The sequence below is a fragment of the Uloborus diversus genome, chromosome 2, assembly GCF_026930045.1.
Source record: "Uloborus diversus isolate 005 chromosome 2, Udiv.v.3.1, whole genome shotgun sequence".
Taxonomy (NCBI): Eukaryota; Metazoa; Arthropoda; class Arachnida; order Araneae; family Uloboridae; genus Uloborus; species Uloborus diversus.
The window spans coordinates 95267235-95411413 of record NC_072732.1 but is presented as its reverse complement, the minus strand read 5'-3'; the positions used below and the strand labels follow the sequence as shown (position 1 = coordinate 95411413).

Below are 144179 nucleotides of genomic sequence, written 5' to 3'. Positions count from 1 at the left end.
TTAGCGAGTATGGAGAAGAGCCCCCTAGTATAATAAAAAAAGGCTCCTTTGTTGTGAATGAACTAGAGTAACACGAATTTTGTTGGCAGGTTCGTGTTTTCCAAGTTTTTCTGGGAGGGGGAGGTGTCAAAGGGTATGAATTCAATGCATTTTATAGGAAATAAGAATCAAAACTCAAGCACAAATGCATATTTAAATTATGTTTTGAAAATTAAGAGAACCAATCGCCCCCCCCCCCCCGATTGCCCAAGTGACGGGCCTGTATGGGGATAAATTGAAATTGGGAAATGGGGAATGTCATAGAAGGTAATCTTACAGCTTTCAACAAGAACATTAGTTAATAATGAATAAACGAAAATGAAGTTTGTAGCAACTTAATTCAACTTTGAAACCATGTTATTTTAAAATAAATTCAGCATCTTTTAAACAAGAAGTAAATTCTGATTTCGTTGTGAATAATACCCAATGAATTAAATATTTGGTTAGAAGCAGTAATAAAAAGTATTACCTACTTTTGGGATAATCAGTCTAAATAGAATACAGATTTCTTAAATCTTTGGTGCAGCAAATAGTTCATAGGATCCGATATGCAAAATTGTAAGGGGGGCCTCAGATATTTTAACCATGGTTTAGAAGGATATTTTCCCCATGGAAGCAGATTTCAGGATAGATTAGCCATTAAAATTTGACATTTTTAATTACTTATTCATTAATGGCTGGAGAACAAATGTTTTTACATTTTTGCAAAGAAAAAAGTACTAAAAGCAAGAAAGGTCTAATTTCTGAGGGGTGTTCGAGCTCCCCCCCCCCATGCCCCCCTATATGGGCGCCTTGAAATAGTTTAGCAAAATGAGCAATAGAAAGAATAATCACAGGTTTAAGGCTCATTGAAATAGTTTGAGCTAACGTAACTACTGAAGTATTACATCTTAATTCCCTACAATGGGAATGTTTATTTATTGCCGATTAAGTACTAATTGCAATCAGATCATTTGTTTTATCGATTTCATGAACGTATCATGATTTGATTTTGAAAAATCCCGATAAATTACCATTTGCTAATGACAAGTTGAATATTAGAAACTATATTCTAAACGCACCAACGGACTGAATTTACGACGTATTTTCAGCCCTGTTTTTGAGAAATCTTAACTAAAATCAACATTTGAAGTAGTAATAGGATGAAACAACTCTTTTTGTCAAAAAAAAGTTAAGGCACAAAATTTAAAAAATTCGTTTACAGAAATAACGTTAAAAAGGGAATGTTTACTCAAAACTGTTAAATTGCCGCTGTGTCAATACTTTATTTTAATTACTATTTGGTGAGCATTAGAAAATGCATATTAAAAAAGCAGTCAACTACTGGGTAGATCAGCCAAACAGTATAGAACCAGTTTGCCATGGCCGACTATTGGAAATGCATAAGAATTCAATACCCAGTAGTCGCCCCCCTCCCCACCCCTCTAAAAATAATTGAGTCAAAGAAGGAGTTTATTTTTTAATTGAAACGTAATGTTATACCATCCATTAAAACATAAGCAAAACCAAATTTACATTAGAACGAAAAAAATAAGGGTGCTCAACGTTTAAAGATGATCTGTCTTCTTAAGAAAAAAATAAGCAGAATCGCAAACTAGGATGATGGGCACACCATTTAAAATAAAATGACTCATTACTACTTAAGCTACATTCGGAAACAGGAGGCACCGGTCGCACCGATGCCACGCAAGCGGTCGAAACGGTTGAATCCCTAATTGAAAACGTATTGGGACTCGATCGTTTCCGAACGCTTGCCGTGCCACCGGTGTGACCGGTGCCTGTCTTCGAGTGTAGCCTTAATGAAACGTACTTACAAACTTCACTGTTATTGAATGATAATTGGGGACAGGTAAAGGAATGTGGGAATGTATCATATCCGATCTTGAGTTATACATATTCTATTTATAAGCAGTTTTATGTTCTTCTGGCCGACTACTGAAGCACTTACCCTATATGCATCTGACATCATTCGCGACTAATTTTCACCTGCAGAAACACAAATTTTTACATAAGATTAACAGTTAAAAGATGGCAACGACAAATTGTTTATACTTGTATTTGACTTCATTTGCTCTGTGTCCTCCGCTGATGGGGTCTCGGTGGCGCTGTGGTAGAAGCTGTGTTTTCTAAGCCAGAGGTGTGGGTTCGATTCCCACCTCCTCTTGAGTGTTCTTTCATTCTCGTGTATTGTAAATATTTCATTTGTATTATCCTGAGAATAAAATTTGGAAAAACCTTGTGGATTATTGAAGGTATAAAACTTCTCCGCTGAGAATAGCTAAAGACCTCAATGTGTATTATTAAACCAAATCCTCCGCTGATGGGTAATGTTCGTTTGCCAAAATTCATTGTTATAAAAGGTAAGAGTTCTCTTAGTTGTATAATAAAGCTTTCGTTCGACAAATATAACTGTATTCGTATGCATACATTAGTAATTTCTATATTGCGCAAGCTATGTTCCTGATCGATTTTTCGCTAAGCCTCGTTCGAATTTGCCCTCACTAACACTTTATATGCGTTCGAACCACTTGCACACGCAGAACTTCTACTGCGACTAGGTTGATCACTTGAAGTCAGAAATGTCTCTGGGTCAGGATCATACAGTCCTCACTCATATGTATATTAACAATTGTATGTATTAACCTATTATGTATAATAACAAACTAGAATTGGTAATTTGGCTTTACTTAAATTTTGTTACATTGGAGTACCATTTCTACCCCTCCTTACGGTTTCTGACACGAACCTGTTACCTCTTTTGAATCAATGATTGCATCAACCACTTTTTGCGGTTATTTAAATTCGTTTAACTTTTAGAATTTATATTCATGACCATAAATACCGGAAGTACCTCAAAGAAACATACTGTGCAGAAAAATATAGCAAAAACGTAATCATAGTCCGAGAATAAAATGACTTGCTTGAATAAAATAGAATCAGGATCAAGTTAATCAGGATTGTGATAATTTTTAAAACATAAACGTTTTTTAAAACCTCAAATAACCTACGAGAATTTGACCTTATTGTATTTGCACAGGCGACGATTGGAACTGAAAAGGGGGGGGGGGGGGGCAAAAAAGAGGGGGAAGTACAAAGTTTTGCTGAGGCTGGTTTTGAGAATTTTGAAGCAGATAAGTAGAAATTGATGTAAATTTAACAACTTAACTCACGTTTTCCTTTTTAAGATGTTGATGAATTTTATGCGCAATAACTTCTCCCGAAGGAACACTTAGAGGTGAATTAGACTTACATTAATTACCCCGAAGTATTTTGAGCCGTCACAAACACTTGGTAATAATTTCTTTGAACAAGTATGGCTTGTTTTAAGCAAAACAATTGATTTACTAATATCTAAACAATGAATATATAAACTAAAAGTTACTGCTTGTGCTAAATAATGTTTCATAAACAGATATACAAAGTTTAAAAAATATTCATGTTCTGAAAATTTTGACATTTCTGTTTTTTTTAAAGATATATATATATATATATATATATATATATATATATATATATATATATATATATTAGTTCCTAAATTAGAAAAAAATTGAACCATAAAAAGTGAGTCCCCCCCCCCCACCGCGAATCGCCACCACTTCTGCATTTGTATTATGCAATGACTCAAGCGTTTACTTTTAAAAAATTCATAAAACTAGCTTTGAAAGTAAAATACTTAAATTAACATGACAGGCACATTACACTAAAGCCCCGGGCACATGCGCCGCTACCATTCTCATCCCGATGAGTTGAATCAACTTTTTAGTTTCATCTCATCGGGACGTTTCCAAGCGGCTAATCAACTAGTTGAGTCAACTCAGTTCAGTTTTTACAAGAGTTCTCAAATTTCAAGTTACAACGCAGAGGCTGTGCCTCTTAGCTAAGTGTTGAAGTTTTTAAATTTTACTACTTACAAGCTTTGATAAAATGAATTTTAAACTGAAAATTATCCGCAAAAAAATTGAGCTGTTTTTCCTTCAGAAAGAAATACTAGTTTTGACCTAATTTTACACTTGACTGGAAAAAAGTAAAACTTAGCATTTAGAAACATGAATAATGATAACTTATTGAGTTATATTGTTTCAAGTTGGATCAAAAAAAAAATATGTTCAAAACTAAGTCATAAACTCTCTGAAATAAAAATACCTTTAAATTATATAACTATTATAAATACCGTTGTTAACAAACAGTAAAACTCAAGTATGAATAAGATGAAAATAACGATTCCTTTTGGAACGTTTGTTTTTGAGAATCTTAGGTGTGTTCTATCTTATAAACCTCGACTGAACTTTGAAAAATCTATTCAAATACCATTGCGGAGTGCTTTAGGTAAAAGATTAATCTCCTTAATAGTTTTTTATAGGAATATTTGACTTTTCGTTTCCTAAAATCTCCCGAGATCTGGATCTGAAATTTTCTATAACAATAAAAAATATATTTGCACTCCGATTTTCCACTCCTAATTCTTCTTTCTTATTTTTCTTTAATATTTACTTAATACAAAAAGAGGGAGGGAAAGAAAGGCGTAGAAAATGTCTTGAAGTACTAGATTTAAATCTATAAAAATCGCCCTGAGAGTAAAACCCCCGAACGACTCTATTAGAGATTCGAATTTACAAGTATTATTCAGATACGAGAACGTTTTCCCCCAAGTGAAAAATATTCGTAGAGGATAATAATCTTTAAAAATCTATTTCTTTTACAGATGCATCATATCCTCTGGTGGTTTGAGAATTGAGGTAAGCTCAACCTGATCTACTTTTAGTTTATAGATCATTCCCAAGATTTAAAAAAAAAAACGGACAACATTTTTGCAAGTGAATTTTTGAAACTGTTAATGATGTGAGTTTTTGTCTTCCGCTAAGGGAATTAACCTTTGACGAATATTTGAACTTTTTTCTATTATAAGTCAGGAGCGGATACAACCTACTATTTTAGGTGGGGGGAGGGAATCTTGCTTAAGTATATACGGTTTTGGATACGAAAAAGCTCTGAAAATGCTTGTGTGTCAATAATAAGCACCAAATCGGAATGGGAAAAGACACCTAATAGAGCATAAACGTTACTAATTAATTCCATACAAAATGAAAAGAAATTGTATTTTAAATATTTACTTTTAACATAATTAATGAAGTGTAAAGATTACAGTGAAACCTCTGTAAGTTGACCACTTGCGGTGCAGTACTTTGGTGGTCAACTTAGACAGGTGGTCAACTTATAAAGGGGGTAATGATTTTTTTTTTTTTTTGTAATTCTTGCACCATGTATTCATTTTTTGACTAATTGACACCTAATCTTTCTATTCAACTCACTTTCATTGTCTAGCATTATTTTGAAACAATAATTTAAATTGTTATTCAAATATTTTTAGAGATTATTTTCCCAGAATAACGTATAATGTGTCATGCAAATTAAAAATTTCAGTAAATTGATCAAAAAAAAGTCTTATTGTTTATGAAAAGTTACTCATTTTATATTAATAGTTCTTAAAAATTTATAACTAATCAAAAATTACAAATTTTTTGCTTAACAACAAAAGAAAAACAAGTTTGGAGAATAAAAGGGTTCTTAGTAGTTTTCCCATGTGGTTTAACTCAAAAGGAGATTTAGTTATGCTGCTGTTTCATTTAGTAGGTAAAATGCTGGTCTGGCATCAAAAATATTCTTGAAAAGCTATAAAAAAATAATAAAAAAATTTGCTGAATAAATTTTAAAATAATAAACCAAGTGGTCAACTTGCAAAAGGTTTTTTACAGTACTCCAAACCAAATTTGGTGTTCATTAGTGGTCAAGATAGACAGGTGGTCAAGATAGAGAGGTGGTCAAGTTACAGAGGTTTTCCTTCGTTATATAAGATAGGACTAATTCCGTTCCGGACAAAAGCGGTCAACATAGACAGGTGGTCAACTTACAAAGGTGGTCAACTTACAAAGGTGGTCAACTTTACAGGTTTTACTTATTTTAATCATTCAGATTTTTTTCATGAACTATTTGAACAAAATGTGGATGGATAAAATTGTCAGTGGTTTACACAGTGATTGGAGAGAGGGTCATGATCCACTCTTTGTATCCGCTTCTGCTATAAGTTATAACTACCATAAGTTATGCTTGAATGATACAGGAAACTGCCCTACAAATGGATGAAACGATGAATTTGTCAATCTATGATGCTCATGTCAATATATTCAATGGCTGTATGTTTGAAACTTTTTGTATTAAATCCTATGTGGATTTTTTTTACTGAATTTTACTAGTCCTTTGTACTGCCCGTTAAGAAAAAACCCGCACCCTTGATACAATCATATGTATCGTATTAATGCGCAACTCCAATAAACTATAGGGAGCGCTGCAGCCACTGCTTATGGCGGATGAAAAAGGTAAACAAATGCCTTAACTTATAACTGGCTTTGACAATTAGTGAATGAAGTAATTTTTCATCGTGTTTGTCGGAAGCTTTCTTTTCTATTCTTCTGAAATTACATTGCATCATAAACTGCCTGAATCATGTAATTTACTCCAATGAAAACACGTGGAATGAAATGTTTTACCTTTTTCTTTAGTATTGTTAATCACCGCAAGGTAGCGTATTCGAGCTCTGGAATTGCGAATTGCAACGAGTTGAAAATAGTGACTGAAAAACAATCCATAGTCAGAAAAGATTGGCGGTTTAATCAAACTCTATTCCAAGCTGCAAGAATGCGAAAACCAATCACATGCAGGTTTACTCATGCGACGAGTTTTAGCATCTACAGTCATTTTTCGGCCCTCAGTACCAATGAACCAAAACAATCTACAGTCGGAGCAAGCTTAATCGGCAGCATTGTGAAGGTTACGCAAACACAATCATCAGCATTACGACGCTGCTAGATCAGGTTCTCTTCAACTATAGGTAGGGGAGCATGGGGCAAACGGAAATAGTCAAATATTTTCTCTGCTTTTAGCTCCACCTACCTGGCATCATGTATCAACTATGTAATACCATATGAAGTCTATTCCTGTCAGGAAAAAAATACCGCCAAAGGATAAAGCATTTGGGAATATGAGCATTTTTTTTAATGATACTCACTTTGTAATATTTTGTTACAAGTTAAAAACTATTTTTGTTACTATAAAATGATAAAGTTATTCTTACTAACATTTTAAATATTAATTGAGACCTCCAAATATTCAATGCTATATTAATTTAGCTAATGTTAAGCTTATTTGTATTTTAAATAAATTGTACAATTAGTCAAGTTCATAGAGGGCAAAGTGGATGGGGCAAAGTGAAATATTTTTTTTTCCTTTACTCACTCAATCATTTAATATAAATCACTTACGTTTTCATTTATTAATTAATTCATTTACATTCCTCCATTTAGTAATTAATTAATTTATTCATACGTTCACTTATTTTCTTCATTCATTCTTTTACTCCCTCATTTATTTTTCTTCATATATTAATTGATTTATTAATTTACCTATTCGTTCATTGTTTCACATTCTTTTCATTTATCCATTCAACCCTTTATTTACTGATTCTTTTGATCAAAAATATGTTTTATAATTGAATAGAAAATATTTCAATAGAAAAATATTTTATTTTTCACTTTGCCTCATGAAAAAAAAAAGTGAAATTTTTCTTGTTTTTTGAAGACTCAAGTTTACTGCTCAAAATAAAAAATACTGTTTCAACGCATGTTTTATTATAAAATACGATGTTTACTTATGTACAGCAATTTTCAAAACAAATTTCCAAATTGTTCATTTTAAAAAACTCAGTCATCTTAACCATTTTACTTTGCTCTACTTAGTTCTTTTTTTTTTTTTTTTCAACCTTGCCGATCTTTCCGGAATGATTTTTTTTTTCAAACTTTAGGCGTTTGTTCTAATGTCTAAAATATCAAAACATTCCCCATCATTAGAGTGAAGACTTTTTTTTATGAATAAGTGCAAAAATAGATCAAACAATTCGTGCACGATACAAAATGCTACAAAAATGCTACTACAGCATTATTTTAATTTGTTGTAAACCATAGCATATTATTCAATCCTTTGCTCTAAATTTCAAACGGCTAAACTTTTAAGTCCGACTTTTTACGTTATAGAGTTTTATCTATTTCATTAGCTGCTGCGACACCAACCATAGGTTTTCATAATAAGTAAAAATATAAGATAGCTATTTTTAAAGGGTGATTGAAAAAAAAAATCGCGAAAGTAGTAATTGTGTAAAAGTTACTGAAACGTGTAATTTTATTGGTTTTCACTAAGCTTGACCAAAGAGGTACAAAATGTCAAATGCAGATAATCTGCAATGACTTTAAATTTATATTATCTCTTACGAGGGGAAACATGCTGATGCTTTTTATTCTTAGCTATTTAGCACGTATCATAGGATATAACGTAGAGTTACATTAATATATCAGCGATTCTGGTAACTAACTCTAGCTAATTAACTTAATGAAGCTCTTGGACATAACTGTTGCGCTCAAATATAATTTATTAAGGTATTCGGAGGGAAGCGAGGCGAAGAAATTTAGTGGATTAAATGTAGAATTAACCTGATCAAGGTTTCACTGCGTGTCAACATGCTTTCAGTCAGTCCTAGAATGGAATTCATTCATCTCTATGTGGGTGATTAACTTTTAATTAACTAAAAGAAGTGTTAAGTATTACTCAGCATTGTGGATCGTTATTAAATAAAAATTAATTTAGTAGGAATAGGTTTTCAAAAATATAGTCCACAAAAAAAAAGCAATAAATAAATAATTTTTTTCAAGCACTTTTTTTCGAGAAAACCGCCAATAGGAATTCGATTTTTTTAAAATATTAAGATTTTGCTCAAATTTTAGCACTTTGATTCAGCGAATAATGATCACTTGCAGAAACCCCAGTCAGAATTACTGGGACTTATGCGTCTGTCCAAACAGGTTTACTTTCATTTTGTCCACCTGCTATTTTTGTCAATTTGTTTCTCAAGAAAATGATTTTGAAAGATTATAAAATCTATAAAAGTTCAAGCTATTCAGGATTCAAACGTATACTTACATAAAAAAAAGGTACAAGATTTCAAAACAATCAAGTGTGATGAAGCTGAAATTTATTCTGAGGGAATTTCAATCTTCTTTATCTATTACTCAAAAATAAAATAAATAAAAGAGGCATTACATTACACTTTATTCCTGCCTAAAATCAAACCTAATTGCACTTCAGATGCATCATTAAGATTAAATCTAAATGGACTGCAATGTTTCTTCTGCGCACTGTTTCTCCCGGAAACGTGTTTCTTTTCCTATTTAAAAGAAATTACTTAAAGGGAGAAAAAATAATGAGAAAGCATCAAAAACAAACATCTGAAAACAAATTCGTCTGAAGTTCTACAAAAAGAGAAGAATAGAAGCGGTTTCATTTGTTCGTTAATGGATAGAAAAAAAATCTGCATTTTATTTTCATTACGTTCGAAACAAATGAATATTGTTGTTTCTAAATTCCTTTCTTGGAGTTGTAAATGGAGTTCGAAAGCTTTACGAATAAATATTCTTCTTTTCCTTGCTCTCAGTACAGCTGAACATTAAAGTGAAGTACTGAAAATAATAACTTAAAAAGGTTTAAATCTAATGAAAAATGCAAATTAAGAAATAAATGGAAATAAAACAATGTTTTAAATTATATTTTGGTGTTTTTCTCGTAGTAGTAATAGTTGAGTAATACGGTGTAGATTATTGTTATGGTTATAGTAGGGGAGCACAATCAGGGCCGTCAAGAGCTGAAGTAGGCCCGGTGTCAGTTTGGTCACCGCCCCCCCCCTCTCCCCCTCAAAACTAATAAAATTTACCTTACTCAGATTCTGAACTGGGGCCCTCCAAGGGCCGGGCCCTTAGCTTCCGTTAGGCTGACATGACCTCTCGTCAGCTCTGAGCCCAGTATATATTCTGGGATTTACTCGAGCATGTCAGATGAATTTGGGGGGTGGGGGTGATTCGCATCCTGTCGAGTACCTTCACCAAATAGAATCCCTTTATGTAGGGCCGTGTGTTTGGCACAGCACATCAGATTAGTTAAAAAATCAATTTTCAGAAATATTAAAGCGTGTCAGATTAAAGTAAGTTGAGTTAATTACTTGCTAAAAAGTACATTTAGAAAATCTGACGATTTTAGAATAAGTAGGGGGGTGGGAGGGGTTAGTTCTCCTTCAGACGACGCAAATTAGTTGAATCAACTTTCGAACGGGTGGTTATTCGGAAATGTAATTCGAAAAAGAGAAGGAATCACATGTGATCACTCACACGACAGTCAACTGCCCTATATTTGGAGAGTGTATATAGGGAGATGTATAAATTAATATATATGCATAGGAAGAATGTCTACTAACAGTTGGAATTGAAAAATTAGGTGCACATATATTTGGAGAGTTTATATAGGGAGACGTATAAATTAATATATATGCATAGGAAGAATGTGAACTAACAGTTGGAATTGAAAAATTAGTTCTAGGAAAACGGTTCCTACACCGTAATTTGCAAATCAGTCTGGTATAAAGTATGACAATTACACTGTTCATCAAAACCTCAATGAAATGATAATTCTTAGATTAATGGAAGAAAACTTAGGAGCATATTCAACTCTAAGAGAATTCGTTCGAATCAAATACGATCAAATGTCTCTGCCAATAGGACAGCTAAAAATTTCCTTTTTTGCCTTTACCGAAACGAAATTTCTCACTACTTTACTGATAGAATTCAATGGAATCAAACACAATCGATTTGAATATAGCACTTAATGGAAGAACATGGTATGGTTCAAATTAGTTGACTGAGGCAATATGAGTAACGTGCTCTCTCAGTACAATTGTTTTTAGTACAATGGAATAGTGCATAAAGACGTTGTACGCGTAAATTTGGAGAATTTGGTTATATTCGCAACGATACGTTGATGCACAATTGAAAATAGCTTAAATTAAGATCTGGTGAGAATCAAAGGTTTGTAATTTTCGATCAGTAGACTATCATAATTACCTAGTACAGTAGTTAATTAAAAAATGTCGATTAGAATATTCCCTACTAAGCTCTTCGTTTTTTAATTTTTCCCTCTCTTTTTTTTCTTTCTCGGTTCTAATCAAATTTATCTTGTTAAAGTTCCTTGTTTATGTTAATACACCTTATCCAAACGTATTACGTACTAAGATAACCCGTACGTAAATATAGTTAAGCTATTAAACAATCATTTGCAAATAAACAGTTTAATACTCTTGATCGTTTAATCCCAGCGAAAAAAACTTTAAATGCGCAAAATACATCAGAAACAAAAACAAAAAAAGAGCAAGAATTTAATCGGCAAATATTTGTTAGTACGATATCACGTCAATTGCTTCACCACTTATCAAACAATTTAAGAAATAAAACTAGTCTCGTAATAAATTAAAATGTACAACAAACTGTATATTCTTTTCAGTTTAATATTTTTCTTTAAATAAAATAGGAGCTCGTTTCATAAAATTACTTTATTTTAGGTGCTTACTTGTTTTTTCATGTGAGAAAAAAAAAGCAAAACAACAGACTAAGTTTAGTAAGAAACTTCTGTTGTGTTCATTAAGCTTGCTACGAACTACAACAAATCGTATAAGTTTATGTGAACTAGTCTACGTTTCGCTCGTAAAACTAAGAATCATTTGCTTCTAATACATTTCATACCTGAAGCATTAGTAAGTTTTAAACTAAAAAATCCTTATAATTTGATTTTTATTCTTTCTCTCTAATAGTAAATTTGTCTGTCACTAGAGGCAAATAATGTACTCATTAAAAAGTTACAACTTCCAATGAGACTATTTTATTTCAAAAGTCAGTTGGCATTTGAAAGAAAAATCTTTCTCTGATTCTGAAACTTACAACACAGCAAAACTCCAAGCGTCCTTAGAAGATAATATTCAGACGGAACAGGTTACCGTCCTACGAAGAAAAAAAATACTGAAATCTATCACGTAAAGAATGAAAAAGGAGCCAAATTATGTTTTAAGATTAAATATAAAATTTATTCTATTAGGATATCATTTTTTGCCACCGCATTGAATTTGAAAAACACATTTTTAAAAAATCTTTTTTTAATTTAAAAATTAAAAAGCAAGTTAATAAATATACTACATAAAGCAAAGAGAAGTTTCATGAGCATCATTTATGTTTATAATAATGACACTCTTATTGATAAAAATAATAATCTTGAACTAGCATTGATCTTCAACAAGTAACTCCTATCAAAGTTTGCTGAAGTAGATGCAAATCGAACGTGGGGAGGTCCTTTTTTTCAGTTAAGGCAGTGAGAAGCAAAGGGATGTAAGTGACAAGCCTAAAAGTTTGGAGATAAACAGTACAAATGGTAGGTGGACCTCTCCTCTGTCTTGGGGAAAGAGATAGTACTAGTGGTCCTAGTACTTATTGATGTACAGCATGATTTAGAAAAAGAAAAAAATTCAATGAAAGCCTACCTAAAACGTTATCTTTAAACGCGTTTCACTCAAAACTTGAAAATGTCCACTTACATCCCTTTGCTTCTAACTGCCTCAATTGCAGATTGTTCCTGAAAATATCTTGGGTCCCATTGTGTTGCCATTATTGACGGACTGGGTCTCCCATGAAGACGCCAACCTTGACTCCCAAAGGGTGCACAGGTTCGAGGGTGTGCGCAAAAAAAAAAAATAAGTCGCACAAGTTTTGAAGGCGCAAAAAGAAAAAAAAAGAAGAAAAAGCGCGCAAGTTCGAGAGTGCAAAAAAAAAAAAAAAGTCGCACCGGTTCGGGGGCGTAAAAATGAAAAGAAATGAAAGTGCATTGGGCACAGGAAAAAAAAAAACGAATGCCTACAGATTCGAGGGAGCAAAGCTGTACAAGCGGGAAGATGCACCGGCCCACGGACCAATCCACCTCTAGTTACTAGATATGCAGAAAAAAGTTTCTACAAAAGGCGTAATTTGTCATATACAGTAGTGATATGAGTCATTCTAATAGTTTGATTAAACTTTTTCCAAACAGAGGTATGGTACCTCCATATTCCCCAACGTTCATACATATTAGTTTCATTATACTTTGCTGCCCTCAAAGATTTCAAAGATAATATCGATTCTAGGTAGAATCGCGATTCATTCGAGTGGGCAATTAGTTGTACCTGAAGTAGGTTTACTTACTGTACGATAAATTTCCGATTTAATATTGATATTCATCTGGTGACTTTACAAATTTGGTGGTTTTGAAATCCGGAGAAAGAAAATCTTCCAGAGATGTATTTTTTGCGAGCTTTCGAATGAGACTGAAACTAGGACAATCAGATAAATATTTCGGGTAAATAGAACCAATTAATGCCATTTCGGAGTCTTACAATTAAAATTCGAACGGTTCAGCACTTTTTTGGCGTTCGAAAAACCCCTAACCTTTTTTCTCGGGTGCCCAAGTATCATCTTGCCAAATTTAGCAAAGATCCGACATTAACTGTGGATTTGTATAGGGAACATACGGTACATACGTACGCTCGGATATGTTCTTTGTTAAATGAATATAAATTTGTAACTATATCGTATGCTAAAATTGAAGTAAATTTTCTTTGAATAACTAGGTACATTAAGGAATTTTTATGAAAAAAATGCATAAAATATGAGCCAAAATTCTTTTAAATTCGTCAACTTCCAGTAAGTAATCTTACTTATAGTCTTGCTGTGATAAGTTGACTTCCGCTCCGCTGAAACTATTACATTAACTAAAATAAGGGTGAGACAAGCCGGTTTTCTTTGTGATAACAATTTTGCCATTTAAAAAATCTAAGTGTCTTCTCCTTTAACCCAAACATAAATTAACGCATCCAAGGTTAAGCATCAAGTTACCGAGTCATATAATACTTATCATTCAGACTAGTAACATTTTCTTATGATTACAGGTGTTGGTAACTGAAATAGTTTGGACCCTTGAGTTTCCCTATATTTTCTGCTAAGTTTAGGGTATTTCAATTTTTTAATAGTTACGACTCTGGGGTTTTAATTTTCATTTTTTAAAACACATGCAGTGTAATGAAAATTAGTACTACGAATTAGGTGAAGGCAATATTAACCTTTCTATGGAGAATCCCTTACTGATGAATATCTATTAAAATAACTACCAACATTAACTGTTCAAAAAATTTTTACTTTGGTATTTTAAACTACATTATCCAAAAAATTGTCAAAAAAGGTTCGACAAGATGTGCTTACTTTAATGCCTCAAACTGCAAGTGCATCTTTCTCAAAAATATCTGAACATTTCATATGCCGTTCAAAAACAAACGTATCAAAAAACTTTTGGGGTTTAAAAACGCACATCAAAAGCTAATTATCTTGTTCGAAATGGCATCAAATGGACAATCTCCGAAATCTACATATTAATCGCGGTGCCTTGACGCTGAAATATGATGTTTGGTCTCTGGTCCGATGAATTAAACCCCCGCATCAGATTCAGCTGCTATCACACGCTTAAGTGATATAAACGCTTTATTAGTATGTAGCCGTAGCTTGCTTATTCCTTATGTTAATTCTGCGACGCAGACCGCACTGGACAGATCTATGTCCAATTTATTACAAACTATGAACCACAGACACGGGAAATGAGAGGTTATAACGTGCATGTTAATAGATGATACACTGAAACGTGACAACTGTTAAATGCAATATTGCAATAAACTGAATTGGTTTAATAATATGTAATATATTTTTTGTAATAATAATAAATGTGCAATATAATTGTTTGGATTGCTAATCTAATATTTTGATGATACAGCAATATAGGGGAACATAGGACAAAATGAAATATCGGGGCAAAGTGAAATGGTGAAATAATGACTCTGCTTTTAGCTCTACCTATCTGGTATTATTTTAACTACATGTATATTGTACCATTTGCAGTCCATTCCAGTCAAGAAAAAAATACTGCCAAAGATAAGAGCATTTCGTAATACAGGCAATTTTTAAAAAATGATATTCATATCGCAATATTTTGTTGTAAGTCAAAAATTATTTTTGTTACTATAAAATGATAAAGTTGTTGTTATTAACATTTAAATATCAATTGAGACCTCTTAATATTCAATGCAGTATTAATTAGGCAATATTTAGCTCATTTGCATTTGAAATAAATTGTACAATTAGTGAAGCACGTACGGGGCAAAGTGGATGGGGCAAAGTGAAATAGTTTGTTTCACTTACTCAATCAATCATTTAATATAAATCACTTACGTTTTCATTTATTAATTCATTCATTTACATTCCTTCATTTAGTAATTCACTTATTTATTCATTTATTCACTCATTTTCTTACTAATTTATTCTTTTACTCGCTCATTTATTTTTCTTCATATATTAATTGACTTATTCATTAATTATTCATTTATTGCTCCATTATCCTTCCATTTACTCATTCAACGTTTAATTTACTGATTCTTTTGATCAAAAACATGTTTTACAATTGAATAAAAAATATTTCATTTGAAAAATATCTTATTTTTTACTTTGCCCCATAAAAAAAGTTTAAAAATTCCTCTTTTTTTTTTGGAAGACTCAAATTTACTGTGAAAAATTTGAAAAATACCGTTTCAACGCAAGTTTTATTTTAAATAAAATGTTCATCCTTTATGTACTGTAATTTGCAAAACAAATTTCCTATTCGTTCATTTGGAAAAACTAAGTCATCTTAACCATTTCACTCTGCCAGACATTCCCCTACTATACAACGTTGTGTACTTAGTTAATATCAGCTTTTAAATTTTCTAATATAATCCAGAAGCTGATGAATAATTTAAGATAAATATTTATTGTAAGGAGGCACAGAAGCAAGAAACGAAGAAATCATAGTGTGGCTCTGATAATTTGAGCTATGACCTTGGCAATGTTTACCTCCCTTTGTGCAGTTCAATAAAAAAGTGACACGATAATGGCGTGGATTAGAGTTGGAATACTTTTCCAAAACTACTACCAAAATAACCCAACTAAACTCAATGCTACTAATGACATTAAGTACAAGATAGTATTTTTTGATTTAACTACATAAATAGCATTTAAGACATTTCAAGCATTAGCGCACACAGGAGAAATTTCAACTCTTTTGTCTAAAAGTTACGCGCAGTTCAAAATGATTTCAGCACCAAAAATGGGGGGGGGGGAGAGAGAGATTCGAAATATATTTTTTTTCAGTTATTTCGATTCAATAAAAAAATGAAAAAAAAAATGTTGATAAAAAAAGAAATACGTTTATACATTATATATATACTATTCCCAATTCCATAGACAAAAGTTGATACAGTAAATTCGAAGCTTTTCATTTTCAATTTAAAAAAAAAAAAAAAAAAAAAAAAAAAAAACAGGAACAAATATATTTTTATTGTAACAGATTTTCAACTTTTTAGTTATCTATATAATGCCTCATATTTAAAGTTTAATATTGGAGAAAAGGTGTTCCACTACTTTTGTACACTAAAATAATGGCAAATTATTCCTAATAGAAAAATTCCATCAATAGTCAAAATTTACTGATACAAAGCGCCTCGCAGAGTGTGATCTAACTTCGATGCAATATCATTTTCTACTAACAAAGCGTATTGCTTTTTGCATCAAAAAGATGTTTCGTAATTAGAACAATGATGTGAGTGCAAAAACGTGTATTTGAAATGATTTTTATCCCAAGACAATTGTGAGACAGGTTTTGCCTTGTGTTAGAGAATCGACATTGGTATTCGGCCAAATAGGCCCGCTTAGCTCTAGGCGAAGGTCTTTTTTATACTGTCAAGATAAGCTCGGAAAGCAGACTTAATCATATACACAGTGAATAATCAGAAATTGGACACTTTATTTTATCCTACTTTTTATCGATAAACAGTGATGAACAAATGATTTTGAGTAAAATAAGCCTCATTCAACTCAGAAAGGATTTTTATTTTAAAAACAAAGGGGGAAAATGCTTGTTGTAGCACCATTGTAGTATAACTTCCTAAAAAATTCATTTTTTATTCCGTTTCGAAGATACTCTGGAATTATTAGAGATTTAATTTAAAAGATGGCCTGCTTTCAATCATCGTTACAACCCCATTAAGCTAGTTAATTTAATTATTTTTTTCCTTTGGTTGATACCTGGCCTAACAGGGCTTAAAATCACTTTTAACTTTTTTCTAATCTAACTACTAGTTATTTAAGCATCGAAAAGAAAGATCAAGTTCAAGAAGAAAACGAAAGAAAGATATTAGCTGTATTCGAAAGATTTACATTTCCTTTGATAAAAAAAAACATTTTTAATAAAAATTTGATTAAAACGTATGTCAAACATGACGGAAAAAATATTTTACTCATTCAGGATTTTTTTATTCCTAGGACTTCTTCGCTTCCAAAGATCCCAAGTGGATCGAAATCTTTCTTAAACTGCAGAAAACAAATTTGCTTTTCGATTTTCATCTTCGATCCGTCACTCGCTTCTCGATCAAAAGAGAGAAAAAAATCACGGGGAAAACACGAAATAAAAAAGTGCTTGCCCCGGAAAGCAGACTAATCTGTACCACATTGCAAGTTTCTAGAAAACATTTGCACTGCATTCAGAAGTGCAACAGCAGTTGTCAAGGAGGTTGTGCATTCATGAAGTAGACTCGAGAAAATAATACATATAGGTACGGGAAATTTTCCAGGTAATAAAATTATTTTAGAATTGAAAAATTCATAACTTTCAACTAATATAATATTGCGTCGATTTTGTTTAAGTATTTGCGAGATGTATCACAATTTAGAGAAATGAATTGTACAAATAATACTACAGTGAAACCTGTGTAAGTTGACCACTTGTGGTGCACTACTTAAGTGGCCAACTTATAGAGGTTGAATTGTATGATAGAGATCCAATTCTGTGCCTGAAAATAGCGGTCAACTAAATACGGAAGAATCACGATTATCTGACGAATTGTGAACCAAGACTAACTCCAATTACCGAAAAGCCCGATTAAAATGAAAACTAAAGATACTAACTAATCTTATAGTTTTATAAAGACACCTCTCTCTATATATTTTTTAAAAACCTAACTTCAAAGCAATTGCGAAATTTTATCTGAGGCGGGCCTACTTTCAGGAGATCTCGTAGAACCTACAGCCTTGAAATTTGGTACAAAATTACTTCGAGCTCAAGGGGAAGGGGAAGTTGCACCTTGCAGCGGGGTTTTTTTTTTTCGGATGTTTTTTTTTTTCTTTTTAAGAAATATTCTTTTTAGCTAAAATTTCACATAAATTGCCTGCTAAAGGGATGAAAGATTTCTCACAGCCCTTAACATTCTATATCAGTTAAAAGAGCTTTTTTTTTCCACATCAGATTAAGTTTGCGCTAACTTTCTGAAATAATTAGAACAGTAGATATTCTATTTTAGCGAATAGCGAAAATCATAGGATAAACTCAGTTTAAGCATAGAACAAAAACGCAGAATGTTCCAAGAAGTTATAAGTTTGAAAATTACTTTTCAGATATATACAAAACCTGCTATCACCTGTAGCTGTGCAAGTTGGTACCCGTTAGTTTGGAAACCGGTTTCTTTTTCCTTTCTTTTTTTTTTAATATAACTTGATTGTGCGTATTTACATCAATTCTTTTTGCCTTCGAAAGCAGTGGGGATTTTAATACTGTTCTTATTGCACTGATAAAATCTTTACTTGCGTTCTATTGTCTACAGGAGGGGAATTTTTATTTTGTTCAAGTCGTACCGCGTATTTAAAATTGATTTTTCTAATAGACGAACCAAAGAATCTTCGGGTGTTGGTGAGCCTTATCTTGGTTGTTAGTGTTGATATATTCACTTACGTCCTCGCCGTTGATTGGAAAACGGAGTAAATCATTCTGCTTGAATATTTTTAATGGATTCGCAAGTTTGATTACTTCATGAAATTGTGACAAAATTGTTCTTTCAAAAATGGAGGTTCAAATGCCATTTTTTATTGATTCAGATATGGCAACTGTAATTTTATGCATGACTACTTCTTGGTAATAAATTTAAAGACATTAAAATGTAACATTATATATAGATCCTGTAACTTATATTACTGCAAAAAAAAAAAGCTTTTACATAAAATTAATCGTGAATCTTGAGCTTTAACAACTTGTTGATGTGAAATAGATTAGAATATATAATTAAACTTTATTTTTCAGTGGACAACATCGGAAACAGTAACCTAGTTTGTTTTCGTCGTGTTCAGCGTAAATCAGAATAACTGTATTAATGCAACTTCTTAAGCAGAAACTCAAAAAGTGTTGAATAATATGTTCATCTGTCAATAACTGTGTTAATGCAACTTCTTAAGCAGAAACTCAAAGTGTTAAATAAAATGTTCATCTTACGAGCTTTTAGAGTAATCACATAATTTATGGAGGCGTGGGCGCAGAAAGGGGGATGGGGGGTCAACTCCTCAGAACCTTTAGGTTTGACAATATTGCAGATACTAATGGTGAAACTAATAGTAATGGTGAAACTAATAATACTAACGAACTTGTAAGCCCCCCCCCCCCCACCCACAGTCTAAAAAATAAATTATGGTCGCACATGTGTAATTAGTGTGTAGAGGAGAAACATAGATTTTAGACTTACACCGCAATACTTCTTTTAAACTTCGACCTTCGTGCTTTATATTTTTTATTAAAATGCTTTTGCTTATTATTGCACGAAGTAAATGTTGTTTGATACATGTATGAAAATAGAAAAGACATTGTTACCTAAAACATGCACCAAAAACTGATAGTATCAAATTTTCTGAACTTTATTTTCATGATCCTGAGTTAAATGCAGTATTATTCATTGCTTTTATTTATTGCAGACATAAAAATAGAGAACGAATACATAACAGTGGTTTAATGTATCCAAGAACTAAATGCTTCTAAATTAAAGCTTAATATTCAACTTAAGCCCCTAATTCGTACGGCATTAAAATTATACGCCCTACTCAAAATAATGCAAAGAGCCAAATGAACAGAAAGCGTTGCGAAATCGTTAAGTACTTCTAAATCCTTTACTTGCGTCAGCTATTTGCAACTTAAACGAAAACTTGAACTGTAACTTATCTTTATACGAACACAATTTAAAAGCCATTTTCCATCATTCAAATAACTTTCGAATTCTATCGCTCCAATTCGGACTTAAATTTCCCTTCAAGTACTCCTTTGATGTATATCTCGCATGCGAATTTTAAATCGCCAATAAACATATGCTTCTAAGAAATGTGTAAATAATGCCTTTCTCTATCTTCGGGCAATAAGGCAACCGAGTATCCCCCGCATTAGACGCGAAATTTATAACTGCTATATCCAGAGCTCCATCCCCCTTTAACTGCTTCCAATGATGTATATTATATGTTTCCAATCATAGCAACGCAGTATTTTTCTCCATCATTTAACATCAGTTGCGGTTAAGGTGGCCCTTTTCAATATCCAAAAAATAAGAGGAAAATAAACTACGGTAATTCCTCTCTGCAGACGATGAGCGAGTAGTAAACGCAAATGGCCGCGGAACTGTCAGCCATCTTGTCATTATCTGGGCGAAAGATGCTAACAAAATGAAATGCGTTTGCAATTCCGGGGTCTTTCGCTTGCAAGCTGGTCCATTTAAATATTGATTCCCGACTCCTTCCCCCACGACTCTTTAGAATATTTATCCTCATTTTTACTCTCCTTAATGCGAAGAAGATTCTGCGAATAAAGAGTGCGTCTTCGGTTATTTTGTGTTAACTTAAGAGGGAAAAAAAAACGTCATCATCGTTGGGATCCCGTTTCTTTGCTCTGGTCATTTGTATAAGGTTTTTCAAACCTTAGTTTTCAGCACGAAATGAAAATGCTTAATTTTCAAGCAGACTACCCTAGTATACAGGAGGTTAATAATTTTTAGATGTATTTCATGCTTTGTGATGAATTTGTTCTCCTAAATTTTCAAAATTAAAAAAATAATAGTAAAACACAATTCTTCACGTACTCTCTTCAAAATTCATTAGAATCTCGTTAATCTAAAATTTCTTTTTACTTTACAGAAACCTCATTCAACAGTTATCAGTTTCTTTCCTTTTTCCTTTCTTTCTTCTTTTTTATTTTTATTTTTTTTAAGTTAATAAATAATACCACTTTGTGATCATCGTAGGTAACAAGTCCTACTGCAGCCACCGAGGTATCTGTGCGTTTCTATCAGTTCTGTTTTTATTTCTCCCCCCCCCCACTTGTAATTTTTTTTTGGACCACTGTAAATATTTCTAGTTTTTGAAGTATTAAATTCAAAAGCAGTAGAATCGGAAAGAGATGTTTCATTAAGTTTTCTTCTAACTACTTAAGTATGTTCAAAAGAGTTATTAATAACGCTACTAAGATACCATCATTTCTACATTGTTTCCCAATTCACTATACATTAAAGATAAATAGCTCTTCAAGGTCAACTATGGCTATTGCTGACATGCGCACAAACATCTTGTCTCATTTTCCTTCTCCCTCATTTGCTGAAAATAAAATTTGCCCCCAACAAGGACTCTTTTTCTGCATTTTATATAAAGTACGCATAGTATATATATATATGTTTTGAAATTTACACTGAATTTTATGATTTGCACTCCATACACTTCTTCTTTCATATGTTCTTATAGCTTTATGGTTATAGGTAAGGTGTCGTGCTTTATACCTATTACACTATATTTTTTAATTGGGGAACTATAGGTATTTAAATCCATTCTCTCCTCCCTCCACTTTTGCATTGTATTTTAGTTTTTCTTCCTTGCTTAATGTTTTTTCGACATTCAATTTCCTTTTCAGTACTAAAATTTTAGATTTCACAAGCCAAAGAAAATAAATACTAATTTTTTCAAGTTTTGAAGTCCTACTTCATGTATTTCTTGTTTCCTATGGTCTCTTTTACAGATGTTGGTAAATGTCATGCATTACTCCTATCACACTTTATTTTTAAATTATTAAACGTAAATTCCAGAATTTTTGCATCGTAATTTTTGAGGGGCGGCTGAAATACATTTTTAAAGCGTAAAACAAATGAGTGAATGAGATATTGAATGAACAATTGAGTGATTGAAGTAATAATTGAATGGATGAGTAAATAATAGAGTTACCGAATTAATGAGTTTGAATGAATGAATAAATGAAAGCATGAGTTAGTAAAAGCATGAGTAAAAGAATGAAGCAGAGCATGAAAAAATGAATGAATGAATAACTGAAAGAATCAATAAGTGAATGAGTGAGTGAGTGAAATAATGTGCGAGTGAGTGAATGATTGAGTAAATGAACTAGTAAATGCATGAAAAAATTAAAAGCAGGAATAAGAGTATAAATAAGTGAAAGTGTAAATGAACAAAACTGAATGAATAAATGAACGAATGAATGATCAAGTAAGTGAATAAAAGAATGAACGAGTGAATAAATGAAGAGATTGTGCAGAATGAATGGATGATTGATAGAATAACTGGAATAAATGAGGGACTGAATGATTGGAAGCATCAGTAATTGAATGAAGAAGTGAGGGACTAATTAAATGGGTGAATGAACTTATTGCACGAATGTGTAAATGAATGAGCAAATGAATCAAAGAAAGGGTGAATAAACGTTAAGGAAACATCAATGCATTTATTCATTCATTCACTAATGCATTTATTAGATCATTTTACTCATTTATTCTTTCATTGGACGACTTAGCTAATTCATTCATTCATTAACTAATTCTTTTAATCATTAGTTCTTCCTCTTATATAAAATAAATGGTATAGTTTTGAATAAAAAGAACAAAAACTCATAAACTAAAAAATAAGATCGAAACTTTTTTATGTTTAAACCCAGAAACCAATAACGAGTTTCATTGGCATTATTTTTTTATCCTTTTCCATACCTTCTTAAAATGTAAAAATACAGGAAATGCTAATCTTCCGATTGAGGCTCTCATTTTTTGGAAACAAGAGGCGAAATATCATTACTTTTGTGGAAAGAGAAAAAAAAAAACTTTTTCAAACTACCCTCAATTTACTGTTAAAGTATTTTCTATCTTTACAAGAGATATGCTTATATGTGTGTAATTTTGAATCCTATGGCAGTGATATCGCAAAAGAAATATGATGACTGAAATTCATGTAAATGACGTTCCTTTGTTTACCTAGAGCGAAAAAGATACTCTTGCCATACGATTCAGTAATGGTCCCAGTGAAAAATGGCGAGTCGTTTAAAAATCGTCTGCGAAGCTTGGGAGTAGCTTCTCTATGACTACACAAAGATTCGAAAAGATTATGCCAAATCGTTTTTCACAATCGTTTGGGTTGAACTCAATGCAACTTTAGCAGTGTTCTTATTATCATGGCTTTTTTCGAACGAGTTTTAGGTTTCTGAATGTCAAAGTACATTTTAGAGAGCGTAAGTTTTTTTTTTTTTTTTTTTTACTGCCATCACGGAAAACATGATCCCTTGCATATAAATGTCACATGATTTGAAGATATACAAAATGGCTGTTGTAAATCAATAAAACGATATTTGTTCTTTCTTTTATTTAAAATGTTTGCTCGAAAGTTATTATTTTTCTCACTGAGTGACTGTTTTTCCCCTGCGCTTTAAAGTTCATATGCAAAAATGAAATAGCTTTCAGATAAATTTTTCGTTATTATTCAGCTTAATTTTTATGTTTGCCATATCTCACTCAAGTCTGCATCGCCACAGGAAAAGATGAACTACTATTTATGTTCCGAGTAGGTGCTGGATACAACTATTGAGTGGGTAATATAAGTAACTTTGTTTCTAAATTCCGTTCGAGTTTGTTTTTCTAATTGTACTATCTTAACACGTTCTTTTTTAAAATTAAAATAGTTAAACTGTTTTAGAATTCATATCCTAACGCAAGTAATAAGTTAAGGTCGCATCACTTTCAACCTGGTGCAACAAACCGAATAGTAAGGCAATTACTATTTATTTATTTCTTCACTTGTTCATTTATTTATTCAATTGTTTTTAATAAGCAAATGTTACTAACTTATAAAGAAAACAATCATCATTTTGAGTCCCATGATGTATGGGGCAAAGTGATATGATTCCACCTTTATTTAAATCATAAATTTACAGCAAAAAATAAAAAATATTTAAATGCACGAGTTTCATTGCAAAACAAATTGTTCTTAATGTGCTGTAATTGTCATACTGCCCAGCTTTTTTGGAAGAAATATGCATTAGATTTTTTAGGTAAGTTATACTTTCGAACGTATTTTGAATAAAGTTAACGTATAGTTTAATTTTCTGCAAGATATTCCTCTCTTAAGGGTTTTAATTACTTTTGGAGGTCGTATATGAAGATCCACGTGGGTCGAAGGATGTCGTTGTTTTAGATCTTCTTAAGATTCTTAACTGAGTGTGTATTCCACGGTTTCTGCCTACATCAACCTCATGGGGAAAGAAATCACTGTTTACGACTACTCCTTAGTTAGTAAATATAGGTACAAGGGGAGCACGCTTGTGGATAAAAAGAAAAACAAGATTTTATTAGCCAACAAATTGTCATAGTTTTTCATGACTACAGACACAGTTATTTTTACAGGCTAGTCTTATAAATAATGCACAGTATTTGATCGCTCAAATTTTGAAAAAGATGTGGTAGATATGTAATTAAAAGAGTGATATTTCATTTCCAATTAAATCAACTGACCCTCATTGGAAATGAAAAAATAAAAAAACTTTTAAATAACTTAAAATTTTTAAAGAACATTACAACATTAAATAGCACAAATTTTCAGAACATAAACGTGTTTTGGAGTTAAAAGGTGCCTTTTTTAAGCATAAGAGGTAGGATGTCTTTTCCTCCATAAGCTCAATTCTGTTGCATTAAAAAAGGGCTACTTTTAATCCTGAAACTCGTTTATGCAGTTCTCTGAAAATTTGTGCTATTGAACGTTGTTATGTTTTCTTTGACCCTAAGTAGTTTAATAATTTTGATGCGTATTTTTCAATACACATTCACCAAATTTGATTATTTTCATGTGTATTGAATCCAATAGCCACATCAGTTTACTAAATCTGAAATTATTTCTAACACAAATTGCTACATGCAGCAATAAATATATTTATTTTCACGACTGCTCTCAGCACATCCCACAACCAATTTTCAAAAATCACCAAGTACATTTCAAATTTGAGCCTTACATATCAAGTTTTAAATTTTATTAAAATACTTTCGTCACATAAATTTCTTTTCCCAAGTCTCGTTCTAAAGACCCTCCAACTTCGTTTATAAACGGTAGGTTGAAAAATACAAGCAAATAAAGATATTAATCAATAAATTTTTGAGCCCGGTCGTCCTAATATCCCCGAAATTTTGGCTCTCCCTAAATATCGTGATTAATAATTTTTAATTTCATTGTGACTTGCTGTAGATTTGGAAAAGGTTAGTGAGTAATGGGATAATTGCCCGCCGCGGAATCGTCTTTCCGCAGTTTATGCAAATCGGGTGGAAACGGGGCAGTCCATGATTGGATCTGTGGTGAAAGGATGGGGGTGAAAGCGAGACTCCTAAATCACCTTTATTAACAAGAAGAGGAAAGTTGCCTTCTATATATTTGTGTAATAGAACGCGTTTGGAAATAAAGTGGTGGTGATTGTATGCACAATTTATATACATATGCATAATTTAGTACTTGCGGTTTTATCATATTTAAGTTATTGTGAAAAAATGCGGAGAAAATTACAGGATTCTTTATACTTTACAGCAAGCAGTATTTATGTTTGGAAGTATAATGTAACAAATTTCCTTTCTTTTTAAAAAAAATTTTTGATTTTTTTCCCTTGAATTCTGTTTCTTCTCAACTAGCAAAATAGATTATTAAAATGCAAAAAGACAATTAAATATACAACAAACACATTACAAACACGGAAAAGGAATTACATACTTCTCTGGGTTATATTTGACCTAACTTGTATGGAATAAACTTATATATTTTACTTATACAGTCGATCCTCGTTAAAATTGATTCGAAAAACCTTTTGAAAACAAATTGTCCTATCCGATAAACAATAAACAAAAAAACAATGAGACCGGTATCGAACATGTAGTTCACCTTAGCAGTAATATTCCAGCAACTCCAAGAGTTGTCAATTTGATTCCAAGAGTCGCAATTTCACGTTAAAAATTAATTGCAATAAATAAAGTTAGCTTGGCGATATCTCGAAAATTTCTTGCCAAACCATGGAACTCCATATTAATTCCTGCTAAGCAGATAAAAAAACTTACACGTAAAGCTTCAAAACGTAGGGCGATTTTGAGTGGAAACTATCGAAATAAACTCGAAATTTAGCAAGATTAAAAACAAATTGAGCATATTAAAACTTTCCGACAATATGATTGTAATATATATATTCATTATAAACATTTTGCTTAAATTATTGCTACTTTATTATTATCATTATTTTTTTAGATACAAAAATTGCTTTTTGTTTTCATATTGTCCCGGGGTTGACGAATGTCTAAAATTGCTCAAATATATTGCATCGCAGTTTTTAGATATAAACCACGTGATCCTTTCCAAGTTCATTGAATAACTTCGGCAAAAATGATCACACATCCTTCGTTTATGCATTGAAATTCCTTAGAAATTAAGCATAAAAGAAAAAAAAATAGTTTGCATTGAGTGTTGAACAAAGACGCTATCGGCTTGTCACTTTGATTAATAAAGACTACCTCTGATCTGAAAAAGGAAATTTGATGTGTTGTTAAAATGACAGGGGGGGGGAATAAGTAACGATTTAAAATGTTATTCTTCGGTAAATATTTACTCAAAAGCATAGTTTTTTTATACACATTGAATGCAAGAGCTAGGGTCGTAGCAGTAACAGACAAGGGTCCAGTAACGGACGGTCATACGTTTGGATTGAAATAATAAGCCTTTTAGATGAGTAGAACTGATGTTGCTGTGGCTCATAAATACGCTGCAACCATCTGGCGTTATCACAGTGAATTTTGTAAGCCGGTTGATATTTACAAGGCATTGGTGGAAGGTTATGAACATTCACCACGAGGTCAGCTTTTGTTTCCTGTTCATTTGAATTTATTAAGGCCTGAGATCTAAAAATGAAGAACTTTGCACATTTTTAAAATAATAATTTCATTTTGTCTATTACTCATCCTTTCCTCATCGTGTCTGTTACTGTGTATCATCAGATCGGCGCACAGTGGAGTATTTGACTGAAAATCCTGGCCAAAAGTCCAAAATTAAAAATTTACCCGATTTTTATGAAAATTTATTCCATGATAGTTGACTAACTGGTGCATCGATCAGCACCTGTTTTGGAAACTTGAGTCACATACGATTGCTCATAGCCTCGGTGAAAGATGAGATTTCTATAAGAATTTTCGCTTTTTTGTTACGTTTCAGCTTAATTATTACGTTTCAATGTAGATTTTTTTGTGGCTTTCTAAATGAATGGAATTGAACCAAACCAATTTTACGGTATAAGGAAATGTCAGGGCTTAGTGCTAATAATAAATTAAAGTAAATATTTTTATTTTCTTTTTGTGAAAAAAAATAAAGAAAACTTGGTACATGAGATTTTTAAAGGCTTTTCGCCTTAATTTATAACTAGAGAAAGCTTTTTAAATGGGTGTCGGGCTTGGTCGGGCTGTTTTGAATGTTGCATCGTATTTGGCAAAGCCTCTAGTGCTAATTTCAGCAAAAAAATCTTCCGCCTACAACTGCCCTTTTTTTATATGATTTTTTTTAAAAAAAAGTGCATAATCCGATCTTTTTGTGACAAGTCATGATTTTAAACTGAATTTACCCACAAAGATTTAATAAATTTGTAAAATAGTTATCATAAGTACTACTGAATGAAAAGATCGACATATTTGAGCGCACAAACAACAATAAAATTTCAGACACGAGTTTCAGGGTTACGAGAAACCGCTTCATCAATGTGTAAAGATGTAAGTTATGGAATGAGAATCATCCAATTAATTTCGAAAACGCTTACCTTTATGCATCGCTAAAGAGATTCATTGCACCCCTAAAATATGTGTTTGCGTTCAGTGATGTTAATTTTCTCATGTACGTTAATGAGTTAATAAATTAAATTATTTTGTGATCTTGCTAAGAAAATTTGCTCTTCCTTAAAATTGAGATAGATTTTAGATAAGATAAATAAATATTTATTTTTTTTTCAGATCATTGCTGCAAATAATGTGCCGGAGGAAGGGCTCTTTTCCCCCTTATACGTAGCAAAAGGGGGGGAAATCCCCCCCCTACTTGCTAGCGTTAGGAGACAATTGTAATTGTCTCCTAACGTTCCCACGTAGCGAGCTATCCATATTTAAGACATTTTACCTACTCATTGTGGAATTAAAGTTATATAAAATTTTAGTTCCAAGTTTGTTCGTACAATTTTTAGCGGGACACATCACGCGATGTAAAACTAAGGATCGACCCAAGGTACGAGTACAATATATACAATTGAAAAACAAGGAGCTTTTGAATATCCATTTTCGAGTATTTTTACAGTTATAATATCCTAGTTCATTTATTTATTTATTTTTTTCAATAGAAAAAAGGTTCTTTGTAACCCCGAAACCCTTGTCTTTAATTCTTTTTGTGCATGATTAACTCAGGGTTTTAATGATTGAAACCAAACGAAAAGAATAAAATTGATTATTTTTTTGGTTTCAAATTAGTGTTTTGTACAGAGTACTAGGATTTTTAACCGCTTTTTGCTTTTTTTCCCCCCTCGAACAGTGCACTTAATTACATACCTTCAAAGGAAAACGGCCATTCGCATCAAACATGTTTACTTATCACTTGCCTAAGCATTATTGGCAAAGAGCCAACCGTGGCATCCATTTCGGATCGAGTGAAAATTATTGAAAATTTTTATTTCAACTCATTGAAAAAAAATTCATTATAAATCAGTGAAAGAACATAACTTCACCGTTTTCGCTGTAAATGAAGGTAAGGTGTTTATATTATTTCCTTAAAAAGTTTCAGAGCCATAACATTATTAGAATATTGGATGCAAGAATTTTAGTTTACATTGATTGAATAATTGAAAAAAGTCGAAAAGTGACCTCCCTTTGTAAATTCTTAGAAATTCGGTTAATTACGTTAGAACTTCAAACAAACCATAATCTTGAAGAAAATTATTTTTCCTATCTAGTGATGCATTGGATTTTTTTCTACGTTTACTAGGATCGTTTTTACGGTCGTAAACATGAAAAAGTCTAAACCGTGGATAAAATATTAAATATTTCATTTTCTAATTCAAATTTTAAAAATCGAGTTTCAAATTGTAACATCAGACATTTCAGACAACTTGTATACCAAGTTTCGTGTCTATAAGTGGGATAGCTTCGCCGTACAGCGCACAAACGCACACAAGGGTGTCGCCTTCAGAAGAGTGAAAATTTCAAACTAGTTTTGGCCAGGATTTTCAGTCAAATACTCCACTGTGCGGCGTCTGATCTCCATCTGAATTTTCGATGTCTGATACTGGGGATCGCGACTTTTTTCGAAATTGAGAAAATAAAAATAGAATTAACTACTTCAGAGGATCCAGAAGCAGCCGAACGTTAGATGGGATGTTGTTGTGTGAGAGAAAGATAGTTTTAAAAATAGTCTAAATCCATTAAAAGGCTCAGAAAATTGAGTCAACCTCAGCGATGTCTTAAGCATGTCTGTGAGTGGTGCCATTACTCCATAACCGAAAAAAGAAATACGCATGGAGAGAAAAAATATTTTGAGAGCATTGTGCAACTGCATTTTCAAATAATAAATGCGCCACAGAATATGCCATGCAGATGAGTTTTGACAACATCGAACATTGATTTGTTTTCCAGAAAATAAAAATAAAAGCAAATACAAACTAAGATATTCGTAACTGAATAACTTTCCTGAATATAGTAGCTGTAGAAGCATTCAGATATTCCGCCTAAATGCAAAAGAGAAACAAACTGAACAAATAGATAATAACTAATCAAATGAAAAAAGAGATAAAAATGAAACAATAGCCTGAATGGCCACATTATGAATAAGTAACAAAAGGAATGTATTAGCAAATACGTAATGTATAATTAGATGAGAGGATGCAAGTAAAAATTGATAACACTCTCTTCTTCCATTATGCGTTGCAAATGCGGAACAATTACTCTTTTTCGTCCGTAATTGCGATTATGGAAGAATGGATGAAAACTTGAATAATTGGAGCATTCTTTATGCAAATCGGATGAGCATTCGTTCTTTTAATATAGGAACATTATCTGGGACTTCATGCAGTTTCGTTGAAAACGAGGAAATTTGGAAGAGAAAAAATGCATTTTTTGCTTAATAATGGATCACTTCATTTCAATTTGTAAGTGTATTTTTTTTTGGCAAAAGGCTTATTATATTGTGAAAGAAAATGTTAGATTTTTCTCCTGAACAAAAAGAGGAGGAATTTTCATTCATAACATGGTAAAGACCTTTGCGATGTTTAACTTTTAACTCATATTTTACTTTACTATTTTATCCGTTAAGAATAGTTAAAGTTATTTGTGTACATGTTACGGTTAACATATTGACTGCTAAGGACGAGATAACTCGTCCTCCAGAATTATGCTGTATGCGCTAGGGACGAGATAATTCGTACTCCAGCCAACACGTTGCTATATTTTTTCAGCGGGTTCGATTGGCTTTCCTAGCTGTTCTGCCGCGAATAGACGAACATTTAGACAAGGTTCAAAAAGAGCGCCACTACTGCGTTTGCTGTGAAAAAATTTTCTGATGCAAGCAGGCGTGCGCGCTATCAAACAAGATAGTGCGCGAGTTTTTTGTGCTGTAGTCTGTGAGTAAATAAAAACGTAAAATGAGCAAACGTAAGTATATGTCGCTCGAAGATGCAGTGAAATATGTTATTTTATCGGATGATGAACTAGTTGACAATGATGACTGTGACAGGGACAGTTGCAACTTGAGCGACAGGGAGATCGACAACGAAGAGACTAATATCATCAACCCTGAGGCTGCTCTTGTAGACCATCATTGTATGCTGTATTATTCATGAAAAAGTTTAATAAAACTGTTTTCCTTCAAATTGTTTCAAATAATTAGCTTAGCACAGGGTGTCCATATATAGGCTGTCGACGACGCAGTCAATGTGTTAAAGCCCGAAACCCATCAGTTCGCAAATTGGTCAGTCAACATTGTGACGGTGGTCACACTCCATATTAGACAGGCTTTTTCCGAAAAAAAGTGCTTTATCTCTGATTCATAATTTAACACTTTTTGATGTACCCGGTTTCTTAAAATCCCCATTAAAATCTTTTCCGTGTTATGTTTTTCTGTTCATTTTCCCATTGTAATAATGTACCTCTGTGCGAAATTTCGTAGTAAGACACTGAATAGCTTTTCAGTTTTTGCAGATTTTATGTTTCGGACATTAGTTTTGGACATAAGTGTGCTTCGGACGTTGACCGAACCTCTCGGCCAAAAGGCGGCTTGGCTGGCCAATTCGCAAAGTGGCCAGACTTCAGACTTTGGCCGTAACATATCTATAAAAGTGATTTCTATTGAGATTTCGATAAATTCACGATGTTAAGTTAGTTCACGATAAAAAATTAAAAAAAAAAAAAAAAGATTTTTTAATTAAGAGATGTATGACAAAAAGCCTACCAGCATATTATCAACTTGTAGGCTTTTTTCATATTTAAATATTAATTGTCATTCTATTTCAGTTACATATTTTTAATTAATTAACATTTTGCTTTAAAGATAAAACTGATTAGTAATTTAAGTAGTTTAAGTACAAGTAGCTGCAATCAAATAAATTCCCCCCACCCTATCTCTCATGCATTTTCTATCGTGCAAACAAAAATCTTGATTAATAACTCAGCATTTCAAAGTTTACACATACAGCCGTTTACAGCAAAAACTGATGCTATTGGATAGAGGTTACTCTAAATCACTTATTTTTACGAACCGTAATTTTCGTGAAAATGAAAATTTCTGTGATTTTGCGAGCTGAAAACTCTTCTAATTTTACATGATCAGAACCAAAAGTTTATTAATGAAATAATTCACGCGGCTTTATTTTTCGAAATTACAACAGGATCGTGAAATTTAAAGCCTCACGAAAATAAGTGCTTTTACAGCAGATTATTATTATACTATTACTGCATTTGTAATCGTCGTATAAGCTTCGAACAAGATATGCCTTACGCAGAGTACTTTTCTTCAAACTAAAATAGAATTTTAAATGACTTGAGAGCTTTTTTTTTTATATTTCTTCAAAAAAAAAAAAGAAAGAAAGCTACCTTTCTAAATCATGATTTTAAAAAGTTTGAATTTTCGAATGGAGCCTTAAAATGATTTGATAATGAACGAATGCTTTGATAATGAATCTAGACAATAATCGGATACAAACGAAAACGTCTGTAACAAATTCAATCATCGTATGAAAATATGAAATGATTGAACTTTTACAAAGCCTTTTTCAAATCCACCAAGACATTTTGGATTATATAGCGCTCTAACAAATAAACAGGCATCCAGAGTTACAGACATTAGATTATTACTCAATCCTGTGCCACAGCAAGAACATACGTTAACTGAAAATCTATTCCTCAGTAAAGAAACTGTATATGTTAAATCAATTCCAAGCAAATTTGTATATTCCTTTTCTAAGCATTTACTGAAAAAAGACTCAGATTACCTCTATTACTTTATTTCTTACTTGCTACCCTATCTTTAGCAAAATAAGTTTAAATGACTGCGTGAAATATTCTTCAGATTCATTGGGTGAAATTGTAGCACCGTTACACATCTTTGAAACCTTAAGTACCTTGAATATACTGCAGCAAAGCAACTCTAGTTTTGAAAAAAAAAATTATTTTTTTTTCGCCTGAAAGTTTTCGAAATGTAGCTTAATGTGTGATAAAAAGTTCATTAGTAATTTAAATTTGTAAAGACTCACTAATGATTTTTCAACATTTTTGCGCAATTAGAATAGTTGAGCATAATTAAGACCCAAACTGTCTGATGATTTAAAAGTAGATTAAAAGCCTTTTTTATTTTCTTAATTCAAATTGTAAGAGATTTGTTTTGATCCCCTTCAATCCCCAAAATTAATTGCGTAATCAACCAAGAGGGGAAAATATCTTTCTTTTTTTTCATCTATTAATTATGCATGAGTTTGCTTATGTGCTATTCAGTGACGTAGTTTTTGTTGTACAGGTCAAGTACTGAATCCTGTGAAAGAGAAATCTTGAGAGTATTATATAGAGTTTTCAGAACGTTAGAGTATCCAAATGAGGTAAGAAGCTTTCAAAAGTGGGTTTCTTAAATATTCCATTAAAATATTTCAATTTTTGTCTTCTGTCTAATAAAAAAGTAGAAAAATAGAACGAAAACTAACACACAAAGTAGAAGTTCTCAAAAAACTTCAGTCACGTGTTTTGGGGTTTCAAGAAGCCCCTTTCTTTGTGTGAGGTTCTGGATGATCCAAAAACCAGACTTTGGTTGAATAACTTCTCATCCAGAAGATCGCACTTTTCCGTTGAAAAGGGGTTCCTAAAACCCCGGACAAGTGTCTGATTTTTTTTTTAAACTTTATAATGTTGCTTAGTTAGTTTTTACTTTTTAACACAAATTTATTTCTTGATTATTGTAAGTTTTAATTTACAGACTTTAAAAGAACTTTATTTGGTGTTAAATTTGAAGTGATAGGTAATTTGTTTAAAAAAAAAACAATGACCTTAAAAAGTTGTCGAAATATACTACAGGCGATGAATATTTTTTAGATGAAATCCTCCAGTGGTCTACGACCCAAGCTGCCTGTAACATCGACGTAGTGTATGAAGATGAGTAGAATAAAAACTAAAACCTTAGGCTTAGCCTATATGCACAGACGATATGTTTTATGTTGCCTCCTTTGTCTTCGATTCTTTCTTTCTTTCTTTCTTTTTTTTTGCGTTTCTCAATTAACTGATATTTCAACTTTTTCTTTGATGTTTAACAAATTTAAACATAACCATTGTATGCTTTTCTATTTACAACCCACAACAGCTTTTCAAAATCAATATTATATTTTTTAAAAAATGTTCAAGCAAATAATTTTATTTTATTGCAGAAACCCGTCAAATACAAAAATTTGAAAATTTTTGAAAGAAAAATTAAAATTTTTAGAAGTTACCCCAAGCATTATTTGTTTTTTAAATACAATAAGAAACACCTTAAATGTTTTACCACACCAAAAATCTTTACTTATTTTAAATTTATGAATTTTTTTTTAGTTTTCTTAAAATTTAAAAAAGTGTATTTGACGGGTTACTGAAATAAACGATTTAGTTATTTAGTAACATGAATGTTATTTATCTCTTCAAAAAAGTCGCTATGCTTCAAAATTTAATTTTTTTTCCCTTTGCATAACCTTCTGCGTCACTCAATTTTCAACGATCATTCAAATATCATAAAAGCTCTATAAAATGATAGCATATGATCTTCTGCAACTTCGTTAGAGAGTAGGATACCGGAAACTTTGACTCAGTAAGAGACAGAATGTCATCATCGATACATCAACAAGAGCTCAAATTTTAAAAATGTGAGAGTAAGAAGAAAAACGGCACTTTTGTTTCTCTTTCTCAATGATTTCGCTTAAGTATGTGGAGAATATTGAACAAGTTAAGCGCAAAATTCTTTGAGAAAAAAAGCAGACACAACATCGGTTGAGTTCTATAACTTAATTACTGCAAATTTGGAAAAAAAAATGGAATTTTTTACTTTTGTTGAAAATTTTTGTTCAAACGAAGACAAATGTAAATACTTATAAATCCATAAGATATAAAAATGGTAATTTAATAGCATTTGAACCATGTTTTTCATAACTAAAATTTTAAAAATGGCATTAAATTTTTGATTTTTCCTCGAAGCAGTGTGAAAAAGCAGTATGAATTGTAGGAATCCACTTGTAGCATTCCTCCTACGATATAATCTGTTTCCAAAACATTACAGTGCCGAAATTAAATAATACAGGGGTGTCCACTCCCCTATGAGCAAAGGCGCACCCCTCATAAATATCAAGATGACCTCTCCCTCCCCAAAGCAAGAGCCCCCCTCATGAGAAAAATACCCCTCAAAACAAACCTTCCGTAAAAATTTCAATGGCGCAGTCTGCACCATGATTCCCCTCCCCTAAGTGGCTACCCCTGAGTATTAAAGCTTTTAAAAAGCCTTTAAAATATTTCTTTTATTTCTTTCTGATGAAACAAAGAGTAAAATTTCTCTTTATGCTTGAAAGTTTGATTTTTTTTTCTTGCTCGACATTTTATGTCAATCAATTTTGATTTCTATAAAAACTGTGTACAAGTGATATCATTTGGTCTTCTGTAGTTTCATTACAGCAGAAGTATGACCTCTAAAATCTTGTTTGTCTATAACCATACATCGCAGTGCTTATTTGATACTGTAAGCGTTCGGGTAACAGGTCATTAAATTTCTTTTGTACGAAGTAATCCTTTTAAATAATAATATCACACTAAGTGGAGTATATTAAACATGGAATAATGCTTCTACAAATAAATCATTTACATTTACTTGATGACATGTTACAGGACAAAATGCGCATGAAATATGAAAACTTTAGACGTAAACTTGTTTTTTTTTTTTTCTATTTTTCCATAAAAGATAAAGGAAATGAGATTGTGAAAGATGAACTAAAAGGTTGGAAAAATATCACAAAAAAGCAAAAATAAATGAAATGGTAAAATAAAGACATAAAAATAGAGAAAATAATTTGGAAAAAGGTTTTGGAGATGTAGAAATGCATATATTGAGCCCTTAAGTTCACTCCTTTTCCGTTTAAAAAATGTAGTCTTTGTTACTCAATAACTTCCCTGTGAAATTTTTTTGTAAATTTTGTTTGTGCGCCTATGTTTTTTTTTTTTAAGTTGCAAATCATTTTTCGGCACAGAGATATTAAAAGAATTTAATGAATACAAAGTCAAAAATTTATAATAACTATAATAAGAATCCGGATTTATATTAAAACCTGTTACACACTATTGACAACCGTTATTTTCATAGATAAAATAGCTTGCAAATAAAACACTTCTGTTAAAGACGAAATTTGGGTCAATATTTTTTTAACTCGTTAAGGGTATATAACTTTTGTTATATTCCAATTGGTAGAGGCTTAAGTAAAGAGCAGTTTTCACATAGGCATTACGAAAATTACAAATCTAATTGCGCGATTAAAAACACAATTTTGAATACACTTGCATACAAAACTTTAATTATGATGTCTAAATCAAACAGTCGAAAACAGCAATTTCACGTCTTCCTGCTCTGCAAATGATTACAAAGCAGAAAATCTTATATTTACCAAAGCAGACAAATCAAACAATCCAACTTCTTTTGTGATTGCAGACATTATTTTTTCCCATTCCCGGATACTTCTGCTTTCGGACACTGTACCGTTCCCATTTATCTGGCCGTCTGGCCAATTATCTGCATTGGTTCTGTCATTGCTGTGTTAAAGATAAACGGAGATAGCCATTTATTCAGAGCATAATCTCCAGTAATATCTTGCAACTGTGTCCACTATTATTATATCCGTTTTTTGTCGAAGCCCTTATTATCAAAAGGCAATATGTGGATTTTACGGACATTACTAGACTGTCTGAAATAAGCACTTGCGTTTGCTCTTTCTGGAGCTGATTGAGTAATTTTCGGTAAGAATGGGATTGTTTCCTTCATTCAAAAGTAGTACTTTTAGTCACTAAAATTGATAGAATAGGCAAAAAAATAATAATAATAAAATAAAATAACATGAACCCAGTAAATTCTTTCATTTCCTCAACAATTATTTTTTAATTAATTTTTTTTAATGTCCAATTTTGCAAACAAGGCGTGGTCTTGATGACTTCTCAAATGATGCTCTTTGGCGCATCTTTGTACCGAGTTTCCACTTTATGATAATCAAGAAGCGAATTAAAATTGCGCTCTACGCTTGCTATCAACCATATCGTTTCCAATACACGTGAGTAAAGATGCGAATTAAATATTTTGCTCTGTGAATGGCAACACAGAATGGCATTTCATCATTTGTGATGTCATCGGCAAGAATGTGAACAATGAAAGCGCAACGATTTTAGTAATTATTTAAAAATATTAAACTCAAACAAATTATTTAAAAAATGGTCAGATCCTATGCTTTTAAGCATGTTCTTTCAGAAAAAAGACTTTTAAAATTTTGGAAACGACCCCTTTGCAGCAGAAAATGTATACATCTCAAGTCATAGATGTATCGTTTTATTTTTGATTGCATTCATATAGTGTCTTTTCTACGAGAGACCATTTTTTTATTTCCTTGGATTCTATTCACTTGTTATTTCAAATAATCACACCCTTTATAACCAACAAAAGTTTTATTTAAATATTATTACTTTTGTATCGTATTTTTTAAATTTTGTTTATTTATATCAATATTTAGGGGTCATTATTAATGAATTATCTGTTTCCCATTCTCTTATTAAGTGAATAGGTTATAGAGAGCCGAATGACAAAAAGTACACAGGATAAAATAGCAAAACGGAAGTATAGATGATGATAACGGAGACTAAAAGCTATTGCAACAAAGTATCAATGGCACTCAATATTAACACAGAATTGTAAAGGATTATTCTTACGCAAACCAAGTCCTAGTGTCCCACATTTAGAATTTAAGGAAAGAGAGAAAGAACGTACAAGACAACCAACAAAAATTACAGCGACGATAATTTAGCTTTTAACCAAGTGTTTTGGTTTTTCAATATAAATTAGCTTATTTATACAAATTTAATTAAAAAAATATTTTTTTTTTCCAAAAACTCAAATCAATGATGTCTTAGCATATGTTATGCCTTGAATCTCAAAACCACACATCCTATCAACTGCCTGATTTTTTTTTTTTTCTTTTTTCTTTTTTAAAGGCTCTTAGAACGTTTTTTTTTCCTTTTGGATGTTTATGGAATCAAAGAAACTTGCTGCTTACGCTACTAAAAGCTCATTAGTAATTTAAATTCGTTAGGAAATTCTCTTTGGGGCTTTAAGATTTTACTCGTAATTAGAGATGCTTCATAAGATTTAGAAATGAAATTTCTTCCAGAATTAATAAGCAGATTACACTTTTTTTTCATTTGCATATGTTTAATTGATTATTTCTTCTCTTTCCCCTTCAGAATACCGTACCGTAATGAGATGCTTTTACGGTAAAACTGAATGAGCTTTCATACAGGTTCAAGTGGCCAGACTTTTTTTTTCCCATCGTAAAATGTTCAATTCGATGAGCCGTATATAATTACAATATTATTTTTTAGACGTAAAACATATATTACTGTTTCAGAAAATATAGCTTTAAAGTGTTTTCGGAAAATCTGTAGATTAAAGGTAACCAAAAAAATCGATCTTAGAGCAATTTTAAGAGAATCTATAAAAATTATTAAAGTACTATTTTATCACACAGTTGATTCCTGGTGCTTCTTTTCTTTACTAATAATAAAGCTGAAAGTCTCTCTGTCTGGATGTCCGGAGGATGTCTAGATGTCTGTAGGATGTCTGGATCTCTGTGATGCGCAAAGCGCCTAGACGGTTCGGCCGATTTTCATGAAATTCGGCACAAAGTTAGTTTGTAGCATGGGAATGTGCACCTCGAAGCGATTTTTGAAAAATTCGATGTGGTTCTTTTTCTATTCCAATTTTAAGAACAAAATTATCATAAGATGGACGAGTAAATTACGAAATTATCATCACGTGGAACCGTAACATGGGCACAAGCCAATTGGCGAGATACGAAATTATCATAATGTGGAACTGTAACATGGGTACAAGTCAATTGCCGAGAAAATTCATCATACATTATTTTTAAATATACAGGCGAACCAAAAGACCTTTTAATTTTTTTATTACGGGCAAAGCCGCGCGGGTACCACTAGTTACTAATAATGAAGCTCAAAGTCTCTCTGTCTGGATGTCTAGATGTCTGGATCTCTGTGACGCGCATAGCGCTTAGACCGTTCGGCCGATTTTCATGAAATTTGGCACAAAGTTAGTTTGTAGCATGGGGGTGTGCACCTCGAAGCGATTTTTCGAAAATTCGATTTTGTTCTTTTTCTATTTCAATTTTAAGAACATTTTCTGGAGCAAAATTATCATAAGATGGACGAGTAAATTACGAAATTGTCATGACGTGGAATGGGAGAGCGAATGAACATAGACAATTGGCGAGAAATTCGTCATCCATTATTTGTAAATATACAGGCAAACCGAATGACCTTTTAAGTTTCAACTACGGGCAAAGCCGTGCGGGTACTACTAGTTTAAAAATAAGAACTAACAAAATTTAAATGTCATTTTATGGATTTTTGAATTCGCATTAGATCAAAGATTTTTTACAATCGTGTTTCTCGGCATATGTTCAAATTAAGAACTTCTAATAAAATCCAATTTCTTCTCTATTTATCTACATATAAGTACTTTTTTGACCACCCTCACCTTCCCTCGTCCTAGCAGGTAAATATTTGGTGCGCTATTGCTATTGAATCAATATCACTTCCTTTTACATAGGAAGTATTGCAACCGCAAAAAAAAAAAAAAAAAAAAATTCCCTCAAATATCGTCTTAAATTTCCATTTTGCTAACCCCCGAATGAATGTTGAGTGGTTTTTTTCGGCCCGACCGCACGTGCATATGTACCTAAGAGCACATGAGCACCCGAAATTTCATTTTTGACGATCCCTGAGTTATCACGAGTTTTCTCGTGACGTCTGTGTGTATGCATGTACGTATCTCGCATAACTCAAAACCGGTATGTCGTAGAAAATCGAATTTTATATGTAGACTCTTACAAGGAGAGGTTACGGTCTCGGAAATTCAGATCGGGATGAGATTTGGCATATTAGTAGTATCCCTTAAGGGTACTCTCAGGGTAAAGTAATAAAGCGCACTAGCCATAAAATTCCGAGAAAACAGCCTTTAAAGATTTAGGCGCAACTTATTAACTAGTAGAGATTGTTCGTAAACAAGCGCCCGGTGGTCATGTGGGCAGCGCGCTGGGGTTCCATGCGGTCAATCCGGGTTCAAATCCACTGCGAGTTTTTTCATTTTTGTTCATTTATAAAGTGACTATTACGGCTTTTTGCAGTTTGCAAAACTCTATTTACTATTCTCACAAACAAGTGATTACACATTTTTAGATATTATAAACTTTGACGAAGTAAATGATTTTTGCAATAAAAACATAATCAGTTTCTTTGTGGATGCGTAAGAATGTTGTTTTATTGCATATAAGCAGGTAGTCAAATTTTAAAAAAACCTAACCGTACTTATCGAGCAATGGTTTTGCTCCTTGATTCTGTTACTTGTAAATTTATCGTCTGCTGTATTTTTCATTGAATATTCAACTCTTTATTTTCCATCTATTATTGTTTGCAATGTTCATATTTGTTTTCATCATTAAATTTATTTATCGTCTGTACTGTATATTAGACTGGAACATTCTATACCGTGAAAAAGGATTTCAGTTTTTAAAATATTGTGAATCGAAATGGTCGGTTATTGAAGTAATCCTGAAACAAATAAAATCTGTTGGCAAAATGGATCAAAATTCATTGCACAAGGAATTGTTGAAGCAGAGATTAAAAGATGCGGTCGTTTATTACGAGAGCTTGTTTACTGAAAACCATTTGATTGCAGCAGAATCATCTAGTTCAATTTCTCATGAAGCAGTGTTAATGGGCGAAGAAATTTATGAACGTACTATGGATATGCTGGTTGAAAAAATATTTGTAACTGATGACGAACTTGCTCATGAAAATGAAAACTGTGAGGAGGAACCTTTTGAGCAAGTCGAAATTCAAAGCTCATCAGCTGAATACGAACCAAAAGAGGAAAAAAGAAGAGAGGTAGAGCATCTTCCTTTGGATTACAAAATTAAAGTTGTGAACATAGCAACGGCTCACCCCTCATGGAATCTACAAACCTTACAAAAAAAAGGTTAAAAAAAATGAATATTTATCGCAATGGGAGAAAGAAATAAAAAATGGAGGAAATCTATTAGATCAATACGATGTAATCAATTCTTGGACATATGATCGTTTTCTAGAAGCTCGAGAGAATTATCAACAAGTTACTACTCGGAACTTGCAACAGTGGGCTTTAGCAGCAGCACGACAGTTTACAGATTTTGAATTTAAAACATCTGACAGTTGGGTAAAAAAATTTCAAAAGGAAGCATGCCATTCGTCAGCGAAAAGTCACAAAATTTGTTTCAAAAAGAGAAACTGCGACGATCGAAGAAACTTTGGCTTCTGCAGACACTTTTGTAATCCAGACGTTAAAGTTGATACCGAATTTCAAAAACGATTATGTTATCAATGCTGACCAAACTGGTAAGTAATTAAAAACTTATTTTACAATCTTCAGACCAAGGGCGGATCCAGCTTCTGGTTTAGGAGGAGGTCATTTTCGGAAAGGGAGGGGTAAAAGGGTAATTTTTGTGCGAAATGGGAAATTTTTTTTCAAAATATGTCCCAAAAATGCAATTTTATTCTATATTTGGTCATTTAAAAGATGGGTCATGACCCCCCCCCCCCACAACCCTCTCTCTGGATCCGCGCCTGATTTTGACAAAATATTTTAATTCCCATTTCCTTTTTCCAGGATGTCAGTATCAGTCGGCGTACAACAGGACTTTGGCTCGAAAGGGAAGTAAAACTATTTTCGTCAAAAGGCACGACATGAATAGAGTAATGCATTCATATACAGCTCAATATTCTTTTACCCTGTCTGGAAAAGTTCTGCCCTTTGTATTTGTTTTTTTACAAAAAGCAACTGGTATTTTTGGCCCCCGAATTCAAAAAACAATTGATAAATACTAACAAAAATATAAAAATGTCATAATAACATCTTCGAAATCAGGAAAGGTAACGACAAGACTATACATCGAATTTTTAAACCGTTTGCTTGAAGTTTTATGTGGGAAAGGAAGAATTTCTATTGATTATCGACTCTTCGGGAGGACAAACAAAACCTGAACTATACGACCAAATTTTCCAGGATGATGAAAAATCTCCAACTTTTCAGTTAAAGGGATTCCACCAAAATGTACTCCACTTGTTCAACCTTGCGACGTCTATTTTTATAGACAGGTAAAGAATTTAATAAAAAATATACATAATTGCGCGTTTCTCGTTGAAAATAATAGAGAAATAAATGCCCGTGAAGACTGCATAAAAATACAATCAATTGTCCATCAACTGTCATCGCCAATTTTTGATAAAATGATTCGATATACCTGGTATACTTCTAAACATTCTGACAAAAGAGAAATTTTTCTGAATGTAAATGAAGTATGTTTTCCAACGACTCTTTCACAAAAAAGTTGATCCTGTAAGCAATCTTCCTTTATAAATTGTGCGAGATATCAAAACAGTTTTTGTTTTCCATGTTTTTATGATAAATATCATTCTGGTGTATGTATATAAATAACAACTATATTGTTAAAAATCATCTATAAATTAAGCTCCACAGTAATTTTGTAGCCTTTGTAATTCAAATTTTAACTTGTATCGATTTAATTTATCTCCATTTTCTCTATTCAAGTGCTTTACGTGTTTAAAAATTTCGCATTATCTTCAATTCAAATTGTACAAAGCTGTAACAGTTACTTTATAAATGAACAAAAAAAAAAAAAAAACACTCGCAGTGGATTTGAACCCGGATCGACAGCATGGAAGCCCAGCGCGCTGCCCACATGACCGCCGGGCGCTTGTTCACGGACAATCTCTACTAGTTAATAAGTTGCGCGTAAATCTTTAAAGGCTGTTTTCTCGGAATTTTATGGCTAGTGCGCTTTATTACTTTACCCTGAGAGTACCCTTAAGGGATACTACTAATCTGCCAAATCTCATCCCGATCTGAATTTCCGAGACCGTAACCTCTCCTTGTTAGTGGGGTTTAGTTGTGCACCTCTTCTTTTGGTTGCATCCAAAAATTAATCATTAAAAAATTTGTCGCATATATAGTTAGGGTCATGTACCGGTACAGTTACCGGTTAACCTGGACGGTTGAATTCGTGACGTTTAATGACGTCAGTGGTGAGTGTCCATAGAATGTTTTCAAAAACGATCGGGTAAAAGGTAGATAATCTATTTCAAAGCATCTGGTTAGTCACTGGTGAACCCGGGTTAACCGGTTGCTCTATTCGAGCATACCCTACATCAAAAGTAGGCTTCAAACAAGCTACTGATTTTATTATTAATTCAGTACAAACATGATGATACATCAGGAACAGTTTTCCATTCTTCAGTTCGAAATTTTTGTTCTGTCAGATCAAACAAGTTACCGCTGTCTAGTAGATTTCTTCGGTATGCTTACCGAAACACTCTCTCTAGTCCAGTCTCTGAGTTCAATCACTATGCGTTTTTGTTACCGTGAGAACATGTTTCTCTTATGAGTTTCGAAGAAATGACGACCATGTGTATGTTTCATGCCTATATATATGGACACGGCATCGCTCTTGTAAGAAGATCTGACCTGACTGTCTAAGACAAACACATTACTGAAATAGATGGACGATCTCCAAAGCAGTATGGCAGATATCTTAAATTGTTTGTTCTTTGTTGAGCAATCACGATTGTTTATTGTTCTCACTTGACTGTTTTGATGTCCTATGATTTTATTCTCCCCTACACCTCCCTCTGCAGAACCTCCGTCGGGCGGCCGTCTCACGATGCTGCTACTCTAGCGAAAACCGTCTCCAGGTTGCGTCACTTGCCTACACACACACGCATACATACAAACACACCTACACATACACCTACACACACACCTACACACACACACGCACACACATACACGCACAAACACCTACACACATACACGCACACACACCTACACATACGCAAAATTACCCACACATAAACATACCTCTCCCACCCCCACACACACACAAGCACACACGCCTACATACAAACACACTCGTAATTGCGAAAAACATAATTTGAATTCCAGATGTCAAAGTTCAAATTAATTATTATTTTTTCTTTTGTTGCCTGTTGGATTTTTCTTGCTCCTCAAGATGCAGTTCGTGGCAATAATAAGAGATCAACACAGTGGGGGATACAGATTTGAATTTTAGGGGGAGGGGTGTCATGCTGGAAAACATAAAGTTTGAGGTACAGAAAATTTCTGCAGCTGTTTAGATGTCAATAAATATCACTGAATCATTCACGAATAAGGCACTAGGTAGGGCAAAAGCTTTATTAGCTAGTCCATCTATCTTGTACGGATTATTAAATTATGAATCACATTCAGTAATGATGATTGAATGATAATGTCAACGGTTTAAGTGAGGGAGGTCATGATCCCCATGACCCTCCCCTTGTATCAACATTGACTGTATTCTCAGCGATTTTCTGCCTTTTATACGTTCCTGAGGCCTTTATGCGCTTTAAGAGTTCATGTCTCCATTTGAGATATTAGCTCATTACTATCATAAAATTATCATTAAATATATTTTTAGTTTTTAATGTTGAAATTTCAACCCTACCGCGGAACATTACATGGGAAAAAAAGGGAAAATAATTAGGCTAAAATAGACGGCCCTAAAGAAACCGTTAAGCAAATTTATGGACCAGCTAGACACCTTAACCTCAGCCCAAATGATATACTCAACAAAAAATTATCTGCCCAATATATATTTATTACATATTTTTTGAAGCGAATCAATGAATTCCGAACTTCTTGAAATGATGAAAGCTCATTAGCAGTTTAAACGCGTTTGGAGGTTTCATCAGGTATTCATCAGGACTTTACTCATTAGTTCCACTTGATATGACTAGGAATAGAAATTTCTTTGAAAGTGATTAAATTAAATATTTTTCTCCCTCTTTTTATTTATGCAATCTTCATTGATTTTTCTGCTTGAAATTTTCAGCCATCTTTGATAATATTAAAAAATATTCACACATTTTGCTATGTTTCTATCATAAAAGATCAAAACAAATACAGAAGGACTGAAACTATCCGAATCAATTGGGACCGAACCCCATTCGGAGAGTTGGATTTTAACTAATTAATCTATTTTAATCAATTACTGTATGTGTTGAAACTGGCAGAAAAAAATATTTTTAAAGAAAAAAAGCTTTTAATCAATTAAATGAAAGTCACCACTTTTAAACCTAAAGTGTACTTACAAAAGTTGCACATAGCCAATAATAGAATTGCACAATGAAACGGTGACTCATCATTCCAGTAATGTTCGTGATGCACCTCACTAGTTTCGTAATCTAATCAATTTCAAAACCTGTCCATATTTTTTCTGAATTCTTAAAGCAGTTCGGATAATCACCGATGCAGATAGTCGGAGTTCAGATAGTTGGAATTCTACTTCACATCATTCCTTTTTGTTTACGACGGTGCTGTGAAAACTTATGATAGTGAAAAACTGCTTTTCAACTGAAATGAAAATTCACCAAAAGAAAGTTGAAAACAAGATCATAAAAAACATATTCTGGCAGAGAAAAGAAGCAATCTGAGTGACACTAATTTCAAGTCCTATCAGTAGGCTCCAGCTTTAAAACATTACATCAATATGTAAAAACATAGTTGATTGTTTATAGGTATAGTCATCTTTGAAGTGTCTAAAGAAACTGCGATCTCTGTGCATCGAGGCAGGCACGATTTCAACAAGTACCAGATTCGTACAGTTCAGTATAGCAAATTAAATGGTGCATATGAGTGGTGATACGATGGAGGATTCTTACTTCAAAAGACGGGATTCTTGACTTCAACTGATGCGCTTACCAAACTATATGTATTAGAAGAACAATAGGAAAATTCCACGGAAAACGGCCATTTTGTGTCTCACGTGACGCTTCCTATATTGCATTAAAAATAACATTTAAAATATGAATGAACACATTTTTTTCTGCTTAACAAATTACAAACTTACGTATGATTTCTTAAGCAAAAGACTTTGTCATTGTCCTTCAGAAAGGGTTATTACTTTTTAATGAAATATATAAACCTTCACATTCAAGACGAAGGGCTCAATTTTTCGTGGAATGACCCAATAGTTTCACGTACATCAGAAATTGCTTTGTGGACTCACAACATATGATTTTATTTCTAAGCATACTGAACTTTTCCAAGGTTTTGCCATTAATTTACAGAAAATCCCAGATTGACTTCAAGTTACAACTTTGCTTTTAAAGAGGAAAAAAGGAAAGAAAAATATCCGACCCGAATTTCTCTTTACATCAAATATCTTCAATACCTCCATTAAAGAAATTAAAAATACACTATTCTCACCGTTACATGAGACACAATTTATACAATATAGTTAGGGCTAAAAATTAAACGTTTGCTCATTTAGTGAAAGTACATTGTATGATTAGTTCAGCGAAGATATCTAGTATCCATTTTGGTTGTTACTTTAAAAATGAAGTTGCAAAAGTCACGTAGAAACTTTTAGACACCATTTTTAATATCTTCTTTTCTTTCCTATTAATTATTTTTCAGTGTTATTTTCAAAGGGAAACAAATAGCAGGTCGTTTCATTAAAAAAAAGAAAATAAGACATTTTGTCCTGCATGTAAGGTTTCTTTTTTTTTTTACTTCAAAAGTAATATTATTAAAAAAGAATGTGATAAATGTTTGACGAAATGTTTTTGTTCATGAAACATTTTGAAAAGTAATAGTGCAAAGGAGCAGTCATGAGCAGGGAAAAAATGCCTATTTTCCCATAGAAAGACCCAATTGAAGGCAGACAGTCAATGTCAACATTTTTGTTTTTTGAATTTGGCTCTTAAGTACTGTTTCCTGTAATGTTTGCCGTTAACGAACTTACATTAACAGGGTTACGACGAAATTATTTTCGCATAATCAACGTTGAATTGCGATTGATTTTTAAAAATATTATTCTGTATGCATGGTTATGAAATTCGCAGCATTACCATTACAGTAAATTAATATTTTAGACCAAATTTTAAAATTCCATCAATGAGCTACTAAACTTGTGAACTATTTTACTATTTTGGAGAAATACTGTTATTTTTTCAAGCGAGAGGCGGAAGGAATTGCTTATCCAAAAATTAGCAAAAAATGAAAACTTCACAACATATATGCACCTTGGATACCTTAATTTAAACTCTGAATGAAACTTCCGAAAGAAATTAATTTATTTTTACGAAACCTTCTTCCGTGAAAAAGTTTTTACGCGCGTGGTGTGTCCCGGGTAAAAGCACCGACCACGAACCTGCGAAAGTGTTTCATCTCAGTCAGCTTTAATAGGAGTAAAAACAAATATTTAACTTTCCTTATTAGTTGAGATTGCTCAACTTTTCCCTTCAATTTAATGCAGCACGAGTTTTAATAAAGTTTTAATATCCGTCGAAAACCATAACAGTGGAAAAAGCCTCGTAAAAAATAATCCTGACTTGGATCAGAGATATCCACTGTTGAAGGAGACTGGGAAGTAGCAATTAATAAAAGTTCTGGTTGGGCCGAAAACAAGTATTAATCGAGAGAAAAATTGCTTTTAATTTTGCATATCCGGGCGTTAAAGTCAACTTAGCGTTTTCCGGGACTGCAGTTTTAATTTTCGGTGTAAGCAGGTGGGAATCGTTTGGGGAGGAAGTTGCGCCTGCGATTATCGTTTGCAAACCGCGGCTGCTTAGGTTAATTTGTCAAAACAAATTTTGCAATTAGTTTGCACGTCGTTTAGGGATTTTAAAGCACGTTATCGTTTCTGATTTTAATGGAAATGGCTGCCCCGTTCTTCGCTATTCAAGAGGGAGTAAGGTGTTAGATAAACAACCAGAAACTTTTCTAGGAATATGGTTTAAAAATAGCTGATAATCGGGTGCATCTTGTTTCAGACTCATATGTAAGTTTACACACACACACACACACACACACATATATATATATATATATATATATATATATATATATATATATATATATATATATATATATATATATATATATATATATATATATATATATATATATATATAGATAAAGTACAGTAGGCGCCGCTTAATGTGATCACGGTTAATCTTATCATTCGCTTAATGTTATCAGAATCACGAAGTCCCGGAACACTTCTATGTTAAAACACGTTAAAATTGTCGGATATTGTAATCAGCCTCTTCGTTTATTGTTATCACTTTTTCATAAACTTTCAATTTTTTCCCCGTTTTTATTCCTCAATTAACAGAAATACATAGGCAAACCCTAACGAGACTAACTTTCTGTGTAGCATTTTGTGGTTTTCAATGGCAGTTCAAACTTTTTCTCGGAAGGAAGCTACAGAAAAATCGCCCCCAGTGACCACAGACTCCCCCTAAGAAAACTTTCTTTTGCACCTAAAAAAATTCAGTCGCTGGACATGTTGCAGGCGTTGATGTAGGACCTCCATTGTTGCCATTACTTTGTAAACTATTAAAGAATTGTGTCGAGATTGAAAACAAAGCGAAGTTACAAATTTAAACAACAAGCAAAACTATGCTGTTCAAGATAGAAAAGTGAATGTGCTTTGAAACTGGTATACGAATGTCAGGGAAAACGGTCATATTTTACTTAACCTATTACCATGTGATTAAAAATTGCATAATTTAGCTTTATTTTTTTATAATTCAGATATTTCCATTCTGTTAATTTAATAATTTGAAATTTAAAGCTGCGTTCAGCTGAGTCATTGTGATTTTAATTTGAGGTTGCCGAAATAAATGCACCTTAATTGGAAAAAAATCATTATTTTGTGTCTCCTGGATTCTTTTCGGTTATTGGTACCAGTCGGTTATTGTTATTGAATTGTATTTGTCTCAAATTGATCACATTAAGCGGCGCCTACTGTATGTGTGTACACTAGGGTGGCCCTTATTTTTCAACTTTCGAAAAAGTTAGCTCCCAACCCCCTATTTTGTTCCAATGGACAAAAAAATGATGTGTTCAAAATATTAGCTCAATCGGAAAAGTTTAAGGGGTGCCGCAACAAGCATGAAATTATCAAATTTTCTCCAAAAAAGGAATTTTTCAAATCTTTTCAAGTTAAAAAAAAAAAGCATCTCGCATATTTACATTTTTGACGTACCTATATCTTCTTACAGGTGTTATTTTTCTCTAACTGGTTTTTCAGAGACTTTCTATGTCTTTCCCCCTTTTTCCTCTGACGTCTTTTGTGGTATCAAAGCTTTTTGACCAAGACACCATTCACTACTCATGACCATAGATCTTAAAATAGAATAGATGTGCCTTCTCCCCACTTTTCTCCTCAGAGCGCGCGTCAACATCCCCCATTGGACATCACGTGATCAAGGGACTCCCCTCACAAGAAACTGTTTCCCTTATCGAAGAGAATCACTTTGCGCCGCGATCTCTTGCACAATTAAGGGAAATTAAAGCATTTAACCTATGGGTTAAATGCTTTAAGCATGGGTTAAACCCCCCTTTAAGCTAGGGTTAAATTAAAGCATTTTACCCATCATTAAAGAAAAACGGAACACTGTCCCTCACGTAACACCTCATATTTTTCACTAAAAGTAATAATTTAAAAAGGTAACAATTTTTTTTTTCATTAAGAAATCGCAAATGTATTTGTTGTACTTTTACAAAAAATGTTCTTTGTTACCTTTTTAAGTTATTACTTTTTAATGAAATGCGGGATAAAATGACAGCTTTTTCATTTATCGGTCCATTAGATTTTTTCCCATCATAACTTTTGAAGCAGGCGCACAAGCTATTTAAACTTTTTTTCAAGTGCTTTAAATACTGAGTAGAAAAAGACGTCTTCAAAAATCTTAAACAAAAATTGACCTTATAAATTTTCTTTTATTTCAATCAAATTTTTCAAATACAAATAAATAGTTTCAATGCGTGCTTTTTCCCACAACTTTTGAAGCCAGTGCAACAATTTAACATAAAACCCGATCTAAAACCATAAACCAATTAGAAATACAAATGTAAAGAGTAACGAATATCAATTCAATTAAATAATATTCTAATATTCGCATGCATTTCGCACCAACACTAAATTAGCCAAACCAATAACTTTGATTTGTTCCTAATTTTTAAGCAACTTCAGTGTTTTTTTTTTAAGTACTCAGAAAATAAATTATTTGCAATTATAAACTACATGAATGGTCATTTGACTTCCGCCCCCCCTCCCCAATTTTTCTTTTCTTCTTTTTTTTTTCGTCCCACAGACTATGATAATTTTGACAATTTAACTAGAGGGTGAAGAAAACTAGTGATTATTGTCCCTTAACAATATTAATTTTGTTACTTTCCTACTTATTGATCTTTGTGAATTATTTTCATTGTTTGAATTGACTGCGCGATACATTCTAACGCTTAAATATTTAGTAACGATTAATTTTATAAACTTTTGAACGAGAAAATCTGCTGCTTCTGTTTCCAATATATGCTTATTTAAACTTAGAAAAACGGAATTCGAAATTTTTCGCATAACTCTTGTGGTCTCATGAGTAACATTATATTTTTGTGCTTTAATCCCAAAACTTTTTCACATTCTCGCTCAGTTGTTCTTCACAAATGCACATATTTCAATGGCTGCAATCTTGCAATAAGTTATCATACTTGAATGTGTCTCAAAATTCTTAAATTTTATTAAGTCTATTTTTTGATTTGTTGTAGTTAAGACTGCGTTGCAGTCGTCGCTGTTCACAACAGAGTGCACTTGTCGGACAAAAAATCCAGCGTAGTCAGAAACATCATTAATATACAGCGTCATGTTAATTGAGATGATTTCTGAATTTTCCAAATCGTCGTCAAAGGAATCGGAAGAAAAGGCTTTCTTTCAAAGCATTTTTGTTACGCTTAAAATTTAATCTTAGCATTTAAAGGTTGTCAAAATCAGCGCAATTTGAAGAACTGGACTCTTTAATTTTCGTATGAATGAATAATCTTTTTTTCGCACTTCGAAATTATCCGACGATTATTGTTGAATCCCCCCTCACAACCTGATAGCACTGAAAAAAGTTTCAAGGTGATCCTGAGTAAGCTTATAAGTCATTACGCAGTTTAGAACTGGAATTCGGGCACCTACATACTTTTCATATGTTCCCAGCACACTTTTCATAGAAATTAGAAAACCTAAAAATCCAGTTTTTCGCGGACATACTATAACTAATTTTCCATCGCTTGTTTTTAGTGATTTAATATAATGCTCGGTATCTATAGTAAATTGCTTAAAATATTCTTAATTTCGACTCTGCATGGGGACTTTTTTTGCCTTTAGCAGAAAGAAAGATTTCTGTTACTCACTATGTCTTTATTTTTTAATAAAATTCATCAAACCCTCTTTCGCTAGAAAATCTCAGATTCACACATACAGAGAATTCTCACATAAGTATAATGAAAATCTTCAGACAATCCTGGACTTTTAACGACGCTTCGCATTGTTATATCACTGCTGCCCGAGAAGAGGGAGACACGATGTCCCTTGATCACGTGATTCTCGGAAGAATCATGTTGACCCCACTTTCTCCGGGCGAAATATGCTGCGCTGTAGGAGAAAGGCCTATCTATCCCTTTTAAAGATCTATGCTCATGACGCGTTCTTGCTACTGCAATTGTTTCTACATCAATCTTATGAAAATTTCCCTGTCAACTTTTTAATTGAGTTATTTTTGTAGTCACACTTAATTTTATGAGTAATTTTTAAACTAATTAAAAATATAATTTGAGTATTATCATATATATCAGGATTAGGACCATGATAGTAAATATAATGTTTGTATTATTAATCAAATCCTATTTTTTTCCCAAATGATTGGATAAACTTAAATTAACTCTATTTTTATTATGTGCTTCGTTTGATTATTTTCTAACTAAGTATAACCTTGTCTTTGTTCATTACCATCATTACCATTCCATCGTTTATTATTCCAATACATGAAACAAATCAATTGTCGAGCCGAGAACATGTTTCATTTTTACGGTAGTTTGCTGCTTTGATATGATAAAGACTGCTGCTTTTTAATCCCAAGTTTTAAATAGAGTCACAATACATATGATCTACATCTATTTAGAAGAAAATTTGATGAATTGTACAAAATAAGAGTTCCAATTGAAACATCTTTTAGGCGAACATCAGTCCTCTCTCTGTCCAGTATATCTCCCATCCCCCTTAACCGTTTCCCACCATCCCCTTCCGAAGAAGACCCCACATTTGGTCAGAGGTCAAAAGTCAAGCGGGGGTGAGAGACGACCTTGGGTGAGCGTGGGAGCAGCTGCCCACAATAGAGCCCCTAGGGGCCTTAGCCCCCAAGAGTGCTGCTGGTAACTTGCGCCTGACTTTCGTGTCATTATCAACTCCGACTTGCAAAATGGCATCAACGTCTTCCGGTAGCTCATTAAACAAGTTGAGAAAAGATTTCTACATTGATCTTGTTGGCAACATTTCTAATCAAATTGTTGGAGCAAAGCTACCATCGAATAGACAAGTCTTGAGCGTCTTTTTTTACAATATAAAAGTTGTAAATATGACAAAAAAAGAAAGTGCAACATTAGTGATTCAAGAAGTATCTGTTTTTTGGCAAAAGGCAAGAATTCCCACTAAAAGAACGGATCACTGCGTTGACAAGTTAGTCAAACTCCATGATGAATGGAAACATTTGCAGAAAAGTTTTTCGAGAACTTCAGGGAAAGCAAAAATGAGAAGAGATTCTTTTGAAGAAATTATGGACGATCTCTTCGATATTGCTCATGCAAATGCTTTAGAAGACATCAAAATTGAAGAAGATAGGAAATTTCTAATTCTTCAGCGCCAAAAAGGAAGACCGGGCTCCATGGTTGGTGTTGACCTAAAATTAACACAAAAAGAAGAAAGGAAATCAAAGAAAAACAGAACAGAAGTTGCCCGAAAGAAACGAACTTATGAAGAAATGGAACGACAATTAGTCGACACATCTTATGATATAGTTTCAAGCAACCCAAGCAGTGACGGTTTTGACGACAGTAGAAGCCCTTCTTCTGTCATTGATAAACAATTACCAGAAACTGATATAGACACACTTGAGAGTACGGACAGTACGACTTACGCAGAAACTAGAGGTACATTGCATTTTTTTACTCCTCGTCTATCTGAAGTTTTTGATAGATGTAAAATCACAGATAGAAATGGAATTTACATACTGGTAGCTGCTGCAGAAGCATTTGGACTTGATACTAAAGACCTGATCATTAATCGAACTTCTCTTCAACGCCTCCGAAAGAAATTTAGAGAAGAAAGACATGCGGAAATTCAGAAAAAAATTAATTTAAATGATTGCCAAGAGCTTGTCTTACACTGGGATGGAAAATTGCTCCCAACACTTGCAGGAGTCGAAAAAACTGACAGACTGGCAATAATAGTAACTTTCCAAGGCAAGGAGCAAATGTTGGGAGTTCCTGAAATCCCATCCTCATCAGGAGAAGAACAAGCCATGGCTATTTATGAAGCAGTTGAAAAGTGGGGATTAAACGATAAAATTCAAGCACTTTGCTGTGATACAACAGCCAGCAACACAGGCCGAATAAATGGTGCCTGTATTAATCTAGAAAAATTGTTTGATCGTGATCTGCTGTACCTTCCTTGTCGTCATCACATTTTTGAGTTAGTTTTAAAGGGATGTTTTGACTCTCTAATGAGTGCAACTTCTGGTCCAGACATGCCACTTTTCAAAAGATTTAAAGAAACTTGGACAAAACTCGACAAAAAAAATTATACCACTGGTAGCAATGAAGTACCTCATGATATTCGTGCAACCATGCTCGAATTTCTTGATCAAAACCTTTCAGCTCGGAAACAACAGCGCGATGATTACCGAGAACTGTTGGAATTAAGTATGATATTTCTTGGTGGGGGATTCCAAAGTGTGGAATATCATTTCGTAAGCCAGGAGCTGTAAGTCATGCTAGGTGGATGTCAAAGTCCATTTATGCACTCAAGATTTACTTATTTCAGGATCAGTTTCCCTTATCTGAAAGGGAGAAGAACTCTTTAAGAAGAATATGTATTTTTCTTGCTCGAGTCTACGTTCGATCTTGGTTTCTCTCCCCGGAAGCAGTTAAAGCTCCATATCACGATTTCCTATTTATGCGTCAACTGATCGATTACCAGGATATTGATACAGAAATCAGTATTGTTGCTCTCAAAAAATTTTCAAAACATCTCTGGTACTTAGCTCCTGAAACTATGGCTCTATCCTTATTTGATGATAATGTTCCAACCTCGGTTAAGAGAAACATGGCACAAATTATGTTGGAAGCAGATAAAGATGAAGAATCGCAAGAAGCAGAAAACCAACAAAAGAGATACATTCCACATCAAAACAATTTTTCTAAGTTTATTAACAACGAATTTTCATCTTTTGTGACACCTGTTACAAAACATTTCCTCACCCGATTTTCTGTAAGTTCTGATTTTCTCAACAAAGACCCTTCAACTTGGAAAGATGACCCTGGTTACACAAGTGGAAAGGAAAAACTTGATAAAATAATTGTTGTGAATGATGCTGCAGAAAGAGGGGTCAAACTAATTCAGGAATACAACAATATTCTTACAAAAGATGAAAATGAAAAACAATTTGTTTTACAAATTGTTGCTGAAGATCGCAAAAGATACCCTACTGCTACTAAATCCTCACTTAGGAAAAAATAATGTTGAACATTCGCTTGTTCCCGCTGTGTTTTGGTTCTGTAGAAATTGTTTGTCATAATAAAATGTATTTATCCTCTAAAAGCTGTTGTGTTAGTAAAGAAAAATTAAATATTGTTAAAAAAGCACGAGATTTCTAGGATTTGCTGAACTTCAAGTCGTTTGCGGCACCCCTAGAAATTGTCCAAATGAAGAGAAATTTTACACAGCCTGCTTTATTATTCATTGGAACAAGATAAGAGGTTGGGAGCAATAAAATTTTAACTTTCGAAAAATACCCTATAGCTAAGGGCCACCCTAGTGTACACATATAAGGGTGTCTATCCCCTCAAGGTAAATGGTTCCATCCGAAGCCCCACCCCACCCACCCAAAAAGTAGATTTAAATCCCTCTAAAATTAATCGCTCAAAAATGTTCAATAATTAACCTGTGCTATGAATCCCCTCCCTTTTGAAATTTGGTGCATAAAAAAACTCCGGAACTGCTTGTGCAACATACTACTTGTTTCACCTTTGTCTTTCACACGGTTTTTCTCTTGCATCATTTCAAAGTAGGGAGGGGGGGGGTTCTTTCTCGAACCCCGTATATATATATATATATGTGTGTGTGTGTGTAATATATACATAGAGAGAGATAAACAGATAGAAAGATGGACGGATAGATAGACATAGTGGTTCTGTGGCCATGAGGACAAACTTTGAAAAGTCGCACAGCTCAATGAAATGTAGATTTTCTGTACACGAATGTGTGGTAAAAATGACGTGTTGAGGTACAATACAGAAAATAGAATGTGAAAAAGAAAACCGTTGCTTATTCACAACATCATCACAAAATGCCTTTTTGCAAAAATGTTTGCAATGTAATGCTCAAAATTGCAAATAACAATACAAGTACAAACTTGGTAGCTTGTAATTAGCAGCCACCGCATAGAATACGCAGATGCGTCAAAATCTGAAAATGTCATACATGTAATTTAAAATATGAATTTTTACACTGCTAAGTATATTTTATTTTGTACTAAACATTTGATTTTTGCAATTAAAAATGACAATTTATGTACCCAAATCATAAAATTAACTTGACAATTAAAAAGCAAATTGTATAATGAAGGTTTTGTTTTAATTCTCTATTGCTTCGAAATACAGAGTGTTCATAAATTTTTGCACAGATAAAGAAGTTTCAGTTAAAGGAAAAAAAAAACACTTCGGATTCAAACTTTTTTCTTTTGAACCTTACTTCAAAAAGCCTTTTTTTTTTCACAACATTAGTACACTTCTGTGGGTGCACCTTTCATAGTTCTGAGAAGATACAGACGAGTTTCCACTTCGGACCAGGCACTAGGTCAGCCAGGATTTACCTTCTGAAAGAGGAGAATTTTCGCATGACAGTCCTGATATGAATGATTACTCATATTAAAATTGACAACATGTGTAAAAGTTAAAAGCGACGATGTTTACATGCCTTTAACTAATATTGTAACAAATAGGAGTGAGGGTGGAGGTGACTCGATGAGATAAGGGGCAAAACATTAAACAAATTTGTGTATCAGTATCAAATAGTGTTTTTGAACAAATTTTAACTATCCGTACATAGGCAGTGCAACATTAAGAACTTACTTATAATTTATTAGCAATATCAAAAATGAATAAAAATTATTCCGAGGTCTGAAACTATGAGTTGCACTTTTTTCGATTACTGCATCGTTCAACAGCTAGTCACAATCAGTCATCTTCCATTCCAGTAGAAGAGAACGGACAGAGACACAGACGCACAAACAGCAAAGAAAAATGAGTAACTACAACAAACAAAATGAAGGTAGCCAGCCAGAACGCCAAATTCAAAGAGACATCCTCGGAGATAAATGCGATCCCCGTTTATCTGTAATAGCTAGGACCGAATCGAGCGTTATTTGCCAAAGGGTGGAAGAGCTGGAGATAATTGACCAGACGGACAGATACATAGATGGCCCAGTGTGGGGGGGGGGGGGAGGTCCGAAGAGGAATGCTGAAAGGCAGAGGTACAGATAATATCTGGAATCAATGTCTTAGTTAAGGTTTTTGTTTTGTCCGTGAATGGTTAAAGACACGGGTCAAAGTTGACGTGATTAGATTGAATCCCGGGAGATGACGATTATTGCTTTTGCTTAGGGGTTATCGTTCATTTGTTTTTGAGCTCATATTCCACAAAATGGCTCCGAGTACTCCTCTTATATTAAAATTGCGTATTTTATTAGTTATTAAAATCAGGCAATGAATTAGTATGATGAATACCTGGGACAAAAATTCCAGGTTTCTGGTTTTGTTCTGGTTTGTATCTTTTGTTTCTGCTTTGTTTTCGCTAGTTCCACTCTTCTGATGGACTAGAGAGGTGCAAAGTTCAAAAGCATGAACATTTTCAGTATGTCAGGAGAATCAAGTGGGTATTCCCTCCTTAAATGTTTAAAAAATAATCAAAACCGATCTTTTTTATTTAGGGGTTTGTTTTACGATTTTTTCACTTATTTTTCAGCATAAAACCGGAGTATAGGACTCACTCCTATGAACCTCATGTTCGAAACAATTTTGACGTCGTAAAATGAATAAATGAAATAAATATTGGAAGCTTCGAATTTTGCATAGTCAGAGTAGGATCGCAGACCTTCAGTAAAGAGTCTTCTCGTATTATTCAATTCACATTCCCAGATATAATTATGATTAAAACTAATTTTAAGTATGCTTATAATATAACACTAATCTATATATTTATATTTCTGGGGGGTGCACTGCTCCCATTTGCTTTCATTGCATCCGGAAGTGATAAACAATGGGGCAGGTGTAACTCCAGAAATATTAACATATACGTACATTAATGCTACTTTATAAGCATACCTAAGTTCATGTTTAATCTCTGGGAATGTTAGTTGAATAATACGGGAAGGTTCTTTACTGGAGATCTGAGATCCCACTCTATGCAAGATACGATGCTTCCAATATTTATATTATCTTTCTTTGTTTTTTTAACGACGTGATATTTTTTTTTTTTTTGGATATAATTTCTCATAGGAGTGAGTTCTGTACTCTGTTTAAAAAAAATTTCACTTATTTTTCAGCATGAAAGCAAACTCCTAGAAGGAAAAGGCCGGTTTTGACGGTTTTTGAAATATTTCAGAGGGGAATCTTCCATGAGTCTCCTGGCTTGGTCTAAGTGTTCATGATTTTGAACTTTACACCTCTCTAGCTCCTCAGAAGAGTGTTAATGGCTAATATAATGCTCCCTTTGCTTCCAAATTAAAATAATAATTATGAAGCGGTTGAAAACTGAAAAGAAATGGGAGGGGGGCACCATTTCCAAACAATGGGACGTAATGGGGAAAAACGGTGGTTCAGGGAAAATTTATATAGTTTGTCCTGTTGTTGGCATCCTGTACTTTCAGATCTCGTTAAATATTCAGACAGACTTGATGTTCTTCGGGGTTTTGTTTTGTGCTTTTCCTTTTTGTTTATTTGTGTCTTATGTTATTCTTGAATGTGTTTTTTGTTTGTTTAAGCTTTTGTGGTTTTACTTACTTTTGTAAGCCTCATGTTATACTTTGTGGTGCATGAGGAGTTCTGAATAGCTCTTAAATAAAAAATTTAAAAAATGTGGATTCTAGGGTTCATTTTACATAAGAATCAACAAGAATTGTGCCAGAGGTATTTTGAAGGTATTTTTGCACCGCAGTGTTCTTCGACAGTACTGATCATTTAATAAATATATTTTTAAAAAATGAATCCAAATAACAGAACAAAGGTGGGTACACCAAAGGTTAATCAAACTGAAATTAATTCATTAGGAAAAATTATGAACAGAGTGTGAAATGCTTTTTGTCTGTATTCAAAAAAATTCTGATGATAGAGTTGGTTTTGATACTAAACGCCTCATATAAAGTTTAAAAACAAGTTTGATATATATTAGTGGCATTGATTACTATCTACAACTGCAAAATCATTGCGGAAAAATCTAAATTTTATTCGTTCTGCTATTTTTTAGGTAATTCCGGCCAATGATATTAGTGAAAGTCATTGTGTATTCATGCTTACTTCACATGTACTGTATGTTATTGACCCGGTCAAAGATTTTCGGTTGAACATGACTGGATGCGATCGTAGCATTTTGGAGCTGATAAATAGCTTTGTTATAGCTTTCCAACCAATGAAATTTCATCAAAAACTTCAAAGCATCCCCCCAAAACTCATCTTTCAAAAAAGTCAACTAAGACTTGAGTTCAAAACACGGTTTTAAATATTTTCTTCTTCAGAGAAAGATTTTTAACAATGTATATACTGAATAAAAATCCAATTTGATACTAAATATTAATGACTAAGAACAAGGGTTGTGCGAAAGAATTCTTCCTTGGAAATAAGCAAGCAATATTGCGAGCGAAAAAGCTCTTAGCAAGGTGATAAATTACACATCTAGCGCTGGCAACATCTTTATATAAAACCTCTGGGCATTGATTGATTGAAGGTGCTATCAGTGCAAAACGAAGAAGGTTTTGGTCATTACTTACAAGAGATTCCGGCGACGAAATGACTGTTTTATGAAGGCTGCCAGAGAGGTGCGATCTATATTTTATTATTATTAATATGCATGCGTGCGTGTCTGTGCACGCGCTTTGCCCTAGAAGTAGGTTGATCCACCATTTTGTCTGTAAAGAGGATTAAATAGACGCAAGATTGATGATGCCGACAGTTCCTAGGTGGGGTTTTGGCTCGGGAAATTACGGAGTAATGGTATTCAACAGTTGCCGCGGGAATTGGATTGTCTTAAGGTAGCAGTTTTTAAAGAGGACGATAAGACTATTTCGTGTCTAGAGAGCTCCAAAGATGACTCTTGGAATGTAGTTGAGTGCCGATTAGCCGAGCTCTAGTTGACCAAACAGTCCAATTATCTGAACATATCACCGATTAGTTTTAAAAGGGCGATGAGTCTACCTTGCGTGCTGCAGGAAAAGCACGAGATGACTATAAGACTTCATTAGTATCGATTATCCGAACTTCCATCAACCGAACTGTCCCATAATCCGACCACTTTCTCATTTATACGTCTGAGCATGCAAAATCGAGATCAGCTAACAATGTAAAATAGAATAAGGACATGGCAGAAGAAAACTGAAGACAACAAAATTCAGGAAGACTGGATCAAGTGAAAGAAAATGCCCCAAATGTCTGCAAATGAGGATAGGCGAGCAAGGAGAGAATCATCCTGATATTTTGATTTACAACACAAGTTAATAAGAGCTAATAGTTTTTAATAACAATACAACGTTCCGTATGTAAAGAAAATAGTGCGAAACTTCTAAATGATTTCGGATCAACACCAAGCTTGAAACAAAAAACCTCCCTCTGTGATATTTTATTGCTTCTTGTTATAGTTTCAAACAAAAAATCGTAGCATGAATTTGGAAGTAAGGGTAAAATGGATAAAAATCATTCTTGTAATTTATTTTAAGGTACGGTTACGTAACAAAATGTAATATTAATTTCAAAATATTTCACCCAAGTTTCCTTACGATAACGGGGAGTCATGGTGCCATTGAAAGTTTTACTGCACAAGTGAAATTTTTCCTTAGTTGACTTCTGCCAGCTGGACTGGGAATTTGGGTTGCGCTGCTTCACTTTTCCAGTCGTGCCGTAATTTGCTGTGAAGTTTTAGTTCCACTATACACAAATAGAAACCCATTTATAGGGTAGGCAACCATTTACAGCACAACACATTTACACGAAGAAAGGACAAGGACAGGAGAGAGAGAAAGAATATCCATGCCAGGAGCCGGAATTCGAACCCAGAACCTCCCCATCGCACTCAGACTTCCATGACCACTAGATAAGTCGGTCGGTAATTTTTCTTATGAAGAATTTTATTCGCTATTAGCCCCCCCCCCCAATAGTGGCTAAAATTCTTCTGTGTTGGACGTGTTTGGGAGTTTGCTCCTAAGCTTTTGAAAAGGTTCTCCATCAGCCTTCAGAGAACGGACAGACTTGTACCTGATAATTGTACAAATATATATATGATTGTTCTGTCCAAAATTTGGATTTTCTTCGTTAAAAACATTTTTTCTTCTCTATGGAGAACTTTTCAGACTGCCTTGCATACATAATTGAAGATAAGAAACAGCAAGATCAAGACTAATCGAAGTCTTGGACTACTCTTAATTCTAGTATCTAGATCGTCATACAAATCATTCCGTTTTCTTGACGGATATTGATTAGTAACTTAATCTCACGTGCTCGCAAGTTTTTGTCTGTTGTTGGAGCGGCTCCATATAGCTTCATAGCTGCTTTTATTTATATAATTTAAACCATACAAATACCACTTTATTTTGCTCATACTTCAGTATTTTTTATTGTAGTTAGAGAATGCGCATTGGAAGAAGCCTGTGTGCGAGAACTAAAAACTTGAGAACGACTTATAATAAAGATTTTAATGCAAAGTTCTAGAAATGATTCTTAAGGTATGTGGAATTGTTCCTCCTTCCGATAATCCACAAAAAGTGTTTCAGAAGAAAACGACTAAAAACTCGATTACCTCGTTATTGTTTTCGACGTCTGCTAAAACCTACTTAAATAAGATTTCCGAGTTCTACAGAAAGAAAGCACTCTGCTAGATTGCTTCGAAGAAATGAGGTCATTGAAAAAGGCTTACGAATATCCGCTCAAAAGAAAGATTTAAGAAAGCCGTTAAGGAAAGTCAAAATTCGAAGCTGATATTGTGTAGTTGTTCTCCAGCGCACTTGAAATGCTTATTAGTGAGACTTAAAAGTTTCTACAAGCCCAGTTGACCTGATGTAACATTTTGTTGCCCGTGAAAGTTAATGTCCTGCTCTGTCACAATATGACTGTAAGGTTGGCGTTATTACCGCATTAGCTGGGGTTGATATCTTTTTGTTGAGCTCGTAATCGTGTAAGTGTAAATGTAATGATATTAAGGGTTCTGAAAACAAGTTAGAGAACCTTTGCACACAAAAATATGTTTCAATATGAAATTCACATGTTGAAAATAACAGCTTTATTGTAGGCAAACAACAGAAAAGTGAATTAATTGATGAATGTTTATTCTTAGTCCTACGCAAAACATTGGGGTACTAATAAAAGTGGTGCGAAAATGACTGAAGCTTAAATTATAGAATTCTGAATGTCTCCGTGCGGACAACTTATACTTGTTTATATTGCAAAACATGATTAATGCTACAGTTACTTTCGAGAGTTTAAATACTTTCTCTCTCCGTAGTTCAACAGGTGAACTACTCTTAGTGATCTCCTTCCGTAAAAGCTCTCTACTAATAGATCCTCTTGTTCAGTTCTGAAACTAAAACTTCCCCTGGCACCATTGCACAAGTACAGATGTTCAGGCCGCCTTGTCTAGAGGTCAGAAAAGTCTGAATGCGGATGGGGAGATAACTGGTTCAAATGCAGGCTCTGGCAGAGATATGCTTTTTCTCTCCTGTCTTTGTTCTTTCTTTGTGAATATTTTGTTATGCTGTGAAAGGTTGCCTACTCTATAAACGGGTCGTTATGGCATCTGTACATACTGTGGAAGCCGAACTTCACACCAAAATACGGTGCAGTTGGAAAATTAGCAGCGCACCCCAAAGTGCCAGTCTAGCTGATACAAGACAACAGCAATAACAAGGTTAGTTAACGTTCTAATGGGACTGAAAACAGCCCGAATAAAGTGCAATGACGCATTTATAGATTTGATGGCCCCGCGCAATCCTTTTTTCAGGGCCTTTTTGTAGATCATGAAACAACATAAAACATTTATTATATGTGTTTTTGAATCGTCTTTGGGACCTCAGGGTCGTGGAGAGACCAAATTGCGACAGTTGCAGCATGGTAAATCTGTCGTTTAAAATGCAAGCTCACAAAGACAAGAAGGAAAAATCTTGTTGTCTTTTCAAGGAACAGAGAATGATGGCAGATCGGTACATGAGCAGGGATTTGTTTCGTAATAATAGGTTGATTGTTGTTATAAGAAGAATTAGGACCCGGGGGGAAGGGAGGGAAATAAACCTACAGAACGTTTGGTTTTAAGCCACATTTCCAATTTAAATTTTGATACAAGTAAGGGCTGTTATGATCAGAGCCGACTCCGGTTCCGATTCCCTCTCCGGAAATTTTAAACACTTCAATTCCGACTCATTTACCCCAAAATCAGTCCGACTCCGAATCCTCAAGCACTGGCAGAGTGGCGGACATTCAGGGAAAATGACCGACTCCGACTCCTGGAGCTTAAAGCTTTCGACCCTAGACTCCGACTCCTTTACCCGAAATCAGTCCGACTTTGACTCTGAATCCGACTCTGCTGCCCTGGTTATGACTTTCCCCCTGCTCTAAGGCATACAATGCCCCAGTGATCCGTCCAATGTCTTGAACATACACACTTGGCACGATGATGCAGCAAACGAAACTAACCGGCTTTGATCTTTAAATGGGAGAAAAAAGATTATTATATAGCCATTTCGGATTCTCCACTTTCTAAGGCTAAGGAGTTCCACTTGTTAAGCAGGTGAACATTTCCTTTCATGTGGATTTTTCTTATCAATCCAGCATTGAGGGTCTTCTTGGTAAATGTAAACGGTCACTAAAAAGTTGATAACGTTGAAGTGACCTGCTATTAAGATCAAGAGTGGGATTTTCTTAAATTCTGAGTTTTAATTAAAGAGCTTTTTGTTGCTTATTATTACAATATTTTCCATTTCTGGAAAAGCAGAGGGATGAAAAGGACGATACTAACTGGCTAGCACATAACTGAAGTGCTTTGCGTTTTCAATGATGAAATCCTATTGTGGAAAAAAAAATGTGCATCACGGGACGCTCGCAGAAGTGATAACTTTCATAGGATTAAATTATTATAATTATTTAATCCTATGAAAGTAACAATTGGCTTATTAGTAGCTATAATAAGCAACGAAATTTTTGCATTGTATGTTATCTAAAAATCTTCCAAAGACTGCATCAAGTACAGTTCCGTGACTTGTAGTGTGGCTTCTTCTGGCTTATTAATCATTTGTGCTTGTAATTTGGATTGTAAAAACGATACTAAATTTTTAGCTCGATCAGAAGCAAAATTAACATTAAAATCACCCGTTAAAATTGAAGGAATTGTATAATAATCTTCGTTAACTAAACAAAACCTTCTTGTGTAGAATTTAAAAGATGTTTATGTATAAATTGAATAATACTTGAAATACTTTTGTTTGGAGACATATATATGCTGGCAATAATAATTTATTATTTAGCTTCATTGAAACGACTTCAAAATTGCTCTGAATGAAAAACAATTTATTCTTTGATCACCATTCAGACTACTTTTAAACATAAGTTGTGATGTCGGGCAAAAACAATAGATTAAATGACGCGTCGTTTCTAAATATTTCGTTTATCAGAAAAACAACCAAACTTACGAAAAATTTTAGATTTTACTCTGTGATGAACAAGTTAAATGTTTATTTATTATTTTTTGTTTTCTCGGCCGTTCCCAACCCCCGCGTTGTGGAGTCTGCGGGGATGCAGTTCGTTTAAAATATGTACACCTTATCACAGTTCAGAACCCTAAATGAAGCGAGATATTTTTAGTATAACTAATCGCAAAAATGTTTTTGTTTTGAAAAGAATTTGAAAGATTAAATGCTGTTTTGAATATATATTGTTTATAATATTATACGTATTATATTGCATTATTAAACTCGCCTAACTTTAGGAGATTGCGTTGTGTGGCGACGATCATCATATCTTCTGTTAGTTTCATTACTTTTTCTACTATCACTTAACGTTTAAAGCTGACCCTAAGAGTAAAGAAACAAAATCTCCTCGACCATGCGCGCTTCGGTCGTATGCACGAACAAAAGGAATGCCAGACGAGAGTTGCGCCGTTACGCGCATTATGTCACAAATCGGTTTACCCTCCCATAAGAAGTTATCACTTCAAAAATATTTTGAACCTCTGATTTAATTATCCGATCCGTAATGCACAATATTGTCAGTTTTGCTCCTGGAATTTTTTATCACAATAAACTATCAACATTTCTAAATTCTATGTGTACTTATCAGTGTATAGGGTAAGGTTGCCCGTAACAGAAGAGGGTCCGGTAAAACAGTCGTAAGTTTGGATTTAAATAATAAGAATTTTAGGCGGGTAAAACTGATGTTGCTGGGACCTTGAATACGGTGCAATAATTTAGTGTTATCAAAGTGAATTTTATCAGGCAGTTGGTATTTACAAGGCAATGGTGGAAGGTAGTGAACAGCCACCACGAGATCTGCGGGTGTTTCATGCTCATTTAAATTTAATAAGATTTTAGGTCTAAAAATAAAGAACTTTAGCACATTTTGAAGAGAAAAGGGGAATTCTGTCCATTACTCATAAACTCATATTACTCATTACTCCTTTCCTCATCCGATCTGTTACTGGGTATCAACATAATTGTCGGTGTCTGTGATAGGGGGGGGGGGGTCGGATCTTTTTTTCGAAATGGAGCAAATAAAAATGGAATTAACTAACTCAGAGGATCCAAAAACAGCCAAATGTTAGATGAGGTGTAGTTGCATGAGATAAAAATAGTTTAAAAAATCAAAATGCATCAAAAGGCTCAGAAAATTGAGTTAACCAGAGAGCGATGTCTTAAGCATATCTGTTACTCGTGCCGTTACCCTACTGTTGTGCAAAATTTTTTAGATAAATAAGAAAATACATTCCTTAAAAACAATTTTAAAAAAGAACAATCTTTAGTTTCGAAACAGACTTCAAATCAAGAACTTTCCTGTGTATGGTAAATCGATAAACAGGAACAAAAATACTCTTTACTTCTAATAAAAATGCGAGAAGTATTTTTCTCCGAGATCCTCTGCTCGCGCGAGCAGACTTGTCAGATCTGATTTTGTGCTTTGCTTTTCCGAATTCAAATAAATGAATTAAGCCCAGCTGCAAGATGACTCCGGAGCATTTTCCATCCATCTTTAATAACTCCCGGTTCGAACGGTAAACAAACACCCCCTCAGAAAGCTTCGCTAACTTTCGATCGAGTTCTCAGGTAATACGAGAACCAAACGGTTTTTAAATGGAATTCGAGCAGGAACCGGAATAATTTATTACCGTCAAGGCTCTCTTTTATTGAGTCACCTACCACGACTGACAGCACCATAATTAATAATTCTCGTGGCTGTTATGTCATCCCTTCTCTGTCCATGCTCCCCTCTCAATGGAACGGTCCATTAGCGTCACTTCCACTTCTCTCTTACAGTTCGCCGAGGTAGGCAGGTAGCACTAGTTATTCAGACGATCCTCTTGTACCAGCGATTTATGGAAGTTTTGGCTGAGGACGATCACTTGCGCATTTTAAGTGATTCTTTTACACTTTTCATCTTAATGACTTTGATAGACGTTCGAAGTAGGTAATTTAAGTTGAGTAATTAAATCAAAAGAATTTCATCAGTGCTTATCCATTTGGGAGTGTGCTTATTAGTTTAATCAAATGAAACTAACGTCAAAAAAATGTTGAAAATTTACTTTCTTGATTAACATATTCCAAAGACAATGAAATTATAAAACGAAATTTGTGTTATTCAGAAATAAATTTTCAGGTAAAAGTACACAAGTATTTCAGAGTTAGAATAATTATCACTAAAATGCGTGTTATTTTAACAACAGCAAGAAGTAACTGCAAGGTGCAAAAAATATAAGGAAACAAAAGAGAGAACATTTCATGTGATACAAAGTATTAAAAAGGCCAACAAGATCATCTAAAAGTAAAATACCTAAAAGTTATTGACGATAAATAACACAAAAGAAAAAAAAAGGAGGGGGGGACCGTTTATGGAGGATCAAATTTTTCGGAATCTTCAGAAAGGAATGATTCTGAAAGCTCTCTAACTGCAGAGTAACATTGACTAGCCTGGGTGGATTAAAGTAATTCTGGGGCCTCATTGGCTCTATGGTAGAAGCTTCGTTGCATATGCCGGAGGTTACAGGTTCGATTCCCGACGGTGTCCTGGGTGTTATATCCCCTCTATGTGCTGTAAATCTTTGTTGTGTTGTCTTATATGTTAATAAAAAAATCGAACCTTTTGCGGCAATGTGGCACCAATCTTTCCGTAGTAATTTATTACGGACACGCCAACAACAAAGTAAATACTTCGTGGTTGCAAGGAGGTATACGAAAGAATCGGTGAAGTATACAAATGTAAATAAGAACGTTTATTTATGCATATAACTCATAAGTAAAAAAGGTGAATTTCTATTTTGATGTGCTTTCTGTTAAGAGTAAAGAGTAACATCAATTATGGATGGCCCCTTGTGTGAAAATTTCACTTAATAATCAAAAAATCGCTCAACTACGGCAGAGTGCGTTTAAACGATGTTAGTTTTTATTGCCTTCCTCTTAAACTTAGTTCTAAAAAAGAGAGAAAGAGAGAGAGTTTTTATTTCCACTTCTTGATGTAATAATAATAGCCAAAAATAATTGAATTTGTTTAATGAATGTGCGAACAAGGAATGATTTTTTTTTTTTAAGTCAAACTTTCTTGGCAAAATTTGGAAGCAAAACAGATGAATTCCCTGTCACAAGGTTTTTTTTTTAATGCAAATGCTTACAAATTTTTATTGAGCAATCACGATTGCTTATTGCTTTCACTTGACTGTTTTTGGCGTTCCTATGATTTTATTTTCCCGCCAGCACCCTCTGCAGCATCATCGTCGACCGGCTCCTCACGATGCTGCTCCTCTAGCGAAAACCGTTTCCAGGCTGCGTCCATATCCTACACACGCATACACTCACACACCTACCCACACATACACACACTCATGCCTGCGCACAGACACAAACACACACTCCTACACACACATACACACACTCATGCCTGCACACAAACACATATGCCTACATACACACACACACGAACGCCTACACACACTCGAGCGTACACACACAGCACTGCATACACAACACGCACACACATGCATACACTCACACACCTACACACACACACACACACACACTCATGCCTGCGCACAGACACAAACACACACTCCTACACACACATACACACTCATGCTTGCACACAGACACAAACACATATGCCTACACACACACACACACGAACGCCTATACACACTCGCGCGTACACACACAGTACTGCATACATAACACGTACACACATGCGCCTACACAAACGCACACACATGCGCCTACACAAACACACTCGCGCATTCATACACACACACGCTCGTGATTGCGAAAAACATAATTTGAATTCAAGACGCCAAAAATTGAAATTTTTTTTTTTTTCAATATGTATATTTTTAAATATGTATTGGAAAATCTTCTTCCGAGAACAAAATATTCAAAATGAAAATGGTTGTATAGCTCACTTCCATTATATTTCTTAATTTTATCAGTTTTGCTGTAACTTTGACTAAAGATTTCGTGCTCCCACAAGATATTTTTCGCTTCCCTTTTCTTGAAGTTCTTATTAATCTCCCACAAACAGCTTCACGAGAGCGTTTCAGTTTCAGATGGAACTTCCGGAATAGTCTAATTCCGGAGAAAAAGGTTTTTGTTTCCGCCATTTTGCTCTGGAATGCCGTCTTGAATAAGATGGTGATAGTAAATCTTCCTCAGCAGCATAAAAGGAAAGCTGCATTCTCCTTATTTAATGGTTAAATTGCTCGAAAATACGGCTAGAATAGAAGGAAGAATTTATGCGTTGCTATAAAACCATTTCCGACCAGGTTGAAACAACACCCTGATCATTGAGGTTTAGTCAGGAGATGCTCTTCCACTTGGCACCGTAATGAAAATTTTCTGGCTAGACGCTATACGTGTCTGAAACTTTATTAATAAAATTTTCTCAACTATTGCTTTATTATCTACTCTGAACATCTCTTAGCAAAATTATATCATGCTTGAAGCAGCATGTTTTCTGTTAAACGCATATACTACTGAGTCGAAATTTATCAAATAAAATATCATCCAGAATCTTCTTACTAGCTTCAATTGTACTCGGGCGTTGATTAGTGGTTTGAAAATCATGAACGAATACGTAACTGTCACTTAAAGTGATTTTCTTCTCCGCACCCTACATTTTGATTTATAGCACTTAAGGAATATACTACCGTGGGTAGACAAACGGCAGTGTCTAGGAAGCTCGTTTCATGCAACGGATATGATCTTTCTAATCGATGCGGTATTGGTTGATTTTTTCACAAAGGCTAAAAACTTCCAATTCTTCCTACTTGTATAGTAATAATAAATTAGTGATAGATATTACATATAGATAAGTAATATATCTTTACTAATAACAAAGCTGAAAGTCTCTCTGTCCGTCAGAATCTCTGTCCGGATCTCTGTGACGCGCATAGCGCCTAGACCGATTTTCATGAAATTTGGCACGAAGTTAGTTTGTAGCATGGGGGTGTGCACCTCGAAGAGATTTTTCGAAAATTCGATGTGGTTCGTTTTCTATACCAGTTTTAAGAACAAAATTATCATAAGATGGACGAGTAAATTACGAAATTATCATAACGTGGAACCGTAACATGGGCACAAGCCAATTGGCGAGAAAATTCACCATACATTATTTGTAAATATACAGGCGAACCAAAAGACCTTTTAATTTTCTATTACGGGCAAAGCCGTGCGGGTACCACCAGTATTAAATAAGTGAGCAGCCTTTCAGAGATCTCGGGTGCCGCATCTCAGCTGCCTGGATTCTGATTTTATCTTGGGCTCTCTGTGTCCATGTCTCTGAGCCATAGAGAAAGATGGGTACTGCCATGGCCTTGCTAAATTTCAATTGCGCTTCTTTTTTTTTATTTATTTGTTTATTTTTAAATTTTATTTTTATTTATTTATTTATTTATTTATTTTATTTTTATTTATTTATTTATTTATTTATTTATTAATTTTTTTGAGAATGCCGCAAAAATTTTGGAAATTGTGTAGCTTTTTATTCGTTTATTTTTATCGAAAATGTTCATGTACTGAACATTCTTGGCTGGTAGAAAACACAAACGTGTTACTAAATTGACATTGATTGCTTATTCTTTTCTTTTTATGCCACGCTTTATTCATTGCGAATATTAAAGAGTATGAAAATTACGATGCCAAACAAACTAATGGCGTCCATCAGATAGAACGTCAAAATGATGTGCCTAAGGTCAGCTCGTATTTTTATGAATCTTATTTCCCATTGCATCCGCTGATTTACACTCGTGTAGGATTTGCACTAGTCAGATTCGTTTCAACCTCGCTCCTTTTTTTTTTTTTTTTTTGAAGACATTATTTAAAAGTAATTTCAAGAAATCGCTACAAACTATCTTTTTTTTCTTTTTTTTTTTCGCTACTCACTGCACTACTTTTTAAACTAGTGAGCTTCACTACAAACTACTAAAAAATGTAACTAATACAGTAGCACCAGTAGCACTACTTCCGACCACTGGTCCGTACATAGAATTACTATTGTACGAGGAAAGGAAGGGTTAGACAAAACTAAAACTAATACATAAAGTATGAAAATATCATCAACTTTTACAAGGATTTTTGGCACTGCAGCAGAGCGTAGTTGATAAAAAAATATATTTCAACTCAAATTAATATTGTGTGTAAAAAAATCATATGTGTTGGTTAAAAAAGCATTTGAAGCGCCAGGAATTGAAAAAGTAAAGCTTGACCACAAGCAGATGACGGATGAACTGGAAGTGAAATCGGAATACTTGTAGTGGATATGATCGACGCGAGAAAAAAAATTAACTGCTTGCCCGTTCTCGCTGATCCTACCTATTTACAAAATGAAGCGTTCTGTTTCCACTTCCAGTTCATCCGTCATCTCTCCGTGACACACCTATAGTAGAGTTAAAAGACTTTGATTACACAACAATAATTGGGGCAAACCTAACATGGCAGCATTGTAAAGGCTACGTTGATATTAATCACAGCATTACAACGATACTAGGTTAGGTATGCCCCAACTATGAGGAGATCCATCCCCTGATAGTTGTTTGTCGACTCGTTTTGAGAAGATTTAAATCGTAAGTTTGGAAAAATCAATTAAAATATTGTCTGTTGTTTATTCTCGTTGCTTTTATCGGATGTCTTTGCATCGAAAGTCTTATTATTTTGCATTGGGAAATGGGGTTCCCTGTAACTCCGAAACACGTGTCTGCCGCAATCTGCTAATTTTTGTGCGTCATAACGTTGTTGTTTGCCATTTACTTTAGCTGACTGCTCAACTGACATAGTAGATCTTAGTTGTTTCACTATTTTTACAAAAAAAGGGGGGTGGAATTGGAGGGGGAGAAAGAAAGAAAGAAAGGGACGAACTTTAATGAGATAGGAATTTTCTAAGGAGCATACAAAAGTATAATATCTCTAATTCTACTGTTTACCAAAATTGTAATCGATGAACAATTGCTTCATTTTCTGAAAAAAAAAAGTTGAAACTGAAGGAAAGTGTCTGACCATTCTCAAATTTTGTCTATTATTCTTTGTTACTTAAAAATATTCTTTCTTAGAACATTCTAAAAAAAAATCGTTTCTTAAATATACCCGTTTCGCATTTTTCCCGCAAAAAAAAGAGAGAACCAAAAAAAAAAAAAAAAGAGAGAGAGAAAAGGGCATATTTTCTTACACCATCTTTTCCGACTCCTTCGTGATATTCCTTTCTGACCAAAAAGGTTTTTTGATAATGAAAACATTCAAATGCAAAATCGTATCACGAGAAAGTAATTTTTATTATTCTTTTAACCCACGCATCTTGTGCATTCGCGAGCTGGGAGTCCATCTCCCCCCCCCCCCCCCATTTAGGAAAATACATATTTCTAAGCGGCGCAAACTCATTTCCATAACTAAATCGAACGTGCGCGTGCATTTCCAATGAATCCTATTCTTCCTTCCTTTCTCTTCATCCGCAGTGCCATTGGAACGTGCACTGAATTCATCTGGCTCTCTGAGGTGGGCCGGTTAAACCTTGATGACCCTCTGTTTGAGTTCAAATTGATAACCCTCTCTGCAGCATTTTAATGAGAAAAAAAAATATTCTTATGCCTAATAGAGTGGGATACTCTGATGTCATGTGTTCAGACTGAATACCTGCCTGTCACGAAATATCACGGCCATGAACAATTAAGTTGAAATAAATTTCGAGTACTTATTTCATCAACTGTACATTTAAACAAATTTGATTGAATTATTTTCACCGTCGTATGTACTGTAATTATGGTGAGGCTGCCTCACTCATCTTGTTGAGCAATCACGAATTGCTTATTATCCTCCCTTGACCAAAGTTGATGTTGCTCTGATTTTACATATTACCATGACAACGGTTGTTTTAAATAAAATTTAAAGAGCGAAATTTTCGTCGTCTTGCCTTCAAATCGTCTGCGTTTTTTCTTTTTTTTTAATTATTTTTTTTTAATATAGATATATTTTTCTGGGATTAACTCAAGCAGACTGTACATAAAAAAAAAGTTTTTTGGGGGAGGAGGGTGTAAAATTACGTTTTTTCGGGGAAAAAAACAATATAGATGAACTTGAACATCGAAACTTCATCTAAGTAAAAACAATTCCAGATTACTAATTCCCATCATTTAAGATTGATAAAAAAATAAAAATACATTTCGTTGTACGATGTAAATAACTTAAATAATAAGCATACGTGTGGATTTTGGTCATAAAATCTTTACTTTTACTACCGCATCTTAATGACCTCTTATTTTAATGGATAGGCCTCGTATTATCTATTTTACAAAATCACCAGTCATAATATGACAGGCGAAAATTTCTTAGCCATATGATTCTATTCCATTTGTAGAAACAAGAAACCCGACAAATAGGGTCCTATCGCAATACGTAATTACGAAAAACAAAAATTGAACTTTCGCAATTTAATTCGAAATTTCAAATGATGCAGGATAAAAAAAATGACTTAAATGTACTTTGAAAAATTCACTTTCATTAAAATCTGAAACAAGTTTACTAAATGAGAGGAGGCGAAATAATAATAATATTAATTATTTAAATTAAAAAATGAATATTTAAAATTATAAAAATAGCAGTTATTAAAAATAAACTTTCAAATGTTGCGTAATAATGAGTTTGCCCAAAAAAAAAAAAAAAAAAAACATGAAAATTAGTTTAAAATGTTTGAAAACAAAAGAAAACAATAGGTAGAAAAACATATTTGAAGAAAATCACTTCAACTGAGTTTTTTAGCAAGAGGCTCCTGGCTCGTTATTCAGGGGGTTCGAGGGAAGCCCTCTCATCCTGGTTTTGAAAATTAATGTTTTTGCATGTAAATGAGCGTGATATTTGTAGTTTTCGGATATAATTTAAATTGCGTGTTCACCTTCCCCCCCCCCTCCCCCTTGAAAATTTAGAAATGAACTGTCTGACTGGCAGATTCAACCCACAATTAATCTACTAGTGTGTTTAGATAGTTTTCCATCATAAGAAATGCAGGTTTCATCCATTGAGAAGAGATAAAATTTAAGGAGTGAAGACTTTCATTCGTGAAGCCAAAACCCCAAGTTACGTGATAGATTTCAAAGCAAAGCATTGAAAGAAATCAAGTTTCTTTCGCTTGTTTCACGCGAAACATGCCAACCATTCGTCATTGTTGAGTCACGTGACTAGGGGTCATTGGGTCAGCTTTTGCTAAGCCAGTGATTTGACTTGCTCCTTCTATTTACTAATTTATTCTCTAAGGTTCCATCGCTCAACACTAATTTTCCTCCATCGTTGATATCGTCGTAGTCCACAAGAGGAAAATCATGTTATAGTAGGATGAGTCTATTGATGGTCCTTTTCATTTTGTGGATCAACTTATTGAGCAATCACGATTGCTTATTGTTCTCATTTGACTGTTTTGAATTCCTATCATTTTATTTTCTCACCAGCACCCTCTGCCAGCACCACCGTCGCGTCGACCGGCCTCACGATGCTGCTCCTCTTGCGAAAACCGTCTCCAGGTTGCGTCCATATCCTACACACACACGCACTCACACACATGGGCCTACACAAACACACACACATGCGCCTAAACAAACACACACGCGCATTCATACACACACGCTCGTGATTGCGAAAAACATAAGTTGAATTCAAGATGCCAAAAATTCAAATTAATATAATTTTATTTTTTCTGATGTCTTTTTGTCTTTCCACTCCTGCCCCTGCTCGAGCAAATTCTAGGATGTCTTTTCGAAAGCATTTCTCTAAAGTCTCTAGGCATGGTCAACTAATCCTTGTTTGGGGATTTATTGACGAGGCTGGAACTTGTTGTTTTGCGTGCACGAGTAAGGCCTCTCTTTTAAAACTTGGAGAGAAGAACTTTGCCAAATGGTGAAATTGCATTTGAATTTTTCCAAAATTATAGTGCCCCATTGAAAGGAGGACTACATTTACAGAAAAAAGGATGCTTTTTATTGTATAAATAAAGTCACGCTTCGAAGAGGGTCGTGAAACTGACCTTTTAGTGGCAAGAGATGGGAAAAGTGTTTAAAAATGTGAAATTTTTGTTTCAAATAAAAACACTTTATGGCTATGTACTAGATAATATGTGGTGTCATCTGACTAGGAGAGGGGAAGGTTTAAGTTGAAGTGTAACATTTTGTGACAAAAAGGGGGAGTGAAGCAGAAAAAAAAGTGACGTCATTTATGAACAGTACCAATGTATTCAATAATATTTATCAATGTTTTAATATTTGAATGTAAAGTATTTTCTTTTTTTTTCCAGTGCAACGTTGCCAAACGGTTTTTATTCAGAAGCCATTCTTAAATTTGATTATAACATTTGAAGATATTTTCCAATGATTTAATCAAAAAAGGAAAAAAAAAGAGCAAAGAATCTTTTTGTAAAGTTTTTTTTTTTAACCAGATATTTTTTCAAGAGTGAAATTACAGTATTGGGCATTTATTTCTTAAATTCGAATGCTACCGGGCTAGATTGTCTATTTTATGGTAAAGGCATTGAATCCTTTTGTTTTTAACTTTTCTGCTCCTGAAATTTTTAAAAATGCGAAAAAAAATTATTTACCCGAATTTTAAACATGAAAAAAAAAAACGATTTGTAAATGAAAATGTTTTTTTTTAATCATATATATAAAATATACAGTACTATGCAAATTTAAAATAAATAACCACAACTTTTATTTACTGATTGGAATTAAAATTCCCATGTACACTAAGTATTGTTGGAAACAGAAAAAAAAATCAATGTTGTGAGAAATGCTGATTTTTTTTCCTTTTGCAGATTAAAATTTTCTTTATGTTATGTTTTCTTAAGCTTTCAAAGAATTTATTTAACTTAATTAGAAATTTCACTTTTCATAAAAGAACAAAACATAAAGGCACTTAAAAAGAGAATTAAATGGCACTGCTGAAAATTTTCTTTTAAAAAAATCATGAAAATAATAATTTGATCGAAAAGTTTATTTAAATCTCAAAATATTTCGAAAGCATTCGAAGTTGTTACCAATTTTATTTTCATTACTCAAGCCGCTATGTTTTAAATCTTTTAAGGAAAAGTTTCAAGTCATGTTAAAAGCTTTTCTGTGCAAAGAATTTTAATGTAGTCTGAAAAATTAATTCTCATAAATAGTAATTTATACCAAAATATTTTTTCCACTGAGCATCGAAATCTTTCCCACGCATAATTTTACTTTTGAAATCATTTGATGTATTCGACATTCTGTAGAAATTATCTAGCTTTTGCTGTCTTTCAAAATTATTTGATTAAATGCTGCTACGTCGGACAACTAATGAAATAACTGCTGATTAAGTTAATGGAACAGGCAACTTGCGTACTGTGGAAGGCTTTCATTATTATTAATCCAATGCTTTAGAAAAACGCGACTCAAAATGAAGCTTTTAGTTTTCTTGCGCTATAAACCCAATCATAAAAAAAAATGCATTTCCGTTTTTCCTCCATTATGTTTCATTACATTAATTTGTTAGAGCGAATTTCGGTCTTGACACTTACTTTAATAAAGCAACAAATCTATATTCCACGGCCATTTTACGTCTTTAGCTTTAATAGCATAATAAAATATGTCGTTCCTTTAACACATATGTCAGCTTTTACGGCCTTAAATAATATTGTAAATTACGAAGCTTTGCGAGAAATTCTCTTTCTTTCAATCAGCCTCTTTTGTTACAATTATTCGCTCTTTTGATGGCAACACATTTATTATTACAGCTACGGGAAAGAACTCCATCTAGCGGATTTTAAGTACAAAATGAACAAACTCATTTTATAAATGGTTTTTGATCTTTGAAAAAGTAAATCATGATGAGAAAATAAAAGTTTTACGAAAACATTTGCTTAAGTTAATGCAATTATCTGCGCTTGTGACTTTGTCAAATATTTGAATTCATCTTCTTAATGTAATGATTTTGCAATAGGCTGTTTTTTTTATGCTTAATTTATTGTTTTAAAGTCAACAAATTATATTCCGTTTTATTACATTTTTGATTAGCCATATGTGAACTTTAGTGAATGAAAACGTAATGAGACAAATATGTATTATAACTGAGAAAAATTAACTTTTGATTTTCGATCTTTTTTATTTCATTTTTTATACATGAATGAGTCACATCAGACTACTGCAAATATAAAGGAAAATTAATAAATTGATTAGAAAAGTTTCAAAAAATAAATAACAGAAAAGTGATAGCACTTGGAAATCATGTTCATTTCCCGCATAACAGTCGCTAGCGTTGATGCATTTATTGCATATTGCCATAATTTTTTTTAACTGCTGCATAAAAGTTATTCAGTTACTATCTTAGCCTTCATATACATCACAATCAACGCTTACAGTTGTGCAAATCCTTGCCGGTCAAGTCAAATTAAAGCAAATTTCAAAAGCATCACCTATTCTGTAACAGGACAATTTTTGAAGTAGTATGTGCCTCCATTTTTTTTTTTTTTTTCGCCAGCCTGGTAGCAGACATTTTTTCAACAGTCTGCGACACATACTAAAATTTTAGAAAATGGTCTTCAGAAAAAAACTGACGCTTGATCAATCATAAAACCTAAATTGGCACCGAGAAATGGTTAAAAACAGGATGCTCATACGAGTACATGTAAACAGGCAACCTGTGGATTATGTCAGTGAAAATATGATACAAATCTTTATTGACTGAAAGTTTTTTTTTAAAATTATGTACGTTTTTTTCTCTCCTTCTAAGAAATAGTTTGCAGACTTTCTCAAGAATCTGCGACGCACATTGCGGCGTCGCGCTGTTTCTGCTACTGTGTTCGTCAGCATTAATCAAATTGTATGAGAACTGACACTGGTCAGCTATAACAAAATTACTTGAGACAATAGGTTTCCTTCGAATTTCATTCCAAAATTTTAACAATGCTACCATAAAATACCGAATTCACAGCTGCAAAAAGGAGCTAACCAAACTTCTTAATAACCCTAAATTAATGTAAGAATAGTTTTACAAGCTTATGTTACAACCTTGAATATACGTATGTTTCAAAGATGAAGAAAATACAAAATTGAGGCTCGCTTCGATACCGAATGCCATGAAGAAACCTAAGATGCATGCGTACCTAGTATAGTGGTGCTCTAATAAGTGGACCTCCGACTTCGACATTATTTACCTCTGCTTCCGGTAATAGGGAAGGGTATTGGCACTGAGTTGAGATGCGTTACTCTCAGTGTAGTTTTGAAAAAATATTCCAACTCAAAACCGTACCAATAACACGTTTCTTTTCCACTAAATTCCTCAAAAACAGGTAAGTATTATCAAGGTCATATAGCTCAACTAACCAGAGCTGTACTACAACTCAGTTAATCAACATGACCGACAATAAAAAGCTTTGATTGCGTAAGGTAGAGAAAAAGAGCAAGCTCCACAAACTTAAAAGTTTATTTTTCGCGTCATTCACATATTTTTCTCCAAAGCCTTTTCATTCACTAGAATGTTCACATACAGCTAATGCATGGATCAAAAAAAAAAATAAAACATTACTTGCTGGCGTTTTGAATGAGTAGATTAAACTTGAATACATACCTAACTAGAATGTTGTGGCTATCACGAAACTTTCTTCTATATTTTTCTTTTCTTTTTTTTTTTCTGATCCCTCCCCATGCTTGACGAGGAAGCAATATTCCCAACAAAAAGAAAATTACACATGCAAAAACTTGACGACCATCCCAATGTCTAAATTATTGCAAAAGCAAAGCAAAGAGCGAAAGTTGAAAGTTATTTCAAAAGCCTTGCTTGAATTAATTACAAATATTTTATTTGTTAACAATCATAAGATGGCAACAGTTAAAAATTTTAAATCATTGAGATAATATTTCCGATCATTTCCATACAATTAAAATCACGAGAAATACGCAGACGATAATCTATTACGATTTATCTTTCTTATTGTTGCATTAATAAAGCTATTTTTATTCGCAAAAAAAAAAAAAAAAAAAAAATCAACACCTCTTGGAGCGATTGGCGTCAAAATTGAACCAAAGCCTGTTTACATGTGGATTCACATATATTCCAAATTTCAACCAGAACGTAGCATTACTTCTTGAGATAGGGCACTCACAATGGAAAAAAAGAACGGGCGATTGCGCTACCCCTCAGCACACCTCAAAACGTTCGAATCCGTCAAAATTCGAAATTCGAAAATTCGCACGAATCCAATACTTTCTTCTATATATTAGATATAGAAGAAAGTAAAAAACAAGCCATTGCAAAGTCATTGTGTTAGGAGAATGAATTTGAATATTTGAAAAAGACCATAAAAGAGAGAGAGAGAGAGAGAGAGAGCAGTTATATCATTAACTTAGGCAAATGTTTCAGAAATTTTTTATTTTTGGTGATGGTAATAAATATCATTTGCCTTCATCTGAATCTGGCAATGCAATTCGAATCTTTCTGTGTTTTTAATCATCTGACCCTAACCCTAAGATGGGAACTTAGTTTAAAACAAAAAGAAATTAATGCTTTTAAAATCGATTCATCCAACAATCACCAAGTCACACATACCATGAAATAGCAGGACATTTGATCAATAAAGGATATTTTGATCGGATAATCTTTATTTATCAGCAAACGGAGCTTTAAAATTCAACAGGTTCGAAACTCAATATACACAATATTCTCCGAACATCATCTGATCAAACAAAAACCTTTCGATAACATTCTTCGGGAAAGGAAAGAAATTTATCATGTCCCAGAAAAATATTGGAAAGTTGATCTTACGTCAACGCTGGCCTACGTGTGTTAAGTGGCCCACATTTGTTATGTTTCTGTGTCCAGAAAATTCTCTCCTAGCAGCAAAATCTCTGGATTTTTCTCTTCAAATCAATCAACACTGATAAACTACTCCACATTTTTCTTAGAAGATTAATACCATCATCTTTACCATGATGGACATGATCCAAATGATCCTCATTTATAATCTCTCCACATCCAGGCTTTATCTGCCATCAGCTGAGGAGAGAAAAAAAGAACACAACGCGATAAAAAGGGGGAGAATTGCAGTCCACCCCCACATTGGAAAACCCATGATGTTAAAATGAAATAAATAACCAAACGGGAGCTATCAACAAAACAGACAAAATCCATGGATCTGCCGGCCTGATTTTTCGGAGGAATACTCCTTCCACTTTGCACCTACTGAATAAAAGGAGGGTTGGAAATTGATTTCCATTCATTCTCTTTTTCTTTTTTTATTCGATCTTCTTTTTTTTTATTTTCTTCGACTCGCTCTCCTTCTATACTTTTCGTTTATTTGTTTATTACACTCTTCCACGGTCTGAGGTTCCTTGGATCGATCAGTCCCGATGAAACGAAGCATCCTCATTCGAGTTGTCAGCAATACGTTCGGTTGAGGCTTCGGGAGAACTTTTGCTTTTTGTTGCTTTTATTTTATTTCAAATTTCATCAAATCTTACATTTTAATCTTCCTTCTTACTCCACGGTTATCGAAAGTAATAATTTTTTCGCTTGTCGTAATGTTCTTTAGATGCAATTTCAAGATTTCTTAATAAATTCGTAAAAATTAAAAATAGTCGTTGCGGTTTTTTTTTTTTTTTCTTTTTTTACTTTTCTTATTTTGAAAGGCAGAACATAATTAGCATTTCTCTTACACAGTAGTATCCCATGAGTTTAATATTTGACAACCTACATCCTCGTATAAATAATAGCCGATGATGAGTAACCCGCGTGTTTCAACAATGAAACTGGCGCCCCGGCATGATAATTTGATAATATGTTTTGGTAATGTTTAACATGCAGGGAAAGGCTTTATTGTGACAAGACTGAACTCGATCTGGTAACTTAACTATTTTTCAGGTAAGACTCATTTCAGGGGAATTAAGAAGCGAAAAAGCGGTCAACAATGAACACTATCTACTGGAGTTTAGGGTTCATCCACTGGAGTTAGGGTTACAATTTCAAATATCAAAATATCACCAAACAGGCGCAATGGCTTCGTTCAAATGTAGAAGCAATTTTCACCCGTCATACCTTCATGGGCGACTTTCTAGTTATTTTATAAATGAAAGAAATAAACTAATACATTAATGTAAAAAGGAATATCTGCCTTATTTCACGAACTACCTCTTCGAAAAGCTCGATGGCAAAATCATTAAGTTATTATATAAAGGATGTCAGCGCTTTAGGAGGGAAATTAGAATATATATTTCAAATAGGACCCTATTTTTTGCTAATATTGAGATTCTGATTCTCAATAAGATAAAAAGTTACACAATGCGTCGCAAAAGTTTAAGCTCAATGCAATTATTTGAATAAAAAGAAAACTATTAAACGGAATGCTTTCAAATTTCTACTTCTGATTGAAAGTATGATCATAAATATGTAACTAAAGTTATGGAAAAAATAATTGAAAAAAAAATGAAGTTGCAAAATACGTTTTTTTTTCTTTGCTTACCAAAATTTGTGCACAAAAACTAAAATGTTTACATTTCAAAGTATAAAAACCTTTCAGCAGTCTGTGGTGCTTACATTACTTCTGACGAGATGGAATATGTGATTTTCAATTGATAAATTAAAGATTTGGGGAGCGAATCCGTCCTAGGCTCTCTTAATCGCTGAGTTGAGCTGTTTGCACTGAACAATACTGCCTTTTATTCTTGTAGAAGTCACATAAAAGGATTCCTAATATATTCTGTTGGATTGAGATCTGACCTGAGTGCTAGCAAGTTCGACACAGTAATATTCTGACATGTAAGCACCAAAAGATCGATCAAGGGCAATTGTGGTAACCCAAATCGGCAGTGCAGCTGATTGCCGATAACAAGATAAAGGAGGCGGGGCAAAATGCAAAATTTGTGCAAACGAGTTGAACGAAAAGGTTGCCCATGTGCAGCGGCCTTAAAAGAACTTGACAGAGGGTATTTTACAATGGCTCGAAGTCTTGAAACTAGTATCTCCGAAACTACACGACTAGTAGGTTATTCGCGATGTCATTGTTAGGTTTTATGAAAAGTGGGAAAATAACAATGAAACCAGCGTCAGACACCAATAGTTAAGAATCTCATGTGCCATCGAAGAAAAAATACGTCGGAAACTTTCTCGCTTGGTGAAGCGAAATCGACGCCAGACAGTGATTCAGTTGACAACCCAATACAATGCGGGATCAAGAACAAGTGTTTTAGAAACACAGTTAACCAGACAATGGTGGATGTGTAACTATGGCAACAGTTTCGTGTGTCTCTTTTGACTGAGCGCCATTGTTAACTTTACCTGCAGCGAGACTGGGAACATCGAAACTGAACCATGAATAAATGGAAGGGATCTTTCTAGTCAGATTCATCACCATTTATCACTGATTACTTCGTTGACCGTGTAAGGGGACGCAATCTTCCCTACAAGCAGTTGAACACCTCATGTACAGCAGGTTGATGGTGGCCGCATTACACATAGGCAGAAGTTTTCATGGGCTGCTATAGGACCCTTAGACGTAGGGTATAAAAGTTTATGAAACTGCGGAGTATCTGAATATAATTGCGGATCAGACACACTGTTGCATTTCGTCTATCGTTCCATCTGGAAACCAGGCGATGCTCCATATGACAAGGCTCATATTGTTGAAGTGGGTCGAGAAAAATAATGATGAATTCCAATAAATGACCTAGTCACTTTACCTACCGGATCTTATTCCGATAGAACACATTATGGCTTTCATAGAAGACAGCTAAGGGAGAAAACTCTACCATGTTAGAATATCAGTACTTTGCGTGACTTCTGCTTACATATTTGGTACAACCTATGTCCAGTCATCAACAAAGAACCTATGGCATCTGTGGCAAGGCGAGTTGTACATATTTTGAAGGTAAAAGGTGGCACAACATGGTATTGAGCAGGTTGTCGCAATGTTTTGACTCTTCAGTGTATGTTCGCAGCCTGCCCTCTAAAACGATGAACAGCTAACACCATTTGGCAACAGGCCACTAAACCTCCAAAAAAATTTTTTAATCATGGGCATGTCTTCACAAGTATGTTTGTTTGACTCTAATTATTAATATGCGTCACATCACTGTAGTTTTTTTTTTAAGCACCTCCCCTCTCCCCTCCACACTCATAAAGGGGAGAGAGAGCGGTGTTTACACGTTGGTAGCGATCCATTAGGGTTTCATTGCATGCCTTTTCACTTTAAAGCGGACAGCACAAGTATGAATATTTGCAATAAATGCATTTCCTAAGAAATCAACTGTTAAATCAGTGTGTCACGAATGTTACGAAGAAAGGTATTAAAGTATTTTCTATGACCATCACAATTTTCTGTCGACTTCAAAAATCTTCCCATGAAAATTGTTATTGAACGAAATATGCTATTCGAACTTTTCTTAGCTGCATGAGAAAACGCATTTGCTAAAAGTATTCGGATACTAAATTCTCGAAACTTCTATTGTGCCAAAACTTTTTGCTCCTCTTTTAGAATATATCACTTTCTCAGAGACAAATAACAAAGAAAAGAAGATAAGTCTTTGCGGTTATTCTTTCATTTTAAGAAAGTAAAAAAAAAAAATAAATAAATAAAAACTTCTTAGAATAATATTTTTCACTTCAAGAAATAACAATAATGGTTCTAAAAATAGTAAAAGAAAAAAAAAAGGTTATTGCGAAATTCCTGCGGAGAAATAAAGAAAAGTAAGAGAAAAGGTTTAAAAAAGAAAAGAAAAAGTTAACCCTACTAAAGTTAGTTTCCGTTGCTTCACTCGTGAAACCAGCTGACTGAACCGGCGTGTCGCCTACGGTTACAGTTAAGAGCAGCCATCTTGAATCGATTTCCTTTAGCTTTTGGCTTGGATGATAGAGCACAGATTGGAACGGAAAGGGGATATTACAGTATTTTTTCTTTTTTTATTATTATTTTATTTTCATGGATAGCGTCCCGTTTTCTTTCCCAATTGTCCCAGAGCGAGAGTTCGCGATAAAAACTTGCTGTAATTCAGAATTCCGAAGAGAAGTGCACTCGGGCTATAGGTACCTTATAAATCATTCTGACGATCTTCAAGCCTTACGAGTCGTAAGGAGCAATGTCTTAGGCAAAAGAGTATTTTATGTATGCGTGTGCGATTGGGGATGCGGACGACAATATATATATTTTTTTACTTCTGCTTTTCCTGGTGCATTCTGTTTACGAAAATGAAACAAAAAGTCGGTCCATGAATTCTGCTTATTGCCCCGGATAGCGTATATGAAGTTTGCTAGACATACAGTAATGTCAACAAATTTAGAATTCTAGGCTGTTCTTCTTTGGTACGAAATAGAAGGTGGTTTCCAGAATGTTTTTAATTCAACACTGAATAATTTCAACAAAAAAAAAAAGCTCTTAAATAACAGTGAGTGTGACTACTTTTGCGATGGTTAGATATTCAACAGCGATTTGTAGCAACGTTTCGCAATTAAACGTCAATCAAAATATTTTGTTCTTTTGTGTGAGCATTAACTAGCAATTTGACAGTCAATTTTACAGGTGCAAATTTACAGATAAATTTATGAAATATTTCCCAGTTTAACTACGTACATCGTACAAAATGTAGTTTAGCGGAGCATATGATTGTTTAGATGCATCGTGAATGCATTTAGTCTTTACTGATTACGTCAGTAAATTTTAATGTGGCCGTCTTTGGTGTCTCTTTCTAGTTCTGATCACGTGACACATATTTGGACTGTCGTAATAGGCTTTTTCTATGCATTTTTCTTTTACAGAAAAGGCTGGGTGTTTGGAGCATTAATGTTTGAGCTGTCATGAGGCAATGAGATGCAAAGGAATGTAAATGACTCTTTAAAAGTTTTGAGAAAAAAATAAGTTTGAGATTTGAACTGTAGGTAGGTTTCCCTTGAAAAATATTTTAAAAAATGAGTCGTTTTCCTACCGTATGTAGGAGAATGTGAGGCAAAGTGAAATAGTTAAGATAACTTACTTTTTTTTTTAAATGAACAAGTGGGAAATTTGTTCTGAAATGTTCGGGACATAAAGAAAACACTATATTTTTTTAATAAAACTGGCATTAAAACATTATTTTTTACTTTTGGCAGTAAATTTGTACCTCTGAACAAAGTTAGAAAAATTTCACTTCTTTTTTTCATGGGGCAAAGTGAAAAATCAAGTATTTTTCTAATGAACTATTTTTTGTTCGATTATTTGATCAAATACATGAGAAAAAAAGAATGAATTAATTAATGAAAATAAAAGAAACGATAAATGAATAAGGCAATAAATAAACAAGTTAATAAATGAGAAAAAATAAATCTGTGTATAAAATAGTAAATGAAATAAATGAGTGAGAAAAAGAGTGAATGAATGACAAAATAAGTGAATGAATGAATAAATAAGGGAGTTACTAAATGCAGGAATGTAAATGAAATAATTAATAAATGAATACGTAAGTGATTTCATAAACGATTGACTAAGTAAATGAAATGGACTATTTCACTTTCCTCCATTCGCTTTGCGTTGCATGCACTTGACCAACTGTACAAAGCATTTAGAATGCAAATACGCTTAATGTTCAAAAGATAAATACTGCACTGAATATTAGTAGGTATCAATTAATATATAAAATGTTAATAACAATAATCTTATCTTATAATAATAACAAAAATAATTTTTGACTTACAACAAAATATTGTAAATTACAACAAAATATGAACATTATTTTTTGAAAATTGCTTGATATATCATATTCTTTGATTTCCAGAGGTAATTATTCTTGACTGGAATAGACTACATGTGTTACTAAAATTTAAAATTATATTAGATAGGTGGTGCGAAAAGCAGAGCAAATATTTCACCAATTCATCCTGCCCCACTATTTCACTTTGCCCCGCATTCCCCTACTAGTTAGAAAAAAGTCACTGATAAGCAGTTGGAATTCTTCTGATTAAGAAAACAGAAAGACGTTTTCGTCAAACGTTTACTTAAATATACTATCACATTAGCGCGTAAATGATCTGAGCACGGAAAAAGAAATTGAAAAATAAATAGGGCTCGACCGATGGCATTTTTTGGCCGATGGGCCGATGCCGATTGTTCAAAGACGGCCGATGGCCGATGGCCGATTGTTTTCCTCCGAATGGCCGATTGCCGATGGCCGATGGCCGATGCCGTTGGCCGATGGCAAAAAAAAAAAAAAAAAAATCAAACAGAAATAAATTGATAAGATTATCAGGGATTTAAAGGATCATTGATTCATTTCACTTAACTTCCTTTCTACGAATAAGGAATCGTAATCACAAAAAAAAAAGAAAAGAAAAGAAAAATCAAATTTCTTGACCTAAATTTCTATTTTACGATCACCCAATTTAAACTTCACAAGTTTTTTCGGCACATCTGTACATGCATATGTACCTAAGAACATATAGATGACCAAAATATCCATTTTGAACGCCTCCTGAGTTAATTATCGCAAATTCCCTTGTGATGTCTTCATGCGCGTAAACTTTCTTCACTCAAAAACGTTATGAAATAGTAAGTTGAAAACTCATACGTACGTAGTATGATCTGAAAGCTCGAGGACAAGTTGTATAAAACCTTACCCTGAATAGTTCACATTACCGAAGCACAATTATCTACAAAATAGCCTTGGACGACTATGCACTTCTGCCAACATTCGTATAGCTTTTAGAAGCACTCGTGGAAGACATTTTTCGCAACCTCTTAAAAGGCCTCTTGCGCTGCTACTTTAACTTCATCGTAGGGACGAAGGCAACTTTCATGTTGAGGATGCACGGTTCGATTGGTCAATACTCTGATATGACAAACAAATAACATAAGGTTTCGTCGGACTTAGCTCCATGTGACTTTTACCTGTTCCCAGCAAAAAAAAAAACATTTGCATGGACGCCACTTTCTTCCGTCAGGAGAAGATAAAGCTGCATCATAAGAAGGTAGCGAAAAATGGCTCCCAAGAGTGATTCCAAAAGTTACATGAACACTGGCAGAAGTACATAATTCCTCAAGGTGTCCTTTTGCAGGTGGATGTGCTTCGGTAATGTGAACAATTCCGGGTAAGGTTTTATACAGCTTGTCCCCGAACTTTTGGATCGTACTACGTACAATTTGTATAGGGTGTAGTTATGCTTCTCCTTTTTTTGACAGCTGTATGATGAAAGAGAAAGAACAACAGTCAAAAAAAAGAAAGAAAAAAAAACAAAGAGACTGTTTAATAACCTATTGATTTGTTTTTTTTTTCTTTTAATTGAACATATAACTAAGATTTCAATAATATTGTAATAATGTATGGATTTAGGTACATTAAAAATAGTTTAAAAACATTAAATTATGTTGTTTAATCCTTCAAAAAAAATAAAAAATAAAATAAAACTATGAAACCGTCAACAAATTACGCAATTAAATTGGAAAGATTGCACGTAGACATTTTTTAGTCATCAAATTAAACGAAAAAGATAACAGATAAATTACAATATTAAATCATAATAGAAATATTTTTGTACTTATTTAAAATTTATGAATAGAAAAGTTTGCATTTTTCATAAAATCTATAACTGTGACATAAGTTTTGCTGAAAAAGGAAATACCCATAAAAAGAGCGAGGTTCTTAAAACGAAGCAACAATAAACAAATTCAATATTTGCATTAAGTTAATAACTGAATAAATATAACACTTGATCTGTTGTTTGCACATAATATTGAACAATTTGATTGTTTAATCTTTTATGAAGCTTTACAAACAAGTTCAAATTAAATTTTTCAATTTAGCAATAATTTTCTGAAATTTAAAAAATTGCATAATAGAAAATTCTTGAAACTATTCTATAAAAAACGAAAATAACTTATTCATTGATTTTATATAAATACATAAAAATAGTTACTTACAACAGAAAAAAAAATCGATCGCTATTAATGATGCAAAAAAGATGGCGCATTACGAAATATAGGTGAAACAAGTATGAGAAATACGCAAAATGACATTTCTTGACCAAAATAAATAATCGCTAAATATTTAAGAAATGCTTGAAACGACGAGGGAGGATTGGGGGGGGGGGGTCACCCTCTGATTTTGGAGTAACTCACACTTCGGCACCAACTTCGGCCTCATTTTCTTAGTACAGAACCGCTACCACCAACGCCTCGGAAGAGTTTCTGAATCTACTTCAGCACTTCCGAAGAAAAAATTCAAAAGTCCCTTTGATTTCCGAATTATGTCACCATTCAAAACGTCTTTAATCAGTTTGTTACATTAATGCTTTAAATTCTTTCTAAACAATAGATAAAGTTTGAAAAACAAATCTCTAATTTTATGAATGGTGTTAGTTTTAAACAACTCAGAAATACAACTAGAGTTTAATTTCAGAAATTGAGGGAGTGGGAGGAAAGGTCCGCAAGTGTTCTCGGAAATTGAAAAAATAGTCGCAAAAAATAGAGTTCGAAATAATCATAAACATAGCCAGAAAAAACCTTTTAAAACTTGCACCCGAGTTTGTTTTGACGTGCAGTGGCGGATTTAAAATTTAGCAAATGTTGCAATTGCACGAGAGGCCCCATAACCATAGGGGCACCGTTGGAGTTACAAAAATGCTTATGATAAATGTTTTACAACTTCTGTGATAGAGAAATAGGGCCCCAAAATGTATTTCAACGGGCCCCAAACTTGTAACTCCACCGAAGTGATACAGAAAAGACTGCATTACTGTGATTCCTATTACAAATATCAAAAAATTAAAAATTACCGTCGGTTCAACGGGAATTTAGCAAAATGACCCAAAAACCGGTTTTGCCATCTCATATTTGTTTCCATATTCTCCAATTCGGCAATATATCACCAAATGATCGTCAGTCTGAGACGCTATATTAGTTTTGCATTGAAATATGTAATTAATAGCTACAAAAAATGAGCAAACTGGCTTTTTAGAGCACCCGATCGAAAACAAAAAGGGATTTGCACAACTGGAACGTGCGCACATCCCACATGCGAGAATTTAACCTTCTACAGCTTACCATTTTTGAGTTATGACTTATGAGAGATATATACGTACATCCAGCTGCAAGAAACAACGCAATAATTAACTTGATTGTACCTGAATGCAAAATTAAAAATTCCTTCAGGGGTGATAAAATAGAAATTCATACTGAAATTCAAGTAAAAAATTTTATAAGAAAACAATAACTCCCTTTCTTATGTATTAAAAAGTAAAACAGCAAAGGTCCTTTTTTTTTTTTCAAAAACATCGGCCAATTCCATCGGCTTTTCGATGTATTTTAAGGCCGATGGGCCGATGTTTCCTGCAAGTTAGCATCGGCCACCGATGCCGATGCCGATGGCTAAATTGTTGAACCATCGGCGCCGATGCATCGGCCAGGCCGATGCATCGGTCGAGTCCTAAAAATAAAGTGTATCTATGTTTTTCTATTTTAAGTGAGAAAATATGAAAAACGTTTATTACGGTGATTTATCTTGAAGAAGTCAGCAGTTTTGAACATTTTCAATATCCCTGGAAAAAAATCTGTATAGGTAAATAATTCTTGAAAGAAAAAAAAACTAAAAATAACGGAATAAAATGTTTTTAACAAATAGAATCAGTCATACATTTTCAGAAAGAAAGCATTCAGACGAAATGTTTATACAAGCTCCTTAAAACATATTCCCTCGGTACAAACATCTCAAGCAAATAGTAACAAAAAGTGTTTTACGATCTAAAAATAAGGTTTTTCTTCATTCCTGAGAGAAAAAAGTTTATTTTGCCTTTATTCTAGGACAGTGACACGTTACGCCAAATGCATCTTTTATGGGGATTTTCTTTTGAAAATTGAATATTTACAGAGCCGTTAAAAGTTCCTGTGAAAGCACAAAGTTCTACAAATCTAATTACATTATGCAAAAACGATTCCCATGCCGAAGTTTTAATGATATTGTATTTACAGTTTAAACTAAACTGTCGTCATGCAATACTCTATTAAAGTAAGGATCATAAGGCTTGTATATTTAAAGATTTGTGCAAGATATGAAGAAGTATTGCAAGCTATTTTTCTACTTTAATGGAAATTTTCTATTCTACAGAAACCAAACAGTTGTGTTGGTCAAATAAAAGTTGGTCAAAAGGTTGCTTGGTTGGTTCTTCAAATCATAGCTTTGATTTTTCAACATAAATCATCACCGGGTTCTCTAATAATTACCCCATTTATTGACAACAAAACTAATGTTTTTTTTTTTACTTTGTTGTTCTCTAATGAGGCTGCGGCAGAGGCCTGCCTTTTGCGGACCAAGGGCGATCGCCCGGCATAGCATTCACTCTTTAACATAGCACAACTATCTTTAAGATGCTAACGCCACGAAAATTTTGACGCCTAGTTTCCCCACTAGATGGAGGCACATGGGCTCTGTTCGATGAGAAACTGCATTAGGATTTTAATTTTGCCAAGAGTTACTCCATTCCAAACGAGTACTCGAGGGATCTTTTACATGCCGCATAATCATACGACATGGACGCTGTCGCATGCCGCGTCAAGATGCGTTTTCTGCGTCTTAAAAATCCACCGACTGAACCCAGGTTTGATCCTGCGCCTTTGAGCCTGAGAGGCTAGTGTCTTAACCACTGCACCATTTTGTCCACAGGACAAATGGAACAGAAGTGATTATTTGGTCGTATAAATTAGATCAGTGGTGCTCAGCCTTCTTTTACCCGAAGGGTACATCTCGCGGACCAGAACACAAAATATAATTTTTTTTTTTAATTGATAGCACACGTAAACGTAGAAAAGAAAAGAAAATAGCAAACCAAAAACTATTATTATTTGATGCTTATTTTACTGACACGAAGTTCAAATCTGTTTTTTAGAAACAAATTTCTAATCATTTGACTAAACATTTCCAACAATCATTCATAATATCGAATAAAGACAATCTGTTGTGAAATAAATAAATACTTTTGTGCTGAGAAATGACAGTAAATATCCAGCGTTGTTTAGCACAAATATATAAAGTACTGAATACACGTTTTTTGGGGTTTCCAGGAACACCTTTTTCAATTCAAAGTTGTGAGCTTTTGGATGTCAAGACATCCGGTAAAAGGAAGTTTTTACCCGGATGTCTTTACATCCAACAGCTCACACTTTTCAATTGATAAAGGGTACCTAGAAAAACGAAGCATAGTGTATTCAGTAATCTATTTATTTGTGCTAAACAGCATTGGATATTTCCTGTCATTTCTCAGCCCAAAGGTATTTACTTACAAAGGTAAAAATTATTGTAAATTCAATCAGCCGATGTGTCAAATGTTTTAATGTTTTAGTATTGATCAATTCAGTTCCAAAGCTGACAAATGTGACTTAATCATTGTTTTAAACAAATGTTAAGTTCCAAGCTAAGATTTTTTAGTTCTTAAGAATCTTAAGTTCCAAGCCAAGTTCGAAGGTTTGATTTGTTACGGTCATGCTTAGAAATTTGTAAACAAGGAATTAATAAGTATTACTTACATATAGTTAGTCTAAACTATTTTAATGGATATCAAACTCGTGGTTATTTTTTTTATTACTCATTATGCTGAATTTGAATGCTTTACCAAAGGTTCTAGAGGCCGGTATTGCATTAAGATAATTTAATTTCAAGTATAGGTACTGCTTCTCATTACTTCCTCTAGTCAAATACAGTCAATTCGCAAAAACTCGAATCGAAAGGGTCCGACGAAAAACTTCGACTTATCGGAAGTTTTACTTACCGCTAGTTTTGGTTTTTGGCATTTTAATATTAAAAACCATCGAAATTTTTAGTTAATATGTATATATAACAGACAAAATTACAGAACTTAAAAGTTTTTAAGCACAATATGCTCAGTTTAATAAAAAATATTGAGAGAGAAAAAATCAAAAGCATGGTTTTAATTTCGACATTGCTGGAACCACTTAAATAGAAATGATTCTACTTCAAGAAAAGTGCACATCTTCATTCGTTTCAAATTCAGATTCATGGATTCTACCGCTTTAGAAGTTTATCTTCTTGTTTTAATACCATTGACAGAGTACTTGCTTAGACATCTTTAATAGCAAAGAAAACTTACTCTATCTCTCAGGAACTTATCAACAAATGATCGAACAAAAAAGAATGAAGGGGAACGCATCTTAACTTAGGTCAGCCCTTAGAATAAAGGTATAATCAGTTGACTGGAAAACTTCACAGTTTAGAAGCAAATTCGTAGTCAAGCAATATGTCAAAGTGTAAGCAGTATAGTACAACAAAAGAAAACAAGCTAACTCATTTTCGCACGTGTAGCTCCTTTATCGCACATTGGGTCAACAGGTGCTCTTTTTGCTTTAGAGGTCTATTGTGCAGGAATTGAAAGTGAAGGGGAATCAATTTTTCTCTCATAGTCACTTGTTTCTTTCTTTTTTTTTTTTCGTTCTTACAAAATAAATTTTGAGTCATCTTTGAAAAAACTTCGAGTTAAAGGAAGTTAACTTCGAGATATTAAGAATAATTAGCAAGGTTTAAAGACAAAACGGTCGGGACTTGATAAAAAATTCGAGTTATAGTAATATTCGAGTTATCGGAATTCGAGTTACCGCGAATTTACTGTAATCAATTTATTGGGTTCTATCGTGTAAAAATAAAAGTTACGAAGATTTCAAGAGTACAGAATTCTTTTGGAAGTACTGCAAAAAAGAACTTGTAAGTATAAGCAAAGCTGTGATTATAAAAAAAAAATTTTGAGGAGGCTAATAAAAAGGAAAGGCGGTTTGGAACCTACTTACATTACATTTGCATTATTTTTGCAGAAAAAAAATAAATATTTCGGGGGGTGGCGTATCAGCGTTCACCCTAACTTTAACATTATGGATACAATGATGTATCATAAGGTTTGCATGAAATTTGTAACAATTCATTCAGTTTCATTTCGTAAGATGAATGGAAACTAAATGGCCGCTCCTTGGATTCATAAGTAGCCGAGCGCCGATTTTCTAAGGCCGATTACTAGAAGAGTTCGCTCGTATTAAAAATAGCTTGATTTTTTTGAAAAAAGTGCTGTTATTTCAGACTATTGAGTGGAATATTATCTGTAAAATATTGAGTTGAGTTCTACAGCGCTTTTGTTGTTATAATAATTGCTGAAGTTTTTACTTTTACGAAAATCTATAATCAAGTTCTTTAAAAGCCGATTACTGGGGCGTTTGCCCTACATGAAATTTAACATTTTGTTCAGATCAAATACACGTTAAAAGTTATTTAAAAAAAATCGAAAAAAAAAATTGGAAGTAATACTAAGCTTTTTTGATAGCCGTTTTCTTCACACTTGACTTCAGTATTGTCGCTTAGAATTTAGAATGTCCTGCTAATATTATTTTTTTATTAGAATTTAAGTTTTACTTTCTACGGCTCCTATTTTAAATAATAATTTTAATGAGCAACATCATTTAGCTTGTCATGTTGCTAGTCATGTTGCTTTGCAACTCAATTCTTTCAACTATAATGAAGTAGGTACAAATTTGAAACTGAGCGATGACAAAATCGCGGACAACCTGTAGAACTTGGACTGTGTCGCGTTCCCTATCTTTTGATAATTGATACGCATGAACCTTTTAGCGCTGTATTTGAAAAGGTCCTCCCAATTTTTACTTCCTTTTACAAAAAAGGAAGTATTGTATTCGCGAAAAAATTTTACTCAAAAATCGACCTTAATTTCCATTTTACTCACCCCCGAATGAAGATGGAGTTTTTTTTCGACTCGATTACACGTGGATAAGTGCGTAAGAACGTATGGACACGCGAAATATCCATAATGACGATTCCCGAGTTAATTACAAGGAATTTTCTCGTGACGTCTGTTTGTATACGTATGTATGTATGTGCGTATATGCATATGTGCGTATGTGCGTATGTATGTGGCATAACTCAAGAATGGTAAGTCCTAGAAAGTTGAAATTTAGTACGTAGACTCCTAGTAGGGTCTAGTTGTGCACCTCCTCTTTTGGTTGCATTCGGGTGTTTCTAAAGGGGTCTTTTGCCCCTTTTTTGGAGGGAAATCATTGTTAAAACGCTGTGTAAACTCAAATGGTATTATTATTTGGCGGGCACTTTTATCGCCAACTTGGCGAAAAATTTGGCGATTTTTTTTTAAAAATCTGTTTCAATTTGGCCACCGTTGGTGATATTTAGAGAGTAAACTATTGAATCATATTAAAATTGCCAGTAATGGGGAAATGACATGAAATTGAAGTAAAAGGAAGTCATGCGATGCGCACATTAGCTCGTTTTTATTTTAATTGGTATACTTGGGACAATATTTTTCAATCGTACCTTTACTTTCAATTAAATTAATAATGTATTCATATAATCTTTATGAGGTATGTCTTGTTTACAGAAACCTGTTTTCCTACTCCCACAAATTTGGACAAGTCTCGATCTTAGTAGTTACTTTTCCAGCTGTATGGCAGGACACAACTCAAGGTATTCTTTTGTTACTGCAGTTTTTTACAGTGTGTATAATATTCATTTGAATTCTCCCTTCCCCCAGTGCATAAATTTTCCCCACATTGTGATATCGTCAGAATCTTTAAAAAAAACTGATGTTACTTAGAAGGATAAGAATTACCTGCCGTTTTCTATGTTTTATCTTGGGCTTTACCCAAACGTGTAAACATAAAATGTTTTACGTTTCTCGCGCCCAAAATTTTTGATAGTTTACTTTCATTTCGTTGTACGGAAAAGATTAGAATGCAATCTTCTGATTTTTGGGGGAAAAAAATCAATATTTTCACATTATTCTTTAAATTTATTAAAAGTTTAAATCAATCACATTTCACAGAAATCCAAAAAGGAAAGGCGCAAAGAGCATAAGTGGTTCAAGGACTAGTTGACACTTGAACAAGAACTGAAAGTGTTTTAACATATTTCTTTATAAAGCACGGATAAAGAGAGAGAGAGAGAGAGATTCGTAAAAGATGAAATACCTCATATATATAGCAGCAGAAAAAACGAGTATCTGCTTCATTGAAGAGTTTTAATTCCTATTTATTTTAAATGAGGAAATTACCGATAATACAAAGGTGATGTGATCGAACAATAATAAACAAACAGTATCAGCGATTTTGTCCTAAATGCCGAAAATCATGCAAAATTTACCAGTGCAACCAGCTTTCGAGCTTTTAGCGTAATGCCCAGACATTTATACTAGGACAATTTTGACATGAATGTTATCTTTAGTGCAGCGGCCTCTTTACAGCATAATCATTTCCACAACCCTGCTTTACATAATGATACGCTGCCAACCATTCTGTTCACAAACTACGATGCTTTCTAAAGCAATAACACCGCTTTGTTGCAACTCCTATGACTATCCAATTTGTTAACGACCTATTCACTAATTCGTGCTCACAGTATTGTTGTAGCGAAAGGTCTGTTACGTACTAGTGGTTAATTAGTGTAACTAGGAAATGTATTATACCGACCTCCTACCATATAGGCTTTGTATCACACAAATCGCAATTTCATCTTAACACTAAATTTGCAGAATGACTTAGATTTCAAACACATTATACAAAAAAAATTGTTTCATAACTAGTTCTAAATAAACATATTGCTGGATAATGTAAATTTGAAAATAGTAAAATCCACGGAAAAGCGTGGCACGGTAACCGCGGATAAGAAAATTCGCAGACTATCCGAAAACGAGGTAAAAACGATGCTATTGTACGCAAAAACTCATAAATCAAAATAACTCTCGCATACATTAAAACTGTAGCAAAACACAACAATGTATGTAAAAAAAAACGCATGTAAAAGAAAAAAAAAAGATCCCTCATTATTAGAAACGGATTGTACACATACGCGAGCAAATCGTGCAACCAAATCACTTGTAACACAAAAAAAAAAAACGCACAACAAAGCAGACAAAGGACATGGAGGCAAGAATTTTTTTATGCCAGGTCCGGTCACTCGTTTACTCGCGTAAGTAGTGTAGATCTGAAATTCAGTAAGAGTCGGGTGGATTTAAAAATCAGTAAGTAGTGTAGATCAAAAGAATTTTTAACTTGGAATGTTCTATGTCATTCAAAAAGAGGATTGAGGGAAAAAAAATGGAATATCTAAAAATAGATTTTGTACTTGTTAGGTTAAATGTGTGCGTTTATCTACATTCAGTTAATCGTTGCCTTTTTTGAGCAATCACGATTGCTTATTGCTTTCATTTGACTGTTTTGATGTCCTATCATTTTATTTTCTCACCGCCACCCTCCGCACCATCACCGTGGACCGGCCGCCTCACGATGCTGCTCCTATAGCGAAAGTCGTCTGCAGGTTGCGTCAATATCCTACACTTACACGCATACATACACGCACGTGCAAACAAACACATACACACGCATACATACACCTACACACACACAAACGCATACATACACCTACACACTTATATAAACACATACATACACCTACACACATACACAAACACATGCATACACCTACACACATACACAAACACATACATACACCTACACACATACACAAACACATACACACACACGCATACATACAGACACCTACACATACACACACACCTACACACCACTACCCACACACTCGTGCCTACACACACATACACATTCCCCCCCCCACCACCACAAACACTCATTCACACAACTGCCCACACACTTATACCTGCACACAGGCACAAACACACGCGCCTACATACACACACACACACACACTCGTGATTGCGAAAAACATAATTTGAATTTCAGATGACAAAATTCAAATTAATTTTTATTTATTTATTTTTTTTTTTTTTTGAAAGTGTGAAAGATCGCGAAAAATCCGCCCGTGGTAAGCCGCCCACGGATAATCGAGAGTTTACTGTACGTAATGTACAAAATTTCGTCTTTTAAATTATATGAAGTATGATCTTGACTAAATTCATTAGTTAACGAACTCATCTTCTTGTAATGATGTGATTGCCTATAAACTGTAGTTCAAAATTAACAGTAATAATATTACAATGATGATAGTAAAGTAATAAAAAGTAAAATTGCAAAAAATTCCTCTCAAAATTATTGAAATTTCAAACAGCAAATAAAGATATATACAACTTTATTCTGAAAAGTATAATAAAAAATACCATCTTCCTTATAATAAAAAATACCTCCAAAAAAATGTCAACAGCTTAGTAAAGCTCTCGCTTTGAGTTTGATTGTTGAAATTAATAAGTTTAAATCATCAGCCATTATGAAAATAATGTCTTCCATGATTCGACACGTTGCAGTGCATTAATTCGTATTACGTCAATTATCTACCTAAAAATCAGATACAGTCATGGAAAACGTCACGTTGACTTCATTAGCCCATCAAACAAATCATCTAACCAGCAACTAGATAAGATAGATTTTTGGTGCCGATTCTGCAAATAAATCAGTTAACAAAGCCAGTGAATTAAAACGTTTTGCTGAAAATTTAAAGCTATTTGAAAATAAAACTCTGTTATGGAAGCAAAACAAAAGTCGAATGTACAGGGTGGCTCTGAAAAGTTGAACTTTGACTTGACAGTGTTTACTTTTTTGGGGGTAATAATAAGGGGTAATTAACGCTAAGCTGAGTTGTGTTATTTTTCTAGTTTTGCATAAATATTCGAACTCAAATTCGCTCCAATAACACGATCGTTTTTCACTCCTTACCTTCAGAATAAAGGGTAAACATTGTCATGGTCATAGTTCCACTTATCAGCAAGACCGCCCAGAACCAAGGTGGGCCCCTTGTCAGTTTTGTCACAGCCCCCTCCCTCCCCCAAAAACTTATGAAATTTATGCTGCTCCGATTCTGAGCCGCGCACGTAGTTTCCGACTAAGCCGACATTGCCTCTCATCGGCCCTGCTTATCAGAACTACACGGTTCATTCGAGATTTATTTTGCTTTTATTACAGAGCTTTAACATTTTAAATAGCTAACTTAGTTACAGTTGGAGCTTTAGGAACATCAACAAAAATGCACTGACAAATTATGACAAAAAATGTTTTTTGAATAGAGGAAAAAGTATGTTCCAAAAATTTGTTACTCACAATGCTGTTTAGTAATATATTTCATTTATTATGATTAATTATTTTTGTTTCTGACATAAATTTAGTTGTCATGTTATGCTCAAATCATTTGGACATGTGCAAAATTTTTGCGCATATATTTGCATTTTATTCTTAGAATTTGAAATTTCGGCTTTTAGTCGCTTATATGTTTGAATGTAAGAAACTATTATGTACCTTGATATAAAGAACAACGTGAAAATATATACGTAAAATGCCACACCCGAAGCAATAGATTGAGTACAAGTAACAAATCACAGAAAAATAATAAAAATGAACGTTTAACAAAAATCATAATATTGCTATAACCTTAAAATCAAGTTGTAAAACATTTTTCAAAACACATTAGGGTAACCGCACCAGTAACAGAAAAGGATCCAGTAACAACCGTAAGTTCGGATTTAATTAATAGGAATTTTAGACTAGTAAAACTGATGTTGCTGTGGCCCTTTAACACGGTGCAACCATCTAGTGTTATCAGAGTGAATTACATGAGCCAGTTGGTATTTAAAAGGCAGTGGTGGAAGGTTATGAACAGCTACCGTGAGTTCAGCTGTTGTTTCATGTTCATTTGAATTTTAAAAGGCTGTAGTTCTAAAAATGAAGAACTTTTGCACATTTTGAAGAGATAAAGAGAATTTTATCCATTACTCTTCCTGTCTGTTACTGGGTACCATCAGATTTTTCAGTGTCTATTACTGGGGGGTCGGACCTTTTTTTCGAAATTGAGCAAATAAAAATAGAAGAAACTAATTCAGAGGATCCAGAAGCAGTCAAACGTTAGATGAGATGTATTGCATGATAGAAAACTAGTTTAAAAAGTCTAAATGCATTAAAAGGCTCAGAAAATTGAGTTAACATGAGAGCTATTTCTCAAACATGTCTGTTACTGATGAGGTTACCCTACATTTATATCTGGACGGTGTTTATGCGAAAATGGGTCAACCCTCTAAGTACTTCTGAGTAAAATGAGTTTAAAGTTAAGTATCAATGCCTAGCTTATTGAGAGTGGGTAGGTATTTTGTTCATTATATAGCATAGTAATGCAGAATTTGGCTTAAACTTCTTTTACATCCTATGGTATGTCAGTTTATCTACTAACCTATGCAAGTTCCTCATTTTTTGAATTTTTGTGTGTTAACTCATTTTTACATAGCACCGTCCATGCATAAGTTATTATTTGAAATGAAGTCATGTAGTTAACCGAATGAATTATTTAAGATGGAAACCTTTAAATCTAATACCAAATGCAGAAATCAAACTTCTTTCTAAAATTCAATACAGTGAAACTACACTTTAATCCTGACACAATGCATGCTCTAAGTTTAATAAGATTAGCAGATGTTTCTAATTAAAGCTACAGATTTGGAACTTGTGCCTAAAATCTATTAGCGAGAAGCATTACCTTTAAATCCTTCTTTCCGGAATCGAAGAAACCAACGTCTAATAGCACAGGATTAGGAGATTAGCTATTTCTGGAGGCTAGGATAGGGATCACGCTTAAAGTGATGTGAATCAGATAGAAAATAATTGTTGCAACTCACAGTAAGACTCCGAAACTGTGTTGAATCCTCTCAGCTTAAAATATTGCTTCAAGCTGCTACTCTGAAAATTGTGTTACTTGAAATGATTCCAGTGATTTAAATCAGATTCAATCAAATGGAAATTTTCTAATAAATTTTAATTAAGGAAAAGCAGTATACAGTTCTGGCCAAATTATTAGACTAAGACTGTTTTAAAAGCAAATTCTTTATTGATTACATAACTATGAACACATTAATAAACAACGAAATAATTATCTTAATGTTTAGTAGGCATTCCCTTGTTCTTGATGAGCGTTTTAAGTCTTTTTGGCATACTTTTCACAAGGTTTACACTATTTCTTAACTTTTTAAAAAAGGAGGTAAAAAAATTGTTTGTACTCACTATTATATATACTCACATAGACATACTCACTAATTACCTAAAACTAACTTTAAATGTAACAAAACACACTAATAAAAAGAACTAGTGAACTGTTTAATCTGATTGAGGTTATGTTCGTGGTAGGTAGATAAACTAAGAACATAAACAAAGCAAACAGTGCTGCCACCTGCAAACATTAAATGATGCTAAAATAACGTAATAATCAGTGTACAGTATGTACTGTACTTTAACAGTGAAATAAATAGTATTTTAGCACAAATAGTGTATAAAAAAACAAAAAAAAAAGACTCTTTAGTCTAATAATTTGGCCAGCACTGTAATTCCGGTAGCTTTTAGTGGATGTCTTTACATCTAAAAGCTCACTATTTTGCATTGAAAAGGGGGTTCTTTGGAACCTCGAAACACATGTTTGCAGTAATATGTATATTTTTGCTACAAAAGGTTGATCATTTCTTGTTACAATAAAGCAGTTATTACGCAATTTTGAATGGCATTTTTTTTTTTTCAATATTTTCGAGTTCGTTGCGTTAGTTTGTGTGGAAATAGAACCTTCTGATGTAAACAAGTTATTGATACTTTCTCGTGTAAGTGTGTTAGAACTGTGCTTAAAATTTTTACTAATAGATTCAGCAATTTTTCTACACTTAAGCTTACTTTGTTGCAAAACACAGCTTAAAGTATAGTTTAACCATCTAATCATTACAAGGAACGAATACTTTTTCATTAAAGGAGTTTTGATACAGTAATAGATATGGTAAATTGGAATAACTAAACATGCCGATAGCGATTCGAATAACTAAGTCCAAGGGCGCCCATATGCAAAATTTTAAGGGGTGCTCAAAAATTTTCCCAATGGTTTAACAGAATATTTTCCCCATGGAAACCGATTTCAGTACTGATTAGAGACATTAAAATTTGACATTTTCAATAACTGATTTATTAAGGGCTTTTTACAAAGAAAAAAGCACTAAAAGCAATGAAGTTCTCATTTCTAAAGGGGGGGGATTGAGCCCCTCCCTTGCTCCCCTATATGGGCGCCCTTGACTAAGTCAACAAGAAATGTTCTATGTTCAATCTTCCAGACAACTTGTGCAACTGCAAGTAGCGTAGCTTAATCAGCAAAAGTTTTCAAAATCGTTCTTTAAGTTCCTCACAACCAATGAAGTGGCACTTTTCTCATAGAAGCTATCACTAGAATGCAGTTTCAAGACTACAGCAAAGATATTTTTGGTGCTGGCATCAGGACATAGTTAACGAATTAAGTAACAACTTATCTCTCAGATGGAGCAATGCTGTCCTCGAACTGGCATCGATTTTTTTATCACTTGCTGGACGTTGTTTTGATCATTGATTGGACATTGTTTCCCTTAGCCGATTCCCTGTAACTTTTTTAGAGTTATATCTGTATTAGGAAGATTTTTCCAATGGTTCGCTGTCGATTCAAGAATTTTTGAAGGCATTTGTTCTGTTAAGCTTCTTCATAAACTTTCCGATTACAGTAGCACCTCGTCTATCCGGACAAACTTTTCTCCACACGCACCGCCGATGGTGAGGTCGGAGTCGAACGTTCTAAAATTTCCGGAGTCTTAAGTCAGAGCCGGAGTCATTCACTTTCCCTCCGACTCCGAAGCCCTGGTTAACTCATACAATCATCAACTTTTTTCTTGAGAAAATCTTTGCGATTCGCTATTTTAAGGAAGTACCCGTTAATTGCACATAGAGTGCGAGCCTTTTTCTATTATTTCATGCCTTTTAATAACAAGAAGTTCCGTCTAGAACTAAACGAGCCTACTTTCCTGTATACCCTTATCTACTTTCTAGTATCTGATCAATATTCTCAAAAATAGCTAAAATCGCAAATTGTTTCTAAAATATTTTTTAAATATTTTAAGCTGATTTCTAGGAATAAAATATGCCTCACTCTTCTAAACAATTAGATGAGTAAAAAATAAATAAATAAGTAAATAAACAAACAAATAAAATAGTATCACCTATAAAACAAAGCAGCTAAGACAATGGGGTCGTTTCCAAAATTTTAAAAGTATTTTTTCTGAAACAGCATGCTAAAAAACATAGGATCTGAGTATTTTTTAAATACTTTGTTTAAGTTCAATATTTTTTTAAAAAAATTACTTAAATCCGTGAGCTTTCATTGTTTACGCTTCAGCCGATGACATCACAAATGATGAAAAAAGCCATTCAGTGTTGCCATTCACGGAGCAAAATATTTAACTCGCACATTTACTCACGTGTATTGGCAACGATATGGTTGATAGTAAGCGTAGAGCGCAATTTTAATTCGCTTCTTGATTATCTTAACGTGGAAAAGCAGTAGAAAGATGCGCCAAAGAGCATTATTTGTGACGTCATCAAGACCACGCCTTGCTCGAAAAATCGGACATTTAAAAAAATTAATTAGGAAATAACTGTTGGAAAAATAAAAGTATTTTCTGGGTCCACATTATTATTAATTTTTCTTATCCTACCGATTTCAGTGACAAAAAGTACTTTTGACTGAGGGAAACAACCCCATTTTTTCCACTAAAAAAAAATTAACCGCTTTCAAAAAGAAAAAAAAATAATTAAAATTAGTAAGCTCATGAAAATAAATACATCATATAAAAAATCGTTTGTTTTTTCCAAGTTGCCAGAAGATAAATTTTTAAATGAATTAATCTACTTTCCAAAATAAATATAAACAACAAAATGTCAATTTAAAAAAATGATTTTCATTGTCAGAAGAAAAAAAAAAATCCTCTGCACATATCTTTATGTATCAACTCGCAACTCCAGCGCTTGAATACGCTACCTTGCGGTGATTTACAAAATTAAAGAAATAGTAAAACATTGCGTTCCACGTGTGTCTGTTGGTAAACATTGGCAGTTTGTTATGAGTATTTATTAACGCTTTCGAATGCTTTCAGCAAGAGAAATTATTTCGTTCCGTAATGGTATTTTCGAGCTTCTCAAAAAAATGTTAGTTTTCATTATTTTCCTCTAAAGAGTGAGTTAATTGTCGTAAATTTCGAAAGTGTAAACACAAGAAAACTCTGGATTATAACAAAATTCGCATTTGTATGAAGTAAAACAAATATGCTCGTCTGTTCGAAGCTTTTATTTATTTTTTTTTTTATTTTTATTTTTTTTTTAAAGAGGATAACGTTATACCAGGTAAAAATTTTTATTGTTTTGTTTAAATTTATAAGGATATAGGGTTTTTTTTTCCTTAAGCTCGAAAGAAGGATTTAATAACATTAGCAGAAGAATTCGAGCTTTCATCTCCGCCTAGTTTAAAAATAGTTAATTTAACTAACCTTATTTTACTGCAGCATTTAGTTGGAATGGACAGTATGCAAAATATTTTCTTGAATATATTATCGTGGAAAGACATGAAAAATGTTTAACCGAGAAATAAATTTTATCTAGCAAATACAAAAGCCGAGAATTTTCATCGCCAAAATAGTGCGCCAACTTTACTTTATTGCTTATATTCTCAGTTGAAGAGTTTCACCAAAAATCTGTTCAGGGTTATAGTTTTAGTATTGTGCTAGCCAAGAACCCTTGGTGAGATTTCGCAACATGTCAGTTAAACCATTTTTATTTTTTATCATGAGTGGAATAAAATGGTAGAAAGATTACAGAAATCGACAGGTTAAAAGAAATAATGGCAGATCAATTAAATAGAAAACTACCAGCATATATCCGTGAGAATTTTGTTGATGATTTGCCTAGCATGACAGAATTAAATCATAATTCAGAAATTAGAAATATACGAAGCAGAAAAGTATAAAATTACCCGATTCGGCAATTTGAGAAAAATAACTTAGCTACAAATGCAAAATAATTAGCGCTAGCCAAGCTAGGCAAAGAAGTATCATTTTCTTCTTTTGGTAATAACTCGTAATATCATATAATTAAACTATCTAGCATTAATTGTTATTCTTGTCAGTCTTATGGCCACAATGAAAAGGTAGTTCCATCAAGAATTTATAAATATCGAATTCAATATCGTGGAGATGGCTGCTTAGAACTACGAACTATGTACGTAATTTGCATTATTTTCTGACGTTTAATAATGCTTCTTGAATTTCTTTCTACGTGTTACAGAACATCCACAAGACTTTAAAAATAAATTCAAAAAGAATAAAGCAAAAAAATCGTGCATAAAAACAAAAATTACTAGTCTTATTAGCATTTTCTACGCTACGCATGCGTTTGTTTAACCGTTTTCATCCGCCATTAGACGGTGACTGCAGTGCCCCTATAGTTTGTTGGAGTTGCGAATTTCGAGTTTTTCCGCCGAAAACTGAATTATTTTATTAAAACTTTAGAGTGAAAATAAAAACAAGTCATATTAACAATAATTATTTCAAAGTTAAAACCATGGCTTCGGTGTCGGAGTCGGAGTCAATCTCATTTTGGGATAAAAGAGTCAGATTCGGGAGCCCAAGGTATTTAATTCAAAGACTCGGAGCTCGAATCGGTCATTTCCCTTAGAGACCGTAACTCTGCCGATGTTTGTGGAGGCGGAGTCAGACTTATTTTGGGATAAATGAGTCGGAGTTGAATATCCAAGAATCGGAGTCAGTCTTTTTCCTCTATGCATAAATTTTTACCAGAGCTACGAAGATAGAGTCGAAGTTGGGGAATCGGAGTCCGACTAATTGTCGGGCACAAGAGTCGAAGTCAGGTGGCCCAAAATTGTCGGAGTCGGAAGTTTGTCGTCGAGCTATTTCCAAAAAAATTTGTTTGAAGTAAATCCGCCTTCAAGTGCGGAATCTACATTGACTTTTAGTTTCACCGTAGGCGCTAATATTAAAAGATTTGAACTGTTCAAAATTGAACAGAAAATTGTTCAAATCAAAAAGATATTTTATGTACATTTTGGAAGTTTTTTTGAAGCAAATTCGCCTCTAAGTTCAGATTGCCTTGAATTTAAAATTTTTCGATAGTTATTTATTTATTTTTATTAATTAATTAATTAATTTATTTTTTTATTTTTTTTAAATTTGTTTATTTTATTTATTTATTTTTTTTTATTTTGACTTTTTGTTTTTCACGGTATTTTCAAGATTCATTAAGCTTTCATTCATGTTTTTTTCTTCTTTCTCTGACTTTTACTAAAAAAGTAGGCTAAAAACTTACAAGGATTAAGTAGTTTTAAATTCCACAGAACTACTAAATGTCGCTGAGGCTGTTGAGATAGCCTATGTCCTATATGTTTATTTCTGTGCATCTTTTAAAAATTTCACGCCTGCTTTAGCATATTTATATTGTTTAGTTCATGAAGAAAATCCTGTCAGAACGTGTAAGTGCTATATGTGAGTGTTTCTTTTTCTTCCTTTTTCAAATTTTTGTTTTGCGTGGAACGCAGCTTGAAGCACACTGCTTTAATCTTTTAATTAAAGTACAAAGATAAATAGTAACTATAAGATAAAGTAGGAGGATTCAACTTTTATTTTGTGCGCTGTAATGCTTCATTAACTGAAAAAGTTTCATTAACTATTTGTTATCAGATATTTCAAGCTGAACGTTTGGCATACCCTCTTTTATTTAAAAGTAATAACGAACTTCGATTCGAAAAAGCGGTAAAATAGTAAAAAGACGACCCGAAAATAAAATTGATCTTCATAAAAGTTAGGCTATTTTATTATCTTACTAGTAGTACCCGCACGGCTTTGCCCATAGTAGAAAATTAAAAGGTCTTTTGGTTCGCCTGTGTATTTACAAATAATGCATGGTGAATTTCTCGCCAATTAACTTGCCCATGTTACGGTTCCACGTTATGATAACTTGGTAATTTACTCGTTCATCTTATGATAATTTTGCTCGGGAAAATGTTCTTAAAATTGGAATATTAAAAAAGAACAAAATCGAATTTTCGAGAAATCTCTTCGAGGTGCACACCCCATACTACAAACTAGAAATCCTGACCGAGAGACTTTCAGCTTTATTATTAGTAGAGAAGATATTAAGGGCCGTTTCCATGGACACTTTCGACCCCGGAAAAAATCTGCTTTTCACCGCATTCCGGTTATTAGTAGGTTTTATGTGGAATCTTTCTACTCCTGCTAGCTTCTGGAGTGAAAGCGGTGTTTCTACCCGGAATGCATTACGCGAAACAAGTTCGTCTACTAGCCGCTAAGGATGCTGGGTAAAAAGCGCGTTCTCTGGTATAATGGGAGAACCTCTTTTTACATGGAAACGTGGAATTTTTCAATCGGGTTTTTTGCGGATCCAGAGCGGGGATTTACCGGGTCGAAAGTAAGTTGTGAACGCGGCTACTCTGTCGCTAGAAGATGGAACAAGTTTTGAAATCACTGACCCCCCGCCCCCCCCCCCCCCAAATTATTATATTAATTATAAAGTTAATTTTGTTAATAAAGTTAACAAATTATTTTCAAGGCTCAACTTAAGGAAGCATAGACTTGTCAGTTTTGGGTTTTAACTCTCGATTTAAGGTTTAAATATACAACGGGTTTTCTACGAATTCCTTGATTCAAGCCTTAAGTTTAAAAGTGAAATCCCGTTACAACGAATACCGATATGAAGAAAAATCCATTCAAACGAAATAACTTTTTGAACACGATTTAATGTCCAAGTCCATTACGTTACTTGAATTCGTTTACAACGAAATACTTGTTACAACGAGCAAAATTTGCGGTCTCTCGAAGTTTGTTGCAATGGGATTTCACTACACTTGTTTCCTTTGTTTCGACGCATCTGTAAGTTAATTTTCGGTTTTAATTGACTAAAATACTATTGTAGAAGTTATTTAATGTGCAGAATAGGGTCGTTTCCGAAATAGAAAAAAAAAACTGCCAGAACATGTTTAAAAACATACTGACCAGTTTTTAAATAATTCAACTAAGTTTAAAAAAAATTAAAAATATTTTAATCGGTGCGCTTTTATTGTTTACGTTTCTGCCGATGACATCACAAATGATGAAATACCATTTGCTGATGCCATTCACAGAGCACAATATTTAGTTCGTTTCTTTACTCACATGTACCGGCAGCGATATGGTTGATAGCAAGCGTAGAGCGCAATATTTAATTCGCTTCTTAATTATCACAACGTGGAAACGCGGTAGACAGATGAGCCAAAGTACATCATTTGTGATGTCATAAAGACCACGGGTTACTTTCAAAATTGGACATTTTAAAAAATTAATTAAAAATTAAGCGTTGGGAAAATAAAAAATCTTTCTCGCTCGATGTTTTTTTTTTTTTTTTTTTGCTTATTTTATCTATTTTAGTGGCTAAAGTAGTACTTTTGACTGATGGAGCCAACCCCATTGTTACGACATTTTCTAAACTTCCGATGTTCCTTTGAACATCATAATCCAGAAAGCAACAAGCAGTAAGTTAAAAAAATATATATCAGTATTTTCTTCAAGCAAAAAAAAAAAAAAAAAACTTTCTTAGGAGTTCATTCACAACTCCCATGTAAACGAATTTGCATGTAAAATATCGCCAAAGTTAAACATTTTAGTTCCAAGTTACACAACTAGAACCGACTCAAACGAGCTCGACAGCTTGAAGTTTTCCTGTAATTCGCATGATAAAATGCAGCTCGCTGCAATCTGTAGCGGAGCTCCCGAGGGACAATTGTTTCGAATTAAAAAAAAAAAAAGACGCTTTGAAACACTTTTGTCGGAAAAAAGACCGGGAATTAGATCAAAAGTATACTCCATCTGCTGAGGTTTTTTTTTACAATCATTAAAAATTCAAAACACGAGCACCAAACATCTTTAAAATTCGCGAAAAAGAGTCTCGCTTTTTTGTGAAATGGAATTACAGGGGATATTTTTATAGCTCCTACGCAGCACCCCGCGTAAACAAAACCCTATATAAATGGATATTTTAAAAGCGTATAAATCCTTGTTCGTTTTTCTTTTATAAACAATAGTTTTAGAGAGAGCTTTTGTTGCCGGTGCGAATTTGAAATTTTATTCACTGAAATATTAATAAAAATGTCAAACCGGTGCCTTGCTTTAGGAACGTTATTGGAAATTCGTATGAGGTAAAAAAAAAGGAATAAAATGTAAAGTTTTACTCTTTGGAAGTACAAAGAATATGTATGAATGTAATACTTTTTGAGAGGGTAACAGTACTTGTTATTTTTTGGTTTAAAATAGTAACGGAAGGATTTTTTTTTTTTAATTTTTATCTTGTTTTCTCTTCTGTGGTCTTCATACAAATCTAATGAAGTAAGCTCTTACAAACAGAATCTGATACTTACATCGAATATTAATGTAGTGATCAGGAATATAAGTATTATCTCTAACGTGCAGGGCTCAAAACAAAAAAGTCGTTTGCTTATAAGATGTATTTGTTTTAAACGTTAATTGACAGAAAGCGCGCTATTGATTAAACTTGTTCGAAGAAATTCAGTTTAGATCATAAAGTTCTTTTTCTTTAAGTTAAAATTTATTATTTCATAAGGAAGCAGTTATTTCTTAAAAACAAATGTATGAACAAATAATATTTTAATTGCTCTTCAGCGTTAAAACATATAGTTGCCGTAAAATAAAAGCATTGTGTTTTTAAAATTGCCCCATATTCTTTATTGTTATTAAAAAAATAGCATCTAAAGTTTTAATATTCGAAATTGTTATGGTCATTCATTTGTCCATGTTTTAAAAGCTATGTCCAACCGCGTATTGTATGGAATTGGAAAACATTCAGTTAAGACGAGTCTATCTGAATGAGGGGGAAAAGTAAAAGTTTGATTCGTGTGTGCCTCTTATTTGAGTGAGACTGCTTAATTTAGAGGCTAACATTCATCTACAAAAACTGAGATCCCTAAAAAAAATAGATGCATCCATTTTCGTCTGTAAACCGGATGTTTGACTTTCCATACAATTCGTGGTCAGACAGTAAGTACATAATTTAACTGTTTAGGAGTTGAGTATTTATGTTTGCCGGAATCATATTTGTTATGGAAATAGTTATCTTACTTCATACTTGTATCAGAAAAGTATATTGCGATAAAAGAATGGCTACATGGAATGAATACGATTCGGAATTTTTTCATTTAAAGACATAACGATTCTGCCATTTTTAGAGAAAGGCTAAAAAGGGCACCTTAATCTTATATTTGAATCGTTATAAGATCGATGGTTTTTATCTCGATGGCTGGAGTGCATGTGGTGACTCAAGGATGTCCACGAATCAAGGAGCGAGGGGGGGGGATCTTAGTGCAAATTGCTTTATTGAAATTTTTAGGGGAATTGCTTTTAGGGTCTTCGTCTCTTTTTAGCCTACTTTCCCAGTGAAAGTCAAAGAAGGAAAAAGCTTGAAAAGAGGCTTAATGCATCTTGAAAATATCACGGAAAACAAAAAACAAAAGTAAAAAAAAAATAATAATAATAAATAAATAAATAAATAACTAAATAAATAAATAGAAATAAATAAGTAAATAAATAAATAAATATCGAAAAATTAAAACTTGGAAAGTAAGGTATTGAGATGGGGAAAATGTCTTTATGTCTGTCGCCCCCCCCCCCCCTAATAACTTTTGAGTGAATAGTCCGATTCAAACTTTTTTTTTTTTTTTGTTCAAAAGATCTCGGCGAGGACACTTCATTCCTACATTTTACTTTTTGATTTGAACTATTTTTCGTTGAATTTTGAACAGTTCAAAAAAAAATCCCTACTTGAAGGCGGATTTACTTCAAACATATTTTGTTGGAAATAGCTCTTGACGACAAACTCCCGACCCCGACTCGGAGAATTTTGGTGCACCTGACTTCCGACTCAGACTCCTGTGCCAGACAATTAGTCGGACTCCGACTCCCCGTCTTTGACTCTGACTTCGTAGCATTGGGAAAAATTTATACACGGAGGAAAAATGACTGACTCCGGCTCTTGGATATTTGACTCTGACTCCTTTATCCCAAAATAAGTCCGTATCCTAAAACATTAGCAGAGTTGCGGACTGGAAGGGTCCGCCATCTAAGAGACCGATACCAACTCCGAATCTTTGAATTAAATACCTTCGACTCCCGAATCTGACTCTTTTCTCTCAAAATGAGGTTAACTCGGCCTTTTTTTTCTAGAAATTGTGGGAAACCCATAAATTCATCAGATCAGTTCATGCAAAAGGAGAAATCCCAATTGCGCAGCTATGGAAACCCTAATTGCGCAACCACTTGAACTCCCACAAGGCTAACTGAGAATCAGCACTGATAGTCAGAGCAAGATTGTCACTGGAAGAGTGAACGTGGAAATATGTGTATTAACCCCTTGAGGACCAGCGCATGGAAAACGAAGCGCAGCTACGGGACCGAACGTTCCGAAATGGAACGCCGCCATCGGGCCGAGCATTTACAGCAGTTGAGCCTAACTGAACAAAAATATTCATGTAAAATCAGCATTTCAAAGTAATGACTTGAAATTTTAAATTTGCTTAAACAATGTACTACTGATTGCTAATTATTAATATAAAGACTATTACATTATTAGAAGGGAGTGAAATTAGTAGAATACTAAAACTTTAACTATGTGCACGAAGTTAAATAATATGTGCACAAAAACAAAGTTAGAGTTAGACATCGTGAGTGTGCAATCAAAGAAAAAGAAATGTAGCAAAAAAATATGTTCTTTATGTAATTTTAATTAAAACAACTTAGGTCAACGAATTTAAACTAGTTAAATTCCCACGCAACAAGTCTCAAAATTGCTTCATAATTCTCTCGAAAACATTCCCTTTCATTCACTTCGCTAACCATTTTTATTGCAATGTTCCAGTCTCCAAATAAAAAAGAATAAATAAAGAAGAACAATATCAGAAAGGATTCAAAAATAATCATAAACTTCAGTGCCGCTTGAAATCCTTCCTGTACTCTCATCGAACGGGGAATCCCAAAAGTCTGGAACACATACGCAAAAATATTTTAACCTTCCTCCCCTCCCCTATAATTTATTCAGCTAGATGTATATCTCTTTCAATTACTCGTAACAAAAAAAGAGAAGCAAAGATATAAACAAGAGCAATTGAAACCTCATAAATCGTATGCGCAGAGCAGTGATTCACTGTTGTTTACATAAAAAAAAATCTATCCCATTGAGAGGTCCAAATAAGAAACTAAAGCGTGTACATGAAGGTCAAATACCATGTGACTCGAATATGATCAAAGTTATAGCCATTTAGCGCCATCTATTATCGTTTAAATATTCAATTCAATCGTTCCATTTCGAGAAAGCGTATATGTGACGCTGGGACGTCAGCGTCGATCAGAGCGCGTAGCGGATATGTGCCGCTGGGCTGATAAGAGAGGAATTGTTGTGTAGCGTCCGCGTGACGCTGGGTGCGAACGGGTTAAACAGTGATCAAATTAAAACCGAGTTATGTAGTGAATATACCACCTCTGACATAATCACCCGCACCACTACATAATGGTGACCTTTCGGACTAAACACCCAATTCAACAGAACTAAACTTGTGCTGCATTTTCGCTCAAAAACTCAAAAAAATGGATTAAATTGTGTGATGAAGCTGAGCACAGCATCTTCAAAGTGTTCCAACCGAGGAGAAATGCCAAAGCAACAGTGGGGAACTTTTGCTTTCAAGGTCGCAGATAAGTGCAATTTCTGTAAATCATTTCTCTGTGCTTTGCATTTGATTCGCGTGGAAAAGTAGGTCACTTAGGTGCCCCTTTATTTCCCTCAACTTCAGTTTAAGCTCTCTCGGTGTTTTTCTTATGCTAAAGTCGAAAAAAATGTTTCACATGCATGTGACTACTGTTCGTTTTCATGAAGTTTTCATGTTCGTTTTCATCTTTAAAAATATAGTCGGTTTGATAATTTTTAACATTGCATTTTTCAGTTGTATATATGTCGCGTTTGTGATTATAATACCAAATTCCCATTAATAGTATAAATTACGAATTTATGTTATAGTACTATATTTATATGCATTAATATGATTCATTCAATGTCTGAACCTAAAGAATCTGAACCTTGCACCATGTCTGAAATAAGTGCAGTACAAATACCCTAGTACCATAGATCAGATCCTAGTTTATGGTTTGTAATGTGCGAAAGTACTTTTGAACTTGCAACTCCAAAGCCCATAACTGATTCGAAAACAAAATACAATTACGTAGTTGCACATATTCCTCCTGATACAGCTTCTTTAATAAGATATGTATTAATGAAACCAGATAAAACCGATCCCTATTCCAATATTAAGAAAGAACTTATAAATCGGTCTGGGGAATCATCCTAGCAGGAAATTCGAAAGTTACTTTCAGGGGAGGAATTAAGGGCTGTTCACTTATCGGCAGTCCGTCCCGTCCATCCCGTTTTTTGACGTGACGGACTGCCGACGAAAACAGTGCAGCATTCACATACGGTCACAGTACATCAATCACGTGGCTGAATTCCCCCACCAGTGAGAAGAGCGCGCTACTTGGCGGGAGCCAATGAAATGCTGTCCTACTTTTGACGGCCGTCAGATATCAAGGTACTCTTGATCGAAACCGGTCCCGTCAAAGATGGCTTGCTGTCATGACAAACAACAAAGAAAACCTCTTTTGGGTGGAAAGAATGGGGATGGACGGAACGGACGGCCGATAAGTGAACAGCCCCTTAGGCTCTCGCAGACCATCTGAATTGCTACGGAATATGAAACGCTGCGCCGAAACTTTAAATGTTGCTGAAAATTTGATGCTAGAGTTATTTTTGCAGCGTTTGCCATCTTCAGTCCAAACAATTTTAGCTGCAGGTTCCGAACTTACTTTAGACAAAGCTGCAGAAATTGCTGATAGGATCATAGAAGTTTCACCATCTTCCACGGGGACTTTTGCAGTGTCTAATAAAAGTGAACCCACACTTGAGACTAAATTTCTTCGCGAAATTGAAAAGTTAAACAAAAGAATTGATCGTTTTTCCTATTCTCGCGCTCGTTCGCCCAATCGCAGAAACAATGAGTCTCGCGAAAGGAGTATCTCTCGTAAGCGTAATTTTTCAATATGTTGGTATCATAGACGCTTTGGAGACAAATGTAGAGAAGAAAAATGTGTGAAACCTTGCAAGTTGCAGGGAAACGAAACGAGCAAGAAATAGCGGCGACTTATTCTTTGCCTAAGGAATCACGTCGCCTGTTCATTCGTGACCAGACAACAAATATATCTTTCCTGGTTGACACAGGGTCGGACGTCAGTTTAATTCCTGCTAATATCTACCAGAAACGAAATGCTACACAATAAACCCTTATGGCAGCAAATTCTTCCAACATTAATGTTTATGGTCAGAAAACCTTATCACTGAATCTGAATTTAAGACGAAACTTTTTATGGACTTTCCTGATTGCAGATGTTAGTTCACCTATTCTTGGAGCAGATTTCCTCATTTATTTAGAATTGGTGCCAGATCTCCGCAATAAGTGTCTGAGAGATACGAAAACAAAATTGCAATCAGCAGGCCGAATTAAAGATTCGAAACTACATTCGGTTCAAATTTCTCTTTCTGGGGATACAGAATATCATAAATTGTTGCGAGAATTTCCTGCTATTACCAAATTAGCAAATCCATATCAAACAGTAAAACACAATACTGTTCACCACATAATAACAAAAGATCCTAACGTAGTAGCAAAACCTCGAAGGTTAGCTCCAGATCGTCTTAAAATTGCTAAGCAAGAATTTAAAAATATGATGCATCTAGGACACATAAGACCTTCGAAAAGCAACTACGCTTCGCCACTCCACATGGTTCCCAAGAAAGGAACTTTAGAGTGGAGACCAATTGGTGATTTTAGATCTCTAAATGCTCAAACTATAAAAGATAAATATCCCATCCCTTGTGTTGCTGATTTTACAGCTAAATTACACGGAACAAAAATTTTTAGTCGAATTGACTTAATAAAAGCGTACCACCAAATTCCTATTCATCCGGACGATGTTCACAAAACTGCAATTTGTACTCCTTTTGGCCTATTTGAAAGTACAGTGATGCAGTTCGGCCTCTGTAACGCGAGTGTTACATTTCAACGTTTTTCAGACGAAATTACTCGAGGATTACCAGGAGTTTACGCCTTCGTCGATAATATACTAATAGCATCTAAAAATCCCGAAGAGCATCACCAACATTTGAAAAACATATTTTCAAAATTAGATAAATACGGTCTCTGTATTAACGTACAAAAGTGCATATTTGGTGTGTCATCTATAGACTTCTTAGAATTCAATCTTTCGGAAAACGGAATAAAACCTCTACCCGATAAACTACATTGTATCCAAAATTTTCCAAAACCAGATATCTTAACCCAGTTGCGTAGATTTTTAGGTATGTTCAACTTCTACCGATGTTTTGTACCCAAAGCTGCGCATATACCTGCTCCTATAGTACTAACTTTTAGAAGGACATACAAATAAAAAGAAATCTCATTCCAAGGTTCGCAAAGCAGCAGAACAACTTAAATGGAATGAAGAAGCAGAAAAAGCTTTTATTGACGTGAAAAACGCGATTGCTAAAGTCACTCTTCTGAGACATCCCATTCCAGGAGCTCAATTAAGCTTATATATAGACGCCTCAGAGATTGCTATAGGCGGAACCTTATCTCAACTATCGCATGGACTGTGGGAACCAATAGCCTTTTTCTCAATGAAACTCAACAAAAGTCAACAAAAATGGTCAACCTATGATAGGGAATTGTTCGCAATTTACTCTGCTATTAGAAAATTCAAACACATGTTAGAGGGCAGAATTTTTGTAATATATACAGACCAAAAGCCACTTACTCATGCTTTTAAACAAAATCCAAATAAATGTTCCCCAAGACAATTACGCCATTTAGATTTCATTTCGCAGTACTCCACAGACATTCGGCATGTGAAAGGTTCAGAAAATGTGGTATCAGATACACTCTCGCGAATCGAAGTTGAGTCTATTACCAAAGCTGCAAATTTAAATTTTAAAGAATTTGCAAATGCACAGAGAAGTGATCCAGAAACTCAAAAATTTCTCAAAGACAATACATCTTCTTTAAAATTGGAGTTCAAACCATGCCAAACTGCAGACTGCAATTTACTTTGTGATACTTCAACAGGTGTTCCACGTCCATTCGTTCCTGTTTCCTTTCGTAAACTAATATTTGATCATCTGTATAACATGGCACATCCAGGAATCACAGCTTCAACCAAGCTCATCTGTGCGCGATATGTACGGCCTAATATGAAGTGCCAAATTAAGCAGTGGGTGCAGTGCTGTGAATCATGCCAAAAATCAAAAGTACACAGGCACACCAAAATGCCTCGAGGTACATTTTCTCTTCCTGATGCCAGATTCTCGCACATTCATGTAGATATTGTGGGTCCCTTGCCACCATCTGACGGTAAAACATACATTCTCACTATGATTGATCGCTTTTCCAGATGGCCGGAAGCAGTACCCATATCTGACATTAAAGCATCAACCGTATGCCGTGAAATATTCAACACTTGGATCTCTCGTTTCTGATGTCCATCGATAATAACTTCTGATCAAGGACCCCAGTTTCGCTCTTCAATGTTCACTGAATTTACTCGCTTACTGGACACTCAAAAGATCCGAATAACTAGCTATCATCCAATTGCAAATGGACTTGTCGAACGCTTCCACCGGCACATAAAGTCTGCTTTAAAAGCTCATAAAAATACTGACAGATGGTCAGAACTAATACCCGTAATTCTTCTGGGTATCCGAACAGCCATTAAGGAAGATTTGCAATCTTCTTGTGCAGAACTGGTTTACGGCACAACCTTACGTCTTCCTTGTGACATAATCGACCCTACGGTCACTCCTGCATGTGACTCGGATTTCGTAACTGATCTTCGTGACAGAATGAGACAGCTGAATCCTGTTGCGACATCTGCGCATTGCACCGATCAGTATTACATCCATCCGTTCCTAAAATCATCTTCGCATATTTTTCAAAGAGTTGATCATGTGAAACCACCTTTACATCAACCATATACTGGTCCTCATAAAGTGTTGAGCAAAACGGAGAAAACAATTACAATAGACATCAATGGTCGACGCACAACAGTTTCTCTTGACCGCGTTAAACCGGCTCATGAAATTCCGGAAACTGTCCATTCTCCACCTCCAGTAACTACCCCAAAACTAAAAACTATCAATAAAACACCTGCAAACGAACCTGCAACATATGTCGCCAGATACGGAAGACGAGTACATTTTCGAAAAAACTTAGCAACTTATATAACCTAATATATCTACTTTTCAATGCAAAATATTAGTTTTTGTGTATATATATATATCAATCTCAAATTTTCAATTATATTTGTATATATGTATGTATCTTATGTTTTCTTTAACAATATGAAATGACTTCCAGTGTTGATTCTCAAAAAAAAAAAGAAAGAAAGAAACAAAAAACTAAAAATCGTTCCTTTGAGTAAACAACCCTCAGACACTGGGGGGATATTCTGTGGGAAACCCATAAATTCATCAGATCAGTTCATGCAAAAGGAGAAATCCCAATTGCGCAACTATGGAAACCCTAATTGCGCAACCACTTGAACTCCCACAAGGCTAACTGAGAATCAGCACTGGTAGTCAGAGCAAGATTGTCACTGGAAGAGTGAACGTGGAAATATGTGTATTAAACAATGATCAAATTAAAACCGAGTTATGTAGTGAATATACCACCTCTGACATAACCACCACCACTACAAAATCGACTTAAAATATTTTTAAAAATATGGTACAAATAAATTATGATTTTAGCTAATTTTGAGAATTTTGATCAGATACTAAAAAGTCGATATTGGTATACGGGAAAGTAGGCTCGTTTTGTTCTGGACGGAACTTCTTGTTTCGGATGGCCTTCGCAAATGTTGTGGCATGTCACTAGTCTTGGTTCGACAACACTTTTCCAACCTACAGCCCTAGAGCATAAGTAGAAGAAAGGGGTCACATGTGAACAATTTTTTTCATTTCTTAATTTGAAAAAAATATTTTCATTTTCTCAGAGCAAAGAGGTTTACATAATTGAATAGCCCTTCTTGTGTGCCACGGAATTTTCTGAGATTCCTCATAATTTTTTTTTTACTTTGTAGTATTTTTTTAAAAAATCTTCCAAGTGTTTACATGTGCTTTTATTGAGGGAAGGGGGGGGGGGGGGCAAATGTGAAATTAAAAGCGAAAAACAAAATCACCATATTTCAAAGGAAACTTCTTGGACTTGAAAAATTTACGTATGTATCAATTACATTGAAAGATTATTACCCTGTACTGGGTTAGTTTAAATTGTACCCCCATTGGTATGTGAATAGGAAATATTTATGTGACAAACTGTTGCTTTTCTGTGAATTTTTTAAATGTGTCAAGGACTTTTCGGACCCCCTGTATTACTTCCTTTGCATATTGCAAAGTTGATGGAAAAAAAATCAACCGGTTGATATTCCTTTCTTGTCATGTTGAAGAATTATCAAAAGTATTCTGTGCGATCGGATAATCATTTGTAACCAATTTAGCTTTTAAATGCTTGCTTTAATAATTTCTATTACATACTATCTCCTTGTGTGTATGTCTCTACCTTCAAATAAATTATTTCTAAACGACGAAGACCGTGAACTAGAACATGAATGGCGTAATGCATTAAAATGTGTGCATAGAAACCTTGTGTAATTAGCAAAATTTATTAACTAAAACTTGTACTACAGGAGACATGAATGCAATATGCTTCATAACGCACCCCATCTCATAACTCTCTGCATTGTGAATTCAAATTTAATTTTAAGATCTTTTCACTTGTTCCGTTTAGCTAGAATCATTTATTTCTTTTACTTCGCATTTTACAATTTTCTGTTTGCCCTATTCATGACTTTAATGGAGATGAATTTTGCGGACGAGGGGAACTTTCAGTTGCCATTAATAATTGCAACAACAGGTTTTGCAGCTGAAGATTAGTAGAATAATCTTTTCACAACCAAATATCCACATTAGCGAATTTCATTCATAACGAAATGTTTTATAGTAGTGATGTCCAACTTATGGTTCACGGCCCTCATCCGACCCGCAAAGCTGATCCGTGTGGCACGTTGTTTTGTTTAATGTTACAAATCCAAAAGCGAGATTAATGACGATGTTACAAACGAGCTGATATGTGGATCACATGACTTCCTTTTACTCCAATTTAATGTCATTTTCTCATTATTGGCAGTTTTAATATGATTCAATAGTTTACTCTCTAAATATCACCAACAGTGGCCAAATTGAAACCAGATTTTAAAATAAATTTTTTTTTAAAAAATCGCCACATGTGTCGACAAGTTGGCGACAAAACTTGGCGACCAAAAGACTGGCGATATATCGCCAAGTGTCCGCCAAATTATAACACCACTTGAGATTACATCGAAATTAACAATGATTTCCCCCCAAAAAGGGGCAAAAGACCCCTTTTGGAGCATCGTAATGCAACCAAAAAGGAAGGTGCACAACTAGACCCCACTAGGAGTCTACGTACCAAATTTCAACTTTCTAGGACATTCCGTTCTTGAGTTATGCGACATACATACACACATTCGCACATACGCACACACATACAAACGTACATACAGACGTCACGAGAAAACTCGTTGTAATTAACTCGGGGATCGTCAAAATGGATATTTCGGGTGTCTGTACGTTCCTAGGCACATATCCACGTGTGGTCGGGTTGAAAAAAAAACTCAACATCAATTTGGGGGTGAGCAAAATGAAAATTAAGGCCGATTTTTGGGGAAAATGTTTTTGCGAATACAATATTTCCTTTTTTGTAAAAGGAAGTAAAAATGATGCAGTGGGAAGCAAAGGGATGTAAGTAGCAAAATTAAAAACTTACAGATAACCTGTACAAACAATAGGTGAACCTCTCCTGGTAAGTGCTGTTATACAGCATGATTTAGAAAAACTTTTCAATGAAAGCCTACCTAAGACCTTATCTTTAACCGCATTTTTTTCTGTACTTGAAACTGTCCACTTACATTCCTTTGCTTCTCACTCCCTCAAACATGGTTCCAAATATTCGGAAATTGGTTTCTTAAAAGCACATGCATGCAATGAAGGACGTACAGTAATGGCAACAACAAAAAATGATTTTTAATTTTCTAAACCTTACCCACATCGCCTGTTGTTTAGATTTTTTTTAATGTTTTGAAACTTTATCTGTGTTCTGCCCCGCTAGAATTATTTTAGTGTGAGGTGTGATCTTTGGGTAGAAAAACTTTGGCGCCACCAGGCACGTAGCTAGAACTTTGTTACGGGGGGGGGGGCAAGGTTGCATGAACTTCAAAAGAGGAGGCATGCTAAAACAGAATTAGTAGCTCATATTTACGTTAAAAAAATAAATCCAATTAAAACTGATTATGAAAATATGATAACTTAAATTAATTAAATGATTGAAATTGATATAGCAATTAGAATTAGTTAATAAAAATTTTAAATTAAGTGGCAAAGAAATTATTGTTAGTTTATAAAATTAACATTAAACTAAAAGTTATCCCATACTAAGTTTCTAAATATAGATAGAAAAGTTCCATCACATAAGCTTCATCTGTTCTGATGCTTTGAAAATGAGTGATATAAGTCCTATTAATAAAAAGTTCACAATAAAAGAAAATCGGAAAACGAAAACTGTTCTAGGGATTATTTGGAAAATGCAGGTGAAAATTTAATAAAATATTAAAGCTTCGTAATATATTTCAACAAAATATGTACAAGTCATTTTATTTGAAAAAATATAGAAATCTATATCTATCGAGTTGAATGTATAACTGTATGAATGCTATATAACACAATTCCAAAACCCTGTTCAATTTGAACAAGATTTCTGGCAAAATTCAACCACCCTCTCGACGAAAATATTAGCAAGGTTTCATTTTAAAACTTAAATTAGTTCTTTATTTATTTACGTTTATGACATTCTCTTGATAATACGAAATTGAATGAAATTTCTAATTTTAACCGTTTTCTAATTATCATTTCTAATCATCATTTAAAAGCTTGAACAAACTATTAACTCTTTGAGGGACGGAGACTTCCTTTGCGGCAATAAATTTTTTTTTTTAAGGCGTATTGCCGTTTTTTTTTTTAATCGTTATTATTTTTTGCAACGAATTGGTAAAATAAGCTATCTAAGGATCCGTTATATATTTTTCCTTTCTATTGTGGCTTCGTTAGAGGCTTAAGCTTTTTCGGACCTAGTGCGAACCACCGATATAGCATCTAGTCTTTTATATGCTACCATTAAGGCGCGGATGTGACTGGCACAGGAAATTTTGACGCTGAGTTTCCGCCAGATGGAGACACTTGAGCTCATGCGATGCGAAACTGCACTGGGGTTTAATTTTGTCAAGCCAAACGAATACCTGAAAGATCTTTAACCTGGCGAGTAATGGAATGTATAATGAATGAAATTAAGCATCTATGTATTTTTATTTTAAGAACATTTTGGAAAAATTGTAAATGATTGCTTTTTATAAATGTTTTTTTTATAAGGTCATGAATGATTTGTAAAAATTATTGGCAAATGTTCTCTGATGTTTTCAATTTGATGCTTCATCTACAAGATCAAGAGGAGGCATTCCACCCACCTATCTCATCACCAAACACGAGTTCTGTTTATTCTGCTGATACAAAACAACTTCTGTACAAATCAGACTTTTTCAAATTAAAAAAAAAATAATTGTAAACAACTACAGAGAAAATGGCAATATGCTCTGTAACGAATTATCGTAACAATATTTGATTATAACCTGGTTACTTTACTGTCTTTATTAGCAGTAAGCAAGTGTTAGACTTGAAAATTTCATAATTTGGAGACAAACGTCAAATTTTGATCATTAAGGTAGTCTTCGTCCCGTTTGCGATAATACAGCAGCATCAAATTAGATCCATTTTCAACAATGTGTCTGCATAAAGCTAGCCAATTTTTGGAAACAAAACTTATAGGTTTGCTATAGCCTCAGTTTGCAAATTTTTTGTCTCCTCAGTCATCTGATGTTCCAAAGTCTAAAGACAATCTTCTGCAAAACTCTTAGAATAATTGTGGTTAAAAATCCAGTAAAGATTTAAATCAATCTTCCGAAATTAATATAACAATAATAACACTTCTGATTCTTTCATTTTCAAATTCGTATAATTTCCATTTTAGGAGCAATTTTGTAATCATGCTGTATTCTCAAAAGCATATCATATTTTATAGCGTAGGTATTTACTTTTTTTTTCGTTCTTTTATGTGATGTTAGTAAAATATATTCTAGTGCAAGAAATAGCAAGTAATTTTAACTTGAAGAAATTAAGAGTAAAAAAAAACCTACTATAGAAGTGAAAAACACAAGAAAATTGACCTCGTATTAACCTTTTTTTAATTATTTGCTTCTAACGCAGTATATAGCAGAAATTTTCAGCTGGTAATTTGTAGTTAAATGCACATGTCCGTTTTTGTTACGTTTAATGCAACCTTTGCAATTTACTAATGATGGATGCATAGATGCTTACTAAATAATTCCTCAGTACAAAGGCGGTAAATAACAATCAGAAAATTTATTCTAGTGAAGCAAATACAAATATGCTTTACTTGAAAAACGGAACAACATCGAAGAAAGATTTTTTTCTTCAATTAAAAATGACTACACTGTAACAAATTTCGGAAACGTTTCTGGATATATCGGAAACGTTTCCGAAATAGTAGGAATCCTTCATCCAATAGCGAACTCCTCAATATTCAGAAAGCTTTTTGTTATTTCAAGAAATCTAGAAGCGGAAGTGATGACGCAACGCTTCGAAACCTATTTCATCTTTCCAACACGGGCGCCAATGAGTCGGAAATAACGAGAACTTTTTTTTTTCTTATCTATGGTTGCTGTAGTCAGCAACTGTTTAGCATTGGATTGCTTGTTATTTCATGTCTAGAGAATAGTAAAATGTGTCGAAACTAATTTTACGCCTTTGCATTTTGGACTGCCCTTGATTTTTTAGACAATGTACGCGGCTATTAAGTTAGTTAATAACCATTTGCTTCTTTACAATTTCCAATGCGACCATAATTAGATATATATTGTGTGTTCAAGCGTGAATAGTTTCAACACCCGTGTTTATACTTAATGAAACGAAACCCTTTGGATTACTTATTCAGTTGTAATGGAGGTACTTAGATTTTCTTTCGCTCATGTTCACTTGTAAGTATTAATGAATATTTTAAAACATGTTGTTATATACATTTATATTTTTGTTGATTTGCATTTGATGAGGCTCCAATTGTAACTGTTTTTGGGTTTATCGAATTAATTTAAAGTTATCCTACATACCTATGTGCGCGGTGTACTATTTTTTGTAACCAACTGAAACTGATTAATTACGCAAAAGAAGTAAGATTTATATTTGAGAAGCAATCACAGAAAAGTTATTTCGAAATACTTGGATGTACATACATTTTGGTTCAAAAAGAAAAAAAAATCAATTGTTTAATTCATTAGAAATATGGTAATGCAAATATTTTCTAGTATTGTAATATGCTTCACAAAAAATGTGCCGGTATAATTTATCTTTTTTTATTATAATTTATTCATTCATTTAAAAATATTTATACCATTAGAAAATGACCATTTTATCTATTAGTAAGAACATAGTTATGCAATTAATTCATCTGCTTATTCATTTTGTTAAATGTGGTTAACAATAAAAAAATTCCTTGACATTAGTTGTTCCGAAAATAACATTTCCTTCGTCTATATACTAGTTTAATGTAGGACAGTCAGGAGGAATGAGTCAGTGGCAAAAATGGAACAGCTGCATTTACATGCCGAAATAAAGAGTAAAATTATTTCATGTCATCGTTTTAAAAGTGATCAGTTTTTAAATACTATGTTATTAATATGCAATGCACATATGGTGAGAAGACGAGGGGCGTTCACCACGCAGACTGTGCCATTGACATTTTCAAGGGGTTGCTTTTTTTAAGGGGGGGGGCGCTTTATATCATTTTATGGGTGCACCATCACTCTTATGGTGGGGGGGGGGACTCTCGTATATATGAAATGGAATAATCATGTAATAAAGTACAATGTTTTAATAAATAAAATATATAATGCATTTTGCGCACACTCTAAAAATAAAATCAGTAACCTATTTTGATTAAGTATCTATATTTGTGATAAACTGGAAAAGGGCAAGAACAGAAGAATAAATCCGAATGGTTCCAGCAGGGGGACTTTGGTGTCATATTTAAATTCATCAATTTCTCTGTTGGTACTTTTCGGTACACTTTGTTCGTCAAAGAAATTGACGTGCATATGTTATGCTGTTAACCATGCTATTTGTCATTAGAAATTCAGAAAAAAAAAATCCACGAATGATTTTAAAATTGCTTGTTTCATTGCTCTTAGATATGAAAGAATTGAAACTGATATGGCATGCAATACTATAGTAAAGAATTATTTTTTTGAAAAAATCACGGAAAAAGGATTCCGGAATTCCCAGAAACGTTTTTGAAAATTGTTTGGAGAATTCCGAAATACTCGGAAACGTTTTCGAAACTTTCATGAACCACAGCTGCACAGAATACTCAGAAACATTTCTGAAAATTACGAAAAGAGGATTCCGAAATACTCAAAAACGTTTCTAAAAATTACAGAAAGAGGATTCCAAAATACTCAGAAACATTTCTGGAAATTATAGAAAGAGGATTCCGAAATACTCAGACACGTTTCTGGACATTACTGAAAGATGATTCCGAAATACTCAGACACGTTTCCGGACATTATAAAAAGAGAATTCCGAAATACTCAGAAACGTTTTTGAAAATTTCATGAACCGCAGCTGCACGATATACTCAGAAACGTTTCTGAATTTTTTTTTACAGTGTAACGGCTCATCTCTTGGGACCATAGACTCACAATTCAGTAAGATTTAAAAGTACGAATTTCAAATAATTACTTTTAAATTACATGTGTTAATATGGCCAAACTTGCAATTTCATAAACTGATCACAGGGTCATTCCATACACTGTAAAAAAAATTCGGAAACGTTTCTGAGTATATCGTGCAGCTGCGGTTCATGAAATTTTCAAAAACGTGTCTGAGTATTTCGGAATCCTCTTTCTGTAATGTCCAGAAACGTGTCTGAGTATTTCGGAATCCTCTTTCTATAATTTCCAGAAATGTTTCTGAGTATTTTGGAATCCTCTTTCTGTAATTTTCAGAAACTTTTCTGAGTATTTCGGAATCCTCTTTCCGTAATTTCCAGAAATGTTTCTGAGTATTCTGTGCAGCTGTGGTTCATGAAAGTTTCGAAAACGTTTCCGAGTATTTCGGAATTCTCCAAACAATTTTCAAAAACGTTTCTGAGAATTTCGGAATCCTTTTTCCGTGATTTTTTCTAAAAAATAATTCTTTACTATAGTATTGCATGCCATTTCAGTTTCAATTCTTTCATATCTAAGAGCAATGAAACAAGCAATTTTAAAATCATTCGTGGATTTTTTTTTCTGAATTTCTAATGACAAATAGCATGGTTAACAGCATAACATATGCACAGTTATAAATTTTTGAAAATTTATGAAATAATATAGTAGTTTCATTCATAATCACAAAATCGTCGGGGAAGGGAACGGGAGTACTTTCTCAAAAGTGGGATTGTTTGTTAAACAATATTAAACTTCAGTTTTTCTCTCAATATTTTCAAGACAAAATTATCAACATATTGTATTTTTAATGCAGAACTTAAAAACATATCTTGTATCAAACTTGATAGCTTTTATTTTCGGATAAAATTTGACAGATCTTACCTACACTTTGCGTTCCGAAATTTGTTCACGTCAAGTCAATTTCTTTGACGAACAAAGTGTACCGAAAAGTACCAACAGAGAAATTGATGAATTTAAATATGACACCAAAGTCCCCCTGCTGGAACCATTCGGGTTTATTCTTCTGTTCTTGCCCTTTTCCAGTTTATCACAAATATAGATACTTAATCAAAATAGGTTACTGATTTTATTTTTAGAGTGTGCGCAAAATGCATTATATATTTTTTTTATTAAAACATTGAACTCTATTACATGATTATTCCATTTCATATATACGAGAGTCCCCCCCCCACACCATAAGAGTGATGGTGCACCCATAAAATGATATAAAGCGCCCCCCTCCTCCTTAAAAAAAGCAACCCCTTGAAAATGTCAATGGCACAGTCTGCGTGGTGAACGCCCCTCGTCTTCTCACCATATGTGCATTGCATATTAATAACATAGTATTTAAAAACTGATCACTTTTAAAACGATGACATGAAATAATATTACTTTTTATTTCGGCATGTAAATGCAGCTGTTCCATTTTTTGCCACTGACTCATTCCTCCTGACTGTCCTACATTAAACTAGTATATCCACGAAGGAAATGTTATTTTCGGAACAACTATAATGTCAAGGAATTTTTTTATTGTTAACCACATTTAACAAAATGAATAAGCAGATGAATTAATTGCATAACTATGTTCTTATTAATAGATAAAATGGTCATTTTCTAATGGTATAAATATTTTTAAATGAATGAATAAATTATAATAAAAAAAGATAAATTATACCGGCACATTTTTTGTGAAGCATATTACAATACTAGAAAATATTTGCATTACCATATTTCTAATGAATTAAACAATTGATTTTTTTTTTCTTTTTGAACCAAAATGTATGTACATCCAAGTATTTCGAAATAACTTTTCTGTGATTGCTTCTCAAATATAAATCTTACTTCTTTTGCGTAATTAATCAGTTTCAGTTGGTTACAACAAATAGTACACCGCGCACATAGGTATGTAGGATAACTTTAAATTAATTCGATAAACCCAAAGACGGTTACAATTGGAGCCTCATCAAATGCAAATCAACAAAAATATAAATGTATATAACAACATGTTTTAAAATATTTATTAATACTTACAAGTGAACATGAGCGGAAGAAAATCTACACTGTTAAAAAAAATGTATTCAAAAATGAAACTCTGAATGTATTCATTTTTTTTTTGAATACAATTGATTCAAAAATGAGTAAATGTGGCATCAAATACAAACATACGAGAAATACGAGTCATGAAATGAGTACATGTGTTTCTCAAAATTGAACCTTATTGATTCGGAGCTATATTGAGTAATGAAAGTATTCAAAAATGAATAAATTTTCATTATTTTTGAATACCCATTTTTAACAGTGTAAGTACCTCCATTACAACTGAATAAGTAATCCAAAGGGTTTCGTTTCATTAAGTATAAACACGGGTGTTGAAACTATTCACGCTTGAACACACAATATATATCTAATTATGGTCGCATTGGAAATTGCAAAGAAGCAAATGGTTATTAACTAACTTAATAGCCGCGTACATCGTCTAAAAAATCAAGGGCAGTCCAAAATGCAAAGGCGTAAAATTAGTTTCGACACATTTTACTACTCTCTAGACATGAAATAACAAGCAATCCAATGCTAAACAGTTGCTGACTGCAGCAACCATAGATAAGAAAAAAAGAAGTTCTCGTTATTTCCGACTCATTGGCGCCCGTGTTGGAAAGATGAAATAGGTTTCGAAGCGTTGCGTCATCACTTCCGCTTCTAGATTTCTTGAAATAACAAAAAGCTTTCTGAATATTGAGGAGTTCGCTATTGGATGAAGGATTCCTACTATTTCGGAAACGTTTCCGATGTATCCAGAAACGTTTCCGAAATTTGTTACAGTGTAGAGAATAAACGGATGAGTGCGTTCGACCATTTTTAATTTTTTTGAAACTCATATCTCAAAAAGATGCATATGAATGATGTTTAAAACCACTTTTACTTTTTCTCTAACCTTTATACTTGATTTTTTAGAGGTCATCAAAAGTCATTTTCGTAGTCAAAAATGGGACTTATAGACCTTTGCATTTCGGCCCAAATCTAATTGAATAACAATCATGGCAGAACATTTTACATTCTGATGTTAAAGTACATAAGATAATAGTCTCACACACTGAGTTATGTCGCTGTAACTTAATAATTAAAATAATGGCAGCAGGCCAAAGTTCAGGGTCAAATGTAAAATTTTTACTCATTTCAAAGGGTCATAACTCGCTTAGGAGATAAAAAACACAGAATTTCTTTTTCGTTGCTGTCTGAACTTAATTTTTAAATATGGAAAACACATTAACACATAAAATTGCTCGTATTGTTAAGAAAATTTTAAAAAGGAACTACAACTTACCTAGTTTGTGTAAACTTAATTTTTTTCTGATTACAATTTTTTTCAAGATATGTTTCCTGTAAGCGCGTGGCAGAAAAAAACTGTGTGTTAAAACAGAAAATAATAGGAATTTCAATTACTGATTCACCAGGGTTGCACCTCACTCTGGCTGTCCTTCGTGCAGCATGTGTTTAGGAAATTAAGTCCAAACGGGAAAAAAGTCAAAACAAAAAAAAAAAAAAAAGAAAGAAAGAAAGAAGGAAAACCACTCCAGGGGTACGGCGAAAGTGACAATAAATGTTTGTTTTCAATTACTTTGCCGATGGCAATCTGGTGGATCAAGGAAAAGGGGACGAATTTCAAGGTCACAAACCAGCTGAGCTGAAAGAAGAAACGGAATTTCGTCATTTTCGGACGAGTACGCGACACAGCAAAAGGCAGGCGGCAAGAGGGAACTGCAGTTTCAGGAGGTTCTCGTGTTCTGAATTGACTCGGATGCGGGAAAATTGCCGATTAATGGGAATATTTAAGGGGAAAATACCGAAAATACTGGGTCTCATAAAATTTTTCTCCTTTGAAAAATTTTTGTTGATTTAATTTGCAACAACTCACAAAAAGCAGACAGTCGTCTTTCGGAAAGGAGGGGGGGTCCGGACCCCATGGACCCCCCCCCCCTTGGCTACGTTCTTGGCGCCACTATTTTATAGGAAAATATAACACTAGACATACAGGCAGTAAAAGTTAACAACAAATGAGGCGCTATAGGTTTACTTGGCCATATGCGCCTGAATCTAAAACGATGCAGCTATTACATTAATTACGCTGTAGATCACATTTATATTAATACAGTACAATTTATATGCTATTGATATATACATAACTACGCATATCAGTACAAAGGAGGTGCAATAGGTTTACTCGGCCATAGATGCCTAAATCAAAAACTATTTAACTCTATAAATAAATACTATTTCAAATCAGCGTTCATATAAAGACATATCATTGATTAATTAATAATAAAAACTAGTTAAAATTTTGTATTTGAAAAACAAAAGTAAATCTAAAAGATACATAAACCAGGACTATAAAAATATACAATCGTAGAAGAAAATTTTTTATTTTTCCAATAAACATGAAAAATGTCCCTTAGTTAAGCATCAGCGAAACTTCAACAAAATAAAGTACATAATTAATTTAAACAGTATTTAAGAAATAAATTAATTTTATCTGAGTTAAAATTTTCAAAAAAAAAAAAAAAAAATCTTTCGGGAGCATATAAGATGTTACAGCAGGAAATACTCATTGTATTTGCAATAATGTTCTGATGCTACAGATAGCTTTAAAAACACTAATGAAAAATGCATATTTAACAACCTGTATGCGATTCTTTGAATTGAGATGATTTTATGTGTCAGCTATTGCGTCGATACGTTTTACATAACTTCATAAATTAAAGCAATTTTTAAGGCTTTAAAAGCTACGCCAGACTTGTTTTTCTTCTGAATTACCGCTGTAAAGCAAACAGATAGGAGAGCAAGAGCTGAAAAATTGGAAGCACAAATATCGTGAGAGAGATCGAAAAATCGGAAGCACAAATATCGTGCAAGAGAAAGAAAGAATACTAGAGACTTCTTTAAGACAGCAGAAATTAATGTCGATAGTAATTAAATTATTCTTTAGCAATAAAGGATGTTTAGTTGAAAACGTCTACAAAGTTATTCAAACATTTTTTTAAGAAAGTTTTAAAAATACTTTTTAAATGTAATGTGCAGATCTTTTTTCAGACATTATACGCTTAATTATTAGCAGCGGCCTATGTCATCTGTCATTGTTTAGAAAAAAAACACAGCCTTTTAAATTCTTTGATTTTTGGAGAATTATTTCACAAATTTAGAATCACGATATATTATTGCGACAAATTGACAATGTAAGGATGTATAATTATATTCATTAATTAAAAAATATACAGTAAGCTGTTATTTCATTCTCTCATATTTTCTCTCTGAAGTACCTTACATTAATGTTTTTGAAAAATTATTTCCATAGGTTTTGAAAAAGTATTTTCGAGAGAAAAAATTTCCTGTAAAAGTGTTATTCTGTTGTTTTGAAATATTTATGTTACAAACATCATAAAATCCGCGAATTCGGCAAGATATAACGATAAAATTAAAACAGAAAAATTGGTTTTGCTTTTTTCGAAAAAATAAAAGTCAATAATGATTTATTATTGAAAGAAGCTCGATTTTTCGTTCCTAAAATGTGGCAAAAACTTAGCTCTTATAATATCCTGCATTAAAATCGTACGATTTTTTAAAAAATCTATAGTCAATTAGTCAGTCCGGTTTTTAAAATATACTAGCTGCGTTGCCCGGCTTTGCCCATGAAAATAAAAAGTGTGTCAAGTGACGTATATTCAGCAATCGGACTTAACCAAAAGAAAAAAAAAAACATCATGCAAAGTTTACCTTCCAAACAATGACGACAGAAAATAATATTAAGAAATTAAAATTAAAAAGACTGATTTTAAAAGCGTAACCATGGAAATACAAAATAAAATATTTTTTAAGAAATTAAAAAGAGAATGATGGAAAGAAATATTGGATTCAAAAAGCGTAACCGTTTAAACGCGAAATACACTCGGGAACATTGAAAATAGCGCCCCAAGAAAGAAGAAAGGTACAATCGAGAAACTTTGCATATAAAAAGAGTGACATCTGATATGCAAATGATCCAAGTTTGGTGTCAATGCGCATGACCGTTTACCTACAGTTTCGGTGCAATTGGGAAAAATGTGCTTTATAAACCAGACTGATTGGGCCAAATTGAATAGTTTTTACAAAACCTTTATTTACTCAAAACTCTGTTAGAATGATAAACACCACCCTCGTTCTAACCAGGACTGCGGTGTCAAAGGATAAATGACCGACTCCGACTCCTTTGCCTCAAACTCAGTCCAACTACGGCTTCAGGATTCCGAATCTGAGTCCGCAGTCTCGGAAGAAATATAGACTCGGAGCGAAAATGACGAACTCCAACTCTTGAATTTCAAAGTCTTTGACTCCGACTCCTTTTCCTCAAAATCAGTCTGACTTTCACTCTGCAGCTTGTAGAAGTACAGACTCGGAGGAAAAAAAGATCGACTCCAACTCTTTGAATTTTAAAGATTTCGCATCCCGACTCCGACTCCTTCACCCGAAGGTCAATCCAACTTCTTCAACTCCACGACTCCAACTCCAAAAAGGAAGCTCCGATACCTTGGTTGTTATGGTGAAATAATAACTGTTGAGATAATTTATTTTCGTTTTAAAGTTTTATTTTATTTATTTTATTTTTGGAAACGGGAAAAAAATGGAAATTCGGAGTGCTTTATTTTTTAACAGAATGAAAGAACTGTGCAGATGGTTTTTCTTTTTTCGATGAGCACTATTTATTTAATCGGACACTTTATTCACAACACTGGCAGAGTTGCGGACTTAGAGGGAAAATGACCGACTCCGACTCTGAAATTTTTTAAATATGCGACTCCGACTCCCGCTCCTTTACTACAAATTTAGTCCAGTTTCGCTACTCCGACTATGAATCCGCAGTACTAGTTCTAACCACGACAAAGTATAAATGTTATAAATGTACTTCATAAAATTGACAGAACAAAAATTTAAAATACAAATTTCAACAAAAATTACTGAGCCATGTTTCTGGATAATCAGCATCTGCACTTGTTAAGAGTACTGTAATTTATTTATTTTTATTACTTCAATTAGTTTTTTATAATTCTCATCTTTCTAACCCATAATGTAAATTTAAACTCTTCATTAACTGGGAAGAAAGAATATTATCAAACACACACACACATAGTAACGTGCCTTTTCACTGAACTAAAATTATTCATCCCCAAACCCTATTTCACTGACGAAATGAATACTAATAAAGTACTTAAGCATGGAATTCAGGAGAATGAAACAGGTTTCCACTGAAACTTTTATTGCTAATTGCGTTTTGGATAGCTATACTGTGTTTAGATGTTAAAATATAATCTTTAATTATTTGGAGAGAAACGCTGTTCATATGTTTGCATTATTTCATAAGATTCAGCAGAAGTCTCCAATTGTAATTTTCCTCCTTTTGGAAGAAACGTTTTGAATATGTTAATTGGTTCTTTCCTTTAATTAACTAATTTAGTTAATGTTAAGTATTATCGTGAACGCGACTGCTTATTAAGGTTAAAAGTTAGTTTTTAACTTTTTCTGCCTCTACACATTTATATTAATGAAAGAAATGTCAGAATTTTAGCGTGCGTCAAAAATTATTGAGAATTGATTTTACTCATGTATGAGTGGTAAAAAAATGTTATTTCATTCTCGTCAATTTAGTTGTTATAATAGTTTTTTTTAATTTATTTATTTATTTTTAGTTACAGATACATTTTATGAAACATTAGCCAATATATGAGCGTGTTTAAATGATATTAGTGTAAATCAAAAGGTCCCAAACATGATAACAATTTGAATTTAGTATAGATTTGTTTGTTTTCCTCTATAGTTCCTCTATTCAGTACAGGAGCGCATCGATGGTGGGTCACGTTAGGTCACTATGACCTTACAAAAATGTACTTATTTGGAAAAATTTGGAGTTCTATTCGGCAAAATTTAGAGTTATATTTGCCAAAATTATCATCATTGGGCAAAATAATTATCATTCGGTAAAATTTGGAGTTCCATTCGGCAAAATTATCGTCATTTGGCGACATTTTGAGTTCCATTCAACAAAATTTCCATCATTCAGAAAAGTGTTGAGTTCCATCCGGCAAATTGAGAATTTACACCCTCCCAAAAATTTAAGTTCGGTGTGCCCACGGTTGAGAGCCTCAGTTGCGCGAAATTATACTGAAATTGAATTGGCCTCTAGTAAAGGACAAAAATCTTCCACTAACCTAAATTGCTGTTTGAGATGAGAGTGATAGTGGTTAAAATCGGGTTCCATGCAACAGATTGGACCAGCCACTCGAGTTTTCTGCTTTCTTTTAATTCGCCACTGTCATTGCCTATAATTTTTCTTTCAGCTAATGCATCGTAAAAGTTTAATGACAATAGTGTGAGTCACTTAGAATGGGGTGGTTTCCTTCAGTCAAAAGTACTACTTTTAGTCGTTGAAATAGATAGAATGAGCAAAAAAAAATTACATGGACCCAGAAAATACATCCATTTTCCCAACAGTTTTTTTTTTTTTAATTAATTTTTTAAAATGTCCGATTTTTCAAACAAGGCGTGGTCTTTATGACGTCACAAATGACGGATTTTGGCGCATCTTTCTTTCGCGTTTCCACGTTATGATAATGAAGAAGCGAATTAAAATTGCGCTCTACGCTTGCTATCAACCATATCGTTGCCAATACACGTGAGTAAAGATGCGAATTAAATATTTTGTTCTGTGAATAGCAACATTGAATGGCATTTCATCATTTGTGATGTCACACGGCAGCAGTGTAAACAATGAAAGCGCATATAAGTAATTTTTTTTAAATATTGAACTTAAATAAATTATTTGAAAAATGGTCAGATCCTATGTTTTTAAGCATGCTCTTTCAGAAAAAAAAACTTTTAAAATTTTTTAAATGACCCCATTACTCCGAAAAACGTTACAAGTAACTTTTGATAAAATTTGATGCATATTAATAATTTTAAAATGTACCTATGTCTAAATATAAAACCCTTCTCTTAAAGTTAAAACTTACGCATCCTTGATTTTTTTTTTTTTTTGTAGATAGTTTTATAATGAGGTTTTACAATCTTCAATTACTCGAAACTCAGGATGTCTTACACCGCTCTTAGTAGAAAATATCGAATCCGGACGTTTTGTTTACTCGCATTTGATTTGTTTTTAAGTGTACATTACACATTATAAGAACGTACGTATATTTTATACCTCAGATATACACGGTTTTGCTTTCGTTTAATTTCGGTGCTAGACATGGACACAGATTCTCCAAGTGTACCTCCCCCCCCCCTCTTTTTTATGTTAAAATGTCTCAGTAAGTTAATGCCAAAAAAGGACAGGTTCCATGTAAGTGCATCAAGCCATGAGCAAATACCGTAAAGATTTTTTTTTTTTTTTTTTTTGTGACAGCCAGTGGTCTGGCCGGAATGGAAGGTTCAGTCTTATGTTCGTCTTTGGTCCCCGTGCATGGAAAATTAGAAAACAAAAGATAACACTGCTTTAACCTTTTGATTTTTTTTTTTTTTTTTTTTTTTTTTTTTTTTTTTTGCAGCCAACTAGTGCGGTTTCAGAAAATTCCTACAGCTATCAGCATGTCTTAGCTCTGCAATTTTATGCTATGTGCATCAAAGAGTTGAGAAATAGGATCAAATATTTGACAGCAATTTTAAAATGAAACTATATTTTGTAAAGCCAAATGAAGCTGCATTATTCTGAACATCATCTATTTCTTCAGATGCCGTATTAATCGGTCAATGACTGACATTTTTCGTCAAACCTAAAGCACTTTTTTTTCTCATATGCCGTTTTTGTTATACATGTAAATTTCACCCCCTTTTCTGAAGGTATTTGAAGAAGACTGACACTAGCTCTGATACACTTTTGTTGTTATTAATTCCTTTATCAGTAGAGAGTTATTCACACATTATGCTTAGGGTTAGAAAAATGTGTCTCCCGTGAAGCCAGCTTAGGAGTACTTTAATAAATTGTTTTAAAATTGCATATCGAGAGCAAAATTGGATATTTTCAAGAACAATTAATGTCAGAAAGATTTACATATCGTCGACTCAGAGCAACAGCAAGATATCTAATCCCAGAAATAGCACTAAGATATCTTACTGTTGCTCTGAGTCTGAGGCGACGATATGTTTAATGGATTTAATATACGAAGAAATTTGTGTTCCAAAGTTAAATGCTTAAAAAATTTGAAAAACTTCAAAGTTATAATCTTCACATTAATGAACAACTGCCGTATCGCAAAGAACTATTCGGTTTTAACGTGCTTTTCTGGGGGGGGGGAGAGATTCTGTGCTATGACTTCCTCATCTTTCATATATAACTGAAGTCACACATAATTTTAACGCCCGTACAAGCGTATTTTTCTCATTGAATCGAAATTACGTATAAATGTTTAGTCAAACTTATTTTTAAGCTTTGTATTTTAAGTTAAAAATTGTTATCGTGGAAATTGGAACAAAAAACAGCAGGAGTTTTAAAATCATTGCCTTCCAATGTTTTTTCTTAATAAGTTTGATATCAAAATGCCAAACATTCCAAAGATGAAAAAAATATAAATGTAGTATGCATTGTTTCTTTCTCTGTTTTCTTTTATCTCATTCTGAGAAAGTTTCATTTTTATGTACTCGTTCTCTTTTATGATCTTTTCTATTTTCGTATATTTTACTCTTCCAAAATAAATTTCACTTCTTCAAAAAAAGTCAAGTATTATTTAGCCTCCTTGGAGAAAAAACCTCCAGCAATATTTCTGATCATACTACAATCGTTATCCAATTAGGAATTTTTTGATCATTTATTATATTTTAAGATTCTTTTTTTTAATTTACCTAGACATTATAATTCCTTAGCATTTCTTTGCTAAAATAATAATGTAGAGGCATGAATATGATTTGATAATATCATAACAAAATTGTTCCTTTTTCATCTTTACTAATAATAAAGCTCAAAGTTTGTCTGGATATCTGGATCTCTGTCGGGATATCTGTCTGTATTTCTGTGACGCGCATAGCGCCTAAAGCGTTCGGCTGATTTTCATGAACTTGGTATAAAATTAGTTTGTAGCATGGGGTATGCACCTTGAAGCGATTTTTCAAAAATTCGATTTTGTTCTTTTTCTATTCCAATTTTAAGAACATTTTACCCAGCAAATTATCATAACATGAAAGAGTAAATTATCATAACGTGGACGAGAAAATTACCGTAACATGGGGGTGCAAATTAACATAGCAAATTGGAGACAAATTCATCATCCATAATTTGTAAACATACAGGTGAACCAAATGACCATTTAATTTTTTACAACGGGCAAATCCGTGCTGGTACCACTAGTTGAAAATAAAAAAAAAGGTAACTAACAATGAATTTGCAATTCAAGTGAACGAAAACGTTACGTAGCACTAACGGCAAATTAAATGTATATAGTCTAAAACTCTTTCTGAACGGTACAAACATTGTAATAAGTATAACTTCACCGCTCTAAAATTAGACTGATTTACAAGTCAAAATTTTATGAAGTTTAAAACACTGAGTGAATTAGAAGCCTCATTGTAATCATTTTAGAAAGCTACCTCCGAATTAGTTTGCCTCATTGACTTAAATGAACCATTCAAAATGTTTAATAAACTAACGAGTAACCTACAATTGTTTTCCCAAGACGATTAAAAGATGGAATAATTACACCATTAAGCATTTATCGTTTGTAAGTAGTTATTATAAGTGAAGCATTTATGGTACACATTTAGTTGAAACTTACTCTGTTTAAACATTTGAAAATTCATTTTCGGAAAAGAGAGCTTTGAAGTAAGATTTATTAAGAATAATTTGGCTACTATGTGTTAATTTTTGCTTATTTCACATTGATTTTCTATTAATATGCTTTTTAAGCATTCTTTCAGATAAGAAATTTTTCTAAAATAAATTTAAGAGTAAGGTCAGTTGGGGTAAGTGCGGTTTCGGGGCAAGTGCGGCTTAAGTTAATAATTAGAAACCGGGAATATCTGCAAGGCTGCTTGCCATCTGGGAAGCTTGGTAAACGTTATTACTTTGCACTGCGTGCGTTAGATCGCGCTACTTGAATGGTAACTCTACTCCCTCCCTCGTTTCTTAACTTTTCTCATTCCAACTACAGTGCCATGTTGTTATGGTTCGAGAAATCATCGTTTCTTCTGTTGTTGTTCTCACTTTTTCGTGCTTCTAAAACGTAAGTACAACTGTTTCATGTCTGCTTTTCGTATTTTTAAAGCTGAGATTTATTATTTTTTACTTTAAAAATCAATTAATTTTAGGGCTGCACTTGCCCCAGAAAATTATACGACTGGGAAAGTGCGGCCCGAAAAAAAGGGGCAAGTGCAGCCTTGCATTTCTTGGGGCTGCACTTTCTCATTAATCTGGCAATGTTCTTTAATGACAGATATGATTTGCTTGCAACGATTTAATGGAGCTATGTAATTAATTTTTAATCCCTGCATCTTTGTCTAACTAACGATAAGTGTCACTAGTCTATATTGCTCCAATATATAACTGCTTATATATACTGCTCCATAATATAAATTAAATTGTTAATTACTATACTAAGTGTACTTATACAAAAAAATATGTTCAAGTTCGTCAAAGACATGTCACCTTTTGTCAGTTGTATAGTTACCTTTTGTATTATTAATTTAATATTTTATAAGTTTGTTGATATTCAAGTTTTAAAGATTACTCTTATTTAATTTAAAATAAAAACTTCATAATTTTGTTTAATAATCCATTGTTCCTTGAACGTTCTTCATTTTACATTGACAGGTTTCGTTAGGAAAAATGTAATAACTTCCCAATGAATTGGTGAAAATAAAAATAAAAAAATCGTTTTTAATCAGGAAAAAATACTCTACTGATTGCACTTGCCCCTTATTTTCTCAAACGGTTTATAAAAAAAAATTCAGATAGGTGATGCTCTTGCCCCACTTTTATTGAGAAAGTGCGACCCTAGAGCACAATAGTTTTAAAAAAAAATTTTCAACTTTTTTACCTGCAATGATTTTAACAGGCTCATGTCTTGGGAAACACACTAAAGCAGGTAACATACGAAATAAAAATTAAAAAATTTGTATCAAGTCTTGTAATGTCTAGGCTTTAATAAACTCGAACTGTACAATTTAAGGGCTGCACTTCCCCCAACTCACCTTATTTGGATTTAAATATGTCACAAATCAAATATTATTCAATTCATAAAATTTTATGCAGACTTATTGAGTAAATTTATAAGTTTGTTTCTGACATTTTCTTAACACTAACCTTTAAATTAGTAAAGTCGAACTCGCTTATAACGGACGCAAAGGAACCATGATATTTGCTTGTTTTAACCGAGTGCTCGTAAAAAACGAGTTTGTGAAAATAATCATTAAAAAAATCATCATATATAGTTGCTTTTCCTCTTCTTCTTTTTACCACTTTACAGTATCAAAGAAGCTGGTTACTTTGCTTTGAGCTGTCGGAATGTCCCTTGTGTCATTGTTTTTGAGGAATAATGCACATACAGGGTGGTGGGTGGTCCGTTTTAACCTGCAGGATATTTATTTTCACAACCGTTAGTCCTAGATGTATACTTCCAATTGCAAACATGTTAAAAATCAGATGCAGAGTTAAGATATTGAAAGTTTGAAACAAAAATAAAAATGAGCCAAAAAATATAAAATTTAACTTTTTATACGGGCTTCAGGTCCGCTAACTAATATTTAGAGAAATGATCTCCATTGAAAACTATTACTGACACAAAAAACTACATATTTGTACGACCGAAACTCAAGGAGATATTCCAGTTCAAAATTTTAAGGGACCATACAAAAGCTGAGATTGGAACTTATTACCCTTTCGGAGGAATGTCAGGTTGTCACAATAAGTAAAATAAGTATTTATATTTTTCAGTGCTATTCCAAAATGAATGCAAATGTTATGCCATGATACGCTAAAGCACACTACAAAATCTCGAACAATTTGAAAAATCACATTATAACACATACATATAATTTTAACCCTCGTTAAGTGCTACATTTCCCCCAAAAAGGTTTTATTGATGGCGAGTGTAAAGTGATATAAGTCACAAAACGCTGCGATTCATAGCTCAGTGAATATTGATACTAATGTCAAACTTTTTCTGTTGGAATGATTCAATGCAGAAAATTTCCTAAACATAAGTAAGGGGACCTGGGGCACGTATACAAAGTTAAATTTTGTAATTTTTGACTTCTTTTTATATTTACTTCAAACTTTCAATATCTTAACCCTGCATTTGATTTTGAACAGTTTTGCAACTGGAAGTATACATCTGGACTAACGGTTGCGAAAATAAAGGTCTTACAGGTTAAAACGAAACACCCTGTATACACACACACACATAAAATTTTTAAATATTTCTTTACTCCATGAACTAAAGAAAGTGTTGTCAGCTCTTGTTCTCAAGATTTATGATTTATCACTAACTTTGATTGACTTTGGAATGTTAAAAAAAAAATTACCAAAAAAGGGTTAACTGAGCTAGAAGTCAATAAAATTTTTTATCAATCACAAAAATATTGCTCGTTTTAAGCTGGGTTTGTTCGTTAAAAGCGAGTCATGCTCCCATAGATTTAACATTGTGCCAACCAAGTATTTCTATTTTTCTCGCTAAATCAGGGCTCGTTATAAACATACTGGTTGTATGTTATTACGTCGAGTATTACGAACAGTGCGACAGTGCGAGATACCAATAGACTCCATTTGTTTTTAGTCACTGTGAGCCTGTTTTTGGTCCATGCTCCAATTTTCAGTATTTTCCATTTCTTTTGCCCAGGCAACATGAGAGACAAGGGCACCTATATAGGGGGGAATGTGAGGACTCTAGGCCCCCCCCCCCCTAGAAATTAGAACTTCCTCGCTTTTAGTACTATTTTGAAAATTGAATTTCTCAACAAATGGTGCTTCTTGTATTTTTCCCTCTTCAAGATCAAGTTCGTAATATCTCAAACTTCTGAAAAGTTTTTGGAAAATCCATTCAAACTTTTGTAACTTTCTTTTTCAATTACGAAGGTGATCACTATGCATTTATACAACAATCAAAAAGTATTGAAATATGAAGCTAGACTACTGGTAAAAGGAAAAAAATGTTTATTTCCAGTGGAAACGAAATAAGCATGTTGGTCAAACAAAACTTAAGTAAGAGAGATGATAAAAACGTTAAAAAAAGAAAATGAAAAACGAAAAATTTGTAGATACTGTCACTTACTTGCGTAAGACAGGAGACTTATACTATACATCAATACAGCCATATACTAAACATCAACTTTTTCAAAAACTTGTAGATACTGTCAATTACCTTCCTAAAGCAGCCGATTTACACTATACATCAATGCAACCATATACTAAACATCAAATTTTTCTCACACTAAGCACAGCAGCACGCATTAAAGAGATGACTGTAGTTATGAAACAGGGCAAATTATTTGCGTTGAATTTGCGCCTCAACATCCAACGATTTGTCGAAAATAATTTTCGTATATTTAAGTCCTTAGAAAGTACAATAAATGGCGGCAAAAACATTTGCTTTTAATAAGCGTTTAAGTGCTTATTAAAAGCAAATGTTGCTTTGCTCTTTGTAGTTGTGTTGAAGTTTCAACTGACTCTATCACATGGATTTCTTTTTGGTACCGATTGAGGCAACTATAATCCAATGTATTTCTTGTATGCCTGTTTACCAAATGTGCAAATAAAAAGAAATTTATTGGTGGAGAACACTGCCGTGCTAAGCACAGATGTGGTATCTGCACATTTTATCAAAATTGAGTTATTGTCACCAGGTGATCGTTAGTAATTTAATTTACCTAAATGTCAAGTTTTTTGGCGATTTGTGAACGCGAAATATTAAAAAAAGCTTTAAGAAAAAAGTCGTAACTGCACAGTTTGTGTAGTTTGCTAAGGCAATTTGAACGTAAGTGACAAATACTAAGCCTTTAAAGTGGTATCTGCGCAGTTACCACTTCTTTCCTTAGTATTTTTTGTAGATACGACTTTTATACCTTAGTAAAGCAGCATATTTAGTAATGTAGCAGTTTTTTGTAACACAGAATATTAAAATTAGTTTACCGTTGAATAGTTGATACAGGTTGATAATAAAAACTAATACAACTTTGCATAATTGTTAAAGTAAATATTCATCTTTTTCTATTTAAATGTTTATTTAAAATGCAATTCTAAAAATGAAATGCATGTAAAATATTCATATCTAATTCTTTCAGGCAAACAAACCGCATTTCATTCTACGGCCAGTAATATTTTTATTTAAGTATCGTCTGCTGTCAAAATTATCTTCATGTTCGGTAAAAATGAATCTAGAAAATAAAACATTATAAAAAACACATTCTTTGAATATAAAAAACAGAAAATTGTTATGGATTACAGTGTCCATAGTTTTGAAAATGGTACCTTTCAGAAGGCAGATTCTGTTAGATTTGTATTAACAAAATAAAGCGAAACAGCTAAGTTCAAAGAAAGCAGATGTTTTTAGCACTATTTAATGATACTTTGAACACGTTTTACTAAGCTATTTTTGTCGTATCTGTGCAGATACCCCTAAAAATGCCTAGTAATTGTCACTTACGGTGAAAATAGCTTAGTATATGAAAAGGTTTTGAAAAGAAAATTTGTCGTAACTACATTTATTAATTTTAAATTACGATTTTTACAAAAATACTCTCTCACGGTCTTTAGATAAGTTATTTACGAAACAACTACCGCAAGTTGAGCATTTAATTAAGTCATAAATCAAAGAAACGAGTTGTAAAACTTTAATCGTCAATTTCTCATTTTGAGCTCTACTGCAGATACCACATCTGTGCTTAGCGCGGCAGAACACACAATTTATTACACAACACAATACTTTTTTTAGAAAAAAAAATCATAAAATTGAAGTCATGGATTTTTATTAATTAATTAATTAATTTATTTTTTTGACAAACCTTACACTTCTGATGGCCAGCCCAATTTGGCAGGGTTTTTTTCCTTTCAATTGAACATGAGTTATTTCATAAAGCCTGAAGTATTTTGTTTTAATATATTGATCATTGAGCAATACGAAACGTAAATACGAGCGAGAAAACTCAAAGATTTATTTATTATATTTCCGTGGTGATTGCAATGTGAAAAATATTTGGGGTTTTTTCTCCTGAAAAGAAGAAACGGAAAAAGAAACTCACTTGACATTCTTGCATATATTTTATTTCAAAAAAAAATGCTTCTGTCCGAATTCGAGGTTTGTAAACAACGATTGAATGTATCGTAAACACATATTTGAAAACAAATTTCCATACATCGAGAAAAAGTAATTTTGTTTATGTTGTAAAAAACACAATTCATGAGCAGAACGTTCGAACATCACCTTGCGTAACGTGTTTGAGTACCGAAATATTTCATAGAAATTCATGTCACGAAAAATATGTTTGATGTCACGAACCAAAACACAGTAAAAAAAAAGTAGTTTATTTATTTACTGCATGTATTCTACCTGATATACAGGTCGATGTTTTAATATGAGTTAAATGTATAACAAACAAAATATATGTTTTATTAGTTGCTGCATAATTTATAAAAAATCTAACCTATACTATTTTTAGTTTCAAAACATCATTTTTATCGATAATGTATCAAATTTTTGTTCTTTTAACTATTCTGTGTAAATTAAAAATATATAGTAAGTTTGTGTGAAATATTTCTTTCTAATTTACATCCAGTCTAGTAATAACCATGCACAAAATTTCAGTAAGTTAATTTTGACGAAAAAAGGTATTTGACCACAAAATTAGTGCAACTGTTTTGTTTTTTTTTTCGATAATGACAGCACACGACTGGTTAAAATTAAAATAGCATCCTCTCGTGAGCCTACTTTCCCGTAAAAGTTTCTAAAGAAGAAGAAAAAAGCTTAAATCTTTAAAACATCGCAAAAAACAAACAAAAAAAAGTCAAATAAATAAATAAATAAAACGTCGAGAAATTAAAAAATGGAAAGTATGGTATTGAGATGGGGAAAATATGTCCGCTGGTCTGCTGGTCTGTCTGCCCCCCCCCCCCCCCAGTGGATAGTCTGATTCGAAAAAGAATTACTTTTTTTGTTCAAAAGATCTTGGCGAGAACACTTTATTAACATATTTTAACTTCATGATTTGAACATTTTTGCGTTCAACTTTGAACATCTGAAAAAAACTAAACGTAAGCGCCTACTGGGGATACTGGGGAAGTTTAAGGAAAACATTAATCACTAATTTTTAAGCACTTTTATTATACTTGGCCTGATTGTTGCGGAGTAATCTGAGGCCTGATTTTGCTTTTATCTCAACATCTAGATTACTTAGAGACTTCGGGATTTCACTAAATGATTTGCTTAGTCCTAAGGTACAACTTAACGTTGAAAAATTAAAGTTCTAAAATAAAATTATTATTTCGGTTAGGATGCAAAGCAGAAAATTTCATGTAATTTCCCCATTAAAATTTTATATATAAAACCCATTGTTACTAATTTTGTTGCCTTGCAACAGTAATGTTAATAGCATTTATAATGAAAATTTTGAATCAGCTTCTCTGAAGCAAGCATGAAATGTATTGAATATCATTGCTTTCTTAGGATTTTTATCCTCATCTATGCCCATAATCGATAACGATGACGGAGATAAGGAAAGAGACATATTAAGATCTTTATCGCGAGTAACTTGTATGCTGTGAAAGATAAAATAGTTTGGGAAACCTAAACCTTTTCATATATAATTGTTTCTAATAATTTAGCACACAAATATATCTTAGAGAGGAACAAGGATAAATTTTTACGCCCAATTGCTTCAAGTTTTAGACACGTATGTAGGATCCGTTTTCTTTTAGTATGGAGCATTTATATGAAATCTTAGGGTGACGTTTCGTGATGGTAACATTATTGTACTTCTGAAATACATTTACACTAAAAACAATAAAGTAACAGAATTAAAAAAAAAAAAATACAGAGCACTTTTCACAATGCACTCAAAGGGGTAAAATAACTTTTCTCGCTCAGAAAAGACAGTTTCGGTATTCCTGTAGTTTTCAATTATTCCAAGAAAATGACACCAAAAACGAAGAAAAGTGCTACTCAAGTCGTGTAGAGAATTTTTATTATCTAGCTTTCAATCATAAATTTGAGTGTTGAAACATGCATATTGAACGGGAAAGTTTAGTTGGGAAATGACTTGAGCCGCACTTTTCTTCGTTTGTGGTGTCATTTTCTTGGAATAATTGAAATCTACAGGAATACTGAAACTGCCCTTTCAGACTGAGAAAAGTTATTTTACCATTTTGAGTGCATTATTAAAAGTGCTTAGTATTTTTTTAAAAATTCTGTTATTTCCATATCCAGGAGGCTTAACATTGACACAAGTCAGAGATAAATATAAATGAATCAAAATGGCATTTAAAGAACATTTTTTACCAGCTTGCAGAGTGGGAAAATGACCACTCCTGACTGTGATTCCTTGAATTTTATCGTTTTCGACTTCAACTCACGTACGCTCTCCACGACTCCGAGCCTGACTTCACAGCTTTGTCAGAAATATAGACCCGAAAGGGAAATGACCGGCTCTGACTCTTTTATTTTAAAGCCTTTGACTCCTGACTTCGACTTTTTTTTTCCCCCCAAAATCAGTGCGACTCGAACTCCACACACATGGTTTTTTACCAGGACTTCCCGAAAATGTAACTTCCCGTTCGGGGCTCCCCTGAAAACAGTATTTTTACTTAGAGCTAAATCAATCAATGACACTTGTAATTCAAATATATAGTTAAAATAATTTCAAATTTTCTGTGCATTCCTAACGTAGCATGAGATAATAACCTCTTGATGCTTTTTAAATTCAGCTGGATTAGGGCGCGAAAGTTATATAAATCCAGAAAAAAGTAAGACGCAGTACGATTGCTTTTTGCAAAACTTACATTTCTAATTTTGGCTGTTGCTATATTCCAAAGTACAGATATATTACTCTAAATACCTACTTATTTTTTTATTTATTGTTTGAGACATATTATAGAATAACATCCTGTAGTACTGTTGAGCAAATTGCAAATTCCATTTCGACGTTGTAAACTTTACTAATGTTAAAGCTCAAAGTCTGTGTCTCTGGATGTCTTGGATCTCTGTCTCTCTGATGAATCTCTGTCTGTATGTCTGCTACGCGCATAGCACCTAGATCGTTCTGCCAATTTTCATGAAAATTGGCACAAAATTAGTTCGTAGCGTTGAGGGGAACACCTGGAAGCGGTTTTTCGAAAATTCGGTTTTGTTCTTTTTCTATTCCAATTTTAAGAATATTTTACCGAGTAAATTATCATAACGTGGACGAGCAAATCACCATAGCGTGGACGAGGAAATAATCATAACGTGGACGAGAATATCACCATAAGGTGGACAAGCAAACTATATACGACCATGGGCGACAAATTAACATAGCAAATTGGCAAGAAATTCATCATCCATAATTTGTAAATATACAGGCGAACCAAATGACCTTTTAATTTTCTACTACCGGAAACGCCGGGCGGGTACCACTAGTTTTCTATAAAGTATCAGTTCATAAATGTTAGCTTCGTGCATTATACCCATCTCGTACAAACAATTCACTAGCCAAAATTATTTACTTCCAATTATTTATTTAATTATGCATACAATAATTGAGCGTACCTGACACAAGCACACATTCAAAATTTTGTTTTTAATCACATTTCGGAATAGAAAAGTACTCGCATTTTAAATTATAACTTATAATTACGCTATAAACCTTTATTTCGAAATTGAAAAGATCAAAACATTTCTGGTATTTCCGAAACACTTTAGAAAATTGAAGGCTTAAATCCTCTTAATTTAAAAAGGGCTCAAAATAGCGCTAATGGAAATTTTCCTTTAATTAGCTTATTCCGCAAATGTTAAAATCAATCTTAAATGAAAATGGACAATTAGAACTTAATGGCCATTTAGGGTTTCAACATTTATTTACTTACAAAAATGCAAAGCTGAAATGAAAGGCCTCGTAAAAATTAAAGTCGCGAAATTCAGAAATATATTTAAACTGTTACATTTTT

At 33.5% G+C, this 144179-nt stretch overlaps 1 pseudogene; it reads left to right on the top strand.

Moving 5' to 3' along the window:
- Positions 1 to 111120: 111120 nt before the first annotated feature.
- LOC129216842 (uncharacterized) lies at positions 111121 to 112220 on the top strand (annotated as a pseudogene).
- The last annotated feature ends 31959 nt before the right edge of the window (positions 112221 to 144179 follow it).